The sequence below is a fragment of the Phodopus roborovskii genome, unplaced genomic scaffold (assembly GCF_943737965.1).
Source record: "Phodopus roborovskii unplaced genomic scaffold, PHOROB, whole genome shotgun sequence".
In the NCBI taxonomy this organism is placed as follows: Eukaryota; Metazoa; Chordata; class Mammalia; order Rodentia; family Cricetidae; genus Phodopus; species Phodopus roborovskii.
Window position 1 is genome coordinate 327,769 of NW_026126586.1, and position 144,179 is coordinate 471,947.

General features: G+C 39.8%; 1 protein-coding gene and 1 non-coding gene across 2 annotated transcripts; one reads left to right on the forward strand and one right to left on the reverse strand.

The window, feature by feature from the left end:
- Nucleotides 1-21,032: 21,032 nt before the first annotated feature.
- On the forward strand, nt 21,033-77,993 carry Efhb (EF-hand domain family member B). Its single transcript, XM_051204196.1, has 13 exons — nt 21,033-21,940; nt 27,143-27,205; nt 35,826-35,969; nt 38,246-38,426; nt 42,870-42,980; nt 50,118-50,247; nt 56,019-56,102; nt 56,754-56,821; nt 57,943-58,097; nt 64,933-65,140; nt 73,339-73,554; nt 73,971-74,152; nt 77,815-77,993. The coding sequence occupies exons 1-13, from the start codon at nt 21,086-21,088 to the stop codon at nt 77,986-77,988; spliced, it is 2,571 nt and encodes an 856-aa protein (XP_051060153.1). The 5' UTR covers nt 21,033-21,085; the 3' UTR covers nt 77,989-77,993.
- LOC127236520 (small nucleolar RNA SNORA70) lies at nt 68,800-68,937 on the reverse strand. The gene has a single exon (XR_007835778.1). It is a non-coding gene; the product is annotated as a small nucleolar RNA SNORA70 (small nucleolar RNA).
- Nucleotides 77,994-144,179: the final 66,186 nt, after the last annotated feature.

Sequence of the window (144,179 nt, forward strand, 5' to 3'; positions counted from 1 at the left end):
CTGTCGCCCCTTCCTGGAGGCCTCCTAAGGGGCGCGGTCGGCGCCACGTGACCTCGCCCGGCCAGCTCTCGCCTCCGCGCTCCACTGGTCGCCTAAAGGCGCGGGGTGTGGCCCTCGCAGCGCCTGCAGGATCCGAGCGGACGTCTTGGGCTCGCTCTGCCTGCGAGGCGGGTAGGAACCTCAGGAATGGAGGGGGCGGGGCTTGCGTCACGTGCCTTGCCCGCAGTCCTGGCCGGACCTCCCTCCCTTGCTTAGCCTTCCTCTCCCCGCCCCGCCCTCTCCAGAGCCATTGTTAAGTGGGACGGCATCGCTCTGCGCGGGCTGTGAGGCGTGGCAGGAGCCTGACGGGCATGGGCCGGCCCTCAGTCACGTGGGTCTCTTCGGGGCTGGTTCTCAGTGCCCATCGCCATTGTCTGCCTGGCGGCAGTGCGGCCTCTCACACCACTTAGTCGCTGCAGTAGAGTTAGTAGTCTCATTCTCGCCTGGTGGGATTACGAGCAGCCCAGCAAAGGAGTTTAGGAGAGGGGCTTGGGTGTCCCTGGAAATGTCCTTGCTCTTCCGAGAAAATGGGCGTATCAGTGACCTCAGAATCAGGACCTCTTCTAGTGAAAAACTGCCTTTACACAGCAAACCTCATAAGAATCGCTCGCTATTGTTGAGAGTTTGAGTACTAAACGCTTTGGAGTCTGCCTCTTGAAACAAATTACTGACATTTTAGGATCACACAGCCCCGTTCCCCACCCATTCTTCCGCACCTTTACAAACCCATGTTGAGCACCGCCTCAGCAGCCAGGAGTCATATTTGTGGAATGAATGAGTGAGGCAACTAACTTGGCCACGATCACTACCTGTTTGGTGATGAAGATATAATCCACCCTGAAGCTGGCTCCAGAACACTAGTTCTACAAGTTCTTTTTTCCCCCTCCTTTGGTTTTTCCATACAGAGTTTCTCTGTGTAGTTTTGGAGCCTGTCCTGGAACTCTGTAGAACAGGCTGGCCTCAAACTCCAACTCAGGTTCACCTGCCTCGGCCTCCCTAATGTTAGGATTAAAGGCACATGGCATCACCCCTTGGTTTAGTTCTTAAGAATCTAGTGAACAGCAGCCCAAGATGTTCATAGCTACCCACAACACACCTATTTAAGACCATTCTGTTAATCCTCATCCAAAAGAAACCCCACTCCCGCAAATTCTGGCACCTGACTCCCTCTACCAAAGGAGCCAATGGCAAATGGCTGTCTGTGGTGCCTATTAGCATAGCCAAGCACATGCTGGCCCCCAGCTTAAATAAGTTGTAACGATCTAAGAAAGTAATTTAAAGTATATAAAACATTTGAAATGTTTCAAATTTCTTTCCTTGTCTGTGCTATTGTTATACTAACATTTCAAAAATTCAGAGTTTTAGCATTAATCAGTGGAGTTCTGATAAAGCACTGACTACTAGTTCCAAGCTCAATAATTTAAATTTCCTTTACTTATTTTCTTAGTATAGACTTAAAAGTACTTCTCACTGTACTGAAACTATCTTTGTCCAACCTACGTATCCAGTCCTCTGGAGAGAACAAAAAATTTGTATACCTTTAACTCAAAAATCATAGGTTTTGCTGCAATATGGATTTCAGTACAGACTACAAACAGTGGTAATGCTAGTATATCTTAAATTTTATCTCTGTGCTCTTCCTAGCCTTGGAATTACTTCCACAACCCCAACTACTAGAGATCTAGAAATTTCAAGTGTACACTCAGATAAATATTTTCCTTTAAGCTCCTTAACTTTACCTTCTGTCCCTATTCTATGTCTCTCCCAGCAGATTTCCAATGATCCAACTGTAAACTGCTTCAAATCAGAATCAAAAGGCCCTGAACTTGCTGAAGCTGATGTAAACTGATGCTGATAAGAATTCCAACCATCCGCAACTTCTGGCTTGAACCAGCACTTTCAGACTACTCCAAAGTGGTCCTCGCTTGGCTAGCCCCAGGTGGTCCCACAGAACCTGGGCAGCTAGCTAGCTGAAACAGTTGTGCCCAGCCTCTTCTCTCCCTTCCTGGCCTTTGACTTAACATTCCATTCCAGCCTCCCTGGGGCCCTGACAGTGAATTCCTAATTTCAGCTAAGAAGGAGGTACAGAAACGATGACAGTTTGCCATCAACAAAAAGGCTAGAATGTCAGGTCCCAAAAATCTCAGGACAAATGGATAACTGCAGTGCCCAGGAATATAGCAAAAGTGTCAGTTTGGCTCACTCAGTACCTGTGGCTCCTCTGAGTTCTTCTCACCACCACCACCACCACCCTAAACTTGCCCATCCCATGGACTTTGCTTCCCTTCCCCTAGCTTCTGATTTCGGTATGGTCCTGGCATTTTACTCTATTGGTTGTCTTGTTCCTCTTGCCCTTTCTCCTCTTCCGCACACCCCTCACCTCCCCCAGCACCACTACTTTCATGGCCCAACTCAATCTACTGGCCATGCTTAGTCTACTACTTTCTCTCTCTGCTCTGGACTCTTCTAGAAGTCTCTGGCTGTATTCAAGAAAAACTTCCTCCTCACATGTAATGAGGTCACATCCTCATTACATTCCGGAGTTATGTAGGTGCTGGGAATTGGACCCTGGTCCTGGGCAAGAAAAAAAAATACTCTTAAACATTGAGCCATCTCTCCAGCCCCTATGTCCACTTTGTGCTGTCAGTATGACTTCAAGACTGTCTTCTAGAATATAGACAGCCTATTACGGGGATACAGCAGAAAAAACTGATTTTTGCCTGCAACTCTGAGTTTCCCAGGAGATCCAGAGTTATGAGTAGAACTTTGTGAGCCTGTTTTCCATTCATGATGGACTTTGACTGACTTGATCTCCTTGCAGGTGTTATACAGGCAGTCACTGAAGCTATGAGTTCATTTGTGCAATACCTCTGTCATATCTGGAAAACCCAGTTTCCTTGATGTGGATCTTCATTGCATGAGCAATATTGTGTAATGAAGATGATTGAACCCTTGAGCAGCCAGTCTCTCAAATCAACTCCCCACTAGCCGAAAGGGCAGAATGTGTCGTGGGTATGTATTTGTGGCAGTTTATCCCAAGGGCTTATTCTAATATATTAATCATGCTAATATCTTGTGGACAATCCCAGGAAGAATCAGGAAATATCATATCAATAGTATGTCCCAAACCAAACCTATTTTCTATACTGTCTTCCATTTAGTGACATATTAACAGTTGCCCAGGCTTGGAACTAACAGAGGCATCTTTTTATCCTTGTTTCTTTCCCTCATAAACCATCATCCATAAACTATTATCACTAAAATGTATATAATTTCCAAACTTAGTCTAATCCCAATATGTGGCCCTTGGTGCTGTCCATAAGAACTGGAATTAACATCTACTCATACCTTTTAAGCTCATTCCTTAGACATTTGCCAGTCATGCTCTGACTCAAGAAGTTTGACAGAGCTTTACTAATTGCTAATGGAGCCAGTTCTTAAACTCTGATTTCAACTCACATTTCCTTCATTCCAGTTCTAAATTTCTAAAAATTTTAAATTGATTTAGTGTATGTTTGAGCATATATTAAAATAGGTTTAACCCCACCTCTCCCATAAAATAGAAATCATGATAATGTTTTACTTAGATGACCTCACAGAGCCAAAGAGAAGTCTCAGCAGATAAGGGTGTTTGCTGCTAAGCTAAACCACCTGAGTTTTATCCTCAGTTCCCACATGGTAGAAGAACAGAACTGACTCTCACAAGTTGTCCTCTGACCTTCACACATTCTCCATGACATATCTATGCCTTCTATCCCTAAAAGAAAGACATTTAAAAACTAAATTAAAATTTTACAACATGTTAGATGCCGAAGGTCATGAATTACTATGATATTTCCATTATGTTATTCTAGAGCAGTGGTTCTCAAACTTCCTAATGCTGGGACTGTTTTATATAGTTCCTCAGGTTGTGGTGACCCCCAACAATAAAATTATTTTTGTTGCTACTTCTAACTGTAATTTTGCTACTGCTATCAATCATACATAATATAAATATCTGTGTTTTCTGATGGACTCAGGTGACCTCTGTGAAAAGATTGTTTGACCCCCCCCCAAAGGAGTTGTAACCTACAAGTTGAGAACTACTGCAGAATATTGCAGACCCATTAATTTCTATCTGTTGATTTTGTATTTATTTAGTTTGTTTAGTATTTATTAATTTATTGAATTAGAACAGGGACTTCCACATGTTTCTCATGGGTTCTGTCTAATGGTCATGTTAAAGGAAAGGAAATGCCACAACAAGACTTTGCTGTTGGGTTGGTACTCATACCATTTCTATCTTTCCTTTTTTTCTGACCACAGATAATTAGAGAGAACCAACAATTACCCATATTTTAGTGTCTAATATGGAATTCTACTAGTTAATGGAATTTGTTAAAGCTAGCTACAAAACAAGCAGGCCTCATTGCAGTTGTGGTGACTTAAAACACTGTATTTTGGTACATATTGACCTCAACTCTCCAGACACCGAATCATAAATTTCCAGTTTCTGGGTTCTATCAACTACTCATGACTTCCATATCATCTGCCCTCCCCTCCCTGCCTCTCTCTCTTTAAAACAAGATATCACTATGTACCTCTGACTATCTTGGAATTCATTATGTAGATCAGGTTGGCCTCAAACTCACAGACACCCACCTGCCTCTGCCTCTGCCTCTGCCTCTGCCTCCCAAGTGCTAAGATAATAGGTGTGTACCACTATCCCAGTTTCTTCAATGAGCCTTCACTTCCTATTTAGCTGAAAAACTAATCTTTGCATAGATGGAAATAAATGGTTGCATTTTTTGTTTTTGTTTTGAGACTGTTTTACTATGTAGCCAAAGCTGGCTGGCCCCAACACTCAAGATTGTCCTGTCTTTTATTTCCCAGTAGTGAGATTATTAGACATGTGTTACCATGCCCATTCACATTTACTTTTACTATTTATTTATATATTTTGGGACAGCCTCAAGTACATGGCTTAAAAGTAGCTTGTAACTCCCCCCAATCCTCCTGTTTTTACTTTCTCATGGCTGAGATCAAAGGTATGAGCCACTATGCCAGTTAACTTATCTTTTTATTATTATTATTATTACTACTACTACTAATAGTACTACTACTACTAATAGTAGTACTAATAGTAATAGTAGTAGCAGTAGTAGTGATAGTGTCCTTTACATGCTAGGCACTCTAGAACTTAGCCAAGCCTTTCTGTAATTTTTTCTTTTCTTTCTTTCTTTTCTTTTCTTTTTTTTCTTTTTTCTTTTTCTTTTTTTTGAGGCAATGCATTTTTCCCCCTGAAAACAGGTGGTATGGCAGTTAAAATAGATTATCAAGTTGAGAGGATCTAGAATCCTCTAGGAGACACGTATGAGGGATTATCTTGATTAGGTTAATTGAAGTTTGAAGAGCTATCCTATATGTTTTGGCACCATTCTCTGGCCTAGTATCCTGGACTACATAAAAAAGAAAAGCATGTTGAACACCAGCATTCATCACTTTCTGTCTTAGTTGCTTTTCTGTTTCTGTGACAAACACCATGACTGAGGCAACTTACAAAAGAAAGCATTTAATTTGGGGCTCACAGTTCTGGAGGGTTAGAATCTATGACCATCATGACCATTATGATGAGGAGCATGGTAGCAGGCTGGCAGAAATGATGCTGGAGTGGTGGCTAAAAGCTTACATCTAATCCATAAGTGGGAGGTAAAGAGTGCTAACCAAGAATGACATGGGTGTTTGAAACCTCAAAGCCCACTCAAAGTAATACACACTCAAAGTAATACAAGGCTATATCTCCCAGTCCTTCCCAACAGGTCCCAACGATCATATTTGCCTATACTACACTCTCTTCTTCCTGACTGTGAATGAAATACAACCAGCTATTTCAAGTTCCTATTCTTGATTTTTTTTTCTGCAATGATTCTATGTCATACCTCTGAGCCAAAATATACACTTCCTTCTTTAGGTTGCTAATATCATGTATTTTGTCATAGCATTAAGACAAGTAACTAATGGTGGGCATTGGTAGCACACACCTTTAATCCCAGCACTTGGAAGGCAGAGGCAAGGGAATCTCTGTGATCTTGAGGCCAGCATGGTCTACAGAGCAAGTTCCAGAACAGGCTTGAACCCTGTCTCGAAAAACCAAACCAACCAACCAAACAAACAAAAAACAAGTAACTAAGACATTTCACTGTAATATAAGCCAGAAAACAAAGCAAAGACAAAATGAGGCTATTAATGTTTGAGCTGGGTGTTGATCACACTGTGAACCTTGAGTTTGCGTTTATGTTGATTAAAAATAAACCTTGGGTCAGGCGGCTGAATTAGCAACTAGTTGACAGAGGGCATCCAGGAGAGACAGAGAGACATGGTGTTGGAAACTGGCATTCTCCTGACCCTGCCCCCCAACGATGGGAAGGACAAGAATGGCCATGTCATCGCTATGAGGCTCTGTAGGGACTCAGTTACATATGCATTGTAAGGATGGAAAAATTTAGCCTAATTTTCCCTAGACTCTGCCCCCTAGCAGTGAGTAGGCAAAAGGTCATTCTTGACTGTTTACAACAGGGTGGGTTTACCAACAGCACCTGTGAGTGAATGAGAAATGAGCCGTGCCACACTACCCAGGACCCCTAGCGAAAGCAGACTTCCTGGGCAAAGCGCGGGCTTGGATAGTTCAAATTGATTGGTCCACACTGGATGCTATGTGATTGGTTTGTAATGAGCGGGCTTTGTTGTAACCCTATAAAAGCTGTCTGAACCCTGTACCAAGGGTTCCCAGTCCTTTACCCCATGTGGAGTATGGCTGTGGACCCCAGTGCACTGGAATATAAAAGAGCTCATGCTTTTGCATCAAGACCGCTTCTCGTGAGTGATTGGTGGGGGGGGGGACGCCTTTCCTGAGCCGGGGCGTGAGGGTTCGAGCCCTCTGCGGGTCTTTCAGCATGAGTTTCCCTTTTTAAGCAAGCACCCAACACCTCTGTCTCTCTCCCTCTTCCTCTCCCTCTCCTTGTCCCTCTTCCTTTCCCAACCCCCTACTTTCCATTGGCCACTAGCTAACCCCCCCAAGCAGGCTGGTAACTGTAGAGCTGCAATTGCTGGCTGAAATAGCAGTAGATTAAGGCATATAGACTATGGCAAAGTTAAAACAGCAGGGGTGTAAGGAAACAGCTCAGCAGATAAGAACACTAGTGCAACCATAAAGGCTTGAGTTCTAATACCAGAACTTAGAAGTGAAAAGCTGGGCTTTTAGCACATTGCCTGTAACTCAGCACTGAGGGAGGCAGAAACGGGATTCTAGGGCTGACTGGCTGCCAACGGAGTGTCAGGTTCAGGGACAGACCCTGTCTCAAAGGAGCAAGGAGTGATAGAGCAGGGCACCTGATACCCTCCTCTGGTCTCCATTGGTGTACATACAATCCACATAAGCAGAACTTTGGTCAGGTTTAAAATTATTTCTATGAATTTGGGTATAGCTCAGTGTTAAACTTTATGCTTAGTAAGAGCTATAGAGCTTGGGTTCAATATCCAGCACCAAAAATTAAAAAATAAATTTGAAGGACATAGGTCTTTATCTCAACCATCACTATTGAGCCTAAAGAATGTCTCTGTTTTCTTCTTAATACTATCTGAAATGCTTTTATTGGTTTAATTGCTATTTTCCCATTCCCACCAGAATATAAATCCTATGAGATGCTCTCTTTATTCCCGGTACTGACAAAAGTTGGGACTCAATACAAATTTGTAGAGTGAGTAAATGAGCCCTTATAGAAGCACACACCGAGTTACATACTATCAAATCATTTGAAAAACTTAGAGGGTATAGCACGAGTAATAAAAACCCAGAGACAGATATTGGGATTCGAGCTGAAGATCAGAGAAACAAAGCAGTCAAGTCACCAGAGAACTCTTACTTCTACCAAGGCTGGAAGGGGGAAGGAATCCTGTCCCCAGTGTGGCTGGAGACTAATTGCCAGAATACAGAATGAGACCCTGAGCTCCTGTCTTTTGTATACCTCTGTAGTGCTGGAATTAAAGGTGTGCCATGCCAAGTGCTGGGATCAAAGGGCTCTGTTTCTCTTTTAGACTGATTTGCTCTCATGTAGCCCAGGGAAGCCTCTATCTCCCGAGTGCTGTGATTAAAGGTATGGTCACCACTGCCTGGTCTCTATGGCTGTGGCTAGCTTTGCATTCTGATTTCCAGGCAAGCTTTATTAGATCATAAACAATATATCACCAGAAGAGGGAGGACATTTATATTGATGGTGTAGGAAGTTCTGGAATTGCCCTGATCAGCGGGGCAGCAACAAAGGTCTGAACCCCAAAGGACCTGGAATGAAGGACAGGAGACACGAGAAACTGGAAACAAGACAGGCTTTCTGATCAAGCTGCAAAATTTTATTTTTCTCAAGCATGTTATATAGTGGTTAGGGTGGAAGCTAGGTAAGGCGGGGAATCAGAAGGGGGGGTCGTTGCCTGGTAACTGGACCACCTGGTGTTCTCCTTTTATAGGTCACTGAAGGTGAGCTGGATGTGCAGCTAAGCAAGTTGTTAGCAGGGGAAGAAGTCTTTGAGTTGCTAAACAACTGCTTAAGGAGGGGTTACCTAACTGCATTCCTGTTAGCCCTAAATTCTACTTCTCAGGAAGTTGGGGAGGGGGAGAAGGTAGATTGGGACTGAAGGTAGCAATCTTCTAGCTCAATGGGATATTCTAAGAAAAAACTGGCAATCTCTATAAGGCTTATGCCACGATCGCTTCTGGCATGGAATAAGAACCAAGAATTGAGGTTCATGGCTGAAATCCCAGCATTTGAGAAGGTGAAGTAGAAGGATATGGAAGTTAAGCCTACTACTCTTCAGCTATATATTAAATCCATTTTTCTGAGCTGGTTGAAATCAACTCCAGGAATTTTATCATGAAGGGAAGTTGGATTTCATCAAAGACCTTTTCTGCATCAAATGAGATGATCATGTGGGGTTTTTTTTTTTTTTCTTTCAGGTTTAGATTGTGGATTACATGGACTGATTTTCATATATGAAACCGTTGCTGCTTATCTGGGATGAATCCTACTTGATCATGATGAATTATCTTTTTGATGTGTTCTTGGATTGGATTTGTAAGTATTTTACTGAGAAGGTTTGCAGCTATGTTCATAAGGAAAGTTGGTTTCCCATTCCCTTCTTTCCTTCCTTCCTTTCTTCCTTCCTTTCTACTCCCCTTCCTTTCTCTCCCCCCCCCCTCTCTCAGAGACAGGGTTTCTCTGTGTTAACATCCCTGGCTGTCCTGGAACTCTATTTGTAGACCAGGCTGGCCTTGAACTCACTGAGACCTGCCTGCGTCTGCCTCCTAAGTGCTGAGATTAAAGGGATGTGCCACCACTGCCTGGCTTCAAATCTCTTTGTGGGTTTTTTTTTTTTTGTTTTGTGTTTTGTGGTTTGGGTATCAGGGTAACTGTAACATGAGTTCTAATAGGTCTTAATAATAAATGCCAGGAATCAGATATGGGGGGAAAATGCTGAGAAATCAGAGAGAGAGAGCAAGCTAAAGCCATTGTACTTTACTAGCTTCCCAGCAGAAAAAGACCGAGTTCCTGTTTCCTCCCATCTATATTTCTTTCCCCGCCAAGCCATCTCACTTCCTGCCTGTCTGTACAGACATCTGACATCCAGACCTCTATGGTTAGCTAGTGGCAAGCTCCATCCTATGAATTTCAGACACACTTTATTTGTACAAAAAAAAAAAAAAAAAAAAAACCAAACAAACAAACAAAAACAACAAAAAACAAAAAAGCTGTAATTATAAAATCTCAACTCCATCAGAGACCAGAGAAGAAAATAATATTACCTGAGTAAGCAGGAAGTGCAAGGAAGCAACTTCCAAAAAAAAAAGACAAAAAACAGATGGCTGCCTGGAAAGTCACCCAAGATCGCGCTGCAACATTATGCAACATTAGGGCATCCACCTTCAGCTTGCTTTAAAAGGGAAACTTGTGCATACGTAATTGAGTCCTCTGGCAGCCAGATAAAGCTTGAACAGCCAGGTAAAGCCTGACTTAGCGATGACATGGCCATGAGCATCCCGCCCATCGTCGGGGTTGGCGTCAGCAGACTGCTGGTTCCCAACAATACCCATGATGATCACAACTTTTGCTAAATGTTTAATTACAAAATCAGCCTTTTGCTGGGCAGTGGTGGCTCATGCCTTTAATCCCAGCACTCGGAAGGCAGAGGCAGGCAGATCTTTGTGAGTTCCAGGCCAGCCTGATCTACAAGAGCTAGTTCCAGAACAACTTCCAAAGCCACAGAGAAACCCTGTCTCAAAAAAAAATCAGCCTTTTCATTGAAAATAGAAATCAATGGTATAGTGTACATATTTTAATTTTCCAAATTCTACAAAAATGAACATATCCATCAGCCAGATTTTATTCCTTTGATTACCCTTTGGTTTACTTTCTGCCCATACAATGTAAGGAAGGATCCAGTCAGTTCTCTGTAAATTGAATTCACTTCCTTTTCAAATATTTGTTGTTAATTTCTCCCAAAAACTTAACATAAGCTCTTTGCCTGAGTTCACTTTCTACCCATAATTTGTCAATTTCATCATTAGTAAAATGTACCATAATTTCTGTTGGATCTATTCCTGCTAATTGATGAAGTCTCAATTTTCCTTTTAGAATCAATTCAGATCTTTTCCACATATGTTTTTAACTTTTCTTGGTTTATAATCTTCCCTCTGCATTAAAATTCCTGCAAAGGATGCTTAAACTAGAATGCAGTTAAGCTTTGGATCTACATGATCTGTTATTTCTCTTCTACAAAAGCCAATTCTCTCCCCTGGGACTATTTATGTTCTTGTCACCATCTAAGGTTTTGTTTAAATGAATCAGTTGAGCAGATTTTTATCCCAATAATGTGCCATAGATAGGAAATGTCTCCTAGCAATCTTTGAAAGTCATTAGGAGTATGCAATTGATATCTCCTAATTTGTACCTTTTGGGGTCAATTTTTTGTAAACCTATTTTCTAGCCTACATATTAATAGATTTTCCTCTTTTGTATTTTTTTCAGGAGCAATTTGTAATCCCCAACAAGGCAAAATTTTCATTACTTCTTCAAACATTCTTTCTAAATTATCTACATTTGAATCAGATAATAAAATGTCATCCATGTAATGGTATACTATAGACTGAGAAAATTGCTTTAGTATTATTTCCAATGGTTGCAGTATAAAATATTGGCACCGGGTCGGGCTATTTAACATTCCTTGTGGGAAAATCTCCCATTGATATCTCATAGAAGTCTGAGAATTATTATAAGTAGGCATTGTGAATGCAAATTTTTTCTGTCCTTTTCTTGGAGTAGTATACATTTGCTACCACTGCCCAGATATCATGAAATATATTATTTTATCCATCTGAGCAGAGCAGTGGTGGCATACACCTTTGATCCCAGCACTTGGGAGGCAGAGGCAGGAAGATGTCTGTGAGCAATAGAGAAGACAGAGGAATTCCAGACTGTAGAGAGCCCATTGGCTGTATCACCTTATTAACAGCTCTTAAATCTGTTACCATTCTCCTGATTTCTTTTTAATAAAAAATGGAAGAACTTCAAGGGTAGTTGATATGCTGAGCATTTAGTTGTTCCTGAACCAGCTCTTCTAAAGTCTGCAGTTTCTGTATTGTTAAAGGGCATTGCACAGACTATACAGGTTTTTCTGTCAGCCATTTTAAAGGTAGGGCTGTTGGTATCTTTGGAAGCTTAGTAGCTGTTGTGTCCTGTTCTTGCACAACCTGAATAGTTGGTGATTGTTCTTAGTAATAGCATCTTATACATTTTCCAGAATCGTATGGTAAATTCTAAGACTGGAGGAATGTTTACCTGAGTATTCCACGATGTAATAAATCACATCCCCACAAATGCATTGCAATACTAGCAACATATGGCTTTACTATTCCTCTCTATCCTTCTGGTCCTATTCATTTGAGCCATCTCACACTCTCTTTTACTTGAGATAAAGTTCTTATCCCTAATAATTGAACATTTACCTCCTGAAGAGCCCAATTTTCATGCCAAGATTCTTGTGATGTCAATTGTTACATCCAATCCTGTGTCTACCAGACCTGCAATAATAACATCATCCATTTGTACTTTAAATTCTGGTCTCTGTTCATTTATAGAAATTTTCCAATATACTCACTTTGTGATTTTTTTTTCTGGATTTTTTGCTCTCTTTTATAGTTCTTCTATCATCTAGAGCAGAACGATTTCTTACAATAGGTGTTAGGCTCTTTAACTGCTCCAGAGAAGAGTTTCCAAGGTGACAGGAAAGGACTGAGTTGGACTTAGTATAAGGGCCTGAAAGAGGCCCCTTAGGGAGTTTCCTGGTGACAAAGAATTACCTTGAATGTCTCTTGTTGACCTATATTAATTAGTCCAATGCCTGCCTTTGCCATGCCTTCTGCATAATCCAGAAGGAGAGGTATTCTGTTTGGATTATGTTTATAAAAAACATTCTTTCTAGTAACTCTGTTTTTACAATCATCTTTAAAATGACCTTATTTGGCACAATTAAAAGGTTAATTAAGCTGTTCTTGGATGCTTTAGAAGTCCTGTCTCCCCTGAAACATGAGGTGCCAGTTTTTGTCAGATCTTATCTACCTTCCTTGCCTTGAGATATGAATGCCTGGTAACATTGCTACTGTCTGAGAATTGCTAAATGTGTCTGTGTGGGTAAATAAACTAGACATCTGTGGAATCTGAAAGAATTTTTTAAGACAACAACTTTCTTTGAAGACTAAAGAGCCATGGGGAAAAGTAAGTATATGAGCTGATTTGTTTCCTTCACCCTCAGATCCTTTTAATCAATCCTACCCACTTGATGCAGGCATCTGGTCTGGACCCTGAGAGAACACTGAGGCTGGAACTTGGTGTTTCTCGATATTTTGTGACCTGAAATACAGGAGATCAGAACAATAATTTTCGCTAAATGTTACTTGATCCAAGGGTACTTCTCCAAGCTATAAGAAAGGGAAAAGGCTAAGGCTATGTAGTATAAGATCTGGAGGCTGTGCATCTAGCCTCAGGGTAAGCATCGGGACACTCTTACTGCTGATGCCCAAGTAAGATGGAATTCCTCTCTCTAGGACCTTTCTGAGAATACAAAGCACCCAGTAGATAGTCTTTATATCAAGATTACACAGCCAAATGAAGTCATCCTCCTGACTTCCCACAGATATATGTACCCAATAGATGTAATATTTTCATGAGATAAACACACATACACAAGCAGTGGGAAACACCCAAAGCTATTCTTATGGAAGAGATAAAGTGACACACAAGATAACTTAAAGACAGGGCTACTGACTCCACAGCTTTGTCAGATGGAATTCACTATGACTCATGTGGTAGGTTGGCCTATTGAATATTAGTTATTCTGCTGTATTTCTTATGGCCCTTAACAAGGCTAACTTTGAATTCATTGAGATCTGCCTGCCTCTGCCTCCTAAGTGCTGGGACTAAAGGCATGTGCCACCATTGCCCAGATATCACAGAGTATCTTATTTTATCTATCTATGGTGATTGAAGTTTTCTGAGCTGGGCAGTAGTGGTGCATACCTTTAATCCCAGTATGTGGGAAGCAGAGGCAGGAAGATCTCTGTGAGTTCAAGGCCAGCTTGGTCTACAGAGTTAGTTCCAGGACAGCTAGGGCTGTTACCCAGAAAAATCATTTCTTGAAAAACCAAAAAAAAAAAAAAAAAAAAAAAAAAGAAAAAGGAAAGAAAGTTTTTCTGGGCTGGCATTCATGGTTTCTCAAGAGTCTGCAGCACATCTCTCCAGGCCCTTCTGGTTTTAGAGTCTGTGTTGAGAAGTCAAGTGTAATTCTAATAAGGTTGCCTTCATATGTTACTTGCTCTTTTCCCTAGCAGCTTTCAATAGTCTTTCTCTGTTCTGTATGTTTAGTGTTTTAATTTATATGTGCCAAGTGGATTTTTCTTTTCTGGTCCAACCTATTTGGTGTTCTGTATGCTTCTTGTATCTTTATTGGCATCTCTTCTTTACATTAAGTATGACCTTATTAAAAATATTTTCTGGGCCTTTGAGCTGGGATTCTTCTTTTTCCTCTGTTCCTATTATTCTTAGGTTTGGTTGGAAGAGGGAGGTCATACTGAAACTACAGAGCCAGCTTTTTAATAATGTAGAACACCATAAAACAATGTTTTAATATTAAACATACCCTAAAGACACTTAATCTCTATGAAACCAAATCTGGTGACATAGGGAGAGACAGAGCAAGCAGAGTACAAAATGGCTTACAGATAAGAAATTCTGGATGCAGGCCAGCTGCAGCAGCACAGAGAGCTGCAGATGGCCACCCATATCACCCAAGTCCAGCAGCTAGGGAGTAGCCTTAGCCAGATTTCCATTATTGGAGATGGGAATCAGTTGGGAGATAGGACACCTTGGAAAAAATACATCCTTCAGAAGCAGAGTAAAGCAAAAGTATGTCAAACAGCAGGGCATAGAGAACTACTTGATATACCAATGGGACTTCAATAGCAGATTCCTGTGAGCCGATGAGAGAGGCAGAACAGACTAAGCTTCAGTGAGGAGCTATAGTACAGGCAGACAGGAGCAGTCCACCTCACAGAAATTCTGAAAAATGCTACATGGAGCAAAGAGGAATTACAGTTCTCTGAAACAAAACTTGAAAACACAAATCCATCAGACAACAGAGAACAATAGAAAAAGATGGTACAACAATACAATTAGAAACAAACAAAACAGGAACTCAGACATACAGGGGCTACTTCACTCATAACTCAAACCAAAAGGAAAATAGAACATCCCCTCTGCCCCAGAGACTGAGTTATCTTGTCAGATCTTGCCTTTTGTCTCTCCAAATGCCTGGACTCCAAAACAGAATAGGACAACTCACTAATCAAGCTTCAGAAGTATGTTGCTGGCAATTCTTACTTTCAGTTTGCAATTTTGGGACAGTTGCAGTCTGGGATCTCCAGCATAAATCAAGTCCGCCTTGGACGATTCAGGCCTATAATCAGAACCCTGGCCCTGAGTCTGGGGTTTCCTAGGGATCTCACTGGGGCTTCCAAATGTTATGGACCTTGTAACTCCTGGGAAAAGACAGTAGACTCAATTATAATTAAAAGATGTATTGATATGTTGCTAGCAGGATGAGTAATCTCTGAGACAAATTTGAGATTGTTGTGAAGGAGGGGTGTGGGGAAAACTACATGAAGACCTTTTCTAGGTCAGTAAAACCTGGTCTGTTCTGCCATGTTAAATGATTAAGAGAACTCAAAATAATCTTTGGATATCTGTGTAAGCAAGTTACTGAAGCCAAAGTAGTCATATTGTACCAAGTAGATGGTCATGGCTGTACATTTCTGGGTGGGAGGTCACTGAATCAGGGTTTCTGGAAACTTATCTTCCAAAGGGGCAGGAGTCAGAGACAAATAGCCTGTGGGTACTCATATGGATGCCTAGCATAAAATGGAGCTCCTTTAGCCATAACAAAATATTTTATAGGTGTTTGAGCTGGAATTTTCTCCTTCTTTATACCTATGTTTTTGTTTGTTCTTTTCCTAGAATCCCAGATTTCCTGGAGCTTTTTTTAGATTTAAATTTTTATTTCATCAGTGCATTTGACCATTTCTTCTAGTGTATCTTCAACTCTTGAGATTCTCTCTTCCATCTTTTATATTCTGTTGGTTGTAGTTCCTGTAAAAATTCCTAACTTTTTCATTTCCAGAATTCCCTCAGCTTGGGTTTTCTTTACTGATCCTATTTCCATTAGTCATGTCTTGAATAGTTTTATTGATTTCCTTCCAATGTTTGTTTGTGCTTTCCTGGATTTCTATAACAGATTCATTAATTTCCTTCTTAAGGAACTCTATCATCTTCATATATATAGGCAGTTAGTTTTAAGGTCTTTTCTTGTATGTTAGCTATGTTGGAATATTCAGGGCCTGCTGTGGTAGAATAGCTTGACTCTAGTGGGAGACATTGTCCTGGCTGTTACTGACTGTTCTTAAACTGGCTTTTAGGCATCTGGGATTTGGATGATATTGTTAGATGGGTGTTTTTTTCTTTAGCTTCTGTTTCTTCTCTGAATTTTAGAAGAGTGTGATGACTGTGTGTTGCTTGGTAGGAAATACTCTTTGGACCTGATAGTTGTGGCCACCAAGGTTCCAGGTAAAATATGTTTCTGGGTTTTGGGAGCTGACACGTAGGGATGGGGCTAGGGTAGGGATCTGAGGGGGTCCACAGGACACTTAGGGGTGGGCTAGGCTAGGGGCCTGAAAGGTTCACAGAAGGAAGGAGAGCACAGTGTCCAGCAGGATCTGCTTGTTTAGAGGGAAGACAGTGGAGAGGTCACCACAGAGTGTCAGCTATAGAGCTAGGGGTGATACTGGGTACAGGTTGTTGAATCTAAGAAACAGAAGGAGAGGGGAAGATTTACAGTTTACCTGCTTTCCTGGCAGGAGTAGCCTGTGACTTAGCAGGGAGTACCTGCTGGAGTTTAGCTCTGGGATAGATTAGGAGGAAAAGGTCTCTGGGATCCACAGGAGATGTGGACAGTGGGGAAAGAAGGCTACAGTTGGTGTTCCGTTGTCTTCCTTCTTTGTTTATTTGGTTAACATTCTTTTAATTTCTTTTGAAATTTAATTCATTTTATATGTGGGGTTTAGCATGCAGAGAAATAAGTTTCATTCTGACAATTTCTTCCATAAAAGTAATTATCCTAGCCAGGAGATGGTGACACATGCCTTTAATCCTGACACTTGGGAGGCAGAGGCAGAAGCAGATGGATCTCTGAGTTCAAGACCAACCTGTTTATAGAGCAAGTTCTAGGACTGCAGTGTCGGGACCATGTATGGAATCCTTTCAATCTTGCCATGTGTTCAGAGAGCTCAGAGCATTGCTATTGCCCTAAAGACATTTTTAGTTTACTGGCTTACAGGATGCCTGGGCCTCAGTGGTGAATGGCTCTTCTCTAAATAACAATAGGCTTGGGTCCAGACAGCTTCACACTCATCCTAAAGGCAGAGAGTACTTGCAGTTGTGGAGTGTCTTCGGGATTAGGGGAAGTAATTGCTGTTTGCCCTTTATACATAATAATAGGAGTCCTCTGTGATTGATCCCTCCTTTGGTTGATTACTTGAGTTTGGAGGTATGAAATAAATGGGGCATTCAATATGGACTGAATCTGCTTTCCTGGTGACTAACCTGTGTTTTCGGTCTCTTAATTCTGCTAGCTAGCCTTTCCCTCATCCATACTCCCTGACTCAGAAACAGACCTGGGGTTGGTGCTGGGCTGGTTCCTATAGCAGCCCCACAGAAACAGCTTCTGACACTGTAGAATGAATAATAGAAACCTAGAGACTGATATTGGGGTTCAAGCTGAAGATCAAAAAAGCAAAGCAGCCAAGCCACTAGAGAGCTGTTACCTCTACCAAGGCTGGAACCTCAAAGTGGTTGGAGACTAATTGCCAGAATATTGAATACAGAATGCTGCCTGAGACATTGAGCCCTCCTGTCTTACATACCGCTCTAGTGCTGGGATTATGAGCTCTGTTACTATGTGTAAGACCCTCCTCAGAATGAGGAGTCTCCCAATTTCGGTCGGTATCCCCAAGAACTCAATGTCCAGTCCAGTTGCTGCAACACACAAAAGGCTTTAATGAACAGGAAACGTTTGCGCAAACGGGCTCTTCCAGCAAGCAATCTAGAGAGAAGCCCCCTTCCCTGGGCACAGGTGTTAAAGGCAAACCCACAAGCTTAGGGAGGGGGTGGGACCCTCAGTCCATTGAGTACTTGACCCTTTGAGGCCGGATGGTCTCGCTATTAGGGTCAACAGACCTTAGGGCCTCAGGGTGTGCTAATTAATCTTGTCTGGGCCAACTGGAGTTACAGCTATCTCTGTTTCCTACGGACCCTATTCACCACCTGCTGACTCACAAGAAAGGAGGGGCAGTGTGAATTCTTGGTATCTTGTTATCTCAGGGCCTTGTGAGGGGAAGTTAGCAAATTCCAAGGAACAGATATTGGTTTCCAGGTTAGTCCTTCATTTCAAGTGAGGGGTTTCTTTAATTTTACTTTTTTGTCTTTCATATGTAACTCAGGGTAGTCTTGGACTCAGAGATCCATTTGGCTCTGTCTCTTGAGTCCTGGGATTAAAGGTATGTGCTACAACTGTCTGGTGTCTATGACTAACTAATGTGGCAAGCTTTGCATTCTGTCCCCCAGGCAAGATTTATTAAATCATGAACAATATATCACCACAATTCCCCCTTTGTTGTCTAATATAAAAAGGAAGAAAGGAAGGCTACAACTAACATAAGAAAAACTATATACAATAAGTATATAAAAATATACAGGTAATTAATACATCAAGAATGTCTAATCCATGCTGCCTCTTGTCTTCTCTGAGTCCTGGGATTAAAGATGTGTACCACCACTGCTTTCATCTATGACTTTGCATTCTGATCCTCAGGCAAGCCTTATTAAATCATAAATAATATATCACCCCACAGGACAGCTAGGGTTACATAAAAAAAAAAACCCTCTCTTGAAAAAAAAAAAAAAAAAAAAAAACTAAACAAAACAAAAGGCTGTGTGTGTGTGTGTGTGTGTGTGTGTAGTTAGAGCAATGGCTCAGTGGTTAAAACTTCATATAGCTTTAGCAGAGGATCCAGGTTCCCAAGTCAGGCAGCTCACAACTCCCTGTAACACCAGCTCTGGAAGCATCTGACACTTTCTTCTGAGCTCTGCAAGATACCTACCTGTATACTCACATGTACACACAAACACACACACACACACACACACACACACACACACACACACACACACTTAAACAAAAATCTTGCAGTCCTATCCATAATTTTAGTTACTTTAGAAGATGAAGAAGCAGAATTACAAATTCAAGGCCAACATGGGCTACAGAGAGAATTCAAAGCCACCCTAAGCAACTTAGACAGACTCTGTCTCAAAATGTAAAAAGGCCTGGGTACAGCTTAGTGACTGAGCACTTTCCTAGCCTGTGAGGCCTTGGTTCTAATTCCCTCCCCAAAGAGGAGGAGGAGGAGAAGAAGAAGAAGGAAAAAAAAAAAAAAAAAGATTGAAGCTGTGAGCACACATAAGTATAATCTTTGTCCTGAGAAGCTGATACAGAATTATAGAATTTTAAGGTACAGGCCAGCTAGGGCTACAATATATCTCACCTCTAAGAGAAACAACAAAACAAAACACACAACTCCAATTTATGGAATATCCTACATTTAAAAGCAATAAAGTTCAGTCATCATGTTTATAAACTACAATATGTATTATTGTGTTGCATCTCAACCGTTTTGGTGGAGAAAGGGTCTTCCTATGCAGGTCAAGCTGGTCTTGAGCATGCAGTTACTCTGCCTTTTTTCTGAGTGCTGAGGTTACAGGCTTGTGTTACTGTGCCTGGCCTTCAAACTTTAACATAGACACTTAATATAATTTGAAGCCTAGTTGTAGCACAGATTTTAATTATTCTTAATAATAAAACCCAGAGTGAGATATTGGGGGGAGCGGAAAGATTAAAGGAGCAAAGTGGCCAGCCACTAGAGAATTCTTATCTCTAACACAGACCCTACAACAGGGCTATTCTGTCTCCATGAATCCTCAGAAGAGGGGTTGCTTGGCTGAGACTCACGATGTAGTGTCAACAGTAGGGAAAATGGCTGTCTACTTGTTTTACTTTTATTTATTTATTTTTTTGTGGGGGGAGTATATGTAGTGGTTATGAGACAGAGTCTCACTCACTAAGTAGCTAAGTAACCTTTGCTGGTCTGGACCTCCTTTGTAGATCAGGCTGGCCTGATACAGAGATCCTCTGGCCCCTGCCATTTGAGTGCTGACATTACAGGTGTGTGATAATAGGCCCTGCCCACCCCTGATTCTTTAGCACTAAAATAACTCTAAGCACTGGAGATACTTGTGGGCAAGGGAACACCTAAAAGAAGCAGTCACAAAATATTTGCTCCCAGTTCACCAGTGAAGAGGCCAATGACCTTCAGAACTAAATCTCCCTGACTGGATCTCCCTCCTCTTTGCCTGTTTCTTTTACCAGTCTGGCCTTGAACTCAAGGCTACCCCTCTACTTTATCCTCCTGATTTCTGCCATTGCAGATATACACCATCATGCCTAGCTCAGTCTACTTAAACCATCATAATAGGACTGCATAACTTAGGAAACTAAAGAGAACTTGACAGATGATAGGCTTAGTATCCAAAAGACACATCGCTCAAGTTTTCCTGCCTTCTATAGTAAAAAAGAAACGGGTGTGTGTTTGTGTGTGTGTGTGTGTGTGTGTGTGTGTGTGTGTGTAGTGGGAGGTGTTTGGGATTCGTGTGAACACAGACTGAGACTGGGGAGATGGCTTAGCGATTAAAATCTTTCTCCTTTTGCAGAGAGTTCAGTTGGTTCCTAGCCCCCTCAGAATTTCCAATTTCCTGTAACTTTAGTGTCTGTACCCACAGCACATCTGGCCTTTGTGCCATCTAACACACACACACACACACACACACACACACACACACTCTCTCTCTCTCTCTCTCACATACACACTCGCATACACATAATTAAAAATAATATTCTTAGAAAAGAAGAAAGAAAAGAAAGGAAGAAAAGCAAGCAATCAAGAAAGAATGGGGTTCTGGGAGGGAGGGAGAGAGAGAGGGGGGAGAGAGAGAGAGAGGGAGAGAGAGAGAGAGAGAGAGAGAGAGAGAGAGAGAGAGAGAGAGAGAGAGAGAGAGAGAGAGAGAGAGAGAGAGAAATCAGGCTCTGGGAAAGAAAAGGGGTGAAACCTGAGACTGTAAGGCTGTAAGGCTGCATGAATGAGAGATGGGGGCGGGTTTGGGTTACAGGAAAGAATTGCTCGCCAAGCCCCGCCCAAGTCTGTTTCCCAGGTAACGGGGTAAACAGACAGACTCAGCTACTCTCCTTTCTCCAAGGTGTAATGCAGTAGGCAAGAGGCAGTTGGCCGGCAGGGAGTACTGGGAGAATGTGTTCATTTGTGAGACTGGGGTCCCCCAAAGCTTTGCAAACTTCCCTGGAGCCAAGTACAGCTTCCCCGTTAGAGATGAGTACTCCGGGGAGGATGAGGGCACCTGAAATCACGGAGGTTGGACTCACTCAGGAACAAAAGGATGATATAATGGACAGGACACTTAGTGATTCAAAATCTCCCTTGGAGCTGGGGCTCGAAATGAGACTAGGGCAAAATCGAAGGTGTAGGGAGAGGATGGCATCGCCAGAAACAAAATCAGCACCATGCCATGCTATTGGTGTAGGAGTAGAAAGACATAGTATTTCTAGGACACCCGTGGAGTTGAGTAATTTAGGACCCCACAGGCATTCCTCCTTCCAGGGGCCAAAATCTCTGGGTGTGTTACCAGGAAGAGTGGGGTCAGAAAGCAAGGGCCTTCCACCCAAAGGAGGGACACCACAGCCTCCTTTGGGAGCAGGGCATGGAAGTCCACAGGCAGCAGGGAGCACGGAGAGACCTGCCTCCTGCGGACCTGCGTGGAAGGGTGCTATAGTGGAAAAGCAGCCCACTGCAGATTTGGAACTCAGAAAAGAACTGGAAAAAGAGCCCACCTGTGTTGTGGTGAACCCCTACGCAGAAATGCCCCCTAAGGAGGTAGACATCGGGTTGCCACAAACCCAGGAATCAGGTGAAGCCAAGAATGCAGAGCCTCAAATAGGTTTAGTGACAGAACCTTCTGAGTGGTCATTTGCCCAACAACCTGAAGAGAAAAAGGAGCCTGCGTCCATGGAACCTGGAGTAGAGGCTCCAGCCCACATCAGGCCCATATATTCTGGGAAATTCTTTGATCGGATGCCTTGCTGGCCAAGCGTAAGTTCCTGTTGTGTTTGCTTTTTGTTTTCCCTAGGATTTCCGCTTGAATATGTGGTAGCTGTGTCTTTACCAAGATGATAGAGTAGTGAGGCTTGTTTTGTGTTTGGACAGACAAATAACAAAGCTTTTGTTGGGCCAAGTTAGGGTTTCTATTGCTACCACAACTAAAGGCAAGATGGGGAGGAAAAGGTTTATTCTTATACTTTTGCATTACAGTTCCTCATCAAAGGAAGTTGGGACAGGAACTCAAAGTAGGGCAGGAACCTGGAGTCAGGAGCTGATGTAGGTCATGGACGGGTGCTGCTTACTGGCTTGTTCCTCTTGGCTCGCTCATCTTGCTTTCATAGAGAATCCAGGACCACCAGCCCAGGGTGACCCCACCCACAATGGGCTGGGCCTTGGTCTATACATCAGTAATTAAGGAAATGCCTTATAGGCCTGCCTATAGCCTGGTTTTAGGAAGGTCTTTCCTTAATTGAGGCTTCCCTCTCCTTTGAAAACTCCAGCTTATGTCACATTAGCATGAAAACTAGCTAGTACAGATTATTATTTTTTAAAGAATATGTTTATTATTACTGGGTTTTTGTGAGACAGCCCTGGCTGTCCTAGATCAGGCTGGCCTCTGCCTCCTGAGTGGTGGGATTAAAGGTGTGCACTAAAACCAACCATTGAAGAGATGATTATTGTTGGTGGTTTATTTTTTCAGACAGGGTCTCACATAGTGTAGGATGGTCTTGAATCCTCCTGTTTCAGCCTGGAATTTAGAGCAAATATCTTGTTTCAATGGTCCTTAGACAGTTTGGGTAGAGTTCATATGCTGAGCTTCTAAGTGAAATTCTAACAAACCTACAGGCATCCTTCAGAGTTTCATGTGGGTGCAGTGGACTTCTGTTCCTCTTGGGGCTCAATTTGTACTTTGGTTTTGACCCACTCTGTTTTCTGGCCTGTGCTTGAATTTCCCCAGCCACTGCTTCTCTTGGGTGTGCTCTTCTTTCTGGATTGGTTCTGTTGTTCATGGCTTCTGATCTGGCCTCAATCATGGATGCATTCTAGCCCTTGGCTTCTGTGCTGGCTAGTCTTATAACAACTAGAAATAAAGATTATCTGAAAAGAGGGAACCACAATTAAGAAAATGCATTTTTCTTAATTAGTGATTGATGGGGAAGCCCCCCCCCCCTCCTTTGTGGGTAGTGCTGCTATACCTGGGCTGGTGGTCTTGGATTCTTGAGAAAGTAGGCTAAGTAAGCCATGGGAAGTGAGCCAGTAAGCAGCACCCCTGCATGGCCTCTGTATTAGTTATTGCTTCCAGGTTCCTGCAATGTTTGAGTTCTTGTCCTAACTTCCTTCAATGATGTACAGCAATATGGAAGTGTAAGCCAAATAAACCCTTTCCTCCACACTTGCTTTTTGGTCATGATGATTCATCGAAGCAATAAAAACCCCAGTGAAGATAGCTTCCAAAGTGAGTAGTTCTAAAATGTCTGCTTCTGCCACCTTCCACCCTTCCTGCCACCCACTTACCTTTCCTTCCTTCCCACTTTTTTTCTTTTTTGTTTTTTCTAGACAAGGTTTCTCTGTGTAACAGCCCTGTGTGGTAATATTGTGTTTATACTGTAACAACGTGAGTTCAAGGCCACTCTGGTCTACACAAGATTGAATCTGTCTAAAAGAGAAACAGCTCACACAAAGATGACCCCAGCACTTGGGATCACAAGTTTTTAATCCCAGCACTAGGAAGATAGACAGGAGTGATATGAATGGGTGGAGAGATGAATATAAAGCAGGAGGAGACTGGAGCTCAGAGCAGCCTGAGGATTCTTATAGGACAGGTCTGAGCATTCATAGAGGTAAGAACTCTAGTGGCTGGCCGCTCTGCTTCTCTGTTCCTTCAGCTTTTACCCCGATAGTTGACCCCAAGTTTTTATTAAGACCAATTATAATTCATGCCACAGCCCTGGCTCTCCTAGAACTCGATTTGTGGACCAGACTGGCCTCAAACTCACATAGATCTGCCTGCCTTTGCCTCCCTAGTGCTGGAACTAAAGGTGTCTGTACCTCCCCCCCTCCCCCCCCACACTTTTTTCTTTTCACAAATACAGTTTTTTGAAGCAGTCTTATCTTACACTGAAGTGCAGGCCAGCCTGGAACTCAGTATATAGTATCTCAGGCTTGCCTGGAACTCAGTGTTGCTTCTGCTTCAGCCTTCCAAATTGACAAAATTATAGTTGTGAGCCATGCATGGCTCTCTCTCTCTCAGACCATCTTTCTTCCTCCTCTTCCTTACCTTCATCCCTTGCTCTCTCTGTACTCTGTGTTTACTTCAAATTGATAAGTTTTCTGATTTAGCTTCTTTAATATGACAGCAGAGACAGTGACTAGTTGGGTGGGGTGACTCAGGCCTGTGATCTCAGGTTTCAGGAGGCTAAAGCTGGGGGACTGCCACAAATTCAGGGTAGCTTGGCTATGGGATGAATAATGAGCAGTGGTGTTTAAATGGGCCAATAGAAAGACGAAATCTGCACCAAATGCCCTTCTACATAGTTGTCATTTGAACATTAAAAATGGTCTTTTTTCATTTAGCTAATAAAAATTTCACTGTATAATACAGAACTGTTTTGTTTGGTATGGGATGGAACCCCTACAAGACTGTTTTTCACTGAATTATTTCAGAGGAAAAACTTTTACAGTGCTATTTTTGGTTTATGAGCTGCAGAAATAGTAATTCAATTATTAGAAGAAAGATTAACCAGAAAAGTGGCACTTCATTTATAGGTACAGAGGTTTACAGAAAATAAGTGAGCCTCAAATTGATTGTTAGACTCGGAAACTTATTATTTTAACAAAAGAGAGTTTGAGAAGCTGGCCACAGTGGCTCCTACCTGTGAATCACAGCTCCTTAGGATTCCTAGGTAAGGGGAGAGTAAATTTAGAACAGCTTGGTCACTATAGAGGTAGGAGGAGATGGGAGTAGAGGAAAGAGAGGATGGAGGGGGCAGTCAGGAAGAAGACGCAGACACACACACACACACACACACACACACACAGAGAGAGAGAGAGAGAGAGAGAGAGAGAGAGAGAGAGAGAACTAGTCTTCAAGGAATGATAGATTATAGATTTGCTACTAGGAAATATTTCAGGAGAAATAATGCAAGACACAGGCTATTTTGGTAGAGTCTGTCTGCACTTTACCTGTCAACTTGGCACAGCCTGGAATAGTGGTTTTTACCCTTCCTAATGCTGTGACACTTTAAAACAGTTAATGTTAGTGTTGTGGTGACCCCAAGCATATTTTGTTGCTACTTTTTAAGTGTAATTTTGCTACTGTTATCAATTCTATTGTAAATATCTGAAATGCAAACTATCTGATATATCACCCCTGTGAACAGGTTGTGCCACCATCTAATAGGGTTTCGACCCACAGGTTGAGAAACTTGGTTTAGCGTCACCTTAGAGGGGAGTGTCTATTGAAGCATTATCCAGATTATATTGCACTGGAGCACCTGTAATCATGCCTGTAGAGTGGTTGTCTTGATTGTTAATCAAGGAGGCCCTGCCTACTGTGCGCTGCACCATTTTTGGGGCAGGTGGTCCTGGGCTACATAAGAAAGCTAAGCATGAGCTAATGGGCCAGCAAGCAGCTATGCTCCGAGGTTTCTACTGTACTGTCTTGACTGAGTTCCTTGGTAAAAGAGCAGGCAGGTCTGCCTGGGTTTCTGCACCAACTTCTCTTGATGATAGATTGTCATCTGGAAGTGTTAAGCCAAATAAACCCTCTCCTCCACTACATTGTTTTTGCTCAATGCTTTATGACAACAACAGAATGAAACCAAAGTCTGTTTATGCAGGGTTGTCTCCATGGACTGTCTGCAGATGCTGGGTTGCTCTTCCTGGGTTTGGGGCTGCTTCATAAGCACAAGTCAACACCCCACTTTTAAGCAGAGCAAGAGTAGGGAAGAGGATTTGTGTCTATTGATTTTCATTACTTTCAGCTCAAATAACCCACTGAATATTTTAGGTGATTTATTTTGATTTTTAGAGGATATTTTAATTTTTTAAAGTCAGGGTCTCATGTATCCCAAGCTAGTCTCAGACTTCATGTCGTTGAGGATGACTGGAAGCATCTAATCCTCCTGCCTTTACCTCCCTGGAAGCATCTAATCCTCCTGCCTTTACCTCCTAAGTAGTGAGTGCTGGTGTGTCCTAGCATGCCTGGTTTCTGCAGTGCTGATGGTCAAATTTAGGACTTCAGGCATGTTAGACTGAGTTACATCCTTAGCCCCTGTTCTTTTTATTTGTTTTGGACAGGACTTTGCTATTGTAACTCACTCAGGCTGGCCCTGAACTCTTTAGAATGCCCCTGCTGGGATTACAGGAATGAACCACCATGCTGAGTTCCCAATTATTTCAATTTTTATAACACATTATAAAAATATCAGCTACTTTGAAGGAGATAAAGAGGAAAGATGTATGTGTTGTGTTTCTGGGGGTACACTCTTACAAGCCGTGCTATGAGCAAAGGAATGCTAGATAAGACCCAAGTTACAAAGTGAGCAAAGCCAAATAGGGTTTGGATTATTCTCTCTAGGGACTGGGCTACAGATAACATGCCTTCACTTATCAAAAGTGTGAGAGTCTGTACAAGTGTAGAGACCGAGGCAGAGGAATTTTGAGTTGGGGCCAGCCTGGGCTACATAATATCTGTATCTTAAAACACACAGACACATGCATATATTTGGACATGAAATAGTTAAACAGTGAAAAATGTTAGGATTGTGCCTAAGCATGGTAATGCTTGTGGTTGCAACCCCCAGGAGGTTGAGGCCAGAGAATTGCCATCAATTTTAACTGTCTGTTAAAACAAGAGGAAAGCCTTGTTGACATGATACACATCTTTATTCCCAGAACCAGGGAGGTAGGCAAGAATTAGGAGTTCAAGTTCACCCTATACTACAAAGCCAGTCTCAGACTCAAACAAAACAGAAAAAGAAACATCTGGTTGGAGACAATAGAACACTTCAGAACATCTCAGAATTACTGACTGCATTTCTGCCTTTTTTTTTTTATTTAATTGTTCATTTATTTTATTGTAGTTAAGAAATAACCTTTGTAGCATTTGAGGCACAGGCCTCAATGAAGTAAAGTCCATTCTTTTACAATGCCCTTTTCACCCTGAAATGATCAATGTTTTCTCCCTCTAAGGCAGGAAAAGTTAAGCCAGTTGGATACAGAGTTGCAGCCTGTTTGACTGAGAAGCTTCCCAGGGTAAGTACTTCCCAGCCTTTCTGTTTGTACCTTGAGTAAGAGCTGAAGGAGACTGGACTCTCAGTCCATGAATGGGTACACAGATTTAATTTGGTCAATTTTGAACTTTTACTTCATTTTCAAGACATGTATTGATTTTGTTCAAGAAAATGAAAATTGAAGTTTACATTTCCTGTAGTTTACTAAAAAATTCAAGGATTTAATGTGTTAATGTGTTTTAGTAGGAATGAGATGGGTTGTAACCTGGGTATTTCCTGATCACATACACACACACAGATATACACACACCCACTTCTGTGTGACTATGTGCCCCATGTGTGCAGGTATCCGTGGAGGCTAGAGAAGGCATTAAATCATTTGGAGCTGGAGTCATAGGTGGTGATGTATGAGCCTCCTGATGTGGGGGCTGGGAACAGAACTCAAATCCTCTACAGAAACAGCAGGTGCTCTAGTTAGTCATTTCTAGTCTCCTAAACAATAATCTTAAAACATGTTTTAAAGTTGAGTTTTTTACTTTATGTATGTGAGCACTTTGCATTTTTAAATAATTTTTAATTTTAAAAGTCTTTTCTCATTTTATATACCAATCCCAATTCCCACTCTCTCCCATCCTCCTATTTCCCCCTCCCCCATCCACTCCTTAGAGAAGGTAAGGTTTCCCTTAGTGAGTCAACAAAGTCTGGCACATCTCTTGGAGGCAGGACCAGGACCCTCCCCCTTATATCTAGACTGAGCAAGGTATCCCTCCAAAGAGAATGGCTCTAAAAATCCTGTTCAAGCACTAGGAATAGATCCTGGTTCCTCTGCCAGTGGCCTCACAGACTGTCCAAACGATACAACTGTCGCCCACATTCAGAGGGCCTAGTTTGATCCCATTCAAGTTCCCCAGCTGTCAATCTGGAGTCAGTGAGTTCACACTAGTTCAGGTCAGCTGTCTATGTAGGTATCCCCAAAATGGTCTTGACCCCTTTGCTCCTCTCTGGACTCTGGGAGCTTAGCCCAGTGCTTAACTATGGATTTCTGCATCTGCTTCCATGATGCAGATAATTAAGGTAGTCATCAACCTGATTACAGGGGAAGGCCTGGTCAACTACTAATGCTTAGGGTCATCTTTGGGGATTCCCGGGAATGTCCTTAGTGCCAAGTTTCTCAATAGCCCCATAATGACTCCCTCAATCAAGAATCTTTTCCCTTGCGCTCTCTCTGTCCTTCCCCCATCTCGACCATCCTGTTCCCTGTCCTTCCCCCTTCTTGACCATCCTATTCCCTCACATTCTCTCCTCTTCCCTCCCCTACTCCTCTCCCCCTTCAGCCTCAGGAGATCTTGCCTATTTCCCTTTCCCAGGGCTATCCATATTTGTTTCTCTTAGGGTTCTCTTTGTTACCTAGCTCCTCTGAGATTGTAGGCTATAGGCTGGTTATCCCTTGCTTTATGTCTAATATTTACTTATGAGTGAGTACATACCTGTTTTGTTTTTCTGGGTCTGTGTTACCTTTCCCAGGATGTTTTTTCCTAATTCCATCTTTTGCCTGTAAATTTCATGATATCGTTGTTTTTTCTTTTTTTTTTTTCCTTTTTCTTTGTGTTTTTTTTTTTTTTTAACCACTGAGTAGTACTCCATTGTGTAAATGTACCACATTTTCTTTATCCATTCTTTGTTGAGGGACATCTAGGTTGTTTCTAGGTTCTGGCTATTATGAATAATGCTGCTATGAACACAGTTATGCTAATGTTCTTGTGGTATGAGACTGCATCCTTTGGATGTATGTCCAAGAGTGGTATTGCCAGGTCTTAAGGTAGATTGATTTCCAATTTTCTGAAAAAATGCCATACTGATTTCCAAAGTGGCTGTACAATTTTTACTCCCACCAGCAATGGAGGAGCATGCTGAATCCTTTTCAGCATAAACTGTCATCAGTGCTGTTGATCTTAGCCATTCTGACTGGTGTAAGATGGTATGTCAGAGTCATTTTGATTTGCAAATCCCTGATTTGATGGCTGAGGATGTAGAGCAATTCCTTAAGTGTCTTTCAGTCATTTGAGATTTCTCTGTTGAAAGTCCTCTGTTTAGATATGTACCCCATTTTTAATCGGATTATTTGGTATTTTGGTGACTAGCTTCTTCAGTTCTTTGTATATTGTGGAGTTCAGTCCTCTGTCAGATGTGGGGTTGATGAAGATCTTTTCCCATTCTGTAGGCTGCTGCTTTGTCTTACTGTGTCCTTTGCCTTACAGAAGCTTCTCAGTTTCAGAAAGTCCCATTTATTAATTGTTTCTCTCAGTGTCTATGCTACTGGTGTTCTATTTAGGAAATGATCTCCTGTGCCCATGCATTTAAGGCTAATTCCCACTTTTCCTCTAAGAGGTTCAGTGTAGCTGGATTTATATTTGAGGTCTTTGATCCACTTGGACTTGAGTTTTGTGCATGGTAAATAGATAGGGAACTATTTGCATTCTTTTCCATGTCGACATCCAGCTATTCCAGTACTATTTGCTGAAGATGTTTTTTTCCAAGTGTATAATTTTAGATTTTTTTTTTTGTCAAAAATCAGGTGTTCATAGGAGTGTGTGGATTAATATTAGGGTTTTCAATTTGATTCTGTTGGTCTACCTGTCTTTTTTTTTTTTTTTTTTTTGTTTTTGTTTTTGTTTTTTTGTTATGTCAATACCAAGCTGTTTTCATTACTATAGCTGTACAGTTGAGCTTGAAGTCAGGGATGGTAATGCCCCTATATGATCCTTTATTGAACAGGGTTGTTTTGGTTATCCTGAGTTTTTTGTTTTTCCATATGAAGTTGAGTATTGTTCTTTCAAGGTCTGTGAAGAATTGTGTTGGGATTTTGAAGGGCATTGCATTGCATTTGTAGATTGCTTTTGTTAAGATTGCCATTTTTATTATGTTGGTCCTTTCTATCCAAGAGCTTGGAAGATCTTTCCATTTTCTGATGTCTTCTTAAATTTCTTTCTTCAAAACCTTATAGATCTTGTCATACAGGTCTTTCATTTCTTTTGGTTAACATTATCCCAAGATGTTTTATATTATTTGTGGCTATTGTAAAGGATGTTTCTCTGATTTCTTTCTCAGTTCTTTTACCATTTGAATATAGGAGGACTACTGATATTTTTTTTTTTTTTTTGAGTTGATATTGTATCCTGCCATGTTATTGAAGGTGTTTATCAGCTGTAGGAATTCCATGATAGAATTTTTGGGGTTGCTTATGTGTACTATCATATCATCTGCAAATAGCAAAAGTTTGACTTCTTCCTTTCCAATGTGTATCCCCTTAATTTCGTTTGTTGTCTTATTGCTGTCACTAGAACTTCACGTACTATATTAAATAGATATGGAGTGGACAGCCTTGTCTTGTTCCTGATTTTAGTGAGATCGCTTAGAGTTTCTCTCCATTTAATTTGATGTTGGCTGTCAGCTTGCTGTATATTGCTTTTATTATGGTTAGATATGTCCCTTGTATCCCTGATCTCTCCAAGACCTTTGTCATGAATGGATGTTGGATTTTGTTGTAAGTTTTTTTAGAATCTAATGAGACGATCAGATGGGTTTTTTTCTTTCAGTTCATTATTATGGCAGATTACATTGACTGATTTTCCATGTTGAACTATCCCTGCATTTCAAAAATGAAGCCTACTTCATTATGGTGGATGATTTTTTGATGTGTTCTTGGATTCTGTTTGCCAGTATTATATTGAGTATTTTTGTATCTATCAATGTTCATGAGGGAGATTGGTCTTTAATTCTTTGTTAGTTGAGTTATTGTGTGGTTTGGGTATTAGGGTTATTGTAGTCTCATAAAAAGAGTTTGGCATTGTTTATTCTGTTCTATTTTGTGGAACAATTTGAGGAGTATAGGTATTAGTTCTTCTTTGAAGTTCTGGTAGAATTCTGCACTGAAACCATCTGGCCCTGGGTTTTTTTTTTTTTTTTTTTGGTTGGGAGACTTTTGATGATTGCTTCTATTTCATTAGGGGTTGTAGGTCTATTTATTATTATTTTTTAAATTTATTTTCAAGTTTTATCATTTTAATAAGTATGATTCTCTCCCTCCCCTACCCCTCATTTGTTGTAGCAGTGTGGTGAAGCATTGGTATTAGGCCTTGGTACAGGCTAAGCAAGCACTTAATCAGTTAGCTGCATCCGCAGCCTATGGTAATTTCTTCTGCTCACTTATCATTCACAGATGTTCTTCAACAAGTTCTTTTTCCTTGGATAAGATGTGGGGAATCATGTGCTTTAGAGTAAGGCTCAGAGTAGCATGCCTTATCTGAAGGAGCCTCCTACAGGCATGGAGGTGTTTAAAGCTGGTGTGGGTGGGATGGTGTAGCAACAATATAGGTTTATTTAAATTGTTTATCTGTTCTTGATTTAAGTTTGGTATGTGATCCCTATCCAGGATATTGTCCATTTCTATTACTTTTGTAATTTTGTGGATTACAGTTTCTTGATGATTTCTGAATTTCCTCATGTTTGTTGTTATTGTCCTCTTTTTTTTTTCAATTTTTTTATTTATTGATTTTTTTATAGTATTTTATATATTTTTTAAATTTAAATTTGAAACAGGATTGTTTTGCATGTCAATCCCAGTTCCTGCACCCTCCTGTCCTCCCCTGTTCTCCCTACCAACCCCCCATCCCATCCCATTTCTGCTCCCTAGGGAGGGTGAGGCCTTCCATGGGGAGTCTTCAAAGTCTGTCATATATGGAGCAGGACCCAGGTCCTCCCCCATGTGTCTATGTGGAATGGGCGGCTCCCAAAGTTCCAAATACTGATTTACTACAGAGGCCCCTTAGACTACCTAGTCCTCCCAACTAACACCACATTTAGGGAATCTGAGTTGGTCCTATGCTGGTTTCCCAGCTATTAGACTGGAGTCCATGAGCTCCCCTTGTTCAGGTCAGCTTTTTCTGTGGATTTCTCCAGCTTGGTTTTGACCTCTTTACTCATCACTCCTCCCTGTCTGTAACTGGATTCCAAGATTTCAGCTCAGTGTTTAGCTGTGGGTGTCTGCTTCTGCTTCTATCAGCTACTAGATGAAGGCTCTAGGATGGCATATAAGGTAGTCATCAATCTCATTATTGGAGAAAGGCCTTTAAGGTAGCCTCTCCAATATTTCTGCTTAGATTGTTAGTTGGGGTCATCCTTGTAGATCTCCGGACATTTCCCTAGTGCCAGATTTCTCTTTAAACCTATAATGGCTCCCTCTATTATGGTATCTCTTTTCTTGCTCTCCTTTGTTCTTTCCCTGACTCTATCTTCCTGCTCCATCATGCCCACCTCTTGCTCCTAACTCCCTCTCCTCATCACTCATGATCCCAATTTGCCTGGGAGATCTTGTCCCTTTCCCCTTCTTCAGGGGACCATGTATGTCTCCCTTAGGGTCCTCCTTGTTTCCTAGCTTTTCTGGCAGTGTGGATTGTAGGCTGGTAATCCTTTGCTGTATGTCTAAAAACCATAATGAGTGAGTACATACTGTGTTTGTCTTTTTGTGCTTGGGTTACCTCACTCAAGATGATTTCCTCTAGTTCCATCCATTTGCCTTCGAATTTCAAGATTCCATTGTTTTTTTCTGCTGAATAGTACTTCATTATGTAAATGTACCACATTTTCTCCATCCATTCTTTATTTGAGGGACATTTAGGTTGCTTACAGTTTGTGGTTATTACAAATAATGCTGCTATGAATATAGTCGAACAGATGTCCTTGTATGCATGTGCATCTTTTGGGTACATGTCTAAGAGTAGAATTTCTGGATCTTGAGGTAGACTGATTCCATTTTCCTGAGGATATGTTCTTTTCATTTCTGATTTTGTTAATTTGGATATTCTTTGTCTATGTTTTGGTTAGTTTGGATAAAAGTTTGTCTATCTTGTTGATTTCCTCAAAGAACCAACTCTTTATTTCATTGATTCTTTGTATTATTTTCTTTTTTTCTATTTTATTGATTTCAATCCTCAATTTGATTATTTCCTGGTATGTACTCCTTCTGGGTGAGTCTGTTTCTTTTTGTTCTAGAGCTTTCAGGTCTGTTGTTAAGTCACTAGTGTGAGATTTCACCTTGTTTTTCATATAGGCAATTAGTGCTATGAATTTCTTCTTAACAATGCTTTCTTAGTTTTGGGTATATTATGCCTTCATTTTTGTTGAATTTTAGGAAGTCTTTAATTGCTTTCATTATTTTTCCTTGATCCAGGGGTGATTCAATTGAGCATTGTTCAGTTTCCATGAGTTTGTAGGCTCTCTCCAATTATTGTTGAATTCTAATTATAAGCCATGGTGATATGATAATGTACAAGAGGATATTCCAATTTTTTTTTTTAATCTGCAGAAGTTTGCTTTGTTACTGAGTATGTGGTCAATTTTAGAGAAGGTTCCATGAGATGCTGAGAAGAAGGTATCTCCTTTTGTGTTTGGATAGAATGTTCTATAATTATCTGTTATGTTCATTTGGGTCATAACATCTGCTAGTTCCCTTATTTCTCTGTTAAGTTTCTGTCTGGGAGATCTGTCCAATGGTGAGAGTGGGGTGTTGAAGTCTCCTACTGTTAGTATGTGGGGTTTGATGTGTGATTTTAGCATTAGTAATTTTTCTTTTATATATGTAGGCACCCTTGTATTTGCGGCATAGATGTTTAGAATTCATCTTGATGGGATTTTTCCTGTGATGAGTATGAAGTAACTTTCTCCATCTCTTTTGAATGATTTTAGTTTGAAGTCTGTTTTGTTAGATATTAGGATAGCTATACTATCTTGTTTCTTAGATCCATTTGATTGGAAAGTCTTTTACCAACCCCTTACTCTGAGGTAATGTCTGTCTTTGAGGTTGAGGTGTGTTTCTTGTATGCAGCAGAAGAATGATGGATCCTGTTTTCATATCTACTCTGTTAGCCTGTATCTTTGTATAGGTGAGCTGAGTCCATTGACATTGAGAGATATTAATACCAATGAGTGTTAATTCCTGTTATTTTTCAGTGGTAGTGTTTGTATATTTCCTTTCTTTGTGGTTTGCTTGTTTGAGGTTTGTAGTGGGATATTTACTTTGTCTCCTTCTGTGGCACTGACCACGCCCATTGGGGGGTGGAGCCATGGGTGGAAGTGACCTGTGGAAGGAGGTCGGAGGGGGCCAGGAAAGGCTCTTTCTTTCTGGCATAACTCGGACAGGAGAGGATCGGGTTGAATTTCCTAGTGTTCATCTGTCTAGGTTGTAAGTTATTTCTCCCTGAATAAACATCTATTCGGCCTATTTATTTATCCTGATCCTTATTTACCACAATAGAGGTTATCTGTTGTCTGTGGTTTCACATGTTCAGCTAACTTCCTTAGGTTGGAGTTTTCCTTCTAGTACTCTCTGTAAGGCTGGATTTGTTGATAGGTACTATTTAAATCTGGTTTTGTCATGGGATATCTTTTCTTTGTCTAATTGAAAGCTTTTCTGGTTATAATAATCTGGGTAGGCATCCATGGTCTCTTAGTGTCTGCAGCACATCTGTCCAGGACTAGAAGTTTCCTTTGAGAAGCTGGGTGTAATTCTGATAGATCTGCCTTCATATATTACTTAGCCTTTTTCCTTTGTAGCTCTTATGTTTAGTGTTTTGATTTTTGTTTGGTGGGAGAACTTTTTTTTTTTTGGTCCAGTCTATTTGGTATTCTGTAGGCTTCTTGTGCCTGTGCCTTCCTGGGCATATCCTTTAAGGTGAGGAAATTTTCTTCTATTATTTTGTTGAACATATTTTCTGTGCCTTTGAGGTGGACTTGTTCTATCCCTATTATTCTTAACCTTGATCTTTTCATGGTGTCCCAGATTTTCTGGTTGTTCTGTGTTAAGAATTTGTTGGATTTAACATTTTCTTTGACTGATGAATTTCCTATTGCTCTTTAGGTTGTTAAATGTATTGCATTGGTGCCTACTCATCTCTTCCTCCAATTGGTGCAGGCTCTTTTTCCAATCCTTGCAGTTGTCTGTGTCTCAGAGAGCCACTGAGGTCTCTAGCGATGGGTGGGTTTGGGGCAGAGTGGGACTTGTATATTACAGGATCCAATAGGGTGGTGCTGGAGCAGTCTGCCTGCAGGAGGATTGCCTATTGCCCTGCTAGTGTGACTGAGGTGGGTGGGGAGGGACCTGAGGTTTTGTCCCAGGGCCTGAGGGCTAGAGCCTGGGATGTCCAGCTGGAAGGCTGGTCACTCACCTTTCCATCCTCTTTGTGTCGTCACAGTCTGTGTCTCAGGGAGCTGCTGAGGCTACAGGACTCGCTTTGTTTGCATTTATGATTGTGTGCCACATGCATGCCTGGTGTTTATGGAGATCAGAATAGATCTCCAGGTCTCCTGGAACTGGAGTTACAGAGCTTTCCGCTACCAGTGTGGATGCTGGAACTGACCCTAGGTCCTCTGAAAGAACAAGTGCTCTTAATGATTGATCCATCTCTTTAGCCCCTCAAACTATAATATTTAAAGTATTTTATTTTCATCAGTAAACAGATTTTGGGGACATATCCTCATTTTTGGTGTGAAGTTCCTTCTTTACTAAGTTTAACATTTGTGTTTCATGTTTACTAAGTTTAACATTTGTGTTTCATGGTCTTGTTTTCTTGTCTCACCTTTTCCAGCTTATTACTCCCCCAGAGGCAAAGAAGTATTTCAACTTCAGATATCCTCCTCCTGGAGCAGAAAGAGTATTTTATGGCAGAGCAAATGATCCCCAAATTGCACCTTGTTTGACACATGGAATAAGATCTAAAATTTCAATACCGGTAAACCTGTCTTTTTTTTCCTTAATAATTTACATTGCATTATTAATTTACCAAGTTAGAAAGTTGCATACATAATGGTATAAGTGAAATTCATAATTCCTGTGTGTATTTCCTTTCCTCATCCTGTCCTCTAAAAACACTAGTCTTGGGCAATGGATTGAGTTTTCAAGGAGCAGCAACAAGAATGTGTGAAGGAAGCATGGGCTCAAACCACAGACTTTACTGTTCCTTGGATAGTATGAGGCAGTGGCATCCCATTTTCCCAATAAAGAGAAATGTTACACTTGTCAGTCAGGATTGGCTGTTCTTGCCCTGAGGGACAACAGAGAGTATATATAGATCTTGAGTGGACATGGGATCAGAATATTTGATATTGGATGCCTGCTATAATTGTCACCTATTTAGTTATCTACCTACCTAGTTTTTGTTCTATATGTGTTCTTTGCCTCTTATTTAATTTTTTTTTTTTTTTGGTGGGGTGAAAGCCAGAACTCAGGGTCTTATGCAATCTGGGTAAACACTACTTACCATTGAGTCCAATCACCTACCCTCTAATTGATCATTGATTAATTTATTTTTTGTTTGTTTATTTAAAAACCTTTTCCCACATTTGTGTGTATGGATGTGTGTATGCATATATGCATACATGTGCTACAACATCTGTGTAGTATATGTGTGGAGAACTTGGCGGACTCAGTTCTTTCCATCAAGTGATTTCTGGGGAATAAACTCAAGGCATCAGTTTTGGCAACAAGTTCCCTTACCTGCTGAGCCATCTTCTTGGTCTTTTAAAAAATTAATTAATTAATAATTACATGTGTGTCTCTGTATTTGTGTGATATGAGTGTGCAGGCATGCATATAGGGACCCAGAGGACAACTAGAATTGATTCTCTTTTTTTCACTTTTACATGGGATCTGGAGTTCAAATTTAAATTGGCAGTTTTTTGTTGTAGGAAGTACCTTCATGTAATGTGTTTTCTCATCAGAACCACTAGCCCACAAATAACAACACAGAGACTTAGTATTAGTTAACTATGAAAACTAGGCCTTAGCTTAGGCTTATTGCACTGCCTCTTATAACTTAAATTAACACATTTATATTAATGTACATTTTGCCTTGTGGCTCTTTACCTTTCTTTCTTTCTGTATGTCTGACTCCTGCCCCCAATCACATTGGCAGCTCTTCCAACCCTGCTTATCACCTCATACTTCCTCTCTCTGCCTAGAAGTCCTTTCCTTCCTGCCCAGTTATTGGCCATCCAGCAATCATAACAATATATCTTCATAAAATGGTATATACATATCCCATAATACCTTTGGATGCATCTCTCAGGTCCTGTTTTATTTGTTTTTCAGGCAATGCACCATTCCCAGCATCTCTCTCTCTTGTCTTTCTCTTCATATCTCCCTGCTTCTTGCTTTCAATCTTTTTATATCTTTTGTTTGTTTGCTTTGCTTTTGAGATGGGGTTTTTCTGTGTACCTCTGACTGTTTCGGACCTGGCTTTGTAGACCAGGCTAGCCTTGAATTCAGACCCACCTGCCTATGTCTCCCAAGTGTTAGGACTAAAAGCATGCACCACCATTTTTATCTTTTGTTCTTTGCATTATTTATTCTGTAGTGCAGGCTGGCCTCAATCTTCCTGTCTCTACTACTCAAGTGCTAGGATGACAGCCCAAACTGGGATGCATTTGTTTAAGAAAGTTTTTGGAAATGGTTTGTGTCCTGTGCTTGTCAGGCCTGCTGTTCTTAAGTGAGTCAATAACTTGGGAATTCCTTATGTGAGCCTTCTAGTTCTATTGTAAACTTAGCTACCTTGAAAGGTTTTTATTTATTTACTTATTTAGTACTTGGGATAGGACCCCATGGTCTTGTGTCTGTTAGGCAAATGCTGTGTTGCAGAGCTATTGAGCTATATATTTGTCTTTTTCTTTCCTTTCCTGTTTTTTTTTTTTTTTTTTTTTGATTTTTTTTTCCTGGCTCCAGGGCTTGAACTTAGAGCCCTGTGAGCTCTCTAATCATATCTCCATCTGGCCTTGCACTTTCTATAGTCCTTTCCATCCCGGATCTTGGTATCCTGGTGCTTTAGTTCCCTAAGAACTGGGAATATAGTCCTAGCTGAAAGTTCTGAATCAGGTATGTTAAACTTTTCATTACTTTTTGGACAGTTCATAGGAATGTGAGCAAAGCCAATGATGATTTTAATCCCCTATTAGGATTTTTGTTTTCTTACATATACTTGTTTTGATACATGTGAGTCTATAATTTCTTTAGGTACGCACATTGGTAAACCCACAGCCCATTACCACGTTTCAACAGAAAATTAAAGACAAAAAAGAATCTATATATTTTAGCAATCAACGGGCACCATTGGGAAAATCTCATGATCAAACACCAGGATTGCCTAAAGGACTGGATGTGATCAACACAACATTTGGGACACCAGTTATCAGAGGTAGTAAAACTAAGGGGTAGAGGGAGGTTGGAAAATGTCCTATGAAATTGGATCAGATATGTCATTGATAGATTTTTTTGTTGATGATGTGAAGATTGTTAAGAATGAAAGATGCTCATCATCTTAAAACACACTCTGTTTTCTGGTTGGATAATTCTCTCATCACTAGCTACCCCTGTTTACAGTGGCTATCACATCCTCTTTGCCCCTAACTACAGCTCCATTTTTGCATGTTTAACTTTTAATTTTCTGCTTTTATTTGAATCTCTATTTTTTCTAGTTTGTCAATATCTTGACATAGTACCCAGAGAAAAACACACAGAGAATGACTCTTGAAGTTTTCCATGGAAAAGTAAAAAGATGGTATCATGGCAAGATCTTTCTCCATCCCTACCTCTTTTCTTCCCTCCCTCTCTCCCTCTCTTCCACCCTTCCTTCATGCCTTTCTGTCATTTTTCTTTCTTTTTAGGTTACTTTCTGAAGCCAAATCCTTGTAGAGTACCCTGTGACAGACAAGGCAAGAAAAACTCAGGTTTTGCAGTGGAGAAATAGTTAAGAACAGCAGATATAATATAGACAAGAGAAACTCAGAGAAACTGGCATCAGGATCAACTGAAGAGCTTCCCTGGATATTTCTCTGTCTTGATATGTGTTTTTCTTAGTTAATGGGGATTAAACTCAGGTCTGTGCATACCTGCAGAGTGTGTCTTCAACTTTCTCCATTGACATTGAGAAGGAATAGAACTCCTGCCCCCTTTTTGAGATAGGCTCTTGTTCATGAACCCAAGTTGACCTCAAAGTCATTGTGTTTGAGAGACAGAAGGGTGTCAAACTTACAGCAAACCCCTACTTTCAACTTCCTGAGTGCCAGTTCACAGACACAGGACACCACATCTCAATGTTCAGCATACAGAATTTATAATGGAATTGGTCACAGGCCTCATCTTCTTTTTATCATTTCATTTCTTATTTCATGGGTGGGTGGGGCATGTGTGTCATAGTTCTCAAGGAGGTCACAGGACACCTTTGTAAGTCAGCTCTCTCTCTTCACCTTACATGGCTCTGGGGATCAAACTCGTCAGATTGAGTAAAAGTACTTTTACTTGAGCCACTTGACAGCCTCACATTCTCTCTCTCTCTCTCTCTCTCTCTCTCTCTCTCTCTCTCTCTCTCTCCCTTCTCCATCTCCCCTCTTTTTATTAGGCTAGTTTTATCATGTCCTGGGGCTTATTAAAATAAAAAGCCCATTCAATTATTTTCTTTTGGAACACAACAGTCTGCTGTGGTAAATTCTTATTTCAGCTCTAGAGTTAATATCTATTAAAAATTGAACTGTGAAAGTTCTTTTTCATTTTGCTTTAGTAAATATATGTTTGTCATGTTTAAAATGTACTTTATAAAGGATAAAGTATCTCTTTGGTGGTATGCTGGTTAATTTTGTTATCTTGACACAATTAGAATCACTGAGAAAGGGAACCTCAGTTGAGAAAATACCTCCATCATATTGGCTTGCAAGCAAATTTGTGGAGTATTCTCTTGATTCATAATTGATGTGGAAGAGTCAAGCCCATTATGGGTGGTACAACCTCTAGGCAGGCGGTTCTGGATTGTTTAAAAAAAAAAAATCAAACTGAGGGGTTGGAGAGATGGCTCAGAGCTGAGAAGTATATACTGATCTTCCAGAGGACCTGAGTTGGGTTCTCAAGACCCACACTGAGTGGCTCACATCTGTACTCCAGCCTTCTGGATGCCTTTGTACTTGTAGATCACCTGCACTCATATATACCTACCCCCACACAAACGTGCAAATATACATAATTAAAAAATAATATTAATTAAAAAACAAGCTAAATGAGTTATGAAGAATAGCCAAAAATCAGCATTCTTTGATTTTTGCTTAATTTCCTGTTTTCAGTTTCCCACACTGCTTGAATTCTGCCTTGATATCTTTCAGTGATGGACAGTGACCTGAGATGTATAAAATAAATATGCCCTTTCCTCCTCAAGTTGCTTATGGTTATGGTCTTTATCACAGGAATAGAAAGCAACTAGGAAAAGTAGGAATGAAAAATCCTACTTATAGGCTTGGGATACAGCTAAGTTGGTAGAGTACTTGCTTAACATGCAGAAACCCTGGTTGGCCTCTAGTGCCACAGAAACCATGTGAGATGTACATACTTGTAATTACAGCACTCAGGAAGTGTAGGTAGGAGGATCACAAGTTAGGTATCCCATATCAAAATAGCAATAGAAATAAAAATCCAATTTATGTTAACTTTTAAGAATCTTATGGGCCAGTCAGATGAAAGCAAAGCACTCATGTGGGAATGGAGACCTGGGATAGACAGAGCATGGGAACCCATGTAAAGTGACATTTTTATTATGCACATTCAAGCACGCGCGCGCGCGCGCGCACACACACACACACACACACACACACACACACACACACACACGATGATGATAGAGACAATACTATAGTAATTACACAATAACCACTATTTAGGACTAGCACTATTTTTAATAGGGAAAGTACTCTCTATACTCATGTGGGTATGATGGTAGATGTAAGGATTCAGGCATTACACTGGCCTGCCGCTGTCACCTGGCAGAATGCACCAGGCAGTAGACACTTAAAAGCCTAGCACTTAGGAGGTTGATGCAGGAGGACCAAGAATTCAAGGTCATTTTCACCTACATAGCAAGGTAGAGGCTAGCCTGGGCTGTACATGAGACCCTTTTTCAAAGAAAGCCAAACAAAACCCCAAACAATGCTTCAAAATGTGTATCAATGGGTATAATGATCCACACATCAACAGAAATACTGTTTCTGTTTGCTTCATTGATTCTCTGAAAGTAAAGCAGGCCATTACTTCCATTGGAACCATTTTTGAGAAACCTTCCAGGGTTTTTCTGTATGTTTGTTTTGCTTTGTATATTTTATTTTTCTGAGATGGTATCTCTCGCTATATAGCTTTGCCTGGCCTAGCGCTTATTATATAGACCAAACTGATTCCAAACTCTTAGAAATACATCTGCTGGGATTAAAGGTGTGAACTACCATATCTGGTAGCCCTAGTGTTCTCACTCTAGTCATTTCAATCCTGAAATATAAGCGCATTGTGTACTGGCAACATTTCTGTCAGAACACTTGAAGGATATAGTTAGTCATCACTAAGTTCAACTAAGTGATCTTTCTTGAATTATTTATTTATTTATTTATTTTTGTCAGAAGCTGGGGATAGAGCTCAATGATAGATTACTTGCCTTATATGAGACCTCAGAGACCCCAGGCCCAATCTCCAGCAATGTGATGAATACACATAGACGCGCGCGCGCGCGCGCGCACACACACACACACACACACACACACACACACAGAGAGAGAGAGAAAGAGAGAGATCATGTATAAAGTAATATGATAAAATCCACGGTAATAGCACACACCAGCCAGCATTCACAGGGCACAGGGAAGAGTCAGAAAATCTGAAGCTCCAGGCCAGCCTGAACTATACAGTGAGATCATGTCTTAGAATAAAAAATAGGATGATCCCTGGGAATGGAACTCGGAGGCAGAACTCTTGCCAAGGTTCTTTCCCTAGCAGAGGAAAATTTCCTATAAAACATTACTTGAAGATTTTTAGATGTTTATTTTTAATGTACAAAGAGGTACTATGTTTCTTCCACTAGGTAGATATCATCAATAATAAATCAAGTCCCACAGTGGGGTTTTCATCTGTAATCTTAGTGTTTGGGAAACAGAGGCAGAAGAGTCAATATGAGCTTGAGGCTGGACTACAGTGTTGCTCATTTGTAATTCAGATTTGTTTGCAGTATAAACCAAGATTGTCTGGAATCTTAGGACTGAGATTGAACTGGAGTCAGGGTATGACTGAGTGGCTCTGGCAGAGTTCTCATCCTCAGAGACCTCAGGGCTCTACAGCAGATGATACATTAACTCCCTCCCTCCTCCCTCCTCTCTGTCTCCTCCCTTTTTTTTCCCCCTCCCTCCTCCCTCCTTCCTCTCTTCTCTCCCTTCCTCCCCTCTGCTTCTCCCCTCTTCCTTTCTCTCTCCCTCCTTCCCTCTTACTGTTTCTCCTACCCCTCCCTCTCTCTACCTCTCCATCTCTCTCTTTTAGGACAGAGTCTTATGTAGCCTAGGCTGGCCTCAAATTCACTATGTAGTCCAGCCAAATTCACCTGAAGTCCTGGTCTTCCTTCCTCCACCTTCAAGTGCTGAGAGTCTAGGCATGTGTCACTCTGTCCACCTCATCTTTTTTTTTTTTTTTTTTTTCTGATAAGTATTCTCTTATATTGGCTATGTGATCTCCAAGGCATTCTGTGTAGCTTATAAAACCATCAGACCACATTTATCATTTGCTGTAGTTTGTATACACAATAGGTAGGAACCCTTAATAATCATCTTGTTGATTCTTCCTTCAGAACTGTCTGCTAGTAACATTGTGAATCCACCAAAATCTTTCGAAGATGTGTTTAAAGAAGGACAGGAAGGACACGATTTGTACATTGTTTCTCACCATGATTATTTTGCAGGTAAGACTCAGTGTGAAGTGAGGCTGAGGATATGAGACCCTCAGATTTTTCAAGAAAAGGACAGAGCATAACGTTTATGAAGTTAGATACCCATGGGATGATGAAGTTGATCAATAGGTGGCAATTTATTATTCATAGCATCATAAATCTTGGTATCTGGAAATATAGACTAATGCATCAAATTCATAAATTATAGAACTAGTTGGCATGATGTTATATGATTATACTTCCAGCACTCAAAAGGCTGAAAGAGGATTGCAAGTGTGAGGTTGGCATGGTGTACATAGTGAAGCTGTATATTAAAAAAGAAGCAAGCAAGCGGTAAAGAGCCAGGCGTGGTGGTAAATTCGAGCACTCTGGAGGCAGAGGCAAGCAAATCTATGAGTTCCAAGCCACCCTGGGCTATATAATGAGACCCTGTCTTGAAAATAAGTAAATAAGAAGTAGAAAGAAAAGAAAACATAAAGAAAAGAAATAGTCACCTACAGAGTGAATTCTAGATCACTCTTGGCTGTAGTGAAAACTTGTCTCAAGACAGCAAAGACAAAAGTAGAAGAAATGCAAACACACTTGTACTATCAAAATGAAAAATCAGGTGTAGTGATGGTTCATTGGGAAAGGGAGTTTCCCATGCAAGCCTGGTGACTAGAGTTTAATTCGAGAACCCACATAAAGCTATTGAAAGAGCAGAGTATGGAAAGTTGTCCTCTGACCTCTACATGTACACTCTGCTACACTCCCCACCTCATCATGTACATACATACATAATAATAAAATGACACATCAGATGAATGTTACATGCTCTTATTTTATTTAATGATTTTTAGCCCCACCCCCTTACCATATTGAAGGAAGAATCTGTGTAGCTCAGGATGCTCTCAAACTCCTAGGCTTAACTAATCCTTCCTTCTTATCCTCCCATCTAGCTGGGACTTCCGGCACGCAACACCAGTCTTGGCCAAGTGTGTAGGTTTATGGTTTGGGTAGTTCACTCATTTACTATCTTAGAACCTGAGAGTTACATACCTGACCATCAACCCTTCATGGTATGGTATGGTGGCATGGTAACCCTGTGAGAGCAGAGTACATGCAAAAATGATTAGGCTGGTGCCTAGAACAGCAACCATCAAGCTATCAAGTGTTCTTGTCTAATGGCATCACAGTACTGGAAAGATTTTGAAGACCAACATTATAAATTTTATAGTGCTGTAAATTTACAACTGAATTATAAAATGCATGAAGGCTAATCTTGATAGAATAATGAAACGAATTAGGCACACACCTTTAATCCCCACACTTGGGCCGCAGAAGCAGGAGGATTTCTGTGAGTTCAAGGCCAGCTTGGTTTACATAGTGATTTTTGGGATCTACATAGTAAGATGTTTTTACTGTTTTAATGAATAAACAAATAAACAAATGAAACTCAAAATAGTGCATGAGGGACAAGGTTCAGAGATAATAAGGCCTTCAACATCTTTTAAATACACTTACTTTAAATAACTACTGAAATGATGGATAAATACAAACTATATCAAAATATATAGTATTCAAAAGATTTCTGTTTTCAATATTTTCTCCCTTTTTTTCTTTTTTTGTTTTGAGACAGTAGTTCCTATGTGGTTCAGGCTGATCTCAAATTCACTGTAGTCCTTGAACTAGTAACCCTCTTACATTAGCCTCCCAAATACTGAGATTACAGCTATACGGCTGGCTTATGTGTGTACCTTAGTATTTTATATATATGTATGTATGTATGTATATATACTTTTTATATACTCCTGCTTGATTTGTTTTGTCTTGTCTCATGAAGTATTTTGTAATATTTTTCATATTAGTATCTACAACCAATTTCCACGATTTTTATTATAAATAAAATTTTCCTACAACATGTTCTGATCATGATTTCCCCTTCTCCTTCATTCCCTTCATTAGAAAGTCCACACCTCCCCACCCATTAAACTCTGTCTTCTTTCTCTATATCTTTAGAAAACAGACAAATAAAAAGGCCCACCCCCCAAAAAAACAGAATAAAAAGAAAAAGCAAAAGAAAACACACACACCCATAAAAACAAAAAGTCATAAACACTAATATACAAGCAAAAGACTATAAGATAAAAAAAAATACCTAAACAGATCAATATGAGGCAAAAAGTCTTCAAAAAATACCATTGAGTTTATTTTATTTTGGCCATTTTTTGCTGGGCTTGCCTTTAAGTGTGTAAATATATTTCTTTATCCATTCATCCATTGATGTACATATAGGCAGTTTGCATTTTCTGGCTATTATGGATAGAATAGCAATGAATATAGAATACATATATGCTCAAGAGTTGTACAGCTGGATCTTCAGCTATTCCAGCTTCCCAAGGAACTACCACACTGATTTCCATAGTGGCTGTAAAAGTTTGCCCTCCCATCAGCAATGGGCGTTTCCCTTTCCCCATATCTTTACTCCTTACTGTACAATGACTACCCAGCATGAACTATCTTTTTTTTTTTTTAATTGATCTTCGCCATTCTGACTGGTGTAAGATGGAATCTCAAAGTAGTTTTGCTTTGCATTTCCCTGATGACTAAGGCATGAACTCTGTGCTTACTTCTGTAATTCAATTTTTAATTGGGTTATTTGTTTCCTTGTTTTACTGTATTTTAAGTATTGACCTAAATCTGTTGTTGTAATTGGTAAAGATAATCTTTTCCTATTGTGTAGCCTGCCACTTTGTCTGAATGATGATATCCTTGCCATACAGAAGATTTCTGGTTTTCTTGAGGTCCCATTCATAAATTGTTGTTTTTAGTACCTGTACTATCAGTGTTCTGTTCAGTCTTTTCCTGTTCAGAAAGTCTTTTCCTGTGCCAAGGACTTCAAGACTGTTTCTTAACTTTCTCTTCTGTCAGATCACGGTATCTGCCCTCAATCCATTTGGAGTTGAGTTTTATTCAAGGTGATAGATATATGGACTTACATCTGGGTCTTTACTACAATTCCATTGACCAACGTGTCTGTTTTTATGCCAGTGGCATGCCATGATGATTTTCATTACTTTAGCTCTGTAGTACAACCTGAAATTGGGGGTGGTAATACTCCTAACAGTTCTTTCATTACTTAAGGTTGTTTTAGTGTGTGTGTGTGTGTGTGTGTGTGTTTCCATATGAGTTTGAAAATTGTCCCTTCCAGCTCTGTGAAGAATTGTGTTGGAACTTTGATGGGCATAGCATTGAATTTGTAGATTGCTTTGATAAGATAGCTATTTCTCTATATTGTTATTACTCGTGTCTGTACACATGCACACGCGCATGCGAGTGCACGTGTGTGTGTGTGTGTGTGTGTGTGTGTGTGTGTGTGTATGAAAGAGAGAGATGGAGATCAGTCTATCATTTGTATATAGGTGGCTACTGAATTTTTTGTGTTAAGTTTGTATTCTAATACTTGCTGAAAGTATTTGTCAGCTGTGGTTCCTGATGGAGTTTTTAGGGTCTTTTATTTATTTCAGATCATCTGCACATAATGCTATTTCCTATTTCTTCTAAATTTTCCAGCCTTTTGGTATATAAGTTTCTAAAATATATCCTAACAACCTTCTGGTTTTCATTGGTCACTTATAACAACTCTTATTTCTTTTCACCATAATGAAATTAACTTATTACTTTTGCTTTCAGTACTGAGGGTTGGACCTAATGCCTCAAACATGTTAGGCAAGTATTCTACCACCAAGTTACTCTTTCATTTTATCATTTTACTAATTTTCATGCTCTTTTTCTTTTGGTTTCTTGGGCTAGGGACCTGCCAATCTTGTTGCTTTTTGCAAGGAATCAACACTTGGTTTGATTAATTCTATATATATATTTTCCATCAGTGTCTCATTAATCTTGGTCCTAATTTCATTATTTTTTGGTTGATGCTTTCCACTTTGGGGTTACTTGCTTTTTCCCCCTCTAGAACATTGAGCTGGATTTTTGGTTATTTCTCTGAATTTGTTTTTTCTTTTGATAACATTTTTTACTGTGTAGCCCTGGCTGGCCTCTTATTTAGCTATGTAGACTTGGCCTCTGCCTTCTAAGTATTGGGCTGCATCATGGCACCCAGCCATGATTTTTAAAAATATTATCTGTGTGGTTACAGATAACTAAAGAAATAGTTCCATATACCAGAGAAGAATCTATATTTTCTGTCTCTTGAATGGAATATTTTTGTGGGGGGGGTTGCTAAATCTATTTGACCGTTATTTTTTAGACAAGGTCTTACTATGTGGCTCAGGCTGTTTTCATATCCAAAACTCTCCTTTGGCCTCTTGATTTATAGGCATGAACCTGCACTCTTCTTATACATCTTCTTTATGCCAGTAGTACATTTCTTGTTTCATTGAGAAAAGATCTTGCTATGTAGGCTAAACTTAAACTCATAATAATCCTTTTGCCATTGCCTTCTGATGGTGTGATTGTAGTGGTTCCATAATACTCTGCTTTTGTGTCATAGTTTTATTACTACAGTTTTGTAACATAATTTTGTTTTGTTTTTATTATACTTTGTTGCTGGGAATTGACTAGCAGGCTTTGCCCATTCATAGCACAAGTTGTATTATTGCATTATTCTTCAGCCTTTGTCATATAATTATATTTATATATTTATAGAGATGGGGATCTTACATACACCCACAGATGACCTTAAAATCCTGATCCTGGGACTGGAAAGGTGGCTCATCAGAGTCTGTATTGTTTATTCAAGGGACCCAGGTTCTAGCATTGCATCATGGCTTATAGCTATCTGTAACTCCAGGCTAGTGCTTGATGCTACTGGCCTCCATGGACACCCGCACATACCACCCTCCATACAATATATATATATATATATCCACACTCTATACTATATATATATATATATATATATATATATATATATATATATGTACAAACACAACACACACACATTATATATACATATACATACATATCTCGAGTTCTAATAGGCCTTAACAATAAAAGATCAGAGTCAGATATGGGGTAAATGCTGAGAGATCAGAGAGACAAACCTTAGCCACACCTTAACTCCTCAACTTTCCAACCAAAAGGAGAGTGAGCTCTGGTCTCCTTCCACCTCATATTCCTCTCTCTGCTCAGCCATATAGTTTCCTGACCTCCAGACCTAAGGCAAGTTTTATTTGTTAAAACACAAACAAATTATCACCATACACATTTCAAAGTCCTGATCCTTGGGCTGGAGAGATGGTTCAACCATTAATAATGTTTGCTGCTCTTCCAGAGAACCTGAGTTTGGTTCTCAGCAGCTGCATCAGGTGGATCAAAGCTGCCAATAACTCCTGCTCCAGGAAACAGTGCACTTTTCCAGAGTCCAGTTAGGTATCTACACACATGTGGCAGACACAAAGATACATAGATATGCACATAAATAAAAATATTTTAAAATGTCCTGACTCTTCTGCCTCCATCTAAGTACTAGGCTATTAAGACTGATAGGAGTTAGAATCTCTATATTGATTTGGGGATTATGGGCATTTGAAATGTGTGTGTTTGTGTGTGTGTTGTGTGTTGTGTATGTGTCTACATGTGCCCATAAGCATGTAAGAAGAGGACAACTTTTCCAAGTTGCATCTCTCGTTCCCCTATACATGTCCCTGAATCAAAATTAAGTTTTGTAGCAGGCACCTTTATCCACTGAGCTATTTCACCTATTCCAGTATGGGTATTTTAATATTATCAATTTTGCTTATACATGAACAAAGAATATCTTTTCATTTGTGCCCAGTTTCTCTCCACAGGGTTCTGTAGTTTTCAGTGTTCAAGTCTTTTACCTAAGTGCCAAGAGTGGTAGTGTGGGGCCTATTGCCTCAGCTATGATGAGGATGGGCTAGGATGATCTCTTTAGCCTATGAATTTGAGGCCATCCTGGACAACATAGTGAGACCATATCTCAGACAAACAATGGCTTGGGTTGTAGCTTAGTGGTACAGAGCTTTCCTAGTATGTTCAGGGCTAAACATTTGAGCTTCAACTTCAGCTGGCCAACCAACCAGCCAATTTAAAAAAAAAAAAAAAAAAAAAAAAACAAGTTTTTTCCTATGTATTATTTTTAGTGGATGCTATTATAATAGAATTTGCTTTCTCAGTTTCCTTTTGTTCTAGGTAGTTATTTTTGGAGAGCACAAAAGTCCTTGCACTAGGAATGTTAATCTCACAGGATAGTCTCTTCAACAACAGATATGTATATTCTGTTTGTCCATCCAAAAGACTGGAGATAGAGGTGGTTAATATCTGGGCAATCTGTAATATCTGTAGGGCCATACTTAAGTGACCATACTTAAGTGCTAGTAGCCCAGATGACCTCTGCAGTATTTGTATGTCTGACACCACACCATATTCTTCCTAAGCCCTTAAGATAATACATGTAGTCTGTCTTTGGATCTTACCTTCACAGAAGAAGTGACATGTACTGTGAAAAGAATTTTGATGTAATTATGCCTCCTTGTGTACACAGGATTGTGTTATACTGAAAAACTTTTTTCAACATTGTACTATACTTAAATATGCCTCCAATAAACTGTCGGGTGTCAGACTGTAGAAGTTTAAATTAACACTGGCTACTGAGTTGTATTGAACCAGATCACAGATCATCAGTCTGCCAGTCCTGGTAAATACAGGGACCCCTATGGTTAATATATATATTGATTTTGTGTCCTGCAACTTTTATGAATTCATTTATTAGTCTTACTGGGTTTAGGTGGTGTATCTGGTTATTTATTTATGTTGTTTATTTAGAGCTTACCACTTTATTTTTTGGCTTTTTGAGACATGATTTCACTCTGTGGCCCAGGCAGGTTTGGAACTCACTGTCCTCCTGTCTCAGCTTCCTATGTACTGAAATTATAGCCATAAGCCACAATACCTGATAAACATGAACACAAGGAACTCCGTGTGTAACATTCCATGGTGTTGCAGCATGTGTAAGAGAGTGGTTTTGCCATTTGTAGCTGAGTCTGTACAGCTCCCTGTATGGGTCCAGTTAGTCTTTGTCCCACTTGTCCAATTCTCATGAGAATAAGTGTGCCTTTTTGAAGATAAGTTTTTTTGCTTTGTTTTGTTTAACTCAGAAGTCGTCTTCACTGCTCTTACTACCCACAGGAGAAGCAAAGAACCGAAAGTATAACAAAGAAAGTTTCCATAGGTTTAACTTGTATGGAGTCCCGACACCTCATTTTAATGATGGACGCACCATGGCCAAAAGTTTACATTGGCTGCATGAACTACAAATGTAAGTGTGATTATACCTCCAGCAATAAATCTTAGAGATTTAGCATTTGTACTTGAATAACTACCTATTTAAAATTTGTTTTTAAGAGATATTAAATACATCAACATGTTCCAATATAGCATTCATAGAAAAATAGATCTTATAATTTCTTTACTTCTGCCACCACTCTGTCTGTTCCCTCCAGAGATAGCTATGATACTGTTTGCTTGTTTGTGCTGTTCTGAAATTACTTCAGGACTTGTTTTTGATTGTTTTGGAGACAGGAATTCATTCTGAAGCCCATAGTAGCCTAGGATTTGTAGCAGTCTTCTTGCCCCAGCCTCCTAGGGTTAGAATTTCAGGTGTGCCCTAGCTTTTACTTACATTTTGTTGTTGCTTTAGATTTTATTTTTCAATTATTTGTTCATTTTTATTTTATGTACATTGGTGTTTTGTCTGCAAGTATGTCTATGTGAGGGTGTGGAATCCCCTGGAAGTAGAGTTACAAATACTTGTGAGCTGCCATGTGGATGCCAGAAATTAAACCAGGGCCTTTAGAAGAGCAACCAGTGTTCTTAACCACTAAGCCATTTCTCCAGCCCTAGATTTTATTTTTAAGTGTGTGTGTGTTATGTGTATGTGTGTTTGTGTTTTTGTGTGTGTGTGTGTGTGTGTGTGTGTGTGTGTGTGTATACACATGTGAGTACAGGTGTATCTCACAGGCTGGGACAACATGATATGCAATTCTTTCTCGCTACCCATGGGAAGCTTGCCCATTTCTGAACAAAAAACAGTGGATGGGGAAATGGATGGGGGGGTGGAGGGGAGATAGGGAGAGGGAATGGGAGGAGAGGAGAGAGGGGAAACTGGTCAGCTGCAAAACAAACAAATAAATAAACAAATAAATAAATTTAATTAAAAAAATCAATCAGTGGGTGGTGGTGGCATTGGTGGCAGCACACACCTTCAATCCCAGCACTCAGGAGGCAGAGACAGGAGGACCTCTGTGAGTTTGAGACCAGCCTGGTCTAGAGAGTGAGTTCCATGATAGCCAGGGATAGGCACACAGAAAAACCCTGTCTTGAACCCCCTCCCCCTACACACACACAAAAAAGTCATATACCTTCTTATTTCAAGAGGGAAGAACCAACGCACAGTCACAATCAGATCAAACAAAGTAAATCAAACTCCAATAGTATAAATCACCCAGTGTCCAGTATACTGGGATTCACCCACAATCTCTTTGGCTCCTCCAAAGGGCTTGTGTTACTTCTTTATCCCTGCTCTCTGCAGTATACACTTCTAGGCTCCAGCTGGTGGCACTCCATGGCTGCTACTGTTCTTGTTGGTCATCCTACAGTATTGGTATCTCAATGCTGGGCTCTTCTGTTGCAACTGGGTTTCACATTCACCAGTAGCTTCTACTAGGCTTTCTTCTTGGTGCAAAGCTTCAACCTTCTCCATAATCCCTTCAGTCCTGGGGCTTCCACTGCTACTCTTATCTGTTTCTTCCTCAATAGCCTTTCCTGGCCTCTCACAGTACCAAGCCTCAGCTGCTCTCCATGACCCCTTCATGCCTTCAAAACCAGTACTACCTGGGAGACTCTTACACAAAACCAAGTTTGGCTGCCAGCATAAGGTACAACTGTGGCTGCCTCTGGAACAAAGCTTCTGCGTGCTGACTCTGAGGAAACACTTCCCATAAAATTTCACTTCAGTGATGATGGTCTCTTCTTAATCACTACCAAGTTCTCAGCTCCAGCAAACCAGCATCAATTGTCCCAGTAAAGGAAAAAAAAAAAAAAAAAAAAAAAAAGGATTTTTCTTCAGTGGTTCTGGTATTTTTTTAATCACAGCTTATTCATCAGCCTCAGCTAACCAGAATCACAAGCCAGGCCTTTATCATCTGCATTGTTCTTAACATTTTTGTCTTCCAAGCTTCCACAAAACAGATCACTAAGGTTTGAATACTCAATAGCCTAAGTCAAGGTTCCAAAGTACTTTCATAATAACCCCCCCCCAAAAAAAACTACATGGTCAGGTGTGTTACAGTAATACCCCACTTCTGGTACCAATGACCAAAAGCAACTTGGAGAGAAAAGGGTTTATTTGGCTTATATATACAGAGTCATTGAGGGAAACCAAGGCAGAAACTCAAACTAGACAGAAACCTGGAGACAAGAGCTGATGCAGAGGCCATGGAAGGATGCTGCTTACTGACTTACTCCCCATGGCTTGCTCAGCCTGCTTTCTTATAGAACCCAGGGCCACTATCTTAGGGATGTTGCCACCCACAATGGGCTGTGCCCTCCCCAATCAATCACCAATTAAGAAAATGATCTATAGTCTTGTCTACAGCCTGATCTTATGGAAATATTTTCTTGATTGAGGCTCCCCTCCCCAGATGACTATAGCCTTTGTCAAGTTTATATGAAACTATCCACCATACTCCTTATATTAGTTGGAGTTCTTGATAGGAATTTACAGGGGGTTTATTAGATTGGCTTACAGGATGTAGTTTGTACCTGGAAAACTGAGAATCAGACAGTTGTTCTGCAGTCCCAATCGGGTGCCAGAGTCCTGGAGAGTTTCTAGACAGATGCTGATCTTCAGCATTGAAATCCCAAAGATATTGGTTCTAACATCACTGAAGGAATACAGCAGCAACAGAGCAGATGATCTTGCTAGCAAGAGTGAGGACAAACAGCCAAAAGCAGTTTCCTTCTTCCATGTCCTTTTACACGGGCTGCCACCAGAAGGTGTGGCCCAGATTTAGGGTAAATCTTCCTGCTTCAAATGTCTCACTGGAATGTCAGCAGTTTGTGTTGTAGTAGATTTTAGATTCAGTCAAGTTGACAAACATAATCTTTCATGAACTACTGAGTTATGTACACACACACACACACACACACACACACACACACACACACACCAAGATAGGCAGGTCAGTTTTTTCTTCTTTTCTTTCTTGTGTATATGTGTCATGTGTATATGTGATGAGTGCACAAGTAAGTGTGTGCATATGTAGAGGTCTCAGAGTAATTTTGGTATTGTTCTTTGATTACTCTTTGTCCTTATTTTTTGAGGCTGGGTAGCTCAGTCAAGCCCTCTGCTCACTGATGGTTAGTTTTCTTAACTAGCTTGCCTTGGGGATTCTAGATCCTGTCTCTCCCTTCAGAAATCAGTATGATAGCATGCCAAGATGTACATTCGGAGTACCAGACTTCCAGCTTGTAGTTTGTGCAGGAAGTTCTTTAACTGCTGTGCTATTTCCCAGCCCTCAATAAGTGTGTGTGTGTGTGTGTGTGTGTGTGTTAGAAATGCAAACACTTTTCTGCTTTCTTTTTCTTAGATGGGCTCTGCTCCTGTCTCTTGAGTTGACAGGTCCCCCTGCCATAGCCTCCTGACTAAGTGACCATTGCTCTAGCTTTTTGCATTAAAAATGGTTTTCATTAGCATCATTTTATATGTTTTGTATGTGCATATGCCTGTGTACCATGTGTGTGTTGTGCCCACAGAGGGCAGAAAACAGACTTTAGATCCCTGGGAACTGGAGTTACAGACAGTTGTGAGCCCTTGTATGAATTCTGGGAACTGAAGCTGGGGCCTCTAAAAGAGAAACAAATGGTCTTAACCCAGAGCCATCTCTCCAGCCCTGCTTCCCATGTTTTTAAAGACTGTGTGGGGTTCCTTCTTGTTACTGATTCTTAGATGGAGATAAAAGGGCATGAACATGGTGGGAATGGGAGGGATGCAGCTCCACACAGACACACATTATCAACCTGAGGAGTTCTTTTCTGAGTGAAGCTGACATTCTTGATATCCTACAGAAAAGAATTTCAGGGTGATTAGGCATGAGAAGCAGAGTTTGAGCTGATTTTAAGAGATTAAAACATTTTAAAATTGTATTTGTATGTGTTTTGTGTGTGTATGTATGTGAGTTGTGTGTGTGCATGCACATGTGTAGTGTATGTGCAAAACTGTCCAAATGCATTGCAGGTCAGAGGAGGACATTGATAGCTATCTTCCCCTGCCACTCTCCATTTTACTCCTCCAAGATGGTGTCTTTCACTTACCTATTTTGGCAGACTGGCTGTCCAATGGGATCTGCCCCCCCCCCCAAACCCCTGTCCAATGTTCATTGAAGGCACTTATAGCCAGACTCAGGTTTTCTATGTGGTTGTTTGGAATCTGAACCTAGATCATCCTGCTTTGATGCTCTGAGCTCCTCTGTATTTAACATAAGTAAAGAGAAGCTCATAGGAAAGGCAGGCAGTACACACCCAAGTGTGGGCATGGACTCAAGAAAGCATCTTGCTTAAATCTCTTTACAGTATTTGTATATGTGACTTGTGACTTCTGAAGTACTATCAAAAAGGGTTGCTAAGTAACTTTTTCTCTCTTCCTGTTGCTCCAGTAAATGAGATCGGGGACCCGAGGGGGCATTGAGGAGGACAACAGCACACAAAGTAAAAGCATGGGTTCTAAGGTTGTACAAGGAAGCAAATGTGTTTTTCTTTAAACATTTATTTAGTGTGGATATGGTATGTGTGGGTATCCTATGGTGAGCTTGTCCCCAAGACATAGTTTTTATGTAAGCTATTATAGTTTTCTTAGTAACATTCTTTGAAATAAGTACTTTACAACTAGGCTAGGAATAAGGATGTGTATATTTAGATCTTAAGAGTGGTTCATTAGTGCCAGGTGGTGGTGTCTCATACCTTTAATCCAAGCAGTTGGGAGGCAGAGGCAGAAGCAGGTAGATCTCTGTGAGTTCAAGGCCAGCCTGGTCTACAAAGTGAGTTCCAGGACAGCGAGGACACAGAGAAACCCTGTCTCATAAAACAAAAACAAAAACAAACAAATGTTCATTATTATTTTAACATTCTAAGTGACATAAGACTAAGGTTGTATATGGTGTGGTTCATTATTTTGACATTCTTATTTGAGATATCTCCACATAAAAGGAGCTTTGATGCTATGTAGAAACGGGGAATACATTTCCTCATATCAAATGTCTATATTCTATCTTTCTGTCCTGACTGAGAACATTTTTATATTTTTTACTCATAATTGCCAAAGTGTTTCCTTTTGCTTGCTCCTCACCCCACCCCTTTCTTGTGTTAAGTATTGAACTGAATGCAAGGCAAGTGTTCTTCCACTTAGCTATATCTCCAGACTGTCAGGTCCAAAAGAAAAAGGGACAAATGGCTAACTGTTGTACCAGGTTGACTTAGTAACTGAGGCTCTTCTCATCCACTCCCTACTCTAAACTTCTCCAGTCTGTGGGTTTCTGTTGCCCTAGCTTTTGGTTTCTATGTAGCCCTGCCATTTTGGCCATGTGCTTTCATGGCCCCCTCCCTCTTGGTCCTCTGTCTTGGTTTCCTTTACCTGAACTCTTTCTCTTCCTATCTTGCTCTCCCTCTCTCTGTCTCCTCTCATAGACTTTTTCAAACTATGGGTCATGTTTGGTCCACTATATTCTCTCCCTGTTCTGGACTCTTCCAGATGCCTCTGTCCATACTCTCCCTCTTACTTACTATAAAAAACTTTGTCCTCAATCCTTACCTTGAATAGGTCATACTCCCACTTTATTTGCAGACCATGCTGTTTACCATCTACCAAGTGTACTTTTATTATAGAGTATGTACATGTGGGGGGAAACGTGGAATATCTTTTGAGACTTGTTCATTGAAAGCACAGTGATATTATGATACTTTTTACTATGTGAATATTTTGCAGCCAATGACAATTTAATAGTAAAGATAAGTGACAGTCTTCTCATTTTGTAGGGAAAGAGGAGCTAAAATTATATCCAAAAGAGCTGATGACTTCAAAGAAAAGTTTCAACACAAACTTGGAAGAGTTTTAGACCCGTAAGTTTGAGCTTAAGGCCCTGTCAGCTCTGTAGCTTCTGCATTGAATGGCATCTGGTAGTCTTGGTGGCACATTCCTGTAACCTTAGTACAGGAAAGGAGAGTAGGAGACCAGGAGCTCAAGGCTACCCTTAGCTATATTTTTGAATTGAATGCCTACATGGGCTACATTGAAAAACCAAATATTGGTTTGAATTTTACTAAATTGTATTGAATAAGAAAATTATTCCTCTATTGCTTATTAATGGAGCACTGTCACTGCCTACAGTGTTTGGCCTCCCAGGAGATTAGTGGAGTTGTACACATTTGCAAAAGGGGGAGGGAGGAATCTGTGTAAAGCTTTATTTCTGGGACATCAGAAAGAAACTATTTTGCTATTTTTGAATCTCTCTCTCCCTTTCCCTCTCTCTCCGTCTTCTCTCTCTCCCTCCCTCCTTCCCTCCTTCTCTTTCTCACTCTCTGGAGTGGTCTGCAGGGAAAACCTTCAGCCATTGTTAATGCAGGTGGATACCAGATTCTTGTGCCTTGCCTTTGCTTTTTCAGTGTGTCTATAGGAGAGAATCTGTGGGTTGTTAAGGGCCTAAAGCAAACATGTGTAACTTTCAACTTTTGGTGGTGGGAACTTTAACCAAGGAGTCTTTTTTCCTATAGCATTGCAGAAACCATGAACGTTGCCCCAGGCCACACATTTGGAGCTTGCCTCCAGCCTGAGGAATATGGTAAATATGTGAATTTTCTTCTTGACAAGTAAACATATTCCTATAAAATGAGTGGCTTTCTTAGAAAAGCCCACACCCAGCCCTGGGTGTGACTTTCTTTCTGAGAGTCTCTTTTTCTCTTAACCCATATGCTTTTAGCCTGTATTGAAGTGTTGAAATAATCCCTTTTTCCAAGTCCTGCTAGAGGGCTGCAAGTGCTGGGGTCTTGTTTTTTGCCCAGTGTCCTGCCCCTGGACGAATACTAAATAAACTGTTGAGAAACATCCCAGAACGCTATACTGTTACCTTCACCATGGACATAGATGCTCATGTGTTTTTGTTTTTGTTTTTTTTCTGTAGTGCTGAGGTTGAAGCTAGGACCTAGTGCATACAACACTCATCACTAAGCTATGTCTCAAAGGGTCTGATGTTGAAGTGTTAAAGCTTTATAATATTAATGGTATATAAGAATGAATTTTTTCATGTTGTTTGAATTAATACAATTTCAAGGCCTTCTCATTAGTATTGTAAGTGGGCTTTTACTTAGAAAATAAATGTAAACTTATTAAGCAAACAGTGAGATAAGGCAGCTTTTTATTTAATTCCTCTGTTGTACTTGGGACCCAGCTTTAAAGACATTTAAACTGTAATGAACCTTAGTCAGGCATGGTGGTTCATTCTGTAATCCCAGTATTTGACAGGCTGAAGCTAGATGATTGCTTCAAGTTTGAGGATATAGCCAATAGAGTAAGAGAGCATGTCTAAAATTTTTTTGGAGGAGGGTAGTTGTTCTTTTCAGTATGGAGTTGGACCCAGGGCTTTTCACCATGTGAGCAAATGGCCTACACAGAAGCATTCTGCATAATAGTGTGAGAGTGAGTGTGGTGTGCACACCTGTAATCCCAGCGTTTAGGAAACTGAGGGGATTGCCATGAATTCAATAAGGCCAGCTTGAGTTCATGAGATCTTGTCTACAAAACCAAAACAGTGGTGGGAAGGGCCACCATTAGCTATGACTGGTTTTTGTTTTTACATTCCTAGAGGTTGCTAGGTCTCCAGACTTTGTCCTTCTCTGCCTCTCTCTCTGGAACACTATGGCTATATTTTAAATTCACATGCAAGACAACTTCTTTCTTCAATAGGAGCCGGTGATCTCATCCATTACAGACTCCCAGGTGAATATCTTCGTGGGAAAGACCGCCAGCGAGCCCTGATTGCAGCTGCCCGCCACCACTTGAAGAAATTTAATTATCAGCACTTTGACACTTTGCTGTCAGCTTTCAGGCACTATGACAAGGCCAGTAGAACAAGGGGTTTATGATGCATAGATAAATTCTAGCAGACTGGTGCATATGGGGGCAGGGGAGGTCAGTAAGCTATTGCCTGAGGCTCATATCCAGCTTATTACTGTCCTTGTAAGTGAAGTTTAGTTGAAACACATCTGTGACTGTGACGAGTGACTACTTTTGTCCTACACATAGATAGAACTGAGCAAATCTCAGTGTCTGAGAACAAGAGTAAGTATAACTCTGTGGATCTCTGGGGGACATTGGATAATTGTTTTATACCTAAGTTTTGGTGTCTATACATTGCAACTCCAGTCTACGTCTAACTCATTCATAGAATGCCATTGACTTGGATAGCAGAGGCTGCTATCCATCCAAAGGGTACAAAATCAACTTCTTCTCTTTCTACTACTTCTCCTTCTCCTCCTCTTTCTCCTCCTCCTCCTTATTTTTGAGACAGGGTCTCTTGTAGTCCAGGCAGGCGTGCAACCCATGCTGTAGCACAGGATAGGAGTGAGCTTTATATTTCTGCTTCTACCTCCCAAATGCCACCACATCTTGTTTGTGCATGTGCTACCCAAGAACTGTGTCAATTGGGCTGCACCACTAGGCTAAGATCAATTTATTTTTAAACTACTAAAAATGTAGTTTGTTCATTTAGTTTTTGGTGCTGGGGCTGAATATGGGACTTTGCACAGGCTAAGCACATCATGGCATGGTCTGAGTTGCATCCCCAGTTCCTTGAATGTGCATTTTGTCACCCCACTTTCCAGGAAGCTCAGAGCCTATTGAATAATTTCATTGTCAACTGTGGACATTTGGATTTCTTCCATTCTTACTTTGCTTTGATTTTCCTTTACTCTCTTTTGTGCCTCATTGTATCTTGTTTTCTAGGCAGTTTATAAACCAATTTAAGTGGATTTAAAAAGATTATTATTTTTGTATGGTCCAGTGATTGAACGTAGGTCATCAGGTCTGGTGTGAGTGCCCCTATCCATTGAGCTTTTTTGCTGGAGCTATAAACCATTTTCAAATGAGTTTGATACCAATACATATGATGTGTGCTGATAGAGAATCACAATCATTTTAAATTATGAGTCTAGCTTTTATTCAAAATTACATGAGCAAAAATTTGTGTACATTATTAACACAGAAGAAAGTTAGTAGAAACAGCCACAAATTTGAAATAAATAATTATGAAAGAATCCAGGGCAGAATATAAACCATGTCACTGCATGGTGCTCTAATTGAGATATGATTAAGGCTGAGTGAAAAACAAAACAAACCTTAAAAATTTTAGTTCTGCATTCAGCTTCCCTTCCTCCTGATCCTGAATGGGTTTATGTACTATGTCATTTCCTAAGTACATATATCCTGTTAAACTGTGAGTTACACTGTGTTTGAGAGAGAGGAGGATGGGGAGGGAGAAGAGATAACTTGACACAATCTGCCTTGTATTTCTCTCTGTGCCTTCTCCTCCTGTCCCTCCCTCCCCTTTTCCCCACTTCACCGCACTGTCTCAGTCCTGGGATCTACTTCTGAGCTCTATCCTGACCCGGGGAATCACAATTCTTATGTGAGAAGCAGAGAGAAAAAAAGAGCAGAATAATTTTAAAAGGAGAAAGTAAGAAAAATTCTTGTCTCCCTTCCCATACTGAGCACAGTGTTTGTTAATACTACCCAAGTGCCTTTTCCATTTTAAAAATTAATTTAATTAAAAATATCAATTACTCACAACTATGTAAATGGGCAGAACTAGGTGAGACAGAAACTTCCATCCATACAGCTACTTTGGTTTTAGGCCTGGGAACTACATAAGTGTGCATCAATGAGCAAGTAAAACAATTCTCATTATAAATAAAATAAATGCAAAACATCTCATTTAAATTTATACTAATTCAATATATGAGGCCACTGGCAATGGGTCCAAGACCTAACACTAATGCACAAACTGACTTAGTGGAGCCCGTTCTATATGGAGAGATACCATGCCTAGCCTAGACACAGGGGTGTGGGGGTGGAGAGGTGACTTGGTCCTGCCTCAACTAGATGATGGGACAAACTTAGTAGACTTCCTAGGGGAGGCCTTACCCTCTCCATGGAGCAGATGGGAGGTTGGGGGTGAGGAGTGGGGGAATTGGGAGGAGTGAAGGGAAGGAGAACTGGGATTAGAATATAAAAAATAAATTAATAAAAAAAATGAGCATTTATCATTCAGCATCATCATAATAATAAACAACTAAAAACATAAAAAAAATTGTGTTAGTTCCAGGCCACCACATGTTGGAGGTTGAGGCAGGAAAATCAAGTTTTTGAGGCCTCTACAGGGCTATTGAGCAAAACACTGCTTTGCTTTGTCTCCCACCCTCCATAAGGAAGTTATTATTTTTGAATTTTTTGGTTTTTTTATGTATTGGTGTTTTGCCACGGAACTGGAATTACAGGTAGTTGTGAGCTGCCATGAGGGTGCTGGGAATGGAACCCAGGTCTTCTGGAAGAGCATCCAGTGCTCTTAACTGCTGAGCCATCTCCAGCCCCATATAAGGAAGCTGTGATGGCCACATAGGAGACAACAGATGTCTATAAGCCTCTGTGCTTTTCCCTCCAAAACAGTGTTTTAAGAAAGTGTAAGTAGAAGTGGGTCAAGGTAGCACACACCTTAAATCCCTGCACTGGGTAGCCAGGCACAGGTAGATTTCAGGTGAGTTTGAGGCCAGCCTAGTCTACGTAGCAAGTTCCACGACAGCCAGGAATACATACATACCTTTGTTACTGGCTGTTTCTCTTGTCCAGCCTAGGTCTTGCTGCCGCTTTAGCCCCATATGAACACATAGAGGCTTATATAAACTATTAAACTTTTGGCAGATGACTAGGTTTCTTATTGGCTAGCTTTGTCTTAATTATTAACCCATTTCTCAAGGACCCATTTCCATGTGGTCCTTGCTTACCGGAGAATGCCCAGACCTGTTTCTCCTTTGGTGGCTACATGTCATCTGTCTCTGGTGGGCTCTCCTGCCTACCTTTCCCAGAATTCTCCTTGTCTGCTCTCCCTGCCTATGTTCCTGCCTCTATTTGCCAAACAGTGTTTATTCATCAACCAATAAGAGAAACATACACAGAAGAACATTCCCCATCATACCTTGTCACAAAAAAGGAAACAGAAAGAAAGGAAAAGAAGAAGAAAAGAGTGAAAAATAAATGGGGTTGAGGAGAAATGGTTCTGTGATCTTGTAGAGGACCTGAGTTCATTTTCCAGTAACTGTAATGCATGGTTCACAATTGCTTGTAATTCCAGCTCTAGGTAATCTGATAACCTCTTTTTGACTCACAGGGCACCTGCACATGTGCATATCTCTCCTCATGGATACATATGCATAATTAAAAATTAAAAATAAAAGGAAAATATATTTGATGCTTTGCCTGATTTTTAGTGACTACTGGATATTCCATTAATTTCAAGATGACCTTCAATATGAAAATATGTAAGCTAGAATAAGCACATTTAAATCTTTATTCACAAATACATATATACAGACACAGACAGACAATGATATAGATAAACAGACCCCCCCCACACACACACATATCCGTACAAACTTTACTTGATGGGGTTACATGTATTGGATTCTGAACCTTCAAGTTGAGAGTACAGGCATGCACAATGATACCTGATTCAAATCTATTGTAATTGTGTGTGTGTGTGTGTGTGTGTGTGTTACTATTGGGATGAAACTCAGGCATCACACTTCCTAGGCAAGTGCTTGGCCACAAAGCTACCTTTAGTAAGTTCTAAACAGCTCCCAAATACAAATAACAGAATTCTGTGGCGTTGTCTTATGACAATTTGACACAAGGTAAGAGTTATCTGAAAGGAGGGGAAGCTCAATTGAGAAAATATTTCCGTAAGATATAGGGCATTTTCTTAATTAGTAATTGATGGGTGAGCACTCAGCTCATTGTGTATGGTGCCATCCCTGAGCTGTTGGTCCTGGGTTCTAAAAGAAGCAGGCAGAACAAGCCATGAGAGCAAGCCAGTAAGCAACCCTCTGCGGCCTTTGTATCAGCTCCTGCCTCTAGGATCCTGCCATGTTAGTGTTCCTGTTCTGGCTTTTTTTTGAAGATGAACAGTGATATGGAAGTATAAGCCAAATAAATCCTTTTCTTCACAAGTTGCTTTTTGGTCATGGTATTTCATCACAGCAATAGAAGCCCTAACTAAGACATATGCTGTGATGCATAGTTCTTTGCTTTTGTAAAAGTCTATTTTGAATGCAATTATAAGAAACAAAGTCATCTTAATAGCTGTTGACTATCCAACTAAGCCACCTTATGATAACATCACATCACCAAGCATTGTTTAATGATGATGTATCTTTTAAACTATCAACTACTTTTAATCTATACAGTGTAATGTTTGGCATCCTTAAGGAATGTTTTACTGAGAAGTCAGGATGATGTCAATCTAGTGCAGTGGAATTCAAAACTACTAGATGCCCTGCTTCAGTTTTATAGAAAAATAATTAAAACAGCAAAAAAACTTTTGTTTTAGAAATGGGTTTTCTTGCCTTATAAGATTAATTCTGTTGTTCATGGAGAGCACATTGTCTATTAAACACCATTCTGGATAATAGTAGACCTTTGGTTTAGGTCACTTAGAATCTGAATGTGTTAAACATAAATTTGAGTGGCAGTGTTCTGCTACTTGAGTATAAGCAGGCTTGAGAGAGCATACCATCAAGTTTGCAAGCAAAGGTATATCATATTGGCAGCTACAAAATAGCTCCAATGAAGAAAGGAAAAAAGTTGTATCATGGAGAGTAGCAACTGGTACAAATTGGGGCTTCTTGTGGAGTGTAGTGCATGCCTAAGCCCCAACATTTGGGAGCCAGAAGCAGAAAGATTCATAATAGAGGTCAGCCTGGGTGAGGCTCTGTCTCAAAACCCAAGACCCAAACAACAAAAAAAAAAAAAAAAAAAAAAAAAGAACAAAAATGAAATCATAACTTCCTTATAGTACAGCAACCTGAGATCCAGCTGCTAAACATACACAGCACACAGCACTGGAATAGAAGGACAGCAAAAAACTCTGAGGGACTCGGAGACAAAACTGGGGATTTTGGCTAGTGACTATCTTTGTCTCTATAATTCATAAAGGAAATTCTTATCCTTCCTAACTCCCCATGATGGCCAGCTTTCCTTGAGCTTTGAGTGGCATGATAGTGACATGGAGTTCAACGAAAATACAAGCCTTGTATTGGGCAACAAAGCTGTCATTATTGACAATATCTATTTTAGGTTTGTAGACATTTTGATTCTGTCATTAGCTACCACATTACTTTCCTGTCAGGGTAGCAGGTTCAAGGTTTTGGTTGATTTGGATTTGCCATAGAAACATGTATAAAAGAGTTTACCTTAATCTAAGACATTTATAACTATTGTCATGGTAATATGTGTTAACAACATGAGGGCCACAGTAATTTATTTAGAATTCACTCATCAGCCCATTTCTGCAGTGGTTTATCTTCAGTGGCATTGTGAATTCATCTCTGGGCTGGTGGAGCCCCAGTAATGCTCAATGATTCATTCATAAGTAGTTTCTTTTGACAGATTCCCCTAAATCTCTTTAATGGGCCAATACATTCATATATTCTTTTTTCTCTTTAAATAGAAGTCAGGACCTTACACATTTGAGGCAAATACTCTACTCTTGAGCTATATCCCTACATATAGCATCCAGAATTCACCCAAAGCAATCTCCCATGGGATAGGGGTGGCGTGCACAAAATGAAATCCTTGGCTCCTTAGCATCATCTTTGAGTGCATCTAAGGTTGGCTTGAGATGCATTGGGCACCAAGTGGTTAAGATGTCTTAGCTGTTGTCTTTCTTCTTTAATAGGTGTTATATACTCTGCCCCCCCCATCTCCTAAGAGAACCAGCCAAATTTCTCTTTACTCTCATCAATTTCCCTCCAAAACACTTAGTGTAGGTATTTCTGCCTTTAACTATTATGTGAAAGGAGACCAGGGGTTTTTTCCTCCCTGTAAGAATGAATCTTAACACTGTTACAATGGGGGTAGTTTCTTTTTCTTGCTAGTGGGAGAAATATCAAGCAAACACAGGTCTCCATACACTTTGCTTTGTAATCTCATGTCTGTTTTCCTTGATAGTAAGCAGTGATGTACAGGATCATTTATGGCCCTGGTGAGAAAAAGAAGGTGTTAAAAACTCTGTCAGCATGAAAAATTGTAATGAGCTGTCAGACATGCAAAACATTGCTCAAGTGAAATGCCAAGCATGTTTTATGATTATGCCAGCTACATTCCAGTACAGTCAGTTTGATTTAAAGGGTATGATTAAACAGGGTGTGTGAGAACAAGCCTGTCATCCCAGCATTTGGGAGGCAGAGGATCAGAATTCAAGGCCATTCTCAGCTACAGAGTTGATCTTAAAACTGGCCTGGACTACATGAGACATTGCCTGAAAATAATAAAATATTAAAATAAATAAGGAGGAAAAAAAGAAAAAGATGATTAAAATAAGTGGGGTTGTGAACATAGTTCATATGTGTTGACTGTGTGCAAGGGCCTAGATTCAATCTTCAGGACCAATAACAAAAGGTTCTGAATTACATTCTACTTGTAGTAGGATCACAAACTACAAAGTATGTCTATCAGGTGGGCAGGTTGACTCAATGAAGATAACTCTTGCTTTACATACACAATATTTGATTCTTCTTAGTAGAGGTTGAAATTTGCTGAGTTTGTGTGTGCTAGAGCCATGTCTTTTTTTTTTTTTTTTGTTAGAGACCATACTCAGCTTACCCACCTTTGCTTACTGGTTGACAGAAGGGAGATGGGATGATTGACAGAGAAGAACTCCATGAAGCTTGTGACCAAGCAAACCTGCATCTAGACGAGGTGCTTCTGAACCAGCTGTTTGAGTACTGTGATGTGGACCAGGATGGCCTGATTAACTATGTGGAATTTGCCAATTTCCTTAATTGGAAAGATAAAGTACCTCTCACAGAGTATGAGAAGAGGGTCATTATTAAAGGTATTTCTTTAAAGCTTGTTGAATTATTGGATTTCAACCAACTTTAATAGTATGTATCCTAGATAGCTTTCAACAGTCAGAGTTGACACAGCCTAGAGTCAACCTAGGGATTCTTAACTGGGGGACTGACCAGATTAGATTCTGTGAGAGATTGTCTTTATTGATGGTTCATGTAAGAGGGCCCAAGCTACTCAGAGGGAACAGTTCACAGAAGGGGACAGTTCACAGAAGGGGACAGTTCACTGTAGGGCAGCACTATCCCTAGGTAGGTAGGCAGGTCTGGGCTGTTTAAGGCTATTGGAGGAGCTAGAGAAATGACTCAGTGGTTAAGAGTTTTATTGTTTTTGCAGAAGGGCCAGTTCCTAGCCAGTAGGTTCAATTCCCAACATCTACATTAGGTGGCTCACACCTTCATGTGACTGCCTTGGCATGAATGTGGTGCACATAAAGTCATGAAGCCTCACACAGAATCACATAAATAAAAAATAATAAGTAAATCTTAAAAAAAAAAGGGTAGCTGAGCATGAGCATAAACAATGTTCCTCCATAGTTTCTGGTTCTGTTCTTGCTTCAGTTTATGCCCTCATGTCCCTCAATGCTGGACTGAGACCTGGTGTAAGATAAATAAACCCTTTACTCAGCCACATTGTTTCTGGTCATGGTATTTATCACTGCAACAGAGAGGGAAACTAGGGTGATATGCGCATGTGTTTGTTCATGTGGAGGATGTATAGGGAAGGGAAGGAAAGAATCTGAAAGCCCTCATGCAGATGGAAGTGTGTGGCTAAGGGCAACGATGAGACTTGCTTTTTTTTTTCTTTTAATTAAGTATAAGGTTCGTTAGTGAACATGATTGTTGGGACAGGACATTAAGCAAATGGCAGTTCTCCTGAGTGCAGGCTAGCCACTTGTCCAAAGGGCAGCAATTGGGGATGTATTTGACTCCTTAGCCTTAGAAGATAACTTCTCAGCTGCTATGTCTTTTTTCTTTCTTTCTTTTTTTTTTTTTAATAACTAAGTCCATTTAAATGAAAACAAACATTTATAGACAATATTTGGGGATTTGGGCATCGTTCTTCCCAAACTACTTCCTGCTGGTAAGGGGTGCTGTCTTGGGGGATTCTAAGAGATGCAAACATCCTGGCTGTAGTCTACAAGGCTGCTTTGTCCAGCTGTTTTGAATGTAGGATCACCTGGTACTCTGTTTCAGGCGGTCTGGCTTGATCAAACCACATTAGTCTGGACGGAATCCACAGCTTTTCATTTTCTGTGGAAACAAAAATAGAAAAACTTTTCCCCAGTTACTTGTCCTTGAACTTAAATTTTGGAGTCAAAGCATTTTTATTTTTTAAATTTATTATTTTACATGTCGATCCCAGTTCCCTCTCCCTCCCTCCCTTCCTTCTTTCTTCCCTCCCTCTCTTTTTATCCTCTCTGCCCTCTCACATGCACCCTAAACACCCTCCCCTCCCATCCCCCACCCCAATTCCATATGTAGGGGAATGCTATCCAGTTGGGGTCTTGTAGATCTGACAGGTCATGTGAAGTAGGGACTAGGGCTTCTCTCCTGTCTCCAGGTTAAGGTAGTTATCCCTCCCTTGGAGATGTGTTCGCAAGGTCCTTTTGTGCACCAGGGATACATCCTGGATCCCCTGTCTGAGGTCTCAGACTGCTCAGTCCTTCTGGCTGAGACCCATATTCAGGGGGGCCTGAGTCAGTCCCATGCTGGCTTCCCAGCTATCAGTCTGGGGGCCCGTAAGCTCCTCCTTGTTCAGGTAAGCTGTCTCTATGCGTTTCTGCCACCTGGTCTTTTCCTCTCAATCTGCCTCTGGGTTCTAGTTGGACTCAGTGTTTATGTATATGGGTGTTTGCTCCTGTTTCCAACAGGTATTAGATGAGGGCTCCATGGATAAGTTAGTTTTTGAGAAGTTACTATCTGAGAAGGGCATTTATGGTAGCCTTTCCACGGATGCTCAAATTGTTAGTTGGTGGCAGCCTTGTAGTTCTCTAGACCTTTCTTTGTGTTCAATTTTATTCAAACCAATATTGGCTCCCTCTTTTATATTCTCTCTCTCTCTCTCTCTCTCTCTCTCTCTCTCTCTCTCTCTCTCTCTCTCTCTCCTGTCTTCTATTCCTAACCGGGCTCAATCTTCCTGGTGTTTTCCTTTCCTCCCCCTCGTTTTCGCCTACTTCTCTCTCCATTCGCTTCCACTTCCCCTGTGCTCTGGGGGACTTGTCCCTTCCCAGTCCTGTGAGAGACTTTATATGGATCTCTTAGAATACACCTTGTATCCTAGTTCCTCTGGTGGTGTGAATTATAGGCTGGTGATCCTTTGCTCTAGGTCTAAAATCCATATATGAGTGAGTACATACTATGTTCCTCTTTTTTGTGACTGGGTTACCTCATTCAGGATGGTTTCTTCAAGTGCCATCCACTTGCCTGCGAATTTCAAGATACCATTATTTTTTTCTGCAGAGTAGTATTCCATTGTGTAGATGTGCCACATCTTCATTATCCATTCTTCAATTGAGGGGCATCTAGGTTGCTTCCAGGTTCTTGCTATTACAAATAGTGCTGCTATGAACATAGTTCAACAGGTGTCTTTGTTGCATGGATGTGGATCATTTGGGTATATGCCTAAGAGGGGGATTGCTGGGTCCTGTGGTAAACTAATTCCCATTTTCCTGAGGAACCACCATACTGCTCTCCAAAATGGCTGTGTGAGTTTGCACTCCCACCAGCAGTGGAGGAGTGTTCCCCTTTCTCCACATTCTCTCCAGCATGAGTCCTCATTGGTGTTTCTAATTTTAGCCATTCTGGCAGGAGTAAGATGGTATCTCAAAGTTGTTTTGATTTGCATTTCCGTGATAGTTAAGGATGTGGACCACTTTCTTATGTGTCTTTTAGCCTTTTTGATTTCCTCTATTGAGAATTCTTTCTTCAGTTCTGTACCCCATTTTTTAATAGGGTTATTTGGTGTTTTGTTGACTAGTTTCTTGAGTTCTTTGTATATTTTGGAGATCAGCCCTTTGTCGGATATAGGATTGGTGAAAATCTTTTCCCAGTCTGTGGGCTGCCGTTTGGTCTTGTCGACTGTGTCCTTTGCCTTACAGAAGCTTCTAAGTTTGAAGAGGTCCCATTTATTAATTGTTGATCTCAGTGTCTGTGCCCCTGGAGTTATGTTCAGGAAGCGGTCTCCTATACCAATTTGTTCAAGGGTAGCTCCTACTTTCTCTTCTAAGAGGTTCTATGTGGCTGGATTGATGTTGAGGTCTTTGATCCATTTGGGCTTGAGTTTTGTGCATGGCAACAGACATGGGTCTATATGCAGTCTTCTACACACTCTCATCCAATTGTGCCAGCACCATTTGTTGAAGATGCTGTCCTCACCCCATTGCATAATTTTTCAGCTGCTATGTCTTTAAATTCAATTGTTTTTCACTTGGTGAAACCCCACTTCTTTGAGATGTGCATCTTCTGGTGACCAGGGAATGCAAACTTAGCTATAAATGGGCCTTCTGTTACATGGTTCTTTTTCTGCAACTTGGTCCAGAGAAATACGGTGCCTGGGTAATGTGAACTCTGGCCACTGTTCTCTGGGGCTTCCCATCCTAGCTTGGAGACAGCATTGTGTCAGGAATATCAATGTCCCCTAGAACACTGTTGCCATGGTCCCTTAGAGCAGCTCACATAAACAGTAGTAGGTCGTATATACTCTCAAGAATGCTGCTATTCACAGCCATTGCACAGTGGAGCTGTGAGGAGAGGAACCTGATTGGCTTACTTATGACTACAGAGGAGACTAACTTTAAAAAATTTTTAAAATTAGCATATATTAGTTATACATAGTAATGGGTTTCATTATGACATTTCATACATGAATTAGTATATTTAACAGTGTTTACTCTTTCTTGTCCCCCTTCTTTTCCTAACCAGAGACTTAACTTTTCTATGTATGATTTTGTATGTTTTGATATTGGGACTATGTACTTATTTAAAAATTAAAAAGTAAATTACTTAGAATCTCAAAATTTAATAGTTCCCTGTGAAGGGTTTTGAAAACCCCATTTTAGTTACTTCTCCACATTCAAGAAAAATAAATATTGAAATAGAATTTGACATAAAAATGTATGATTTTTAAATTTTTACATAGGGGCAGGAGAGATGGCTCAGTGGTTAAGAACAATGGCTGCTCTTACAGAACACCTGAATTTAATTTCCAGGGCTTACAGGTTCACAAATGTTTGTAGCTTATGGGCTACATATGACACCCTTTTCTGGTCTCTGCAAATATTGGGCATGCATGTGGTGCACAGATAGACATGCAGGCAAGGCGCCCATACACATACAATAACATTGAGAACCTTCTACACAGTAAGCAAGCACCCTGTCACTGAGCAAATCCTCAGCCCCCCTTTTTTGTGGTGTGTGGTGGAACTCAATTCTAGAACTGGGCAGCACATGAACTGTCCAGTGATCTTCCTGTGTGTGATTTCTGAGTGCTTGGATTACAAGTATGTATCTGTTTCCCATACTTCTTGATTATATTTATGTTTTGTGACAGAGTCTCACTGTATTGCCCCTGCTGGCCTAGAATTCAGAAACTCCTGTGATTAGGAGTTTTAGATATGTTTTGTCATGCCTGGCTTATGAATAGAATTTTCTTTGAGAGTTTGAAAACATTCCTATTATCTTTTCTATTTTTAGCTCTTTCTCCTTCCCCTGATCCCTCTATATCTTTTGAGGCAAAATCTCCTGTAGCCCAGGCTGGTTTTGAACTTTCTGTATAGCTGAGGCAACCCAGGTAACCTGATTTTTCTGCTGCGCCACCTAAGTGCTGGGATACCACAGATATGTGACTATGCCTGCCCCCTACTTCTCCCTCCCTTCCTCCCTTCTTCTTTCCTTCCCTCTCTCTTTCCTTTCTTCTTTATTATATAAATTTGGGATTAAAAATTTATTTTTGTTTTAAATTATGTGTATATGTATGTGTGTTCATGTAGGTATGTTTGCAAGTACTCATGGGGTCCCTATGAGGGTGTCAGAGCCTCTTGAACAAGAGTTACAGGCAGATGACTCACCATATGGTAGTGGGAAGTGAACCCAGATCTTCTCTAAGAGTAGTATGCACTCTTAACCACTGAGCTATTTCTGCAGCCCCTTGTTTTTGTTTGTTTGCTTGCTTGCTTGCTTGTTTGTTTTAAGAAAAGGTTTCACTATATGGGCCAGTCTGATGTCTAGCTTTGGTCTTAAACTAGCAGCAATCCTCCTGCCTCTCAAGTGTTTGGATTATAGGCAAGGCCCACCCTGCCCATCTACTTTTTATTCAGATTTATTTTATGTGTATGAGTATTTGCCTGCATGTATGTATGTACATCATGTGCTTACCCAGTGACCTTGGAGATAGAATAAGCTGAGACAAGGTTCCTCTGTATCTTTGGAGCCTATCCTGAAAGCCACTCTGTAGATTAGGCTGGCCTTGAACTCAGAGCCTGTCTTGCCTCCTTGAATATGTGCTGTACTACCACGCCCAGCAAGAGAGCCTTTTGTGGTTTTCACAAATCCATCTTCGGGCCTGTCAAACTTTTTTATGCAGTCTGATTTCCTAAATCATCCTTCACTCTGAAATTTAAGTTCTTTCCAGATATTTTAAAGGTAATACAGGCAGCTCTGTGATTACCACACCTCAGAAATTTTCTATTTCTACTTTATCTTGTTTCTAATGAATGCTATCGTGTCAGGACCAACTTTGACTGTACTTTGCTTTTCTAAATGCTTGTAGCATTTTCTGAATGTGCAGTTTTATCAGCTAAGTCTGTTGAGAGTTATTTTTCAGGCTACAATTTATCTGGTCCATACTGCCTTGGCTTCCACTTTCAGCATCTGGTTGCTCGGATTATCTTTTTAAAAGGTTACTGACATTTTTTATTTCCCCTGTGGAGTGTCTCTCCAAAATAATAGCACTGCTATTTCTGCTTTTATTCCTGGGTTGGCATGTCATTTTGTAAGGCTAAAACTAAAAAGCAAACAAAAACCAAAAAACTAAATTCCACCCTTCTTGGTGACGTAAGCCCTTTATATCTGGGACATTACTCTCTTCACCCATTGAGAATGCAGAGGGATCTGAAGGGCAGTGCACAACTTGTGGGAGTTAGCACTCTTTCCCTCATGTGGGTCCTATCTATAGAACTTGGAATGTCAGCCTGGAGGCAAGCACCATTACCTGCTGGCTGATCCATCTCCCTGGCCTTTTTTTTTTTTTTTTTTTTTTTTTTTTAACAAATTCTCCAGGCTGGCCACCTGCATGTGGCAGCCTCTTAACCCTGTTTCTCAAGTACTAAGATTATAGATGTGAGAATTCTTCCCTTTCATGGCACACACAACTCATGATCTTAAGAAAAAGTAGAGGATTATTTTCAAGTCAGGTAGTTCCTTTATTTGTTGTATTATTGTATTTTTTGCATTTTAGTCACTTGCCTCATCTTCTGATTTGTTGGATTATAGATATGTTTCTTCTCTCCCTCCCACCCTTCTCCCTTTCTTTCTTCCTCCTCCCTCCTTCCCTCCCTTCCTCCTCCATTCCTCTCTCCTATTCCCTCCTTCCCTCTCTCCCTCCTTTCTTTTCTTTCCTCCTCCTCATCTTTTTTCCTCTTGAGACAGAACTTCTTTGTGTAGCTCTGGTTGTCCTGGAACTCATTCAGTAGAGCAGGCTGACCTCAAACTCAGATTCACCTGCGTCTGCTAAGATTTAAGGCATGTGCCAACCACTGCCTGACTCTTCCTGGACTTTTTCTTGTTTTTTATTTTGTTTTTGAGGCAAGGTTTGCTTCTATTTATTCCAGTCTGTCTTACAATTTATCATCCCCCTGTCTCAGCTGCCCTGGTACTGGGATTATAGCTCTGTGTCACTCTACCCAGCCTTACAGTGCATTTCCTACACCACATTCTGTCTCAGGCCTGGCATTTGGGGGGACAGGTATTTATAGTGACTGCCTTTCAGTTTTATGGCTAGCAACTTTTCAAACTGTGCAGTTTTCTGCTTTTAGGTAGAGAATCTGGAGCTCTCAGGGCATGCAGCCTACATTGTAGATCTGAACAGGCTCTGGGAGCTCTTTACAACCTTTGCAAGGATTTCCTCAGCGTTCTTCTGTGGCCGTGGAAACACCACAGTGCCCTCTAGTGGTACCGGTGGAGTAGGTAGCTATTCGAAAAGAAGCCTTAGCTTTCTGAAGAGACTGATAAAATGAGTCTGCAGTTTCAGTTCTACCTCAAGGTTTTGACTTTTCGGTGTTCGGCGTTGGATTGGTCCTGGTGCCTGGTGCATGCTAGCTGCATGTGCTTCCATGATGTTCCACAGTCCTGGGTTTTTTCCTGTGTACTTACTTGTATGAAGTTAGAGATTCAGGCCCCCAGCTCATAGCAGGTTCTTACCCTTTCTCTGCATTAGGGTTTAGGGTTTGGGTTAAGGTTTAGGGTTAGGGTTAGGGTTAGCCTTAGATTTAGGGTTAGGTTTAGGGTTAGGGTTAGCGTTAGATTTAGGGTTAGGGTTAGGGTTAGGGTTAGTGTTAGATTTAGGTTTAGGGTTAGGGTTAGTTCAAGCTAAATAGGAGGGTGAGCTCTAATAAAGGGAGAGCCAAGGAGACAGTTCAGGTGTAGAGGACTTTTCTAGCTTTCATGAGTCTCTGGGTTTACTCTGATTTGGAAGAAAAATAAAGGGTTCTCTGACTGCAAAGATTTTTCTGGAATAAAGTGGAGGAGCAGAAAAAGAGATATGAGTTCATACTGGGATCATGCCTGACATTTGCCTGAACTTGCTGTTCCACAGTGGAGCAATGGCACTGGAGGCGGCTTCACAGGTTTCGGTTCCAATGTTAGGAAGCAGCTACCAGGAAATCAATCTTGAAAAATCATTACATTTATTATTATTATATTTGATTATCATATTATGTGTATGTACATATATATGTGGCTGCACATGTCACAGTGCACATGTAGAAGTCAGAGAACAACTTGAAGGGGTCAGTTCTTTCCCTCCATTCTGTAGGTCCTGAGGCTCTAACTCAGGCTGTCAGGCTTGGTGGCAAATGCCTTTACCCACTGAGCAATCTTGCCTGTCCAAATAATCTAGCTTGTTACAGAACAGCAAGCACCAAGAAGTGATGTCTTCCCATACTTTTTTGTTCCCTGTCTCTCCAAGGTAGAAAACAAGACTGTAACAACACTACTGAGGCTACCACGGGAGAAGCTGAGCAGCCAACTCTTCTGATACAGCCTGAAGATATAGTCCCCAAAGAACCAGGAAGTTCAGAAGAGACTGTTCGGTTACTCCTGAGACCAAGTGACAAAGTTTCTAACCACTATAAGACAACTTCTTCAGAGATCAATGCAATTGTTGGAGCTGTTCCTTCTATGTGTAAGCATGTCACATTCCTTATGAAGTAATTGCAATGTCCATAATGTGTCCTGGCATTGTCCCTAGCCTCTCTCTGTATTAGACTATTTGTTTCTCAAGGCTTTGGATTTTATGTTTAACTCTATGCTGTAAGCACTCAGGATATGTTTTACTGACCTGTTCATGATAGCCCAAGTTAATGAGCATGTTGAATGCTTTCCTATCCCCCCTGCCTCAGCCTGTTATGTCCCTGAAGCCAAGGTGTCTTTCTGTGCTTGGCCACACTCTGCCTTTTTATATAGTCTTTGAATTTTACATCTAAGCCATTGTAGTTTAGATCAGTTACATTGAAAGTCCTCAATGGTCAAATGTGACTGGTGGCTGCTGTTTTACAGCTGGGTTTCTGTGTATCTTTTTCTCCCTCATTGATGACCTAGGTTACCCCATATATGGTGTTCCAACCGTTCGATCTGACATTCCTGCTCCTCGGATTCATCGTGTCAGTGACATGAATAATTATGGTGAAGAGGGCAATGCTTACTCACTGCTGCACCCCTCCATCTTCTCCCAGAAAGGTGTATTTGAGAGAGACTTCTTCAAGACCAGATCAAAGGAAGAGGTACAGAAATCACCCAATCCTATGCAAATAAATATACAAAGACAAATTTTGACTTACCAATGACCACTATTATTATTGTGACCAGTTTAGTTATTGTTGTCTTTAATCTTATTTTTATTTCAGGTGGTATTTCACTTCTTTACCCCGCTCTGGCCTGGAACTCACTTTGTAGCCCATACTGGCCTACAACTTTGGGTGGTTCTCCTGTCTCAGCTTCCCAAAGCATTGGGACTAAAGGCATGAACCAACATATTTGGCTAGTGTTTTATTTATTTGTTTTGAGACTGGGTTTTGCTATGTAGCTCAGGCTGGTCTTGAAATCATGATCTTAGTGCCTCATTCTACTGAGTGCAGGGATTATAGGCATAAGGTATTGCTTCTAATTTAATTCATATCACCATTATTATTATTATTATCATCATCATCATCCTGTGTGGTCCAGGCTATATAGCTGAGATTGGTCTTGGTCTTGAACTTCTTATTCTCCTACCTCCAACTCCTGAGTGTTGAGATTACAGGTATGTGCCTGGTACTTGTTGGACTGGGGATCAAATATAGGTTTTGTTTATTTTTTTTTTGCATGTTAGGTAAGAACTTTACCAACTGAGCCTCAATCCCAGTGCTAGTCCCAGTCCTAGCCCATGACTATCATAGTTGACTTTTTAGAATTATAGCTTATATAGGGATCCTCAAATATAGGATTCTTAATAAATGATATTCAGTTTGGTTGTATAGGCAGAAGCTTTTCTGTGTCCTGCCTGGTCCCAATGCCACTTATAAAATAATCACTCAGAGACTTAATATTACTTATAATTGCTTGGCCAATCACTCAGGCTTATTACTATCTAGCTCTTACATATAAATTAACCCATTTCTGTTAATCTATGTATTGCCATGTGACTATGGTGTTACCTCATTTTCTACATGCTTTGTTTCCTCAGAAGCTGGCTGGTGTCTCTCCCTGAACCCAATCTTTTTCTCTGTATTCAGTTTGGCTTTCCGGCCTAGCTATATTCTGCCCTGCCATAGGTCAAAGTAGCTTTATTCATCAACCAATAAAAGCAACACATATTCACAGCACACAGAAGGACATCTCACATCATTTCCCCTTTTCTGTCTAATTAAAAGGAAGGTTTTAACTTTAATATTGTAAAATTACATATAACAAAACAGGTATTAAGTAAGAATTATAGTTATAATGCTTAGTCTATTTATATTTGACAAAATTAAAGAAAATACTCTATCCAATCTTTGTGAGTCTAAAGTTTTATATCTAATTTATTTTTGATCATAACTAAGGAAAACTATAATTATAAATATCTAGACTTCAATTCCATGAAAGACCCCAGAAGGATATAATATTACCTAAGTAAACAGGAAGTACATTGGAAGCAACTTCCAAAACTCTAGAAATGATAGAGAAATATGGCTGCCTGGATAGTCACCCAAAGTTTTTGTTTTTTGTTTTTTGTAACATTGGGACATTCATCTTCAGCCTACAGACTTAGAATATCTGGCAGACTTCTCAGTGAAGCAGGAAATTTGAAGCACTGTTCCACCTATTTTGGAAAAATTCTCCAGTCACTTTCTTCTGTGTCCTGCAGAATGTCTGGCTGACTCTTTTATGAAGCAGGAAATCTGAAGGACTGTCCCACCTTGTTTTGGCAAGTTTAGTAGTCATTTTCCTGTGGGTCCTGCATGTCCATTTTGTGTAGCATATTGTCAAGCAATCCATGCAAGATCAGTTTCTTGCCCACATTGAAAGCAAACTCCATAAGGAGTTTCTTCCATGCCTATCATTCTTTTGAAGTAATTGGCGCTGTCAGGTGTCTCACTGTCAAAAAAAGTCTAAGTTCTTAAAAACATTTTAAATGCCATATTCTGTAGGTCTTTGAAGTTTTTGAAGATTACCTATCCATCTGAAATATCTCTGTATATCTTGAAAACTAACATGACTATAAATTTGAGTATTACAAATGACTATTAATTTGTATTTCTTAACTATACATTTTAAATGTACTGCATAAGAATACTAAAAGTAGAAATATAAAAATATATGCATAACAAAATTGATCTTAAATTTGTGTCAGTAAACCAAAATCCATACGAATGTAAAGTATTTTGAAATTATAGTTATCTTTTTATTCTCTATCCCCCTAAATATAACAAACATCCATAACCTTTGAAATAACCAAAGACCATCCATATCCACTCCACCCCTAAATCTTGGCAATGTGGGTGTTGTTTTCCATAAATTACTTTCTTCTGTCTGTGGATGATGTATCTTTAGGGTCCATGAGAATAGCCAAATCCTGACTGGGGTATTTAGTGTGGTTGATCCATCTCAGCCAATAGCCTTGAAAATGTTGTGGATATTGGATCACCTGGGTCAGAACCTCTTTTCCAAAGCAACATATCCATAGACTTAAATTTTGAAGTCAAGATATCTTTAAAATATATATGTTGGTTTAACTTAGTAGCCCCCACAATCAAATGTCTCTTAGTAGTTAATTCATTAATAGTCAAAAACTTCAAAGAAAACACAATAATATGCATAATGTGATGATACCTTATTTGTGCTTTAACAAATAAAGCTTGCCTGGGGACCAGAGTTCCAAGCTAGCCACTAGTTAACCAAAGAGGCTGGGTAGTGGTGGTTCACACCTAATCCCAGTACTTGGGAGGAGGAAACAGGAAGAGAAATGTTTGGATGGAGAGAGGAATATAAGGCAGGCAAAGACAGGAGCCAGCCCCCTTTCAGTCTGAGAATTTCATAGAGGTAAGAACTCTAGTGGCTGTGTGCTCCACTCTGATCTTTCAGCTTTAATCCTCTAATATCCGACTTTAGGTTTATATTATTAAGGCCAATTAGAACTCTTGGTACAGGTTGTAACAAGCTGCTACGTTTTTCTTTTTCTTTCTTTTTTTTTTTTTTTTTTTTTTTTTTTTTTTGGGTATACTGTATAATTCTTTTCCCTCTCCCACAAGGTCTTACTATGTAGGTCAGTAGTCCTTCAACTCAAGAGTATTTCCCTGCCTCTGCCTCCTGAGTGCTGTGCTGACAAGCACAAACTATCATGCCCAGTGGGGGTTTTTTTTGTTTTGTTTTGTTTTGTTTTTTGCTTTTAATTTAAATTCAGTTAATTTTTATTTTGGGGGTTAAATTTAAATTTTGTCTGTGTGCTTCATGTATGGATGTCAGAGGACAACTTGTGGGAATCAGTTCTTTCCTTCTGTGATGTGGGATTAGGGGATCAAATCTAGTCATCAGTCCTGAAACAAGCACCTTCACTGGCTAAGCCACCTTTCACTGCCCCAGAGGAGGGAAGGTCTCAGTCTGCAACACAAGCTTACCTGTAATTCACTGTGTAGGCCAGGCTGGCTTCAAACTTCAGGATTTCTACTTCAGCCTCCCAAGTGCTAGGGGCACAGGAAAGGACCACCCTCCCATGTGTCTGGAAAGTGCTGGAATTTTGATACCTTCTCATTTTATATGTATAGGCACATATGTACATGTGAACACATATATTTTGGGGGAGGGTCAGTGTTCATTGTATTAAATGTTGTAAAGTTTTTTAAATAGAAATTTTATTTTACTTAATTTAAAAAATATAATATTAAAGATATAAATCTTGGTCTGGCTTTAAATTTATTGTTTCTAGATTTCAGATATATTAACTAACATCGGAGTAAAGCTTTCTGAAGAAGAATTTGAAAATGTATGGAATCTTGCATCAAAAAAGCACCACAGAGGAGAAGTTTGTGTTGAGACCATCAGGAACATTTTAGATGAGCTGCGGCATGCAGGCCGAGACAAGTGTAAAACAGTCATGTGATATTTTGGGAACTCACATATTTAAATAAAAGAATCATTAAATATATGTTCATCTAAAATGTTCTGGTTTTCGCTGTTATGTTGTAACTTGGCAGTCACTCTGGTATAACTCATGTGCCTGTGTATAGGATTGAGAAGTTAGATATTGTGGACTGCATCTTCCTGTGAATTCTAAAGCATCTAAGATCTTGACAATTGCTATAAGAACCATCTGCCTCACCATGTTCACAGCTTAGAATGATGTTGAAAGCTAATAATGTTTAGCAGGCCTAAGACTCCCACCATTTTAGCACATCTATGATGGTTGTGCTTTGTTATTGTGTATAAGTTCTGTTATGACAAGATAACTTTTGCCTCAACTGAACCCAAGAAAAACAGGTTATTCAAAGAATAGGATGTGGGGCACAGAGTTTCTAAACCCAGTAATTGATTGCATAATGGCCACTAGTTTAATATATTCTTAATTTTTTTAAAAAAAAATTAATGTAGCCAGGCCTGGCCTGAGTTTGAGATCTGCCACCCTGCCTTAGTTTCCCCCACATCTGGCTCTTTATAACTTCCCATGAACAAAAGTCCACATTGTCCTTGCTGCTCTTTAGAGGATATGACTGCCCCATGACAGACATAGGTTTCAGGAGGTTACCAGCATCAGGGCTGTGCTGACCCTCTCCTCTACACACACCCTGGTTCTTTGATACACATTCCATGCACAGGACAGGACAGGACAGGGCAGAGGTGGTGTGATGGTTGATTTTCTTTGTCAGCCTGCTTAGATTTAGAACTATATGGACACAAGTCCATGTGTCTAGCAGGCTATTTCCAGAAAGTTTAACCAAAGAGAGAAGACCCAACCAGACTGAGTAGCATCTCCTCACCTCTCTGCTTCCTGACTGTGGATGTTAAAGACTGCCCTAGGCTACATAGTGACTTCTTGGCCAAGCTGGGCTACCCAGTGAGATCATGCTGCAAAAACAAAAACAGAAAAAAAAAATACCTTGGAGTGATTTAGCAACTACAGGAAACTCACAAAAGTAGCAATCAGTACTACATAGTACGCAGGGGTGTGCTGGAATCTACCCTTCACAGACACACAAATCAGCCCACAAAAGTCAAATGTGAGTCTGTCTTTCCATTATTGGATTCATTGGTAGCTTGATACTAGCTGTATTGAAAGTATTCTATTGAGTAAAACACCAGATACTATCTCTTCCACCCATCCAATAACTTATGTGTCTGTTGCTTATCTGCCCGTCTGTCAAAGCAATGTGTGTGTATTGTGCTTCTCGTCTCAATACCAATACAGGGCAATGGTGCCCCATCTCTCTGCTTCCCTCTTTCCTGTCTTCCTTTCTTCTCAAGGTGCTGGTTCTAACCCAGGATATTTTGTCACCTAGATGGCTAATGACCACAGGACCATACCCTCAGCCACCAATGTTGAAGTTCCCAAAGCAGGAAAACTCTGATATATTAGTCAGGGCTCTCAGAATAACAAAACTTATAAAATGAATCTCTCTTTATAGATAGAAAGGGGATTTCCTAGATGGTTTACAGGCTGTAGTACAGCTAGTCCAACAATGGCTTACTGTGAGTGCAAAGTCCAAGAATCCAGTAGTTGCTCAGTTTTAGTTAGTCTTTAATATATACTTGGAATCCTGAAGAATTAGGCTCTAATGCCAGAGAAGGAATGGACTTGCTAATAATGTGAGAGTAAGCAAGCACAGAGCAAAAGCTTTCTTCTTCTAGATCCTGAAGGTGTGGCCTAGATTAAAGGTGTGTCTTCCCACCTCAAAGTCCAGATTGGAAGTGGTTCTACCTATGTCAAATTAAGCAAAAAACATCCCCCCTTGGATGTGCCCTCCAGTTTTGCATTTTAGTTCATTTTCCAATGTAGTCAAGTTGACAACCAAGAATATTCATGACTCTGGCATTATCTAATCTACAGATTTCCTCTAATGTTATAGCAACATTTTGTTTCATCTTGATTTAGAGCAAATTCAATCTACAACTATATGTTATATTTAGTGGCTTACCTCTTTGGTTTCCACTAATCTGTAACAATTCTTTATCTTTGAACTTTTTAAACTTTTTTTAAGACAGGGTCTCACCAGTAGTCCTAGCTGTTTTGGAACTCATTATGTAGATCAGGCTGGCCTAGAACTCATAGGGGATCCCCCTGCCTCTGCCTCCTAAATCCTGGGATAAAGGTGTGCATCACTATGTCTGGATAAGCTTCATAACTCTTGATACTACTTGATACTATTTATGAATTCAGTGATTTTTTTTTTGGTAGACTGTGTCTTAATGGTGCTTAGGGGCACAGGCCCATGATTCAGCTACTCTGGAGGTTAATACATGAGGATCAAAGGTCTGCCTTAGCTACAATATGAATTCAAGTCTAACCTAGGAAATTTATTTACTAGGCCCTGTCTTGCAATCAAGAATAAGAAGTGGGAGTAAAAAAGATGTAGCTTGTCCAACGGCATTGTCACTGATCTTGATGTCTCTCTGTTTAGCATTTCCTGGCTAACGTTCTCTCCATATAATGGGAAGATGTTTCCCAGCCTACTCAAAGCCTTTGATTCAATCCTGAGTACTGAAACCATTCCCCATCACACTTCTTTTTATCTGTTGCAATTTATTACACTGTAGAGGTGGAATCATACAGGACACTTGGGGTTTTGCTTACTGAAAACCCTTTTTCAAACATCAACTCTGATCCAAGTATTATGAGGTGACAATATGAACAGATAGACAGTCCTCATTGGGAGTGAGCATTTAAGCATTTGTCCATTCCCTTTTTAGTGAAAGCGTCTAGCTCTTGAGAAACCCCCTTTGTTTTGCTTTAGTGTATGTTGCCTGCTAAGGTCAGCCTTTTCTACTCTAAATGTGGGCGGTTGGTATCAGCTGGGCATGTGGTATCAGCTTCTGTGGATGAGTGTGAGTGCTTCAGGGAAGGCCCCAAGCAAGCCATTTGAACACAGCCTATTTTTCCCTTTCTTTTTTAGATTACATAGTTCTCCCCTTCCCTTCCCTTCCCTTCCCTTCCCTTCCCTTCCCTTCCCTTCCCTTCCCTTCCCTTCCCTTCCCTTCCCTTCCCTTCCCTTCCCTTCCCTTCCTCCCTTGCTCTCTTTCAAATTTATGGTCTTTTTACATTAGTTGTTGTTACATGCATATAGGTATATGAATATTCCTAAATATAGCCTACTCAGTCTGTATGTATGCATGCTTTCAGGGCTGACCAATTGGTTTAGATGACCAGGGAAGATGGCTTCTCCTGCTTTGAGTATCCTGTGTGGGATTGAAGATTTGTGGTCTTCTTGCATGTCTATTGCTGTCCTTGTTCAGCTTGTGATGAGAACAGCACTATAAATACTGAAACATTATTGTTAGGATGTTGAGAAAGTAATGCTGGAAAATTGAATTGCTAGCCATGGATTCAAGTAGATCTTTCTATCTTTAGGTAGAAAATGGAAGCTTATCAGAGAGGAAGCAGAGGATATCAGTATTGTCCTGAATAACTATGCCATTTGTAAATCCCCTATCTAGCTTTTTGTGGCTAGCTCTATATATTTTAGCTGTACAGATCAATTTGTTATCTGTCTTAATTCAGCCATTTTGAACTGTACTTTGTCACAGGTGATTAAAAAAAATGGGCAAATACTTTCATGTTTAGCTACTGGACTGGAAGTTAAAACCATAGAAACAAAGTCTTGTGGCTGAAGAAACAGCTCAGCCAAGCGAGTGTGAGGACCTGAGTCTAGTCTTCAGCAGCTGCATAGGTGTGTGTAAATGTAATGCTAGGGAAGTGGAGAAAAGCAGAACCTGGGTATTACCACTTAATCTGAAAGCTTTAGGTCCCAGGAAGTGTTTTTCCCCCCAATAGGGTAGATGGCACCTGAGGAATGATGGCTGGAGTCAGTCCATGGCTTTCACATTCATTTGTCCATATGTGCTTTCTCTTGGTCTGTTTGTCCATCTGTCCATCTGTCTGTCGCTGTCTCTGTCTGTTTCTCTATCTCAAGGTCTTACTCTGTAGCCTAGGCTGACTTGGAACTTACCACATACCCCAGGTTGACCTTGACCTCACAGGAGTCCTCTTATATTAGCCTTTGGGGTGCTGAAATTACAAGTGAGAGCCACCATACTTAAATTCCTTTCTCATTTTCATTAAAAAGTTATCAGAGCTGGCATGGGACCTCAGTGGGTAAGGGCACTCAACATGCAAGTTTGGAGACTTGAGTTTGATTTCTGGAATCTATGTAAGGGTGAAAGGAGAGAACTCACTGCACAAGGTTTTCCCTTGACCTTCTTATGTGGGCCATGGCATGTGTGCCATTTCATTATGTACACACACAATAATAAATATATATTTAAATATTATTTATTTCTGAATGTGGAAGCTTGCACCTATAATCTAGGCACTCAGAGACTGAAGCAGTAGAACTGAGTCCAAGGTCAACCTGGGCTGTGTAGAGATCCTGTGTCAACAAAAGGCAACAAAGTAGAGCAAAACATTCCCTCCCTCCTTCCTTCCTTTCTTCCTTCCTTTCTTCCTTCCTTCCTTCCTTCCTTCCTCCCTTCCTTCTTTTGTCCCTCCCTTTCTCTCCCCTTCCCTCCATCCCTCCCTCCCTCCCTTTCTTTCTCCCTCTCTTCCTTTCTTCTTTCCATTTTTTTTTTGTTGTCTTTCTTTTTCTTTTTTTGGAGAACTAGACTTTGAACTTGCTATGTAGTGAAATCCTTCTTGATTTAGTCTCCTGAAATTGTAGGTATGTACCACATGCTGGATCCCTGACTTCTTTCTTGACTGTCTTGCCATGTAGCTGGCCTCAAACTCATCTTCCTGCCTCCATCTCATGAGCATGCTCCCATGCCAGGCTATGTTGAGTCTGACTAAATCTTGGCAACATTCACTGAACTGATGACTAGGCATATGGTACACCTATTATTTTAACTGGAATTTACAGTTAAATGGTAGCTGGTTTTATGGAGTTCAAATCCACTGGGAGAGACTACACACTCAATTTAAATGATATCTAGTTGAATTTTTATTTGATCTGAAGTTGACTTTAGATCCCATGGTCAGATTTAGAACTAAGGGCCAGCTACAAGGGAAGAAGGCTTTTAAAGACAGATTATGATTACTTCATTCCTGGGAAATTGATAGCTGGGTGAGGAACTGCCCAGAGCTTACAGAAACCAGAGCAAGTGGTTAACAATTTCATAATTAGTTTACAGTTCTAGGGATTGGGCAAGGAGTCAGAGTTGCTGGGAGCTTGTCTTTTAGAAACTTAGAAGCTGTGCTTAGCACAAAATGGAGTCTTCCTTAGCTATCACAGTGGCAGTGCTTGCAATCCCCACCTGTCTGTTGAAGACCTATTTGTTGTTGCCTGGCAGATGCCTAGCCAGAGATCTCACCATTCCTCACAGGGATGTCTTTATTAATGTCCTATCAGTTCAAACTTTTGGCTTATCTTTAGTTGAGGTTACTATCTTTCTCTTTGCTGATGTCTTATGTTTGCAGAAGCAGCCTTGTGAATTCTCTTAATATGAACTTCAGCCATATCTGACCAGGGCTTGATGAAAAGCCTGATGGAAATTAGCCTCAGAGCATTTGGACCACCGATGTAAGACACTTGCTTATGCTGCATTCTGACTTAGGCTGTGCACTGTATGTAGTGCTCAGAATTATATGAACAACTTGTGACTCATGCTTCTTGTCTTTGTATTAATAAAGAACAGAGAACCACAATTTCAATCAAGTTTCAATGGTTCCTGACTCATCATTTAGTTTTTGTTTTTTAATGCTATTTTCTGCAATGATATACCCTTTCCAATTTGTATTTATTCTGATATATGGTGGTGATTTCTTGATTTTAATTGCAGCCAATCATAATCTCCAGCATGGCACATTCTGCTAGCTCCGTGCTTCACTTATTCTAACTGCAGAACATTAGTAATTTTGTTTCACCAATCAGACCCCTCCTGGGACCAAACTAGGAACATTGGATATGAATAATAAATCTGCTATTCTCTGGATTTATGACCTTGAAAAGACATTTAACTTTAAAATCTGTAACCTTTAAAAAATAGATATAACACTATTAATTGATGTGTAAGTTTGTTTTGATGTTTGTGAAAATGTATGTTAAGTGCCCAGCATTGTTTTAGCTCAATAAAAGTTAATCAGAAGGGATCATCCACTTTTAGGTAACATTGTGTTCTCCATCTGCTAATATAGTCTCTGATTTCTTGGCTCTCCTTCATCCCTGTCATTTTTATTGGCAGATACCTGTTGTTGACTCAGATAAATTTGAAAATTCTTATTGCTTTACTGCTCAACTTGTTCTAGGTTTTAAAATCAACTTTTTTATTTTATTATTTCTGTTTGTTAAAAACATTTAAAATTTTATTCCATTTATTTAGTGTGTGTGTGTGTGTGTGTGTGTGTGTGTGCACTTGTCTATGGAAGTCAGAGGCAACTTGTTAGAGTCATTTCTCTCCACCATTGTAGTAGGTCTTAGAGATTTAACTCGTCACCAGTCTTGGCACCTAGTGTATTTTCTCCCTGGAACATCTCACTAACACCTGATTAATGATATTTTTATATGTTAAAAGGGAAAATAGGATTGGAGTGTAGCTTGGTTGATATATATATATATATATATGTATATATATATATAAATTAACTTTTTTTGAGACTGAATTTCAGGCTGCTCAGGCTAACTTTGAACTCAGGATGATCTGAACTTCTGAATTTCATGCTCTAGCTCTTTTAAAATTATTTATTTTATATGTATTAGTGTTTTGTTTGCATGTATGTTTGGTACCCACAAAAGCCAGAAGAGGGCATCAGATCCCCTGAAAAGTGGAGTTACAGGGACCTGTGAGTTGACACATGGGTGCTGGGAACTGAACCTAGGTCCTCTGCAAGAGCAGCCAGTACTCTTAAATGCTGAGCCATCTCTCAAGCCCCTTTATTCTTTTCTTAGGTAGTAGTTAAAAATCTAATTTTGCCACTGTATTTCCAGAAGAAAATCATATGCTTTTTCTGTGAACTCACTTATTTTCCCTTTGCCTTCATAAGATGGCAAGCATTCTGCATGTTGTATAATTAGCTGTAAGTGATCCTCTTCATGCTACAGTAGAGTTTTCCTGAGAATGTAGTTTAAATTCAACCAATCTTGTCCATATCTGTAATGTTGTGGTTTCTCAAAAAGTGTAGGGGAATTAAGGGAAAGTATTCTGATTAAACAGTGATAACCTGAGAGCACTGGAAGAATAAAGACAGTCCTCCGTGTCAAATCCCCACTAAACTATTTATCCACTTGCCTAAAATAGGTGGAAAGCTAGCCGTCCTCTTTTCTTCCATGTGTACACTGGAGGACTGGTGATTAGTTCTGCCTTTAGGAATCTTTAGTGTCAACAGACACTTAGAGAGTCATTAGCCAAGTGAAGACTTGAGAATGAAGGAAATATCACACGGAGGCAGAAAAAGTGAGACTTGACAGTACACATGTCACAACAGTGACAAAGGCTTCTCCGCTGCTTGAGGAGACAGCCACTGTTTCAAGCAATCGGGCTAACAAAACATGATTTGTGCCTGTTGGAGGAAGTGAGCACAGAATACACTCTTCAATAGGCTTTCAAGAGTGAGGACAATGACTTGCACGTGTTACAGTCCATTTGGTGTGGGAAGGAATCTGAATACAAGAAAGAAGGAAGTTGTAATACAGAAGCCACAGAAAGTATCTGTGGCTGGGAAGAGACCCCGGCCTGGCTGCATTGGATAGAGATGGAGGCAGAATGTATCTGCTCACCATCTAAGGGTGAATAGAAACAAGAATAAGGGAACTTGAGAAAGAAATGCATATCTCAATGGATCTTGCCATGGAAGATGAATGAGACTGCTGGACACCTCTTATTTGTGATCATGAGGGTGGTCACTCAATTTTGGAAGTAAAGTTTTCTTTTCTGTTTTTCTTCATTTATTTTATAGTATTTTGTTTGAGGCAGTGTCTCATGTAGCCCAGGCTGACTTTGAAGAGGCCAGATAGCCAAGGATAACCTAAGACTCCTGTTTCTCCAGCTTCTGTCTGAAGTGCCAGCAATGCAGACCTGAGCCATCATGCCCATTTGTGTCACTTGCCTCATATGCATCTGTTAGAGTAGAAGAAATGGCTTTGTTAGGGATGGACTTATGCCTAGAGATGGTGAAAATGATGGGCAAAGGAGAGGAGCTGAGTTCACACAAAGGACACTGCTGGAGCAATGTTCCACAGGAACAAAGGTGTGTATGTAGAAAGTTGGTGAGTAGGATGACACTGAGTGGAATGGAAGGCCAGTGGTTTGGGCTGTTCCAGTGAAGCAAAACACCATGGAGTAGAGCTATGGAATAAACAAAAGCTAACAATCAAGGTATTTGACTGGAACCCAGAGCATTTCCAAATGAGTTTCTAGAGTTGGATCAGTTGTTAGTTATCACACCATTTTGGGCAATGCAATCTGCATGAATGGAACATGGAGAATAGGATTATTGAAGACAAATTCATGGAGTCTTGATGGATTTGGATACCATCCAATCATCTATTGCCAGAAGAGAGAGGGGACAAAGGAGAGAGATGGAGGAGAGATAAAGAGAAAAAGGAGGGGGTGAAGATGATGGAAGGATGGGAGAGAGGGAGAGGGTGGGAAGAGGCAGAGAAAGGAGGAGGGATGGCAGGGAGAAGAGGTAGAGAAAGAGGAAGAAGGGAGGGACAAATATCTGGACCTAGAATTCATATTGTTCTGAAATTATGATGAAATACAATGTGACTGTTGAAATGCATATACATTCATTTTGTCATGTAATACACAGTCCCCTCACTCACAGATTTTTTTTTTTAGACTAGCTGAATATTAAAATACCTCCCAAGAGTTTAATTCACAAGTAGATTTATTACATACAGACCTTTATTGTCCCTCCTTCTCCCCCCTCCTTACCTATCTCTTCATTTCCTTACTTCCCTTTATATGCCCAGCTATAATTATTACTTAACAGCTTTGGTTAAATATCCATTTTTTTTTTTTTTTTTGGAAGAATTCTCTGAATGGAAGGCCAAAGAGAAGTGTTTTTTATTTGTAACAGTAGGGGGCACCCTAGCATTTCCAAACTTACCTATGAACCTATGACTGTTCAGAATGGATGCAGTCAATGTTACTTTTTAATAAAAGGAGAATGTTCAAACCGGAGGAAGGACTGTTTTATACCACACTTAGAAAAATAGTGATTCATGAAATTACTTTAAAAATTATTTGTTGGTAGGAATTAGTGTAAAATGAATATTTAAATAAGAAAGTACAGGAGAACAATTTTTAATTTTTTGTACATTTTCCCCCTATGTAGTTGGGGCAGACCTGGAGTTCATTATGTAGATCAGGCTGGCCTGAACTCACAATCGTTCTACCCCAATTTTCTGAGTGCTGGGAAATAATTTTTTTTATAGTATTCAGGGCAGTTTTGTTAACAGTAAATTAAATTAAACTGACAAAAACTTCAAGAAGCTATTGTTTTTCCTTAGCTCAGGCAAACAAACAATTTATTTATTTTTTAATACCATACTATAACAAGATGGGAAACCTGCTAGAAATGTTATGTGGGATGGAAAGAATACTTTCATTTTATGTAATAATCACTCATGAAAACCCACTGTGGTAGGCATGAAGAGCTGGACTAGCTAGAGGTTAACACTCAATCATAAACTAGAAGGGTATGTTTTTTCTCTGATGGAACATTTACAATAATAACCCTGTAAAAAAATAATGGGATCTATTTAAAGCTCATTTATTTCCCAGTTAAGTGCCAATTTCCCATCACTCAAAATGCTAATACTTCCCCCCGAACCCTTAGGGACAAGCCAATTCAAGTGTGTTCATTAAAAAAAAATGTTTAAAATAAGCAGGTGAGTCTTTTTTAATAATTTCCATCTTGCCAGCAATAAGACAGCCTCAGTTGCAAATAAATACATTAACAAACAGATTTTCTTTAAAGCACACAGGGTCTCATATCATTCCCAAATCAGTCAATTAGCTTGATGCTATTGGAGGAGCTAATTAAAAAGTGTGGTTAGAGTAGGAAATGCTTCCTTTGAGTCATCTAGAGCTCAGCTAGTATTCCACCTGTAACCTCGCTGCTGGATCCCCCTTCTGTAAATAGGATGAAGATATTTCCACCTGAGCTGAGGAAGAATTGTATTCAGTCCCCTTTGGAGTGACCTCAGATACCATGTCGATATGAAATTCATCACTGTACACTTACCTTTTAAGTTGGGCATCCCTTATAGCTGTATTAGTAAGGGTTCACTAGAGGAACAGATCCAATGGGATGGGAAAAATCTTGTAAGAATTTATTTTTATTTACACTAAAAAGCAACAACTTTTATTTCACACCTGAGGCTGAGAACTGTGTAGTTGCTTGGTCTTGGGGCTGGGTGCCTCAACAGTTGGGAGATTCCACATTAGCTCTCTCACTGGGGAGGTTGACTACCTGGGAGTTGTTCAGTTCTTTTGTCTGGTTACTTCAGCAGCCTCAATCTGTGCCTAGACTCTGAAAAGTTCCTAAAGCATGGACGTGCTGCTTCCGTTAGCAGCAGAGGAATTATCAACATTGACAGTGCGCACTAACTCAGTGGCAAGGCAGAAAGCTAAAGCCATCAAAAAGCTGAGATGATCTTTCTTTTGCAATGCTATTTTGATCTTGGCACTACAAGAGGGTGCCAGCCATAGCCAGGCTGGGTTTCCCTGCATCAGCATGGCCATTGGAACACTTCAGGTGAATCTGCCTGCTCAGGCGTTTTATTTGTGTCGAGTTGACAGTAGCACCAGCTCTAATAGTCTCTAAGCCAGTTAGGTAGTCAGTGACTACACTGTCGTTTTCTAAAGAACAGACAGTGTTTTATTCTGTTGCACATGTCCTTGTGATTAGAGTATTTGGTTCATAATTTTCCTTTGACATCTACATGTATGTCCCCCACACACATACAAACATGTGCATCACACAAAAATAAATGAATCAATGTTTAAAAAAATAGAAAAAAGTTATCAAAAAGGATGACTTTTGAGGTAGATTTTGCTATCATTATTGGCATGGGGTGGGGTGTCAGTTGAACTCCTGGTTGGTTGTCTTTCCTCTGTTTATGCTGTTGTGGAGTCTGTATCTAGGGTTCACTACAATTGTTTTCACTTCAGTTGTTTTCCATGTTTGTGCATCAGGGACCACACCATATTTGTCTTTGCAAGGTGTCAGCTGAATATGCTCACTAAACTGACACTCTCAGACTGTACCCCCTAGGGTGGCTGATGTTCTGATTGGGTATCTTTATGCTTGCTTGGAGTATGGGAAGTAGCCAACCCCCAAGATCTGTACAAGAGAATGACCTATCTTTGTATTTTTACCATGCTTAAGGGTACAGCAAAGACCCTGCAACAGAGTTCCTGGTCTTTACAGTAGTGACGGTGGCTTGATGGGTGGATCCAGCCACTGTCTTCAGGTTCAGAACTCTTTCCCCGTTATTGAAAATAGATTATTTTTCATGCAGTATGTTTTGGATATTATTTTTTCCCTCCCTCTACTACCTTGAGATCCTCCTACTTCCTATCCCATCTGAATTTACAGGCATTTAAATAATAATAATAATAATAATAATAATATGGGTTAATATAAAAAAAACAAGAGCCAAAGAAAGATATAAGAAACATATATAGATGCAGGGATACACATGTTCATACACACAGGAATCCCATAGAAGCACAAAGCCAGAAGCTATAATCTATATACAAAGGACCTATATGGTTAAAAATAAATTAAAATCCCAAACATTATGAGACAAAGAACCTTCAAAGATGCCCCTGAGTTGGTTTTGTGTTGGCTATCTACTATTGAGCATGCAGCCTGTCCTTAATAGAGGTTTGTCTTGTACATCCACTGTGGAAAGTCTCATCCTTAGAAAGATAGGAATCAATCTACCTCAAGATCCAGCTACATCACCCAATCCCTTAACCTATAGCTTAGCTCTATGATTATATGGGTAGTAACCTGCTTATTGAAGACTTAACAGGTAACATCCATATATAAGTGAATACATACCACACTTGTCTTTTTGTGTCTGTGCTTCATCACTCAGGATGATTTTTTTCTAGCTCCATACATTTACCTGAAAATTTTATGATTTTATCTTTTTAATGGCTGGATAATACCCATTGTGTAAGTGTACCACATTTTCTTTATTTGTCATCCGTTGACAGACATCTAGGCTGTTTCCAATTTCTAGCTATTATGGATAGAACAGTAATGAACATGGTTGAGCAAGGTTTTCTATGGTATGATGTAATGTCCTTTGGATAGATGTTCAAGAGTTGGATAGCTAGATCTTGAGGTAGATCTATTTCCAGCTTCCTAAGAAACTGCCTAACTGATTTTCATAGTGGTTGTACAAGTTTGAACTCCCACTAGCAATGGATTAATGTTTCAAATATTCTGACTTTTTGCCAATGAGTTATTTGTTTATTGATCTTGACTATTCTGACTGGTATAAGATGAAATCTTGAAGTAGTTTTGATTTGCATTTTACTAATGTCTAGGAATGATGAACCTTTAAGTATTACTCAGCCATTTGATTTTCTTTTATTTAGTGTTCTCTATTTATATCTGTAGCCCATCCTTTAAACAGAGATGTGTATTTTCTTTTTTTTTCTGTCTTTTTTTTTTATAACCAAGTCCATTTAAATGAAAACAAATGTTTATACACAATATTTGGGAATTTGGGCGTCGTTCTTTCCAAACTACTTCTTGCTGGTAAGGGGCGCTGTCATGGAGGATAAGAAGAAGATTCAGAATTCCTGGCTGTAGTCTGTAAGGCTGCTTTGTCTAGCTGTTTTGAATGTAGGATCACCTGGTACTCTGTTTCAGGCGGTCTGGCTTGATCAAACCACATTAGTCTGGATGAAATCCACAGCTTTTCATTTTCTGTAGAAACAAAAATAGAAATCCTTTTCCCCAGTAACTTGTCCTTGAACTTAAATTTTGGAGTCAAAGCATTTTTATTTTTTAAATTTATTATTTTACATGTCGATCCCAGTTCCCTCTCCGTCTCTCCCTCCCTTCCTTCCTCCTTCCGTCCCTCTCTTTTTACCCTCTCTGCCCTCTCACATGCACTCTAACCACTCTCCCCTCCCATCCCTCCACCCCAATTCCATATGTAGGGGAATGCCATCCAGTTGGGGTGAAGTAGGGACTAGGGCTTCTCTCCTGTCTCCAGGTTAAGGTAGTTATCCCTCCATTGGAGATGTGTTCGCAAGGTCCTTTTGTGCACCAGGGATACATCCTGGATCCCCTGTCTGAGGTCTCAGACTGCTCAGTCCTTCTGGCTGAGACCCATATTCAGGGGGGCCTGAGTCAGTCCCATGCTGGCTTCCCAGCTATCAGTCTGGGGGCCCGTAAGCTCCTCCTTGTTCAGGTAAGCTGTCTCTATGTGTTTCTGCAGCCTGGTCTTGTCCTCTCCCTCTGCATCTGGGTTCTACTTCGACTCAGTGTTTATGTATGGGTGTTTCCTCCTGTTTCCAACAGGCATTAGTTGAGGGCTCCATGGATAAGTTAGTTGTTGATCTCACTATCGGGAAGGGCATTTATGGTAGCCTTTCCACGGATGCTCAAATTGTTAGTTGGTGGCAGTCTTGTAGTTCTCTAGACCTTTCTTTATGTTCAATTTTATCTTCAAACCAATATTTGCTCCCTCTTTTATGTTCTCCCTCTCTCTCTCTCTCTCTCTCTCTCTCTGTCTCTCTCTCTCTCTTTCCTGTCTTCTATTCCTAACCAGGCTCAACATTCCTGGTCGCATGTGTTTTCTTCTCCTCCACCTCTCTTTCTCCTACTTCTCTCTCCATTCACTGCCCCCCCCCACTTTCCCTGTGCTCTGGGGGACTTGTCCCTTCCCGGTTCTGTGAGGGACTTTATATGGATCTCTTAGAATACACCTTGTATCCTAGTTCCTTTGGTGGTATGAATTATAGGCTGGTGATACTTTGCTCTAGGTCTAAAATCCATATATGAGTGAGTACAAACTATATTCCTCTTTTTATGACTGGGCTACCTCATTCAGGATGGTTTCAAGTGCCATCCACTTGCCTGCGAATTTCAGGATACCATTATTTTTTTCTGCAGAGTAGTATTCCATTGTGTAGATGTGCCACATGTTCATTATCCATTCTTCAATTGAGGGGCATCTAGGTTGCTTCCAGGTTCTTGCTATTACAAATAGTGCTGCTATGAACATAGTTGAACAGATGTCTTTGTTACATGAATGTGGATCATTTGGGTATATGCCTAAGAGGGGGATTGCCGGGTCCTGTGGTAAACTAATTCCCATTTTCCTGAGGAACCACCATACTGCTCTCCAAAATGGCTGTGTGAGTTTGCACTCCCACCAGCAGTGGAGGAGTGTTCCACTTTCTCCACATCCTCTCCAACATGTGTCATCATTGGTGTTTCTAATTTTAGCCATTCTGGCAGGAGTAAGGTGGTATCTCAAAGTTGTTTTGATTTGCATTTCCCTGATAGCTAAGGATGTGGAGCACTTTCTTAAGTGTCTTTCAGCCTTTTTGATTTCCTCTACTGAGAATTCTTTCTTCAGTTCTGTACCCCATTTTTTAATAGGGTTATTTGTTGTTGACTAGTTTCTTGAGTTCTTTGTCAGATATAGGATTGGTGAAAATCTTTTCCCAGTGTGTGGACTGCCGTTAGGTCTTGTCCACTGTGCCCTTTGTCTTACAGAAGCTTCTAAGTTTGAAGAGGTCCCATTTATTAATTGTTTCTCTGTGTCTGTGCCCCTGGAGTTGTGTTCAGGAAGCGGTCTCCTATACCAATTTGTTCAATGGTACCTCCTACTTTGTTTTCTAAGAGGTTCAATGTGGCTGTATTGATGTTGAGGTCTTTGATCCATTTGGACTTGAGTTTTGTGCATGGCGACAGACATGGGTCTATCTGCTGTCTTCTACACACCCTCATCCAATTATGCCATCACCACCAAAGATGCTCTCTTTGCCCCATTGTATAATTTTAGCTGTTTTGTCGAAAATCAGGTGTTCATAGGTGTGTGGGTTAATATCAGGATTTTCAATTCGATTCCATTGGTCTACCTGTGTATTTTTGTGACAATACCAGGCTGTTTTCAGAACTATAGCTCTGTAGTAGAGCTTAAAGTCAGGAATGGTGATGCCTCCTGAAGTTCTTTTATTGTACAGGGTTGTTTTGGCTATGTTGGGTCTTTTGTTTTTCCATATAAAGTTGACTATTATCCTTTCAAGGTCGGTGAAGAATTGTGGTGAGATTTTAATGTGGATAGCATTGAATCTGTAGATTGATTTTGGCAAGATTGCCAGTTTTACTATGTTTATGCTACCTATTCAAGAGCATGGGAGATCTTTCCATTTTCTGGTATCTTCTTTAATTTCTTTTTTAGAGTCACAAAGTTTTTATTATATAGGTCTTTTACTTGTTTGGTAAGTGTTACACCAAGATATTTTATGTTGCTTGTGGCTATTGTAAAGGGTGATGTTTCTCTGATTTCTTTCTCCACCTATTTGTCATCTGAATAAAGTAGGGCTACTGATTTTTTTTTTTGAGTTTATCTTGTATCCTGCTAGTTTGCTGAAGGTGTTTATCAGCTGTAGGAGTTCCCTGGTAGAGTTTATTGGGTCGCTTATGTAAACTATCATATCATCTGCAAATAGAGACAGTTTGACTTCTTCCTTTCCAATTTGGATCCCCTTGATCTCCTTTTGTTGTCTTATAACTTTATCTAGAACTTCCAGTATGATGTTGAAGAGATATGGAGAGAGAGGGCAGCCTTGTCTTGTTCCTGATTTTAGAGGATTTGGCTTAAGTTTCTCTCCATTCAGTTTGATGTTGGCAGTTGGTTTGCTGTATATGCTCTTACTATGTTTAGGTATGTTCCTGTTACCCCTGACCTCTCCAAGACCTTTATCATGAAAGGGTGTTGAATTTTGTCGAAGGCTTTTTCAACATCTAGGGAGATAATCATATGGTTTTTCTTTTTCAGTTTGTTTATATGGTGGATCATGTTGATAGATTTTCGTATGTTAAACCATCCCTGCAATCCAGGGATGAAGCCTACTTGGTCATGATTTCTCTGAAGTATTCTTGAATTTGGTTTGCCAGTATTTTATTGAGTGTTTTTGCATCAATGTTCATCATGGATATTGGTCTGTAGTTTTCTTTCTTAGTTGTGTCTTTGTGAGGTTTGAGTACCAAGCCTCATAAAAAGAGTTTGGCAATGAACCTTCTGTTTCTATTTTGTGGAACAGTTTGAGGAGTAGTGGAGTTGAGCCATAACTTCTGTTAGTTCTTTTGTTTCTTTGTTGAATTTCTGATCGGTGGTCCTGTCTAGTGTTGAGAGTGGTGTATTGAAGTCCCCACTATAAGTGTGTGAAGTTTTATGTGAGCTTTGAGTTTTAGTAGTGTTTCTTTTTATGAATGTGGGTGCCTTTGTATTTGGGGCATACATGTTCAGAAATGAGACTTTGTGTTGATGGATTTCTCCAGCAATGAATAAGAAATGACCATCTTCATCTCTTTTGATTAATTTTGGTTTGAAGTCTAACTTGTTAAATATTGGGATAGCCCTACCTGCTTGCTTCTTGGTTCCATTTGATTGGAAAATCTTTTCCCAACCCTTTACCCTGAGGTAATGTCTATCTTTGAAGCTTAGATGTGTTTCTTGTATGCAGCAGAAGGATGGATTCTGTCTTCGTATCCATTCTGTTAGCCTGTGTCTTTTTATAGGTGAGTTAAGTAAGACCATTAATGTTGGGGGTAAGGACCATTGATTGTTGATGCTTGTTTGCTTTTGGTTTGTTGTTGGCAGTGGTATTGTGAATATATTGTTCTGCTTACTCTTGGTTTCTGGTGTAGCTGGATTATCTGTTGCCTACATTTTTGTGGGCGTAGTGACCTTCCTTGTGTTGGAGTTTTCTTTCCAATACTTTCTGTAGGGCTGGATTTGTAGATATGTATTGGGAAAATATTGTTTTGTCATTAAATATCTTGTTTTCTCTGTCTATATTGATTAAGAGTTCTGCTGGATATAGTAGCCTAGGCTGGCATCTGTGTTCTCTTAATACTTTTAGAACATCTATCCAGGACCTTCTGGCCTTGAGGGTTTCCATGGAGAAGTCAGGTGTAATTTTGATAGGTCTGCCTTTATATGTTACCTGTCCTTTTTCCTTCGCTGCTTTTAATATTCTTTCTTTATTCTGTATGCTAGGTGTTTTGATTATTATATGTCGAGTGGTCTTTTTTCTTTGGTCCAGCCTATTTGGGGTTCAGTATGCTTCTTGTACTTTCATGGGCATGTCCTTCTTCAGATTGGAAAAGTTTTCCTCGATGATTTTGTGGAATATGTTTTCGGCACCTTTGAGTTGGGCTTCCTCACCTTCCTCTATGCCTATTATTCTTAGGTTTGGCCTTTTCAAGGTGTCCCACTTTACCTGGAGGTTTTGTGATAAGGATTTGTTGGATTTACGATTTTCTTTGGTTGATGAATCTATTTCTTGTAGTTTATCTTATGCACCTGAGATTCTCTCTTCCATCTCTTGTATTCTTTTGGTTATGCTTGCGTCTGTAGTTCCCAATTTTTTGCTCAGTTTTTCTATTTCCTGCTTTCCTTCGGGTTGTGTTGCCTTTGTTTTCTCTATTTCAGTTTTCAAGTCTTGAACCGTTTCCTTCACCTGCTTAATTGTTTTTCTTGGCTTTCTGTATTTTCTTTACTTTCCTTAAGGAATTTGTTCATTTCTTCCACTTTTTTGGTTGTTTTTTTTCTTCCATTTCTTTAAGGGATTTTCTCACATCTTCTTTGAGGGCCTCTATTATTTTTATGTCAGTAATTTTTAAGTCGTTCCCTTCTGCTTCCTATGCTTTGTTGTGTTCCATTCTAGTTGGTGTGGATTCCCCAGATTCTGGTGGTGTCATGCTTGTCTTTTTGTTGTTAGGTGTTTTCCTGTATTGCCGTCTTCCCATAGCTTCTTCCAGTAGGTGTTGTTGGGGTCTACCCCTCTCTCTATGGTACTTCTCTGGTGGGCTTATGTGGGTCAGATTTTCAATATCTGTAGCTCTGTGTGGTCCAAGCTCTATAGGAGGTCTCTCTGCAGACAGGGACCTGGGGATGGGGTCAGGGATTAGGATCAGGATCCAGTAGAAGATGCTTGCAGAAACTCAGAGTGGTCCCGCAGAGATAGGTGGGTTTCTGGGAGGGGCCCGGGACTCCAGCACAGGACTGGAGGTGGGGGTCAGAAACCAAGCAGGTGGGAATTACAGGTGGTCTTGCATGGATAGACAGGTCTCCTGTGTTCAGATTCCCTCTGAGAAGTCCCCAGAAGTAGTTTGGACTCTAGCCAATGGCTCTAGCCAATGGCTGGCAGAAGAGGACAGTGGCTGGGCTGATACTCGGGATGTTTCTGCATAGATAGTCGGATGTCACTGGGAACTGACACTCTCCAGCTGAGGCCTCTTTCTTTAGCAGAGGCCCTGCTTTGGGGGTCAAGGATCTTGCTGGTGGGAACTCAGGGTGGACCCGCAGAGATCAGTTAGGTAAAATTTCTACTATGATTTTGTTGAAAGTATTTTCTTAGAGTGTGACCTGTGAATCATTCTCTTTCTCTGTTCCTATTATTCTTTGATTTGGCCTTTTCGTAGTGTCCCATGTTTCTTGAATATTTGATGTCAAGAGTTCACTTAGATACAACATTCAGTTCTTCTATTGTATCTTCAATGCCTGAAATTCTCTCTTCCATCTCTTACTTTGGTGAAAATTACTGTACTATACAAATTAGTAAACATTTCCAGAATTCCTTCAGTTTGTGTTTTCTTTCTTGCCATTATTTCCATTTCCAGGTCTTAAACAGTTTTATTCATTTCCTTCAACAGTTTGTGTTTTATTGTGTTTATTTAAGGGGAGTAAGGTGTGATGGGAGATGTCTTTCTGTAAATATGTTTCTCTTATTGGTTAATGAATAAAGCACTGTTGGCCAATAGGAAAGCAGAATAGGTGGGATTAGAAGACTAGGAGGAGAGAGGAAGTAGTAGGGAGGAGATCCAAGATAGAGGACGGGAAAAAGAATGCCAGCCCCTCCAGTAAGATAAGACCAGTCCCTCTGTCTGGTAAAATAAGACCACGTGGAAATACTTAGATTAACAGAAATAGGTTAATATTTAAGACAGAGCTAGCCAATAAGAAAGTAGTAACTGGTCAACAGCATTATATCAAATATAGAATCTCTGTGTATTATTTGGGACTGGCACATCAGTGGGACCAGACCGGCAGGAAAACTACTCATAACAATAGCTCCTTCAATGTGGCTAATGAGAACTTTCACTTAAAACTTAAGAAAAGCTTAAGAAAGGGTTTTAGAAACAAAAGAACAAAGACAAGCAAGACTTCTTGGTAATAGCATTTTTCTCAGTTGGGCTCGGTTTTGCTAGAGACAGAGATTTGCCCGACTCCTTTAAGGGAGATTTCCTGGCTCAGCGTAACCGGCAAAAACAAAACAAAACAAAACAAACAAACAAACAAACAAACAAAAAACCGCATGGCTTTTAAGAAGCACTGCTAACACCTTAATGGTGTGTAGTAGAGCTGGCAATGGAAGTGACCACATCTCCAAGCTGGCAACATGCTGCTGGATGGCAGAGTAGACCAAGGCGGTGAGCACAGCTCTCAGTTCTGGTGGTAAAAGTACCTGCAGCCATCTTTGATAGACCACGGCTAATATAGCTGCGGCTTTCATTTTAGAAATATTGTTGTTTACCAGATAAAAGGCTCATGGCCAGAAAAAGATAAAGATTTACAGTAAAGACAGATTCAGATTAAGAAAAACCTGTAAAGGTTTATAGTGTGTTTTAAAATATATGTAGGCTTGGGAGAGAAAAAGAATGAAATGGTTTTAAAAAGACAGAGAGCAGCTGAATGTGGTGGTACACACCTTTAATTTCAGCACTTGGGAGACAGAGGCAAACAGATCTCTGTGATTTCAAAGTAAACCTGGTATACAAAGTTAATTCCAGAACAGATAAAAGTTACACAGAGAAACTCTGTCTCAAAAAAAGAAAAAATAGAAGTAGAAGAAATAGAGTAATAAAAAAGCCATGTAAAGATGGAAAGCACAGAGAGAATCTGGATACTGTATGGTATTATATTGTCTTTAAATTGTTTGACTGCTGAGGAAATAACAACTGTTAAAACAAATGCTGCTGGATTAATTCAATTTACATATTTTAAAAATTCTTTGGCTCCAAAATTTAAGTTCAAGGACAGGTTACTGTGGAAAACGATTTCTATTTTTGTTTCCACAGAAAATGAAAAGCTATGGATTCCTTCCAGACTAATGTGGTTTGATCAATTCAGACCTCCTGAAACAGAGTCCCAGGTGATCCAACATTCAAAACAGCTTGGACAAGGCAGCCTTGCAGACTACAGCCAGAATTTCTGCGTCTTCTTAGGATCCCCATGACAGTGCCCCCTACCAGCAGGAAGCAGTTTGGAAAGAAAAACGCCCAAATTCCCAAATATTGTCTATAAATGTTTGTTTCCATTTAAATGGGTTTGGTTATAAATGGGGATCACAACCAATTCTTTTTAAAGGTAAAAAAAGGGGATTATGGTATAGATATGAATGCTTGGTTTTGGAATGGCTTTTCATTTACTGATACAAATTTAAGGTCAATTTTGTGATATGTAAATGTCTCTGCTTGTTTAGGTATTGTGTTTATATAGCTCATTTAGAAATGTAATGTATAATTTAGCACAGATTATAGATAGTTACTATGATAGTCAAAACTTATCGTTAAGTTAGTTAAGATTTCTAGATATACAGAGATGTATTTGAGATGAATAGGCATTCTTCAAACCTTTCAAGGACCTACAGAATATGGCATTTAAAATGGTTTAGGGTTTTTCTTAACAGCGTGGCACAACTGCTCCTGGCAATACCATCTGCATCAGAAAGGAAGATGGACCTTGAAGATATGTATTATGGAATTTGCTTTCAATATGGCAAGACTAGCCATTTGGACAAGATACTGCTCTTGTCTGGACTGTTTGACTTTATGATGTATGAACTGGACATGCAGGACCCACAGAAAAGTGAATGTTGATTCAAGATGTACATTGCTACAGAGTTCCTGCTTCATGGAAGAGTCTGCCAGACATTCTACAGAATACAGAGAAAAGTGACTGACAAACGGCCAATACAAAAAAGACAATTTAAAGTTTCATGCTTTGCTGAGGATTCTGCCAAGATATGGCCTATAGGCTGAAGATGGAACATTACAGAAGAACTTCAGGTGACTGACCAGGCAATGAGTTGTCTCTATGGATTTTTATGGAGTTGAAGACAGATATGGTTATAGTTTTCTTTAGTTAAGATTAAAGATAAATTACATATTAGACTTTAGACTCACAAAGATGATAGAATATTTTATTTAAATCTTACTAAATGTTAATGGACTAAATATTATTAACTGTGATTCTTATTTGATAACTGTTGTGTGATATATTTTACTATGTTAAAGTTAAAACCCTTCTTTTTATTTGAGACAGAAAAGAGGAGATGATGGGAGATGCCATTCTCTAAATATGTAAATATGAGAACTGAAGAGAGAATTCTCAATAGCAGAATCCAAAATGGCTGAAAGACACTTAAGAAAGTGCTCCACATCCTTAGCTATCAGGGAAATGCAAATCAAAACAACTCTGAGATACCATCTTACTCCTGCCAGAATGGCTAAAATAGAAACACCATTGACAACTTATGCTGGAGAGGATGTGGAGAAAGGGGGACACTCTTCCACTGCTGGTGGGAGTGCAAACTTGTACAGCCACTTTGGACATAAGTATGGAGCATTCTCAGGAAAATGGGAATCAGTCTACTATAGGACCTGGCAATCCACCTCTTAGGCTTATACCCAAATGATCCACATCCATGCAACAATGACATGTGTTCAACTATATTCATAGCAGAGTGAGATAACCCAGTCACAAAAAAGAGGAACATCGTATGTACTCACTCATATATGGATTTTAGACATAGAACAAAGGATCACCAGCCCATAACTCACACCTCCAGAGAAACTAGGATAGCAGGACGATTCTAAGAGATTCCTATAAGGTCCTTCACAGAAGGAAAAAGGGACAAGCTCTCCTGAGCATATTGGAAGTAGGGGAGCCAGTGAGTGGAGAGGAAGCTAGGAGAAAGAGAAGGGGAGGAGAGGAAAGCACGTGTGACTAGGAAGATTGAGTTAGGGGAGGAATGAGAGAGAGAGAAAGAGAAAGAGAGAGAGAGAACATAAGAGAGGGAGCCATTATAGATTTGATGAGAAAACTGACTCTTAAGAAATGTTCAGAGACCTATAAGACTGACTCCACCTAACAATTTGAACAACAGTGGAAAGGATACCTTAAATGCCCTTCCCTAACAATGAGATTTACGACTAAATTATCCACCATCATAGAGCCCTCATGTATTAGCTGATGGAAACAGAGGCAGCCACCCACAACTTAACACTGAGCCAAACTGGAATCTAGATGCAGAGAAGGAGGACAAGACCAGGCTACAGAAAGATGCAGGAGACAGTTGACCTAAACAAGGAGGAGCTAATGGGACCCCCCCAACTGATAGCTGGGAATCCAGCATGGGACTGACTCAGACTCCCTGGACTCAGTTAGAAGGCCTGGGCAGTCTAAGGGACCTCAGACAGTGGGATCAGGATGTATTCCTGGTGCACAAAAAGACTTTGGGAGCACATTCCCCATGGAGGGATACTTCCTTAACCTAGAGGCAGGAGAGAAGACATAGTCCTTAGTCCAAATGACTTGTCAGATTTAGATGACCCCTCCTGGAAGGCATTACCCTACATGTGGAGTGGGGGATGGAAGGGGAAGGTGGTCGGGGAGCATGGGAGGGTGGGAGAGAGGGAATGAAGGAGGGAGGGAGAGGGAACTGAGATTGATATGTAAAATAAAAAATAAAAATTGATATAGAAAAAAAAAAGACACAAAATTCTTGCTATATAATGTCGTGTCTATTTCGGCCAGCAAGGAAACGTGACCACAACTCTTCTTCAAGTAGTTTATTTAGGAACCTTGTACATCAGCTTCTGCCTCCCTAAGCCCAAGCAAGCCCTTAAATGTGCACTCACTGCCCAATTAGCTCATGCCACCTGGTGATCCGGGATAGGCCACAGAAGGAGGAAGCGCACCAGATCCATCAAGCACTTCCAAATAAGGCTTGTTTACAGCTATGCTCGGACTACCTGGCATCCAGCCATGTGCCATCTTGGGGCTGTGTCTTCCCACAATATAGGTCTTTCACTTGTTTGGTAAGTGTTACCTCAAGATTGTTTATGTTGTTTTTAGCTATTGTAAAAGATGATGTTTCTCTGATTTTTTTTTCTTAGCTCCTTTATCATCTGTATATAATAGTAGGACTACTTATTTTTTTGAGTTAGTCTTGTATCCTGGTAATTTGCTGAATGTGTTTATCAGCTGTAGGAGTTTCCTGATAGAATTTATTGGGTCACTTATGTAAACTATCATATCATCTGTAAATAATGACAGTTTGACTTCTTCCTTTCCAATTGGTATCCCCTTGATCTCCTTTTGTTGTCTTATTGCTCTAGCTAGAACTTCAAGTACAATATTGAAGAGATATGGAGAGAGAGGGCAGCCTTGTCTTGTTCTTGATTTTCGAGGAATCACCTTAAGCTTCTCTGCATTCAGTTTGATGTTGGCTGTTGGTTTGCTGTATATTGCTCTTATTATGTTTAGGTATGTTCCTGTTATCCCTGATCTCTCTAAGACCTTTATTATGAAATGGTATTAGTTTTTGTCAAAGGTTTCTTTCAGCCATCTAGTGAGATAATCATGTGGTTTTTCTTTTTCAGTTTGTTTCTATGGTGGATCACATTGATAGATTTTCATATGTTGAGCCATCCCTACATCTCTGGGATGAAGCCTACTTGGTCATGGTGGATGATTTCTCTAATGTGCTGTTGGATTTGATTTGCCAGTAATTTATTGAATATTTTTGCATCAATGTTCATGAGGGATATTGGTCTGTAGTTCTCTTTCTTGGTTATGTATTTGTGTGGCTTGGGTACCAATCCAATTGTAGCCTAGTTAAAAGAGTTTGATAATGACCCTTCTGCGCCTATTGTGTGGAACAATTTATGGAATATTGGTATTAGTATTTCTTTGAATTTGTGGTAGAATACTGCACTTAAGCCATCCAGTCCTGTTTTTATTATTTATTTATTTATTTATTTTTTTGTTTGGAGGCAATTTGTGATGTTGTTGAATTCCAAGTTTAAAGCATGATTGTCTGATACAGGGGACTATTCCATTTTTTTTTAATCTGTTGGGGTTTTTTTTTTTTTGTGTTGCGTAGTATGTGGTTGATTTTAGAGAAGATTCCATGTGGAGCTGAGTAGAAGATATATTCTTTTTGTTTGGATGGAATATTTTATAGATGTCTGTTAAATCCAATTTGGACATAACTTTCATCATGGAGTCAGTTGTGCTGAGGTATGGGGCTCTACTAAGGGCTGGAGTCCTTTTACATAATCCTCATAAAATACTAGCAAATCAAGTTGCTCAGTGCATCAGAAAGATTACTCACCAAGGCTTGTGACATCTCAGTAAGAGCGTTTGCTGTTCTTAAAGAGGACCATAGTTCTGTTCTCAGTATTCGTCAGGCAGGTCACAACCTTCTGTACCTCTAGCTCCAGAAGACCTCTTATGGTCTCTTCAGTCATTCACAGATAGATACACACACACACACACACACACACACACCAATAAAAAGTGAACAAATCTTTATTATTCACTGTAATCAAGGGGGATTCATTCCAGAGATGCAAGGGTAGTTTAATATTTATTATAATATATATATGTATATATATATTATATAAATAATGTGGAATACCATGTTAAGAGAATGTCACAACCACATGGTCATTTTAAGAGTTACAAAGAGTACTTGAGAGAGTTCAGTGTGCTTTCATGATAAAAACTTTAGCAGATTAGGTTATGAATAACATTCTACGCTACCATCCTAATTTAATCTCTGAAGGAAAAGATTTCAGCTTTTCCTTTAAGATAAAAAACTTATCAATTAAAAAAATACAGTTCTATTCAACACAGTATATGATTTCTTAGCTAGAACAATCAGGATAAATAAAAAAACTCAACATAATTGGAAAGTAGAAAAATGAAGATTATTCTTCTTAGCAGATGATATACTCTTAGAGAAAAACCTATAAATGCCACCAAACTACTAAGAGAAATTTCAAGATATAAAATCAACATACAAAGACATTTACTAATTGGGCATAAAGAACCAACATGCAGTGGGTATTTAAAATGTCTAAGTACTAATGGTTTTTGTTTTTGGTCAGAGAAAGGAGACAAGTGATGCAATTCAGTTACAGTGGTCAGATTGCTGTACAGAGAAGTGCCTGACACACTTATCTACACTTTCCAACTTCCCAATGCTTGTACATTCCAGAGGTACCCTTTATTTTATTTGACTCCTCTAGCCTCCAAAGCAGGCATCCTAAGCAAGTAATCTCCACATCATTTAATATAATCGGGCAATGTGTATTCTTTTTTACTTAAAAATTTATTTTTCATTTTACATACTAACACCAGTTCTCCCTCCCCTTCTGCCTCCCTTCCTCTCACCCTTCCCCTCCCATCTACTACTCAGAGGGGGTAAGGTTCTCCTTGGGGAGTCAACAAAGTCCAGCAAACCAAACTGAAGCAGAACCAAGCCCCTCCCTCCTGTATCAAGGCTGAGCAAGATATTTAACTATAAGGAGGGGGCTCCAAAAAGCCAGTTTCTGTCCCTGGAATAGATCCTGGTTCTGTGTACTGCCAGTACACAGAGGAAAGAAGCTCATCTGGATGGTGGCTATACATGTGCATCTATATGTAACTACAGCACTTGGTTGTATACTTAAGATCTTATAATTTTGTCTTTTAAAAGTTTCTATGAGAAGCCCTAGTCCCTACTTCACATGACCTGTCAGACCTACATGACCCCTACTGGATGACATTCCCCTACATATGGAATTGGAGTGGGGGGATGGGAGGGGAGGGTGGTTAGAGTGCATGTGAGAGGGCAGAGAGGGTAAAAGGGAGGGAAGGAGTGAGGGAGGAAGGGAGGGAGTGAGGGAGGGAGGGAGGGAGTGAGGGAGGGAGGGAGGGAGAGGGAACTGGGATCGACATGTAAAATAATAAATTAAATTAAAAAAATGCTTTGACTCCAAAATTTAAGTTGAAGGACAAGTTACTGGGGAAAAGTATTTTTATTTTTGTTTCCACAGAAAATGAAAAGCTATGGATTCCTTCCAGACTAATGTGGTTTGATCAATTCAGACCTCCTGAAACAGAGTCCCAGGTGATCCAACATTCAAAACAGCTTGGACAAGGCAGCCTTGCAGACTACAGCCAGAATTTCTGCGTCTTCTTAGGATCCCCATGACAGTGTCCCCTACCAGCAGGAAGCAGTTTGGAAAGAAAAACGCCCAAATTCCCAAATATTGTCTATAAATGTTTGTTTTCATTTAAATGGACTTTGTTATATAAAATACATTTTTTAAAAAAGAGAAGAAAACTGCAAACCTGTGTCTTTGAGTGCTCTGCTGAACATTCTGCTTATTTCTTAAAAGGCAACAATTTTTTACCTCAGAGGTTGTGAGGGTTGGTGATGGTTCCCAACAGTAGCAGGCAAAGAAAGATGCTGGGCCTGGAGTTTGCTTTTAAAACCTCAAAGCCCATCCTAGTTACACACTTCTTCCTACAAGGCCACACAGGTCAATACTTCTTATATTTTAGGTTGTGAACCTAGCCTTTAACAGCTGAGCCATCCCTCCATCCCAACATGTCAATACCTATAATCCTTTCAAAAAGTTCCTCTAACTGGTGATTAAGCATACAAATATCTTAACCCACGGGGGCCATTCTCAAAGCCAGTTTTTATGTAAAGGATAAAGAACCATTTCTTGTCAATTCTACCAATTTTTTTAAAAATCAAATTTCACTTATCTATTGATACCTTGAAGAATAACCAAGTCTTCAGTATTGGTTGACTCTCAAGACTTAGTAGGTGCTTCACTATATAAGGGACCTGGCATGGTTCTCACTTTTCTTCTCTTCAGGTCTTCCTGTTGTTTCTAGTGGGAAATCAAATGGGGTTTGTGCATTAGACCCTTAGTAAGTCTAGGTTCTAGAGGGTTTCCAGCAGTGTTCTATTAAAACAAATCTGAACAAAACCTGCTATTCCTAGGTAAAAGCTGCAGCCACAGCCTCAAAAGTCACTGAGCTCTGAAATCAGCACAGAGAACGATGTGGGGGTTCTTATCATCAGAACCCAAATTGACAGGGATGTTTCTTCCTTTCTCAGAGGCCTGGGAGACCCAGTGCTAGGGGAGCAGGGTTAGTCAACATGGAGGCACCACATGGTACACTTTCTCTTTTAAATTATATTTATTTACTTTGTTCATGTGTGATACCTGCATGCAGATGTCCAAGAAAGTCAGAAGAGAGCATCAGACCCTTTGGAGCCTGAATTATAGACAGATGTGAGCTGCTTGATGTGGTTTCTGGGAATCAAAAGAAGGTCTTCTGCAAGAGCAGCCAGAGGTCTTAACAGATGAGTCTTCTTCAGTCTCATCAAACATGACTTTTTGGGTTCTTTACAGTAATAATTCGTCAGCAAAAGCATTGTGTTATTATTATTGGTTTCTCCAACGTGTCCTTTTCATGTCTGGTAATTATGCCTAAATTTGATTTAAAAAAGAACCTTGAACTTCTAAATGAATACTGTAAACAGTGAGACTTTCTTATGACTTTATTCTCCTTGGGATTTTGCAGTCAGTTTAGAAGGTTCTAAAGATTTCTCTCCTGCAGTTTTTAAAACCACAAACATTACTAAAATAGTATTTAGCCATATTGAAATCCATACTAGGGAATTTATTCTGCCAGAAAAAGTAAGTGGAGCCATGGTATTTTTATTTAAAAAATTATGATACTTTTGGAAGGAGGGAATCTCACATCATCCCTGTCCACCAAAACAAAGAATTACAAGTAACTAAGGAATGCTGAGAGCAGGAGAAATAGTCATTCCCAGGGATGAGATGAGACCCCCCCCTTATTGGTTATCTAATACCATGTGGTTAGCTTTGAAATCATACATATACATATACAAGTAAAAGTGAGAGGACTGAGCAGGGGTGCCTGTATATGTGTTTAACAATAACAAAGAAAAAGAGACCATGAGTTTGAGCAGGAACAAGGGGGGCTTGAGAGGGGTTGGAAAGAAGAATGAATGGAAGGAAATGATGTAATTATATTGTAATTATATATATATATATACACACACATATATATAAAAGAGTTTATGTAATCTTCATCTATCTATCTATCTATCTATCTATCTATCTATCTATCTATCTATAGAACATTCAATCCAAACACAAAAGAACATACCTTCTTCTCAGGTCCATATAAAACCTTCTCTAAAATCTAGCACATACTAGGCAACATAACAATCTCAAAGATACAAAAAAAAAAAAAAAAAAAAAAAAAAAAAAAAAAGAATGGAATCTTATCAGACCACCAGGCTTTAAAGTTGGAATTCAACAGCAACACAAATTACATAAACCCTACAAACTCATTGAAACTGAACAATGCGCAATTGCATCATTTCTAGGTCAAGGAAAAAAATAAAGAAATTAAAACTTTCTAGAATTCAACAAGAATGAAGACACAATATACCTGAACTTATGGGATGCGTTGAAAGCAATGCTACAAGGAAAGTTCATTGCATTAAGTAGAAGAGAGGAGAGTCACATTAGAGAATAAACAGGACAATTGAAAGCCTTAGAACAAAAAGAAGTAAGCTCACCCTGGAGGAGCAGACACCAGGAAAAAATCAATTTGAGGGCTGAAATCAATAAAGTAGAAACCAATGTAACAAAAAGTTGGTTTTTCCATAAAATCAACAAGATAGATAAACCTTTATCCAAACTATCAAAAACGCAGAGAGAGAAATTGCAAATCAATAAAATTAGAAATGAAAAGGGGCACATAACAATGGACACTGAGGAAATCCAGACAATTTTCAGGTCATATTTTGAAAACCTGCAGTCTACAAAATTTTAAAATGCAAAGGAAATGAACAAATTTCTGGATAGCTATAACTTACAAAATCAAATCAAGAACTGATAAGCAACATAAATAGACCTATAACCCTTAATAATATAGAAGCAGTTGTCAAAGCCTCCCAACAAACAAAACAAAACAAACATACAAACAAAAACCCAGAGCAAATGGCTTCAATGCAGAATTCTACCAAAATTTCAAAGAAAAGCTAATCCCAAAACTCCTGAAATTGTTCCACCCAATAGAAACAGAAGGTTTATTACCAAAATGTTTTTACGAGGCCACAATTATCTTGGCCACACAAAGGCACAAAAAAGAGAACTACAGACTAATATTCACAATGAACATTGATACAAAAATACTCAATAAATTACTGGCAAATTGAATCCAACAACACATCAGAAAAATCATCCACCATGACCAAGTAGGCTTTATCTCTGGGTTGCAGGGATGGTTCAACATAGGAAAATCTATCAATGTGATCCACCATATAAACAATCTGAAAAAGAAAAATCACATGATCATCTTACTAGATGCTGAAAAGGCCTTTGACAAAATTCAACGCCCTTTTATGATAAAGGTCTTTGAGAAATCAGGATAATAAGGAAGACACCTAAACATAATAAAAGCCAACATCAAACTGAATAGAGAGAAGCTTAAGGTGATTCCTCTAAAATCAGGAATAAAACAAGGCTGCCCACTCTCTTAATATCTCTTCAATATTGTACTTCATGTTCTAGCTAAAGCAAACAATAAGGCAACAAAAGGAGTTCAAGAGCATACAAATTGGAAAGGAAGAAGTCAAACTGTTATTATTTGCAGATGATATGATAATTTATATAAGTAATCCAAAAAACTCTACTGGGAACTACTACAGCTGATAAACACCATCAGCAAACTAGCAGGATACAAGATAAACTAAAAAAAAGTCAATAGCCCTACTATATACATATGACACAGGGGCTTAGAAAGAAACCAGAGAAGCATCTCCATTAAAATAGCTACAAACAACATAAAGGATGATGGGGTAATGCTTACCAAACCAGTGAAAGACCTATATAGGAAGAGCTTTGTGTCTTTAAAGAAAGAAATTAAAAAAGATACCAGAAAATGGAAAGACCTCCCATGCTCTTGGATAGGTAGGATCAACACTGTAAAAATGGCAATCTTGTCAAGAGCAATCTACAGATTCAATGCAATCCCCATCAAAATCCTTGCACAATTCTTCACTGACCTTGAAAGGATAACACTCAACTTTATATGGAAAAACAAAGACCCAGGATAGCCCCCCCCAAAAAAAAACCATGTGCAATAAAGGAACTTCAGGAGCCATCACCAGCCAAGACTTCAAGCTCTTCTATAGAGCTATAGTCCTGAAAACAGCTTGATATTGGTACAAAAATAGACAGGTAGACCAATGGAATTGAATCAAAAATCCTGATATTAACCCACACACCTATGAACACCTGATTTTTGACAAAATAGCTAAATACAATGGAAGAAGGAAACTATCTTCAACAAATGGTACTGGCACAACTGGTTGATTATGTGTAGAAGACTGTAGCTAGACCCATGTCTATTGCCATGCACAAAACTCAAGTCCAAATGGATCAAAGACCGGAACATAAATCCAGCCACACTGGACTTCTTAGAAGATAAAATGGGAGGTAACCTTGAACAAATTGGTACAGGAAACTGCTTCCTGAATAAAACACCAGTAGCACAGGCACTGAGATAGACAATTAATAAATGGGATCTCCTGATACTGAGAAACTTCTGTAAGGCAAAGAACACAGTCGACAGGAACAAATGTCAGCACATAGACTGGGAAAAGATCTTCACCAACCCTACATCTAACAGAGGGATGATCTCCAAAATATATAAAGAACTCAAGAAACTAGTCACCAAAACACCAAATAACCCTATTAAAAAAAATAGGGTTCAGAACTGAAAAGAGAATTCTCAATAGAGGTATCCAAAATGGCCATCAGAGAAATGCAAATCAAAACAACTCTGAGATACTATCTTACTCCTGTCAGAATGGCTCAAATTCGAAGCACCAGTAACACCTTATGCTTGAGAGGATGTGGAGAAAGGGGAACAATCCTCCACTGCTATTGAGAGTGCAAACTAGTACAGCCATTTTCGAGATCAGTATGGTGGTTCCTTGGGAAAATGGGAATCAGTCTACCATAGGACCTGACAATTTTGCTCTTAGGCATATACCTAAATGTTCCAAATTCATGCAACTAGCATATCTGTTCAGCTATGTTCATAGCAGCATTATTTGTAATAGCAAGAACCTGGAAGCAACGTAGATGCTCCTCAAGTGAAGAATTGATGAAGAAGATGTGGCACATTTTCACAATGGAATACTACTCAGCAGGAAAGAACAATGGACTTTTAAAATTCTCAGGCAAATGAGTGGAATTTGAAGAATCCATCTTGAGTGAAGTAACCCAGTCACAAAAAGAGGAACATGGTATGTCCTCACTCATATATGGATTTTAGTCTTAGAGTAAAGGATCGACAGCCAGGGTAACTAGAATACAAGGAGGAACCTAAGAGTTTCATACAATATCCCTCACAGAAGGGGAAAGGAACAAGATCTCCTGAGCATATTGGGAGTCAGGTAGGGGTGTGAGTGGAGAGGGAACTAGGAGAAAGAGAAGGGGAGAAGAGGAGGGCGTGTGGGACTAGGAAGATTGAGTCAGAGGAGGAATAGATGAGAGCAAAATAAATAATCAAATAAATAAATAAATAAATAAATAAATAAATAAATAAATAAGATTGATACCATAAGAGAGAGAGAGAGCCATTAAAGGTTTGAAGAGATAACTGACTGTAGAGAACTGTCCAGAGACCTACAAGAATGACCCCAACTAACAATCTGAGCAACAGTGGAAAGCCTACCTTAAATGCCCTTCCCTGATAATGAGACTGATGACTGACTTATCTATCATAAGGGAGCCCACTTCTAGTAGCTGATGGGAACAGAAGCAGACACCCACAGCTAAACACTGAGCCTAACTGGAATCCAGATGCAGAGAGGGAGAAGTGCTAAGAAAATGGGGACAAGACCAGGCTACAGAAACCCACAGAGACAGCTGATGTGAACAAGAGGGAGCTCATGGATCCCCAGATTGTTAGTTGGGAAACCAGCATTGGACCAATTCTGACCCCCTGAACATGGGTATTAGTTAGAAGGCCTGGGAAGTCTAAGGGACCTGTGATAGTGGAACCCTGATGTATCTCTGGTACACAAAATGACTTTGGGAGCACATTCCCCATCAGGGATACTCTCCTAACTTAGAGGGAGGAGGGATGGCCTAGTCTCTACTCAAAATGATTTGATAGATTTTGTTGATCCCTCCTAGAAGGCATCACCCTCCCTGTGGAGTGGTGGGGGGATATGATGGGAGGGTGGTCAGAAGGCATGGGAGGGAGTGAGGGAGAGAGACAGAACTTTGATTGATAGGTAACATAAGAAAAAAATAATAAAGAAAAATGAAAAAAAAGAGTGTCAACACATTTCATCAGTACAAAGATACTAAACATCTTTGTATATATTTTAATGGATTAATTTCTTTTATTTTGCATGTATGAATGTTTTGCTTGCATACATGTATGTGTATTATATGAGTGCTTGGTGCATTTGAAAGTGAGAAGAGGATGTTGGGTCCCATGGAAAGGGAGTTACAGTCAGCTGTGTGTTGCCATGTGGGAGCTGGGAGCCAAATGTCGTACTTGTGCAAGAGCATCAAGTGCTCTTATCTGCTGGGTTAATTTGTAACATGAATCTGTAATACATTAATATAGTGGAATATCCACAAAAGTATTGAACTGGTGCCAAATGCACTAAAATGGATGAGTTTTAAAAAGAAGAAGAAAGTTTTATAGTGAATGAGCAAATAGTATAGTATTCTATTCATCTGAAATTCTAGCAGAGAGCTATCATCTAAAGTAGTGTAAAGCAGATAACAGATATTAGGGGACGAATGTGCAGAAGACTAGAAATAGACCAGGGAAGCTTTGTTGGGATGATGGAATGTTCTATATCTTGACTATTGTTGTAGTTACAGTTGTGTATTACTGATGGGAGCGTTCTGTATCATGATTATGGTGTGTATGACTGTGTGACTTGTTAAAATTCATTGTGACATACACTTTCATTTGGATGGACTTTATTGTATGTAACTTGATGCTCAATAATATTAATAAAATCCAAATTTGGCATTGTTATACACCCATAATACTAGTACTTGGCAGAGATTTCCTACAAATTCAAGACCAGACTTCTCTACATAATGAATTACAGGCCAGCCTGGTGAACACAGTGAGTTCCCGGACAATGTAGTGAGAAAAAAGTCCAAGCAATTGTCAGATTATCCTGGAGCTACCAATTCTGAACATAGAAGAAAAAACAAACAAACAAACAAACAAACAAACAAAACCAAAAAACAAAAAACTCAAGGCAAAGGCATAAGAAGCACTAATTTCTTTCCAGATACCAGAGACATTTAAAATACTAAACAGACAAGATCATAAAAGAAACTCCCCGTGCCACAGTTATAACAGTGAATGTTCAGAGCAAAGAAAGTACAGTTAAAGCTGTAAGTTAGAAGCGCTAAGTCACATATAAACACAAACACATTAGAAAAACTGCAGAGGGCTTGGAATGATACATTTTAACTTTTGAAAGACAACTGACAATGCAGACTCCTGAACTTGGCCAAAGTTTATGTCTCAGTTGAAGGAGAAAGAAAAGCTTTCTTGACGAATCTATGCTCCTAGATTTACACCTGTTCTCCAGAGAAATGGGGTCTAAGTGCGCCTCTGTGTGTTATTTGGGGCTTTTTTTTTTTTTTTTTTTTTTTTTAGATAGAAGGCTGTTGGCTTGTTACTAGCCCTGCTTGCTGTGCCAGCCCCAAATAACACACAGAGATACTGTATTAGATATAAAGCTGTTGGTCTGATACTAGCGTTTTTTATTGGCTAGCTCTGTCTTAAATATTAACCCATTTCTATTAATCTATGTATTTCCACGTGGTCTTATCCTACTAAAGAGAGGGCCCAGCATTCTTCTCTGAGTCCTACATTTTTAATCTCCTACCTACTTCTTCCTCTCTCCTCCTTGTTTTCTAGTCCCGCTTATCTTCCTTTCCTATTGGTCTATTGCCTTATTCATTAACCAATATGAGAAACATATTTACAGAATGACATCTCCCATCAAGATCTGTGACCTGTCTAGTCACAGGACCTTGGCTTCTGCATTTCTGGAAAATCTATTGATGGTAATCTATTTTGCTTATTTGTTTTGGACTTTGAATTTTGAGAAAGTGAGAAAGGGCTGTGCCATGTAGCTCAGACTAGTCAAACTTGCCATGTATTTCAAGCTGGCCTCTACTTCTAAATCCTTCCCTATCACTGGGATTAAAGGCATGTACCAGCACACCAACTTGAGGCTAAACTTCATAAATTAACTCTTATATTCCTTATTTTGAATCATTGAAGGACTTTATTCCAAACATGGCAGACAGCTCTGGCAAGCCCTGATGGGAGATGTCATTCTGTAAATATGTTTCTCATACTGGTTATTATTTCCTTAGCTTGTTGCCAAGTGATAGAAAAATCCTTTTTTAAACCTTTTTTAATTTTCTATTATCATTTTCAATATTCTGAACCATTTTTAAAAATCATTCTATGTTTTGTGTTTTAATTTTCAGTTCTCTATTGTCATTTTTAATGTTTTGAACCTTTTTTTAAACATTCTATGTTTTGTGTTTTAATTTTCAGCTCTCCATTATAATTTTTAATATTTTGAAACTTTTTTTAAACATTCTGTTTTGTCTTTTAATTTTCAGCTCTCCATTATCATTTTCAATATTCTGAACCTTTTTTTCTAAACATTCTATGTTTTGCATTCTAATTTTAAACTCTCCATTGTCACTTTCCATAGTTTGAATCCTTATTACTAACTCTTTTATGGTTTGTACAAGTTCCTTATTGTCTGCTCTCATCTCAAACCATTTCTTTAAAAATATCATAATAATGATGAAACCCATTGCTATTACCAGAAAAATGTACATATTGGTTAAGTCATGATTTTCTTCTGTTAACATTCCTTCAAAAATGAAGTAAAAGAATTCTAAAGTCCTGCATTGTAAGATTATCTGCCATAGTTGATATTATATCAACTTAAATTGCGAAGAATGTTGCAATCACCTTTTGCTGAGGACTTGGTCTTGGTATGTCTTGTGCCAATTCTGGTCCTTTCAATCATCATCTCCTAACTCCATGTTCCATGCTACAGAGAAGACTTGCATTCTTTCTTATAAATGCAGTTTAAATAGTTGTTATACTGTACTGTTGAGGTAATAGTAATAAGAAACCTGTACATGTTTAAACATTCTGAAGGATTTACCTAATAGTTGTAAAGATGGAGGAGGCTACAAGCATTGCCGAAGAGGGGTTGTATCTGGAGGTTGCAAGTTCCAGTCTCTTTACATCATTGCTATTTAATCTGCCCATCAGCCTTCATCATCATAGCTTCTTTCTAGGAATTCTTATTCAAAGATGAAAGACCACATTGCACATTCTTGTCATTTTGCCTACAAGGCTACTTTTCTTCTGTTTTCTTTTGTACATTTTCATCTGACACAACCCAAAACTAAGTGGCTTCCAAAGATGATCAGGTTCCCCACAATCTTGGCATTTCTCCAGGACTCTAAAAGCTAAAGCCGCTCCTTTGAAGGAGTTCTGGTGAATGCCATCTTCCACTTTATTGTTACAGGAGTACAATAGTCCTTATAACTGCAGAGGTTCCTGTGGGTACTCATGCTGTTGCTCTTGAAGGGTGCCTCACTTAGACATTAAAAACATTTTTTAAGAGTTAATAATTTTACTTATGTGTACGAGTGTTTTTTGCTAACATGTATGTCCGTGACCCACTTGCATGCTTGGTGTCTGAGGAAATCCCCTGAAACTGTACTTACAGATGCTTGTGAGCCACCATATGGGTGCTGAGAATTGAACCCTGAACCCTGGATCTCTGCAAGAAGAAGTGCTCTTAACTACTGAGCCATCTCCCCATTCACATGCTTGGATCTTAAAGTCTCATCTACATGTCCTTAGACACCAGGTCCTGCACTGTCTTTCAATTCATTCTTCAGGGCTAATGAGTGCAATCAGGGAGTAGCTGCCACCTTTCAGATACTTCAGTTACTCAAACCCATAACTAGAAGTCTGAGTTTTCTCAGTGCCTAGCTATTTCATTTTTAATCAAACAATTCACTTAGAACTCGAGTGAGTGTGATGTTCCAGTGACTAGTTGTTACATGGGAAGACTGCCCAGTGAGTTCTTACCATCATTAAAATCTATATTGGTGACAGAAATGCAGGCTGTAGCCCTAATTAAGAGGAATCAGCGTGTATTTATCAAGCTTTTCTGAAGGCTACACTTGATTCTCTCTATCATGGCCTAGAAGCAAGTTTTTGGAGGAAGTATAAATACAGTGAGAAAAATCTGCATATTAAATTTATGAAATTTTATTTTACCAGAGAGAAAAACCTTGCCTGTTGTCATAGGCTTGTGGCCACAAGGAACTGTGTGTTAATCTCGACATGTAAAACAATAGATTAATAGATGTGCTCAAAATCCAGATATCTGTGTAGGTAGAAACAACAATGGTTTGATCAAGGTTGACAGTGTATATGTGCTAGACCTATAGTCAACATTCAAACAGGAACCCTAGGAGGCTCACTGTTTAATGTTCCTGCTCAGGAAGTTTGAGAAAGGCTATTGTGGGCTGACACCAAAAAGTTGGAATTTGGATTCAGGATCAGAGCTCAAGATAGAGAACAAAGTAGTCATATCAATGCTATGTGCTATGAATTGGGCATTAGATTCATACCCATGCCAATGCTGTGCCTCCAAAGACCAAGTTCCTAACCTCATGGAAAGTACATCTCTGTGGGTTATATTCTGGGGATGCCAGGTAACCATAGAATTTATGTGGGAATGCTAGAAGAGCATGAGATGAAAGTGCAGGGGTGGCAGCATGCTAGTTATCTTTTCTTGGTAATGTCTCTGGGGCTCTGATATAAACAACTAAAGGAAGGCAGTTTTATTTTGATTTTTGAGACATGGTATTTCTATGTAGCCTTGGCCATCCTGCAACTCACTCTGTAGACCAGGGTGGACTTGAACTCACAGAGATCCATCTGCCTCTGACTCCTGTGTGCTGGGATTAAAGGTATGCATCACTATTGCCTACCATGGAATAGTTTGTTTTGGCTTATGGTTTCAGATATTTTAGTCCATAGACCTAAGTTCCATTAGTTCTGGGCTTGTGAGGTACCACATTGCGGTAGTGGCAGCATGCAGGAGAAGTGGATAGGAAAGAGAAGGGAGTGTGCTTGAACCTTTCCTCTTCTTATCTCCTGTGGACTCCCTGCCTGAGGGAATGTTGCTGCGTGCAACCAGGGAAAAGATTGCCTATTTGAGAATTTGTGTGCAGCATAAATTCCCTCCTCACTTTTCAGTCTAAGCAAAGGGACACAATTAATCAGCATGGCAACTTATTAAATGCTGAAGGCAATAAGGAGATGGCCCAGAGGTGATGAAAAGTTAGTGAGGACATAAATAGAAAGTGACCCACAGGAGGAAGGTCTAAATTTAGGAGGAACATACATAAACATGAATGTTGTGGTGGAATGATATTTTCAAGGGAGATGGGAATACAGAGGCCAAAAAAAAAATTTCTCTGGGTGTAGTGAATTGCTCCTTGGGTATATGCTAATATGGAAAGATGCTCTCAATAAAATGGATACATTAGATATTATTACTGCCTTCTTTAATTTTTTTCTAACTTTATTTATTTATTTAGTATTAGTGTACTAATACTAGTAGTATTAGTGCCTGTGAATATAGGACCTCTAAGAGTTGGTTCTCTCTTTCTGACATGTGAATTCAGGATTGAACTCAGGTCCTCAGGCTTGGCAGCAGGCATCTTTACCAGCTGAGTATCTCTTTGGCCTCTGGTTTTGTGTGTCAACTTGACACAAGCTAGAATCACTACAAAAGAAGGAGCCTTAGATGAGCAAATGCCTCAATGAGACCCAGCTGAAAGGCAGTTTTCAATCTGTGATCAAGAGGGGAGGGCCCAGTCCGTGGTGGGTGGTGCCATCTCTCAGCTGCTGGTTCTGGATTCCATAAGAAAGCAGGTTGAGCAAGCCATGAGGAGAAAGCCAGCAAGCATTGCCCCTCTATGGTCTGTTCATCAGCTCCTGCCTTAGGTTCCCTTTCATCCCCATGTTGCTTTATGGTCATGGTGTTTTGTTGCAGCAGTAGAAAACTTAACTAAGACAGTCGCTTATACAATGTTTTATTATTATTATTATTTATTTTACATGTCGATCCCAGTACCCTCTTCCTTCCTTCCTTCCTCCCTCCTTCTCTCCCTCCTTCCCTCCATCTTAGCCTCTTTCTCCCCTCACTTGCACCCTGACCACCCTCCCCTCCCATTCCCCCACCCCAATTTCACATGTAGGGCAATGCCATCCAGGTGGGGTCATGTAAATCTGTCAAGTCATTTGAAGTAGGGACTAGGACTTCTCTCCTGTCTCTAGATTAAGGCACAGTATCCCTCCATGGGGGATGTGTTCGCAAGGTCCTTTTGTGTACCAAGAATACATCATGTTTCCACTGTCTGAGGTTCCTTAGACTGTTCAGTCCTTCTGGCTGAGACCCATATTCAGGGGGGCCTGAGTCAGTCCCATGCTGGATTCCCAGCTACCAGTCTGGGGGCCCGTTAATTCCTCCTTGTTCAGGTAAGCTGTCTCTATGTGTTTCTGCAGCCTGGTCTTGTCCTCTCCCTCTGCATCTGGATTCTAGTTGGACTCAGTGTTTAGTTATGGGTATTTGCTTCTGTTTCCAACAGGTACTAGATGAGGGCTTCATGATGGTGGGTAAGTTAGTTGTTGATCTCACTATCCGGGAAGGGCATTTATGGTAGCTCAAATTTTTTTACCATAATTTTTTCTTTTCATGTCCCTTTATATTATTTAGATTATTTAGAATGAAATTACATTGAAAAATACTTTGTGTGATTTTGAGATAAGGTCTCACTGTGTAGCTTTGGCTTGCCCGAAACTTTAATATAGACCAGACAAAGATCACTCTGTTTCTGTGGAGATTACAAGTGTGTGCCGCCATGCCCAGCACAAATTTATTTCTTTGAAACAGGGTTTTCCTATACATCCCACAGCAGCCTTGCACTCAAGATCTTCTGTCCCTAGCTTCTGGTGTGCCAGGATTACAACTTCAGCCAACTTGAAACTTCCCTTATGTTACTTTATTCTTCACTAGAACTTGCCTGTGCATTCCTGAAATTAAACATTTAAATAAATTCTTTACATTCATTCTCACTTTATACACTTATTGGTTAAGATGCTATTCATTTTTTTTTTAAGATGTCCTTTCATGAAGGGGAAAAAAAATACCCGTTCTCTTCTGGCAGGCAACCTTTAAATCTGTCTTTCTCAGTGTTTACAGTTTCTCTGTCTCAGAAAGGGTCAGACTCCAGAACTGGAAGGAAAGAACCCCTGAGAAGTATGTAATTATAGGTAACGGGTATGCTCTTTTACTGTAATTACTGCACCACTTTAGAGTTGCTGTCTGATGCTTCACAACCCCTCCTGACAGTGGCAGGATGGAGGAAGTTTGGTACAGCTCCTAGAAATAAGGACACAGACTTCTTCAAAGTCTTTAATTATCTGGCCTGGTGAGGTTGACAAGAAGTCAGTGTGCTCAGGATGTCAGTGTCTGCCCTGTTAGTCACTGTTCCTTCTCTAAGCAACCTGACTTAATACACATCAACTCTTCCCTCACTGTGACCTTCATTAGATGACTTGCTCCCCCATGTCCTGAATAATTTGGATGCATTGCTGGAGAAGCGTCTTTCCCTTCGCAATATCCCTGGGATTATTTGAAACATGGCAGAAGTATCCTTTTAAAAGTAATAATTTTTATTTAAGTTTTGAAAACTACATTTTAAAAGATAAAGTTTGTTCTTTGACAGTTTCATACTTGTACATAAGGCACTGTGCTTGCTCTTACCCTCACCCTCTCTTCTTCCCCTCTGTCCCCTGTTGCCCTCCTGTCCGGTCTGCTAGTCTCCTTCCCACATCGATGCCTTTTCTTTTGTCTGTATCTCTCAGTGTTTGCCCAGGACCTTCTGTGTGGCCATGGTCGGAACTATCCACTTCAGCCTGGGATGCTCCCCTGTGGGTGTACAACTGAAGATTGAACAGGCCAACGAGAGGTGTTTTTGCCAGAAATTTTATGGTACAGTCTGTGAAGCAAGGTGTCTGGCCTGTGTCATTACTTGGAAGAACAAAACCACAGAGATTTGTTTTTATATTCTATGTCTTTTCTAGGCTTGGCAGGTAATTGTTTTTCTTTCTTTTCTTACATTTTCATCCATTTTCTGAGCTCAAAATTTCATCAACATTCAGAAGAAGCTCAAATTTCTGTGTTTAGTTGTTATTTTCTGAGTCCAATTACATGCTTAGTATTTCCACTTAGAATACCATAGTTACATCTCTTTGTTCACACACACGCGCGTGCACACACGCACACACACACACACACACACACACACACACACACACACACACCTACATATATTATGACCATGATTGGTTCTTTACCTATACCTCATCTCTTCTAATTCATTAGCAGTTTTATGCATTCTGACAGATTGCTGGAAGTTGTTCTAAGTTGGAGTTCCTACCCTAATTCTTACCTTGCTGTCTTCCATAATAGTAACCTGTAGCCTTACTTCTACATTGGAGTCTTCTGACAACACACAGAACTCCATTACTTCAATCTAAAGAGACTCTTAACTAATAGGTGTGTGGTATTGCCTGCCAATTAATTTAAATAATTTACTCAATGTGGTTATATTATATAACCAAACTTTAGAGTCACTGCTCCATTAATACAAGAATCTAGTAAATTTCTTCCCTGATTAATTTTCCCATGTACTATAATTGACTATAGATGCTCATGTTAACGTCCTTGTCATATGCTGTGAATTCTCTGGACACCAAGGCTTTGTATATGCTTCTGACCCATGATGCATCACCACCCCTTCATTTACTTGGCTGTGTCTTGTTTACTCCCTTCACAAGTACACAATTCCATGCAGTGAGTCCTGGAAGAGTTAGCATCTGTTGCTTTTGGTTATTTTTAAAAATTTCTATTTATTTTCAAAAGGCCACTTCACCTCATCTTTTAGTAATGTGGCACAAAAATGGGGACCCCATTCTGCTCATATATATATATATATATATATATATATATATATATATATATAAATTTTTCCTTATTTTACATATTGATGCTAGTTCCCTCTCCCTTCCATGCCCCGAGAAACCCCCTCCCATCCCCACTCACAACTCCATAGGGGAAGTGATGCCTTCCAGGAGGGATCATCAAAATCTGTCAAGTCATTTGGAGTGGGTCTAGCCCCTCCCTCCTGCCTCTAGGCTAAGGGAGTATCCCTCCATGGGGAATGTGTTCCCAAAGACTTTTGTTGCACCAGGAATGCATCCTGGTTCCACTATCACAGGTCCCTTAGACTGCCCAGGCCTTCTAACTAAGACCCATGTTCACGGGGGGCTGAGTCGGTTCAATGCTGGACTCCCAGCTATCAGTCTGGGGGTCCACAGCTCCCCCTTGTTCAGGTCAGCTGTCTCTGTGGAATTCTGAAGCCTGATCTTGACCCCTTTTCTTATCACCCCTCCCTCTCTGCAACTGGATTCCAGGAGTTTGGCTTAGTGTTTACATGTGGGTGTCTGCTTCTGTTTCCATCAGCTACTAGATGAAGGTTCTAGGATGGCAGATAAGTTAGTCATTAATCTCATTATCAGGGAAGGGCATTTAAGGAAGCCTCTCCACTGTTGCTCAGATTGTTTGTTGGGGTCATCCTTGTAGGTCGCTGGACATTTCTCTAGAATCAGTTTTTTCTTCAAACCTATAATGGCTCCCTCTATGCTCTCTCTCTCTCTCTCCTCTCTCTCTCTCTCTCTCTCTCTCTCTCTCTCTCTCTCTCTCTCTTTGCTCTTGTCTATTCATCCCCGGACCCAATCTTCCTGGTCCCACATCTTCTGCTTTCCTCCCCTTCTCTTTCTCCTAACTCCCTCTTCACTTACTGCCCCACCCCCTCCCAATATGCTTAGGAGATCTTGTTCCTTTCCCATTCTGGCAGGGAACTTGTATTAATCTCTTAGGTTCCTCCTTGTATTCTAGTTTCTCTGGTGATACTTTGCTTTATGTCTAAAATCCATATATGAGTGAGTATATACCATGTTCCTCTTTTTGTGACTGGGTTACCTCACTCAAAATGGTATCTTCAAGTTCCATCCATTTGTCTGCGAATTTCAAGGTTCCATTTTTTTTTTTTGTTTATGCTGAACAGTATTCCATTGTGTAAATGTACCACATCTTCTTCATCCATTCTTCAGTTGAAGGGCATCCAGGTTCTTGCTATTACAAATAATGCTGTTATGAACATAGTTGAACAGATGCCTTTGTTGCCTGGATGTGGATCATTTGCATATGTGCCTAAGAGTGGAATTGCCTGCTCCTGTGGTAGACTGATTCCCATTTTCCTGAAAAACCACCATACTAATCTCTAAAATATCTGTACTAGTTTGCACTCCCACCAGCAGTGGAGGAGTGTTCCCCTTTCTCTACAATGCCTCCAGCATAAGTTGTCATTGGTGTTTCTAATTTTAGCCATTCTGACAGGAGTAAGCTGGTATCTCAGAGTTGTCTTGATTTACATTTCTCTGATGGCTAAGGATGTTGAGCATTTTCTTAAGTGTCTTTCAGCCATTTTGGATTCCTCAATTGAGAAGTCTCTATTTCATTCTGTTTCATTCTGACTAGTTTCTTGAGTTCTTTCTGTATTTTTGAGATCAGCCGTCTGTCAGATGTGGGGTTGGTGAAGATCCTTTTCCAGTCTGTGGGCTGCCATTTGGTCTTGTCAACTGTGTCCTTTGTTTTACCAATTCCTTTCACGTTTTCTTCTAAGAGGTTCAGTGCAGCTGGTTTTATATTGAGGTCTTTGATTCATTTGTACTTATGTTTTACTTATGTTTTATGCATGGGTCTATCTGTAGGTTTCTACACACCATCATCCAGTTAAGCCAGCACCATTTGTTGAAGATGCTTTCGTCCTTCCACTGCATAATTTTAGCTGTGGTGTGTGTGTGTGTGTGTGTGTGTGTGTGTGTGTGTGTGTGTGTGTGTAATGTTTGCAAGTGTGTGGGTTAATATCAGTATTTTAAATTCAATTCCATTGGTCTACTTGTTTATTTTTGTGCCAATACCAAACTGTTTTCAGGATTATAGCTCTATAGTAGAGCTTGAAGTCAGGGATGGTGATGCCTCCTGAAGTTCCCTCATTGTACATGGCTGTTTTGGCTATTCTGGGTCCTTTGTTTTTCCATATAAAATTGAGTATTATTCTTTCAAGGTCTGTGAAGAATTGTGCTGGAGTTTTGATGGGGATTTTATTGAATCTGTAGATTGCTTTTGGCAAGATTGCCATTTTTACAGTGTTAATCCTACCTATCCAAGAGCATGGGAGGTCTTTCCATTTTCTGGTATCTTCTTTAATTTCTTTCTTTAAAGACACAAAGTTCTTGCTCTATAGGTCTTTCACTTGTTTGGTTAGCATTACCCCAAGATATTTTATGTTGTTTGTGGATATTGTAAAGGGTGATATTTCTCCGATTTCTTTCTCAGCCCCTGTGTCAGTAGGGCTATTGATTTTTTTTTTTTTTTTGAGGTTATCTTGTATCCTGCAAATTTGCCAAATGTGTTTATCTTCTTTTTTAATTTTATTTATTTTTATATAACAAAGTCCAATTAAATGAAAACAAACATTTATACACAATATTTGGGAATTTGGGCGTCGTTCTTTCCAAATTACTTCCTGCTGGTAAGGGACGCAGTCATGGGGGATTCGATGAAGATTCGGAAATCCTGGCTATAGTCTGTAGGGCTGTTTTGTACCACTGTTTTGAATGTACTCAGGTACTCTGTTTCAGGTGGTCTGGCGTGATCAAACCACATTAGTCTGGAAGGAATCCACATCTTTTCATTTCTGTGGAAGCAAAAATAGAAATACTTTTCCCCAGTAACTTGTCCTTCAACTTAAATTTTGGAGTCAAAGCATTTTTTTTAAATTTAATTTATTATTTTACATGTCAATCCCAGTTCCCTCTCCCTCCCTCCCTCCCTCCCTCCCCCATCCCTCCCTCCCTCCTTCCCTCCCTTTTACCCTCTCTGCCCTCTCACATGCACTCTAAACACCCTCCTCTCCCATCCCCCACCCCAATTCCATATGTAGGGGAGTGCCATCCAGTTGAGGTCATGTAGATCTGACAGGTACTGTGAAGTAGGGACTAGGGCTTCTCTCCTGTCTCTAGATAAAGGCAGTTATCCCTCCATGGGGGATATGTTCGCAAAGTCCTTTTGTGCACCAGGGATACATCCTGGCTCCACTGTCTGAAATCTCTTAGACTGCTCAGTCCTTCTGGCTGAGACCCATATTCAGGGGGGCCTGAGTCAGTCCCATGCTGGCTTCCCAGCTATCAGTCTAGTGGCTGTTAGCTCCTCCTTGTTCAGGTAAGCTGTCTCTATGTGTTTCTGCCGCATGGTCTTGTCCTCTCCATCTGCATCTGGGTTCTAGTTCGACTCAGTGTTTATGTATGGGTGTTTGATCCTGTTTTCAACAGGAATTAGTTGAGGGCTCCATGGAGAAGTTAGTTGTTGATCTCACTCTCCGGGAAGGGCATTTATGATAGCCTTTCCACGTAAGTTCAACTTGTTAGTTGGGAGCAGTCTTATAGTTCTCTCGACCTTTATTTGTGTTCAATTTTATCTTCAAACCAATATTGGCTCCCTCTTTTATGTTCTCTCTCTCTCTCTCTCTCTCTCTCTCTCTCTCTCTCTCTCTCTCTTTCCTATCTTCTATTCCTAACTAGGCTCAATCTTCCTGGTCGCACATGTTTTCCTTTCCTCCCCCTCATTTTCTCCTACTTCTCTCTCCATTTGCTGCCCCGCCCACTTCACCTGAGCTCTGGGGGACTTGTCCCTTCCCAGTTCTGTGAGAGACTTTATTTGAATCTCTTAGAATGCACCTTGTATCCTAGTTTGTCTGGTGATGTGAATTATAGGCTGGTGATCATTTGATCTAGGTCTAAAATCCATATATGAGTGTGTTCCTCTTTTTGTGACTGGGTTACCTCATTCAGGATGGTTTCTTCAAGTGCCATCCACTTGCCTGCGAATTTCAAGATACCATTATTTTTTTCTGCAGAGTAGTATTCCATTGTGTAGATGTGCCACATCTTCATTAACCATTCTTCAATTGAGGGGCATCTAGGTTGCTTCCAGGTTCTTGCTATTACAAATAGTGCTGCTATGAACATAGTTGAACAGATGTCTTTGTTGCATTGATGTGAATCCTTTGGGTATATGCCTAAGAGGGTGATTGCCGCGTCCTGTGGTAAACTAATTCCCATTTTCCTGAGGAACCGCCATACTGATCTCCAAAATGGCTGTATGAGTTTGCACTCCCACCAGCAGTGGAGGAGTGTTCCACTTTCTCCACATCCTCTCCAACATAAGTCATCACTGGTGTTTCTAATTTTAGCCATTCTGTCAGGGGTAAGATGGTATCTCAAAGTTGTTTTGATTTGCATTTCCCTGATAGCTAAGGATGTGGAGCATTTTCTTAAGTGTCTTTCAGCCTTTTTGATTTCCTCTATTGAGAATTCTTTCTTCAGTTCTGTACCCCCTTTTTTAATAGGGTTATTTGGTGTTTTGTTGACTAGTTTCTTGAGTTCTTTGTGTATTTTGGAGATCAGCCCTTTGTCGGATATAGGATTGGTGAAAATCTTTTCCCAGTCTGTGGGCTGCCATTTGGTCTTGTCGACTGTGTCCTTTGCTTTACAGAAGCTTCTACGTTTGAAGAGGTCCCATTTATTAATTGTTTCTTTCAGTGTCTGTGCCCCTGGAGTTATGTTCAAGAAGCGGTCTCCTATACCAATTTGTTCAAGGGTACCTCCTACTTTCTCTTCTAAGAGGTTCAATGTGGCTGGATTGATGTTGAGGTCTTTGATCCATTTGGACTTGAGTTTTGTGCATGGCGACAGACATGGGTCTATCTGCAGTCTTCTACACACCCTCATCCAATTGTGCCAGCACCATTTGTTGAAGATGCTGTCCTTGCCCCATTGTATAATTTTAGCTGTTTTGTCGAAAATCAGGTGTTCATAGGTGCGTGGATTAATATCAGGATCTTCAATTCGATTCCATTGGTCTACCTGTCTATTTTTATGCCAATACCAGGCTGTTTTCAGAACTATAGCTCTGTAGTAGAGCTTAAAGTCAGGAATGGTGATGCCTCCTGAAGTTCTTTTATTGTATAGGGTTGTTTTGGCTATCCTGGGTCTTTTGTTTTTCCATATAAAGTTGATTATTATCCTTTCAAGGTCGGTGAAGAATTGTGGTGGGATTTTAATGGGGATTGCATTGAATCTGTAGATTGCTTTTGGTAAGATTGCCATTTTTACTATGTTAATCCTACCTAACCAAGAGCATGGGAGATCTTTCCATTTTCTGGTATCTTCTTGAATTTTTTTCTTTACAGTCAAAAGTTCTTATTGTATAGGTCTTTTACTTGTTTGGTAAGCGTTACACCAAGATACTTTATGTTGCTTGTGGCTATTGTAAAGGGTGATGTTTCTCTGATTTCTTTCTCCACCTATTTGTCATCTGAATAAAGTAGGGCTACTGATTTTTTTTGAGTTTATCTTATATCCTGCTAGTTTGCTGAAGGTGTTTATCAGCTATAGGAGTTCCCTGGTAGAGTTTATTGGGTCGCTTATGTAAAGTATCATATCATCTGCAAATAGAGACAGTTTGACTTCTTCCTTTCCAATTTGGATCCCCTTGATCTCCTTTTGTTGTCTTATAGCATTAGCTAGAACTTCTAGTATGATATTGAAGAGATATGGAGAGAGAGGACAGCCTTGTCTTGTTCCTGATTTTAGAGGAATTGGCTTAAGTTTCTCTCCATTCAGTTTGATGTTGGCAGTTGGTTTGCTGTATATTGCTCTTATTATGTTTAGGTATGTTCCTCTTATCCCTGACCTCTCCAAGACCTTTATCATGAAAGGGTGTTGAATTTTGTCGAATGCTTTTTCCGCATCTAGGGAGATAATCATATGGTTTTTCTTTTTCAGTTTGTTTATATGGTGGATCACGTTGATAGATTTTCGTCTGTTAAACCATCCCTGCATTCCAGGTATGAAGCCTACTTGGTCATGGTGGATGATTTCTCTGATGTATTCTTGAATTCGGTATGCCAGTATTTTATTGAATATTTTTGCATCGATGTTCATCAGGGATATTGGTCTGTAGTTTTCTTTCTTAGTTGTGTCTTTGTGAGGTTTGAGTACCAAGCCTCATAAAAAGAGTTTGGCAATGAACCTTCTGTTTCTATTTTGTGGAACAGTTTGATGAGTGGTGGTATTAGTTCTTCCTTGAATGTCTGGTAGAATTCTGCAGGGAATCCATCTGGCCCTGGACTTTTTTTGGTTGGAAGGCTTTCGATGACTGCTTCTATTTCATTGCGGGTTATAGGTCTATTTAAGTTGTTTGTCTATTCTTGATTTAATTTTGGTAAGTGATAGTTATCCAGAAATTTGTCCATTTCCTTTGAATTTTCAATTTTTGTGGAATACAGATTTTCAAAGTATGACCTGAAAATTGTCTGGATTTCCTCTGTGTCTGTTGTTATGTTCCCCATTTGGTTTCTGATTTTGTTAATTTGCATGTTCTCTCTCTGCTTTTTCGTTAATTTGGATAAAGGGTTGTCTATCTTGTTGATTTTCTCAAAAAACCAACTCTTTGTTGCATTGATTTTTTGTATTGTTTTCCTGGTTTCTATTTTGTTGATTTCAGCCCTCAAGTTGATTATTTCCTGGCGTCTACTCCTGCGTGGTGAATTCGCTTCTCTCTGTTCTAAGGTTTTCGGTTGGGCTGTTAATTCTCTTATGTGACTATCCTCTGTTTTCTTCATATGGACACTTAGTGCAATGAACTTCCCTCGTAGCACTGCTTTCAAGGTGTCCCATAAGTTCAGGTATGTTGTATCCTCATTCTCGTTGAATATTAGAAAGTCTTTAATTTCTTTCTTTATTTCTTCTTTGACCCAGGAGTGGTGCAATTGCACATTGTTCAGTTTCCATGAGTTTGCAGGTTTTCTGCTATTTGTGTTGTTGTTGAATTCCAATTTTAAAGCATGGTGGTCTGATAAGATACAGGGGACTATTCCTATTCTCTTGTATCTGTTGAGGTTTATTATGTCACCTAGTATGTGGTCGATTTTAGAGAAGGTTCCATGTGGAGCAGAGAAGAAGGTATATTCTTTTGTCTTTGGATGGAATATTCTATACATGTCTGTTAACCCCAGTTGAGACATAACTTCTGTTAATTCTTTTGTTTCTTTGTTGAGTTTCTGATTTGTGGTCCTGTCTAGTGTTGAGAGTGGTGTATTGAAGTCTCCCACTATAAGTGTGTGAGGTTTTATGTGAGCTTTGAGTTTTAGTAGTGTTTCTTTTACGAATGTGGGTGACTTTGTATTAGGGGCATAGATGTTCAGAACTGAGACTTTGTGTTGATGGATTTCTCCTGAGATGAATGTGAAATGACCGTCTTCATCTCTTTTGACTAATTTTGGTTTGAAGTCTAACTTGTTAGATATTAGGATAGCTACGCCTGCTTGCTTCTTATTTCCATTTGATTGGAAAATCTTTTCCCAACCCTTTACCCTGAGGTAATGTCTATCTTTGAAGCTAAGGTGTGTTTCTTGTATGCAGCAGAAGGATGGATTCTGTCTTCGTATCCATTCTGTTAGCCTGTGTCTTTTTATAGGTGTGTTAAGACCATTAATGTTGAGGGTGAGTAAGGACCATTGATTGTTGATGCTTGTTTGATTTAGGTTTGTTGTTGGCAGTGGTATTGTGAATATATTTGTTCTGCTTCACCCTTGGTTTCTGGTGTAGTTGGATTATCTGTTGCCTACATTTTTGTGGGCGTAGTTACCTTCTTTGGGTTGGAGTTTTCCTTCCAATACTTTCTGTAGGGCTGGATTTGTAGATACATATTGGGAAAATCTGGTTTTGTCATTAAATATCTTGTTCTCTCCATCTATATTGATTGAGAGTTTTGCTGGATATAGTAGCCTAGGCTGGCATTCGTGTTCTCTTAATACTTTTAGAACATCTATTCAGGACCTTCTGGCCTTGAGGGTTTCCATGGAGAAGTCAGGTGTAATTTTGATAGGTCTGCCTTTATATGTTACCTGTCATTTTTCCTTCGCTGCTCTTAATATTCTTTCTTTATTCTGTATGCTAGGTGCTTTGATTATTATATGTCGAGGGGACTTTTTTCTTTGGTCCAGCCTATTTGGGGTTCGGTATGCTTCTTGTACTTTCATGGGCATGGCCTTCTTCAGATTTGGAAAGTTTTCCTCGATGATTTTGTTGAATATGTTTTCGGCACCTTTGAGCTGGGCTTCCTTACCTTTGTCTATGCCTATTATTCTTAGGTTTGGCCTTTTCACGGTGTCCCACATTTCCTGGACGTTTTGTGTTAAGGATTTGTTGGATTTATGATTTTCTTTGGTCAATGAATCTATTTCTTCTAGTTTATCTTCTTCGCCTGAGATTCTCTCTTCCATCTCTTGAATTCTATTGGTTATGCTTGTGTCCGTTGTTGCCGATTTTTTGCCCAGCTTTTCAATTTCCAGCATTCCTTCTGTTTGTGTTGCCTTTATTTTCTCAATTTCAGTTTTCAAGTCTTGAACCGTTTCCTTCACCTGGTTAATTGTTTTTTCTTGGCTTTCTGTACTTTCCTTACGGAATTTGTTCATTTCTTCCACTTTTTTGTTTGTTTTTTCCTCCATTTCTTTAAGGGATTTTCTCACATCTTCTTTGAGGGCCTCTATCATTTTGTTGATGGTAATTTTTGAGTCGTACCCTTCTGCTTCTTCTGCTTTGTTGTTGTGTTCCATTCTAGTTTGTGTAGATTCCCTAGATTCTGGTGGTGTCGTGTTTGTCTTTCTGTTGTTAGGTTTTCTCTTGTATTGCCTTCTTCCCATAGCTTCTTCCAGTAGGTGTTGGTGGTGTCTCCCCCCCTCTCTCTATGGTACTTCCCTGATGGGCTTATGTGGGTCTGAGATTCAATATCTACAGCTCTGTGTGGTCCAAGCTCTCTAGGAGGTTTCTCCGCAGACAGGGATCCAGGGATGGGGTCAAGGATGAGGATCCAGAAGAAGATGCCAGCAGGTATTCACAGTGGTCCTCTGGCCATAGCTCTGGCCAATAGCTCTGGCCAATAGCTGGTGGAAGAGGACGAGGGCTGAGCTGGAACTTGAGAAGGTTTCGCAGGATAGTGGGATCTCACTGGACCTGGAGCTCTCCAGCTGAGACCTCATTCTTTGGCAGAGGCCAGGATTTGGGGGTCAAGGATCTTGCCATGTGTTTATCTTCTTAAGATTTCCCTGGTCGAGATTTTTTTTGGGTCACTTATGTATACTATCATATCAGGTGAAAATAATGAAAGTTTGACTTTCTCCTTTCCAATTTGTATTCCCTTGATCTCTTTTTGTTGTCTTATTGCTTTAGCTAGAACTTCAAGTACAATATTGAATATATATATATATATATATATATATATATATATATATATATATATGGCAGCCTTTTTTTTTTTGTTCCCAATTTTAGAGCAATCAGCTTAAGCTTCTCTCTATTCAGTTTGATATTGGTTGTTGGTTTACTCTACATTGCTTTTACTATGTTTAGTTATCTTCCTGCTTTCCCTGATCTCTCCAAGACCTTTATCATGAAATGGTGTTGAATTTTTCGAAGGCTTTTTCAGCACCTAGTGAGATGATCATGTGGTTTTCCTCTTACAGTTTGTTTATATGGTGGATCACTTTGATAGAATTTCCTGTGTTGAGCCATCCCTGCATCCCTGGGATGAAGTCTACTTGATCATGGTGGATGATTTTTTTATCTTTTCTTGGATTTGATTTTCCAGGTTTTTATGGAGTATTTTTGTATCCATGTTCATGACAGATATTGGTCTGTAATTCTCTCTCTTAGTTGAGTCTTTGTGTGGTTCCACTACCAAGGTAATTATAGCCTTGGAAACAGAGTTTGGTAATGAACTTTCTGCTATTTGGTGGAACAATTTTGGGAGTATTGGTATTAGCTCTTCTTTGAATATCTGGTGGAACTGTGTACTCAAGCCATCTGGCCCTGGGCAATTTTTTGTTGGGAGGCTTTTGATGACTGCTTCTATTTCATTAGGGATTATAGGTCTATTTAAGTTGCTTGTCTGTTCTTAGTTTAATTCAGTAAGTGATAGCTATCCGGAAATTTGTTTATTTCCTTTCAATTTTTGAATTTGAGGAACACAGGTTTTCAAAGTATGACCTGAAAATTGTCTGGATTTCCTCAGTGTCTGTTGTTATATCCCCATTTCATATCTGATTTTGCTGATTTGCATGTTCTCCCTCTGCTTTTGGCTATTTTGGACAAAGATTTATGTTTTGTCAATTTTCTTGAAAAGCTAACTCTTTGTTCCATTGATTCTTTGTATTATTTTCCTAGTTTCTACTTTATTGATTTCAGCCCTCATATTGATTATTTCCTGATGTCTACTACTCCAGGGTGAGTTTGCTTCTTTTTGTTCTAGGGATTTCAGTTGTGCTGTTAATTCTCTAATGTGACTATACTCTGTTTTCTTCATATGGGCACTTAGTGGAATGAACTATCCTCGTAGCACTGCTTTCCAAGTGTCTCATAAGTTTGGGTATGTTGTATCTTCACTCTTGTTGAATTCTATGAAATCTTTCATTTCTTTATTTCTTCATTGACCCAGCAATGGTGTAATTGCACATTGTTCAGTTTTGATGAGTTTGTAGGGTTTCTGCAATTTGTGTTATTGTTGAATTCCAACTTTAAAGCATGGCGTCTGATAAGATACAGGAGGCTATTCCTTTTTTTTTTTTTGCCTAGTATGTGGTTGATTTTAGAGAATGCTCCATGTGGAGCTGAGACAAAGATATATATATATATATATATATATATATATATATATATATATGTGTGTGTGTGTGTGTGTGTGTGTGTGTGTGTGTGTGTGTTTGGACCAAATGTTCTATAGGTGTCTGTTAAACCCAATTAGGATATAACTTATGTTAATTCTTTTGTTTCATTCTTAAGTTTTCCTGTGGTGGTCCTGTGTAGTGGTGAGAGTGGGGTGTTGAAGTCTCCCACTATGAGTGTGTGAGATTAAATGTGAGCTTTGAATTTTAGTAGCGTTTCTTTTACGAATGTGGGTGCCTTTGTATTTGGGGCATAGATGTTCAGAATTGAGACTTTTTGTTGATGGATTTTTCCTGTAGACGATTATGAAATAACTTTCTTCATTTCTTTTGATTGATTTTAATTTGAAGTATAAGTTGTTAGATATTAGGATAGCCACACCTGCTTGTCCATTTGATTGGAAGATCTTTTCCCATCCCTTTACCCTGAGATAGTGTCTGTCTTTGATGCTTAGATGTGTTTCTTGTATGCAGTAGAAGGATGCATTCTGTGTTCATATCCATTCTGTTAGCCTGTGTCTTATAGGCAAGTTAAGACCATTAATGTTGAGGGAAAGTAAGGACCATTGATTGTTAATTATTGTTTGTTTTAGATTCGTGTTTGGTGATGGTATTATCAGTATATTTGCCCCACTGTTTCTTTTGGGTTTAGGTAAGTGGGATTATCTATTGCCTATGTCTTTCTGAGTATAGTTAACTTCCTTGTGTTGGAGATTTTCTTCCATAACTTTCTGTAGGGTTGGATTTGTGGATATGTATTGTGAAAATCTAACTTTGTCATTGAATAGCTTGTTTTCCCCACCTATAGTGAGATGTTTTGAGAATTTTCCTGGGTATAGTACCCTGGGCTGCTATCCATGGGCTCTTAGTGTTTAGACAACATCTATCCAGGACCTTTTGGCCTTGAGAGTTTCCATGGAGAAGTCAGGTGTAATTTTGATAGATCTGTCTTTATATCTTACCTAGCCTTTTTCCTTCACTGCCCTTAATATTCTTTCTTTATTCTGTATGTTAGGTGTTTTGATTATGATGTGTCGAGGGGACTTTCTTTTTTTCTTCCAGTCCATTTGATGTTAACTATGCCTCTTGTCCTTTCATATGCATGTCATTTTTCAGATTGTGAAAGTTTTCTTCAATGATTTTGTTGAGTATCTTTTCTTGACCTTTGAGCTGGGCTTCCGTTTGGCCTTTCATGTTGTCCCACATTTCCTAGATGTTTTGGGTTAAGGATTTGTTGGATTTAAGATTTTCTTTTGTCGATGAATCTTTTTCTTCTATTTCATCTTCAGTGACTGAGATTCTGTCTTCAATCTCTTGTCAGTTTTGCTTGCATCTGTAGTTCCTGATCATTTACCCAGTTTTTCTATTTCTATTTCTATTTCTAGCAGTCCCTCAGTTTATGTTTTCATTATGGTCTCTATTTCACTTTACAAGTCTTGAACTGTTTGAATTGTCTTCTTCTTATGTTTGATTGTTTTTTCTTGGCTTTCCTTACTTTCTTTAAGGGATTTGTTCATTTTTTGCATTTTTTGTTTGGCCTTTTCCTCTGTTTTTCCAATTTTTTTGTTTGTTTTTTCTTCCATTTCTTTTAGGGATTTTAAAATATGATCTGTGAGGGCCTCTATCATTTTTATGAAGTTATTTTTTAAGTTGGTCTCATCTGCTTTTGTGTGTGCAGGTCTAGTAGGTGTAGAGTACCTAGATTCTGTTGTTGTCATACTGTTCTTCCTATTGGGTGTTTTCTTGTATTGCTGTCTTTCCATTGTTTCTTTCAGTGGATGCAGTTGGAGTCTCTCTCTCTCTCTCTACCCTGCTCTCCTGGTGGGTGTAGGAGGGTCAGGAGTTTGATGGCTGTAACTCTGGATGATTGACTGCCTTGGAGGGCTCTCCTCCAGCACAGGGCAGGCAATGGAGCCCCAAATTCAGGTGAGTTTGGCCTCCAGTTTTTCTGGCATAGGTAGTTGGGTCCACTGTCCAGTACAGGGCAGGTGATGAGGCCCAAAGATTAGGTGATTGCATACTCAAGGTGGTCCCATGTGGATAGGCAAGTCCGGTGTACACAGAGCAGACCCAGAGTGTTGGACCTGCATTCTGGCCCAATGTTCACCCTGAGCAAGGGGCCCAATAAGACCAAGGGTGAGAGGATGACAGGCTCTGGGTTCTGTATATAGCAGAGTCTGTATTATTTAGGGCCAGGATATAGTGGGGAATGAGATGTGGAGGTAACCCAGGGAGTTCCCAGGGAAGGATGTGTGTGTGGGATCCTGCTTGAACTAGTCCCAGACTCACCTCCAACTGAAGATCAGTGATGGGGCCCTTAGATCAGGTGAGTGTGTCCTCAAGGTGGTCATGCGTGGATAGGCAGGTTCAGATTGCTCAGAGTAGACCCTGGAATTTCCATAGAAGTGGATGGGATGTTGGAGTCACTCTCTGGCTCAATGCTCACCCCAAGCAGCAGGCCCAGCAAGACCAAGGGTCCCAATTCTGCTTTTATCCAACTCCCCACTACCCTTGCTGTGGTCATAAATGCAATCTGGGATTTGAGAGCATTTCCTGAGCATCCTACATCACATTCTTGTTTGCTTTTTGTCTTGTGGTTTGGTATATTAGAAGCTGAGAACTACAGTGGTGTGGACCTACTGCAGCTCCCAGGAGAGAATCATCTCTAGTAGAAAAGAAAAAGAAGCCTTTAAAAAAGACAAATACTGTGTATTCCCACATTATGTGGAAGCTAAAATGTTGTTCTCACAGAAGTAAAGAATAGAGTTATGATTATTAAAGCCTGGTAAAGGCTGTGTGGGAGGGGTAGAGAGGGACTGGTTAACAGGTTCAGGGATGCATTTAGATGGAAGGAATGACTTCCACATGTTATGTAAGATGGTAGGGTAACTGTATCTGAAAATGTCTTAGAGTTTCTAGGTGTGAAAAGACACCATGACCACACAGCAACTCTTATAACAGAAAACTTTTAATTGAGTTGAGTTATAATTTTCAGAGGTTTAGTTCATTATCATCATGGTGCAACATGGTGGCATGGTGCTGCAGAAGTAGCTGAGTATCCTACATCTTGATCTACAGGCAACAGGAAGTGGTCTGACTGTCAAACTGAGTGAAGCTTGAGCAAAGGATACCTTAAAGCCCCCACAGTAACACACTTCCTTCAACAAGACCACACCTACTCCAACAAAGCCACACTTTCTTATAATGCTTATGGGGAAATTACATTCAAACTACCACATCCCATTCCTTGGCCCCCATCAGCATATAATCATAGCACTTTGCAAAATGCATTTAGTTCAACTTCACAAGTTCTAGAGTCTATCATGGTCTCAATAATGTTTAAATGGATGAAGTTCAAAGTCTATTCTGAAATTTATGCAGTTCCTTAACTGTAATCACCCACAAATCCAAAACAAACAACAAGAAAAAACAAATAAAATAACAGATCACATACTTTCAGCATATAATGGCATCTCAAAATATAGGGAAGGGAGCAAGGCTAAAAAACAGCTGGGCAATCTCCAATGCATCTTCATTGTTGATGTCAAAACATTATTCAAATCTCCAACTCCTTTCATCTTTGTTGACTGCAATCTATTTTTCCCTTGGGCTGGTTCCAATTCCTGTTAGCAGCTTTCCTTGACAGGTATCCCATGGATCTGGAATCTCCAGGGCAATCCAAATTTCAACTTCACATCTTCACACAATGGCTCTCTATTCAGGAACTTCTCTGACACATTCCTGGCCTCAGTGGAATTCCTTAGTCTTAAAGGAAAATTCCATCAACCCTTTCTTCTATCCTTAATGACAGAATTATGTGTCCAAATCTTCCCAGTTTAGCTGCTTACTGGAACATGGCCTCCTCCTTCAATTCCATCTTCACCAGCATTCTGTTTCCATGATTTCCTTTACTGCTTGAGTTTGGTGGTCCTGAAACTTGATCTTTATATCAGGGTGGCCTCACACACTCAGAAATCCACCAGTCTCTACCTCTGGAGTGCTGGAGGGTGTGTACTACCACAACTGACCCTAAGATTTTGTTTAATTCCTTTTCACAAGTTGAAAACTTAGCTGGGTGGAATCTTGCTCTCAGGTCACCACTTCCTTTATTCCACTTATTAATTTTTTTATCTCCTTGAACACAGGACTTAGCTCCATTCTACTTCCTGGTGTTCCTTTTTTCCCTTGAATTGTACATTTTATATTTTTACTTGTTCACTTTGATCCTTGTCTTTGTAAAGCTGTATGAGTGACCAGTAATATCCATACAAGAGTCAATATGAGGATATTTCAAGCTTCTCTGCCAATGAAAGTATTCTGAAACTCTTTACTTTAGCCCCAGGTAGACTCTTTGGACAAGGGCAAAAAAAAAAAAAACTGCAGCCATATTATTTACCAAAATTTCACAAGACTGGTCTTTAGGCCACGTTCTCATCTTATTCTCCTCTGCAACCTCTTGAGCCAGGCCCCCAGAGTTCAAATAACACTTAGCATCTCTGTTTTCCATGCTCCTACTAGTATGGTCCATTAAGCAGTGTTTAAAGCATTTCATTCCTTTCTTAAACCAAACTCCAAAAGTCCAAATTCTTCCAAATAAAAACATGGCTAGACCTATCACAGCAACACCTGAGTCCTGGTCTGTTGTTATTTAGATAGAGACATCCAAGGCCAAAACATCCTGCAGCCACCAAGCTATAGAATTAAAGGTATAAGGACAGTTTTGAACTCTCTGACCTTTAGCTAAAATGGAGTGGAGTGAATCTATAGGCCCTGACACTTTGTAAAAGGAGTTTGGCAAGGTTCCTTCTATTTCTATTGTGTTGAACATTTGAAGTGTTAGAATTAGGTCTTCTTTGAAATTCTGGTATAATTCTGTGCTAAAGCCATCTGGTTCTGTGTTTTTTTTTTTTTTTTTGGTGGTGGGGGAGACTTTTAATGTTTTCTTTTATTTCCTTAGGGGTATTTGATCTCTTTAAATTGTCTGGTCTTGATTTAATTTTGGTATGTGGCATTTATTCAAAAAACTGTCCATTTCTTTTACATTTTCCAATTTTGTGGATTATAGGTTTTTAAGCGTAACCTGATGATTCTCTGGATTTCCTCAGTTTCCGTTATGTCCCCCCCTTTTTGTTTCTGATTTTTGTTAATTTAGATATTCTCTCTCAGTATTTCAGTTAGTTTGGATAGGGGTTGTTGTTTTTTTGTTACAGTTATAGGAATAAAAGCTGGAGAGGGTGGTGGTCCCACCTGGGAGAGCATAGCAGGTTTCATAGCAGGTGAGGGTGACCGTGGTGGAGGGTATAACATGCCAGGCAGATAGAGTGTGAATAAAGAGTTCTTTTAGAACAGCGAGTGAGGGGTAAGGGAAGAGACAAAGAGGCACCAGGAACAGAAAAGGAGAGAGAGAGAGAGAGAGAGAGAGATGAGCTGGAAGGAAAGTAAAGAAAGCCAAGAATGAAAGAACAAGCAAAAAAGAGATTGTAAGTGGGCAAGGGTCTGAATTTAAAAGGGGTCCTTCACACCTGCCTGTAAACTAGTACTCATTGAACCCTGGGCCGACCAGAGTACTGCCTGAGTGCATTCTGCCAGGTAATGGGGCAGGCCAGCATAATGCCTGAATCCTTACAGGGGTTTGCCTATCTTACTGATTTTCTCAAAGAACCAGCTCTTTCTTTCATTGATTATTTTCTTTGTTTCTATTTAGTTGATGTTAGCTCTCTATTTGATTATTTCCTGTCATCTGCTCCTCCTGGGTGAGTTTGCTTCTTTTTGTTCTAGAGCTTACAGCATTTTGTACCATACAAGCTACTGCTTTAAAAAAAAATTTAACATTTTGACTGAGGAAACAGGTAAATGCAACCATAACAAGATCCCCTTTGCCATAAAACAGAAAGAATTTGGACTATGCTGTGTGGGAAGTACATAAGCCTCCCATGGTTTAGCATAGTCAATATAGCATATCTGCTGATCCTGGATTGCCTTCTCTGAGTGTAAGAGAACTGGTCTACTCTATTCAGTTATCTGTCTAGGTGAATTTGGATCACTATCTCCTTTTAGGATATCACATAAAGATTTCAAATCACCAATAGGTGCCTTTAAAAAAAAGGGTGTAACCACTGGAGTATTTCCTAATAACTTCTGAAAATCATTCAATGATCATAAGCTATCTTTTCTAATTTCTATTTTTTTTGATGCCTAATTTCTTTAGGATGTAACATAAATCCCAAATACTTTTGAAAACTTTTTCTACTCTGACTTTGTAAAGCTTTCATTAGCTGACCTGGTCTCCTTTGCATTTTCACTGAAACCTTTTTAGGTGGGGGGCCTAAGAAGGGTGCAGTTCCCTGAGGCTTTTTCTCAATAGCTGACACCTTTCTAGGTGGGGCTGAAGGGAGATGTCATTCTGTATATGTTTCTCATCCTGGCTAATGAATAAAGCACTGTTGGCCAATAGGAAAGGAAGATAGGAGGGACTAGGAGACAAGGAGGAAAGAGGAAGTAGGAGGAAGAGTCAAGATGGAGAGACTGGGGAGATGAGACACCAGCGGGCTCTCTGGTAAGAGCATGTGGAAATATGTAGATTAACAGCAATGGGTTAATACTTAAGACAGAGCTAGCTGATAAGAAACAAGTAACTGGCCAACAGCATTATATCAAATATAGAGTCTCAGTGTGTTAATTGGGGCGGGTGCGGCGGCGGAATCAGACCAGCTTGGGAGGAAAAAACCTTACTCCTTACAGGGATGAGATGCCAACCAGCCATAAAGGGAAGCTTTTAAAGGAGAAGACCATGAGTTGAAGGCCACAAATTCCAGAGTTTCCATGGTTACATAATTTCCATACAAGGTAATTGAGAGACAAAGGGAATTTAACAAAGGTGCCTTAACAGTCCTCAGCTCAGGTGGGGTTGATTAACATATCCTGGGGTCTGGGAGAGGTTATCTAGGTCCCTGTTTCTTTAATGATATCCTGGGGTCAGAGAGATTACCTGGTTCCCAGTTTTCTTAAGAGACAATGGGATGGGGAGTGATGTTTATACAGTTGATGATGAGCTCAGGCTCCCCTCTTCTTGTGGGAACTGCTCATGACTTCCTTCCTGTCACATTGCCTAGATTCAGGGGTCCTTTTGCTTAGTTGGAGTATTTTTATTTTTCTCATTACATTATGGAGTATGTGGTCAAGTTTAGAGAAGTTTCCATGAAGTGCTGAGAAGGTATATTCTTTTGTGTTTGGGTGGAATGTTTTATATGTCTATTAAGCCCATTTGAGTTATAACATCTGTTAGTTCCTGTATTTCTCTGTTAAATTTCTGTCTGGCAGCCCTGCCTATTGGTGAGGGTGGATGTTGAAATCTACCACTATTATTGTATGGGGTTTGAAGTGTGATTTAAACTTCAGAAATGTTTCTTTTACAAATGTGGGTGCTCTTGTATTTGGGGCATAAATGTTCAAGATTGATACTTCACCTTAATGGATTTTCCTGTGATGAATATTTTGATTACCTGTATTTTGTTAGACATTAGTATAGCTACATCAGCTTGGTTTTTAGGTTCATTTTATTGGAAATTCATTTCCTAACCCTTTACTCTGAGGAAATGTTTGTCTATGAGATTGAGGTGTGCTTTTTATATGCAGCAGAAGGATGGATTCTGTTTTTGTATCCATTCTACTAGCCTGTGTCTTTTTATATTTGAGTTTATTGATATAAAGGGATATTAATGACCAGTGATTTTTTTGTGTTATGATGTTGGCTTTAATATTTTCTTTGAGTGATGAATCTATGTCCGCTATCATACCTTCTGCACCTGAGATTCTTTCTTCCATCTCTTGCATTCTGTTGGTTATGTCTGCATCTGTAGTTCCTGTTCATTTACCCAGATTTCCCATTTCCAGTATTTCCCCAGTTTGTGTTTTATTGAGTCTATTTCAATTTTCAAACCTTGAATTGTTTCCTTTACATGTTTGATTGCTTTTCTTGATGTTTTAAAAGTGATTTATTGATTTCTTCCCATTTATTTGTCTTTTCCTCAATTTCTATAAGGAAAATTTCTACTTCCTCTTAATGCATCTCTGTCATCTTCATAAGGTTACTTTTTAAGTTTGTTTTCTTCTGCCTCTTCTGCATTGGAATGTTCAGCTCTTCCTGTTATATAAGGTCAGTAGGTTCTCATGGTACCATGTTGCTCTTCAGGTTGTTGAATATATTCTTGTATTGGTGTCTACCCATCTCTTCCTCCAATTGGTATAGGCCATGTTTTTGCTTCTTGGTTTGATTGTTGCAGTAGGTATCTGTGTCTCTGGGAGATCCTCTCTTGGAAAGATCAGCACAGTTTCTAAGTCTCAGGGAGCCATTCTTGGTCTACTTTGTGCATTTGCTGTCTGTGTCTCAGGGAGCCACTGAGATCATGAGAACAAGTTGGTTTGGGGGTGGAATAGAACTTGTACATTGCAGGGTCTGAAGGGGAGGAGGTATAGCAGCCTGTCTACAGGAGGCTTGCCTGCTGACTAGCTAGTGCACCTGAGACTGATGGGGGTGGGTCCTGGGGTTTTGTCTGGGGACTAGGGCCTAGAGACTGGGTTGTCCATCTGAATGGTCAGTCACTCACCTCTTGGTCCACTCTGTGAAGTCTCTGTCTGTGTCTCTGAGAGTCCTACATCTTGACCCATGGGCTACAAGAAGTGGTCATGCTGTCACAATGAGTGAAGCTTTAGCAAAGAAGACCTCAAAGCCTACTTTCACAGTGACATATTTACTCCAACAATATCACATGTATTTCAACAAAGCCACACCTCCTAATGATACTACTCCCTATGAGCTTTTTGGGGCAATTACATTCAAGCTATCAAAGACAATAATTTATTACTGTTAGGACTTTGAATGTTCCCAACACAAAGAAATGACATATGTCTGAGGTATTTATTAGATATGTCAGTCATTGTGACCTGATAATTAAGTCTACACATATATTGAAATGCCATGCAGTATCCCACAAAATGTACAATTACTTTCATCAATTAAAAATAAACATGTAATTTTAAAAAGGAGTATATGGAAATGAATGTTTCGGACTTGCCTAGGGAAAGCATAAAACAAAAAAGATAGCCAGATGTGGTAGTACACATTTGTATTGCTAGCACTAGAAGATCAGATGCTCATTAATTCAAGGTTGCTCTGGGATACACAGCACATTGGGGCCAAACTAGGTAATACATAGAGAATCTTTTCTCAAAAGAATTTGGAAGAGGGAGGGACACTTTCTTCATGCTACTGTGATAACTCTAATGAAATGCATTGAACTATAAAAAAGGCACAAAAGTAGGAGAGGGATTAGTTGGTTAGAGGAAAAGGATGTGGAGACAAGAGGGTGATGGTGAGTATGACCAAAATATATTATGTACATATGTGAAAAATGTATGATTAATACATATTAATAAAAAACAAAAGCATCTTGAGATGCAGAATACATCATATTTATCTTCACAACAACTCATTAAAGTATGTATGTCTATTCTGTTTTGTTAATGAGAAAATGAACTCCAGTGAGATTAATATACTAACCTACTACTGTCTATGTTAGAACACTATATTAGATGCAAGAAATATTAGCTTGTAAAAAATCAATTACTGGAGTGTCCTCACCATATTAATATCTGCTCAAGGATACATTTATTATGAACATTGCACTTCAGTAGGCAAAAACTTTTGTCTTAAGAAAGTACATAATCATTTACTAATACTGGTGAGTGAGTGGGACATATCATACATCTACATAAAATGTGGGTGGTGCTGGTAGCTAGCAGATCTATAAGCTAAGGTTAGGATAGACTTCTCACTGTGATTAGGAGTCCACTCCTGAACTACAGCTTGTTATTGAACATTTTTTGGTCTAATTTTTAAAATTTTTATTATTTTTTTATGGGTGCTTTGCCTTCATGTAAGTCTGTGCACTTCATGAATGAAAATACCCACAGAAGATAGAATAGGGAAGTGGATCCCCTGGAACTGGAGTTATGGACTGTTGTGAGCTGCCATGTGAATGCTAGGGATAGGAAATGAGTCCTCAAAAAGAGCAGCAAGTTTCCAAGCTTAGCCTCGGGGTCACCCTGAATAGCAAGAGGCTAGCATATTAAGGATCCAAATTTTCTTTCTTCTTAAAAAAGATTTATTTTCCTTCTGGGCATTAGTGGCACACACATTTAGTCCCAGAACTTGGGAGATAGAGGCCTGGTCTTCAGAGCTGGTTTCAGGACAGGCTCCAAATCAATACAGAGAAGTCATGTCTTGAAAAACCAAAACAAACAAACAAACAAAAAGATTTATTTTCTTTTTAATTATGGGTATGTGTATGTGCTGTAGGGATAGGGTATGTGCACATAAATGCTCATATCTATGAGGCCAGAATTGGGCATTGGAGTCACAGGCAGTTGTGTGCTGGCAGATGTGGGGCCTGGGAACTGAAATCTGATCTTTAAGAGCAGCAAATATTTGTCACCATTGAGCCACCTCCCCAGCCCTGAGTGATATAAATTGTCATTTGTAACAGGGTAGCACATGAAAGAAAATTCATTGACATATTAAAGGAAACAAAAGCTGCATCAAAGTTCACATGGGTCATTTAAAAGTTAGGTGCTCTCTGAACTGACAATTAAATGGGAACAGACTAAGGAAAACTTCAACACTCCTGGAAATGTGGATGAGGAATACATCCTTACATAAGAGTATTTTGAATCCTGTCTGCAGGGGCCAGGAGCGGGTAGGTGGAGAGTTGGGGATTCCGTGTATAGCACAAAGGGTGAAAAGGAGAACTCCATATCGGGAAATTTGTTCCCAAAATTCTATCACAACACACAAAAGTCAGAAAACAAAACAAAACAAAACACAAAAATAAAACACTGCCTTGCCATTCCACTGTAGAAACACCTTTGGGGTGTTAATAGTTTTTTTCATTCTGAAAAACATGTTTACTTCTTTTTCATATTAAAGTAGTCTCCTTTGATGCCATTAGATCTGTGTCACCATTTTAATAAAGAAAAGCTTGTTGTTTTATTAGCATCCCCAGGAAGGAATGACTGCTCTACAGTGGTCAGTTTAGAAAGAGAACCCAAGGCTGTCAGAGGCAGAAAGTCCAGTGTAAGAGACCCAGGAATTCACTTGTCCTCAAATGTAGGACACTTTGGAGGAGCTAATGTCTAAAAAAACATGAAGAACTTCATATTTACTCATTTTTACTTTGTGCTTCGGAGACAGGGTCTCATTATGCAGCTCAGGTTGGGCTCTAACCCTCTGTATGGCCTAGTCTGACCTCAAACTCATTGTCTTCTTGCCTCTACATTGTGAATTCTGCGCTTAAAGGCACTTAACTTATATCTGGCTGAGGCTCTTAAACTGTGTGTAGTTTTCTGAGAGTTTCTTACAATGCGTTTCTATTGTATTACCTCAAAACTCTTCCTAGATTTACCCTACTTCCCTATGACAAGTTAGTGTCCTTTTATTTATTTATTTTTAATGTGTTTTGGACATGAAGCTTTCTATTAGAACATGGTGGACTTACTCTACACTCCTAGAGAAAACAGCTTCTTCCTCTCCCAGCAGCCAACAATTGCCAGTAGCAATTTGGCTAGTGGTAGGATTTTGTGTCCAATTCCTTTTCCCATGCTGAAATTTGGTCTGGATTGGACTTGCACAGGTTTTGTGCATGTGAATATTTAATTTTAAAATATTGAGTTTGCTTTTATTTTCCTACTAAATGGAGGGAAAGAGTTGTTCTTTTAGGGAAAACAATTTCCTTTATTGGCCTGTATATAAACTAATTCTAGGGGTGAGGAAAAATTCAGATATCTGAGACGTGGAATTCTCTAGTGTACTTTCACCCAAAATGTTATGAGAAAAAATTCTTAGTGACAAAAAGTACACAATAGATAATAATGGTTTCCAGATAATAAGGGTTTCTAGAGAATTTAAAGGAATCAAACATTTGGAGTAGATTTACATTATGAAAGGCTACCCTCTTCAGCCACAAGATCTGTCTGTGTTCTCTGGCTTACCCTGAACTTCTAGGTTTAAGTGATCTTCCTGCTTCAGTCTTTTGCATCTTGCCATCAAGCTTAGCAAAGGTCATAGTCTTAAAAGCAGTAACGTTTTCCTGAATCTGGATCCCTTTGACATTTGGAAGGCAGCAATGTTAACATTAAACCATGTTGGGGGGAGAAGAATGTGTGCTATGATGATTTAATTTTGGTAAAATGTGAGTAAAGAGAAAAGTGTGTGTGTGTGTGTGTGTGTATGTGTGTGCGTGTGTGTGTAATTTAGGGAAAATTTAAGAACTGTTTTGGGCTTGTGCGCAAAAGAGATTCATTTAGAAGGAGCTTGCTGGATGCTCTTGAGTTATTTTAAATATTTCAAAGAGCCAAAAGGGAATTCTCCCATAATTAGACAATAAGGCTCATAAGAATACAACTTCTCTTTGGTTTTGGCCAGTGGTGCATAATTGAGGGAAATTACACTGGCTACCAATTGGAATTGCTTACTTGGATATGTGTTTGCTTAAAAATGAAATAATTACAGTGAAATGTCTTAAAATATGGGATTGAGTGTGGGCTTGGAGGGAAAAAGAACAGGTCTTTTGAAAGTTGGATAATTTGAAGGGGTGTGATTAGAAATGGGAACATTACCTTTCAGGGACCAGTGGACTCATTTATAATCAGCCAGTAAATATTTAATGAATCTTTCCCATGTACTGGGCTGGACTGGGTATTTGTGGAGCACAGTACTGAAAACCTCATGCTCATCACCCTTCTTGGGTTTATAGAGCCAAAAGAGCCCTAAAGAAAGGGTTATGTGCAGTGGGAACACTGAGCATTTTAGACACTCTTCACATATTTAAATAAAATTATGTTTAATTTCTTCATGTTTTAAATGTAAGATAAAAGCCTCAGAGGAGAAAGTTGTAGATTCTTACTGAAGCTGAGAAGGTATGACTATTGGTATTTGCCTGATGGAAATTCTTGGCTTTTTATTCTACTACTCAAACACCCTTGAGATGTGATCATGTCTGTCTGTCTGTCTGTCTGTCTATGGCTAGTTGGACCATTTGGAAGGTGGATCACATTCACTGAAACAGTGTTTATTGTCTTTATGTTGTAATTTTAAAATTATATTTCATCAACTTCAATTTGTGCTATCCATATACTTCTGGATATGGGGCCAGAAGGTGGTTGAACTACAAGAGGCCACACTTTTGAAGGAAACTAATTCTCCCTTCGCAGATGCCATCAACTGTGATAGACCCTCAGTCTGGGGTGGAAGCTTGTAAATACCTTCCTCCTACACCTTAGAAAGTCAAGGCTTGACTGCACAGGTCTCATGTAGGCACTATGGAGTTGCTGTGAGTTGATGAGGGCAGTGGTTCTGCCATGTCCAGGAGCCACTGTTTCTTTCTGTCCCAGTTCTTACAGTCTTTCTACCTCATGTTTAGCAATGTTCTCTGAGCCTTGGGGAGTGAGTCCACACCACAGTCATGCAGTCTCTGTACTTTGACCAGTTTTGTGTTTTTTTGGCTAACCTCTGTGTAGTGCATACAGAAGCTTCTAATGAGGTCTGAGAGCTGTTTTAATTTACAGGTAGAAAGGCAAACTTGGAAGGCAGTATAATAACAGAATAA

Coding starts and splice junctions, on each gene's coding strand:
- Efhb (XM_051204196.1), top strand. CDS start 21,086: ATGTGTTCATTTGTGAGACTGGGGTCCCCCAAAGCTTTGCAAACTTCC. Junction 27,206..35,825: donor TGACTGAGAAGCTTCCCAGG/GTAAGTACTTCC, acceptor CACCTTTTCCAG/CTTATTACTCCCCCAGAGGC. Junction 58,098..64,932: donor CTTTCAGGCACTATGACAAG/GCCAGTAGAACA, acceptor ACTGGTTGACAG/AAGGGAGATGGGATGATTGA.